We start from the raw sequence: 144,179 nt of genomic DNA on the forward strand, positions 1-144,179 counted from the left end.
GTGAGGCTTTAGTGGGGGATATTTCAGAGTGCCTTGTGAATATCTTCTAGTTGGTCTGTTAGAGGAGTGGAGTTTGAGTGGGATTTCCAGGTCAAGTTGAAGTTGGTGATGGATGATTTTGTGAATTATGGTGATTGATTTGTATAGAATTCTGAAGTTCACTGGTAACCAATGTAGGTTCCTGAGGATGGGTGAGATGTGTTCACCGCGGCTGGTACTGGTCAGCAATCTCGCTGCCGCATTTTGTATCATCTGCAGTGGTTTGGTAGTGGATTTGGGGAGGCCTAGGAAGAGGGCACTGCAGTAGTCTATTTTGGCGAACAGAAGCGCTTGGAGGACTGTCCTGAAGTCATGGAAGAAAAGAGTGGTTTAAGACGTTTTAGGATCTGTAGTCTGTAGAAGCAGTCTTTAGAGGTAGTATTGACCGTTTTCTTTAGATTTAGACGATTGTCTAGAATTACCCCAAGGTCTCTAACCTGCTTACAGGTAATGAGAGAATTGTGTGGTGATGGAGGGGAGATATTGTTTTCATTTGAGGAGATGTGGAGAAGCTCTGTCTTAGAGGCATTGAGTACCAGGTTTAAGCTGTTTGAGTAGATTAGTGATGGATAGAAGGCATTTATTCCAATGGGTGAGCGCTTTGAGATGGATTCTGTTATGGGGATTAGGATCTGTACGTCGTCTGCGTACAGATAATGAATAAGGTTGAGGTCTGTTAACAGTTGGCAGAGGGGGAGGAGGTATATGTTAAAGAGGGTTGGAGATAAGGAGGATCCTTGTGGTACACCAAGAGTTGATTTTGTTAGGGGTGACTCTTTATTGTTGATTTTGACTTTAAAAGTCCCTATTGCTGAGGAAGGACTTGAACCAGTTGTGGGCAGATCCGGAGATGCGGATATCTGTTAGGCGATCCAGCAATATGGAATGGTTTAAATATGGAATGGTTTATTGTTTAAAGTCCGAAGATCCAGTATTGGGCGAACACCACTGACTTTTTTAGTATCTGGAAATACCGGGAATAGAACCCCTGCCCCTGTGGGAGAGGGGTACTGGCTCTATTGCTCGGGACTGGAGGAGGAGGGAGACCACCTGCTCCAGGAGTGATGAGTGGTCGGATGTTCCCCACAGTCAGCTTTGCCCCATTTGCCTCACCTTATTCACAGCTCCTCCCGCTTACCTGGGCAAGATGGATACTGCCGCGTCTACAAGTGACCTCTCTGGCGTCCACGGAACGGCTACGGTTGCAGACTCCCGCCATTGCCCCTCCCAGGTAACCTACTAGGGTGCGCAGCGCAACCCACGTCTTTATACCATCCTTGGCGTGAACCTCGAGGGTGTTCCCTCATGCTGATGTCACGCCACCCAGGTATATTACCTTTACTCATTTGCTAGCTCCCCGAGTTGGCAAGGACTCGAATCTGTTTCTTGTCTACTCTACTGCTGCCGCTTCCGTGCTTGCCGCAGGAGAAGCTCTCCTCTCTCTCTGCCCTGCGGGGTATATGCTTAACCTGGGTACCTGCTCCTCGGGGGCCCTCTGCTTTATTTCAGATGCCTTACAGGGAACAGGTACTCGCTCTTCGAGGACCTGCTCTCCCTGCCTCGGTGCCCGTACCTTCTACAACCACCTGGTGGAATTGCATATCAACAGCAAACACCTATTGAGTACTCTAACTCTCAGTCTATCATCCACAGTATCTCCTCGCTGAGAGACCTGCTGCAGAAACATCCTGATGTCATCTAGGAGAGAAGGGCTCTCTCTGCCGAAGTCCCTGAGACTGCAACTATGAGACTACCTCACTACTGCCACCTCTGGTGGTTCTACCCAAGCTGTTTAATAAAAGAAACTCTTGGTGTAGTACAAGAACTCTTGGTGTAGTACAAGTCTAGCCCAGTGCTGGGGCTCCTCCCCATGGGCGTGGTCACCTCCACAGCATCCAAGGATCCACAAACACCTATAACAACAACACAGAGAGAAAGTTGAGGTGGTAACCTTGGGTTATTAAAGCGAGTACCCACTGATCTGTGGTGACTGTATGCCATGGTTTGGAGAAGTGGCACAACCGGCCTCCGGGAATGGTCTGAAGTGGAGGCTGAGTACTGCTCTCTAGGAAGGAGTCATAAACCAGACGCTGGACCTGGCTGTGACTTCTGTACTCGAGGTTGCTTGGATTGGCCTTTTTGGTAAGGCTTAGAAGCTCGAGCCCTGGACGCCGGGGGATAGAATCTTCTTTGCTGGTAGAATTGTCTCTTGGAGTCTCTCCTAAAAGATCTGTTGGAAGAGGACGAGAGATCAGAAGGCAGTAAGGAGAGCTGGCGCAAAGTCTCCTGGGGGTCCGTGAGCTGTGCCACTGCTTCTTGAATCTTTTCTCTGAAAAGATTATCCCCAGTACAGGGCAAGTCAGCCAACCTGTCCTGTACTTCTGGTCTGAGGTCTGAAGACTTTAGCCAGGCCCATCTTCTCGCACTAATTCCTGCCACCGAAACTCTGGAGGCGGTGTCAAAGATGTCATATGCCGACCGAACTTCATGTTTGCCAGCATCTAGATCCTTTTGTGCTAGGGCATGAAGTTGGTCCTGGAATTGCAGAGGTAAGGTTTCAGCAAATTCCTGAATCTTCGTAAACAGGGCCCTATTGTACTGGGTCATGTATAATCGATAGGAAGCAATGCGAGAGATGAGCATTGACCCATGAAATACTCGTCTTCCAAATGCATCCAGAAATTTGTTCCTTTCCTGGGGGAATGGAAGAGTGGATTTTGGAGCGTCGTGCCCTCTTCTGGGCTGACTCCACAACTCCTGAATGATGATTAGGGGCTGGCTGAACTAGATAGGTGGCATCTGCCTTACGGTTGACAGGTGCCACAGAGCCAGGGTGCTCCCAATTTCTCTTTAAAAGGTCCAAGAGGATGTCATGAATAGGAATAGACATGATTTCCTTAGGAGCATTGCGAAATTGGAGAAGTTCTATATCTGATGCTTAGAGTTCTCTTCGGTCTGAAGCTGGAATGGAACTGTTTCAAACATTTCTTTAACAAAGTTGATAAAGGACAAGTCCTCTGGAGGAGAACGCTTCCTTTCATCAGGAAGAGAGGGCTGTGAAGGCAGATCATCTGAATCCTGGGATGAATCATCGGTCCAGGAATTGTATGGCTCATCACCAGCTCCCATATGTTCATCAGAAGGGAGTAATGGTGTTATTCCGGAAGATACGGGCCTAGGCATCGATGGCCTTGGAGGTGGAACCAAAGGCATCGATGGGGGCATCGATGGATGTGTCTGTGGTAGCACTCCGGAGGGCAGAATGGAGATCGGTGATTGCTCTTCTTCTGATAAGGGTATCGATGAGGAAGGAATTGGAGCCATCGGTTCCCTCGGATGCACCAGTGGAAGGGCACCGATTAACTTATCCATTCTTGCCAATAGCAGTGCAAGCGCCATGGGTATTGGATCGGTGGCTGGAGCAGGAACCAGCGTCGATGGAGTTTTGAACCCCTGGAGTGCTTTACTGATGGCCTCTTGGATCATCTGATCCAATTCCTCACAGAAATCTGGGGCATGGATACCCGGTTCTGGAGTAGGAGGCGGCAAATGCATAGCCAGAGGGTCAACCGGTGAAGGTGGAATCGCGGATCCCGGCATCTGTACAGGTGGGGAATGCCTCAGTAACCCAGAGACAGAAGAGGATGGGGCCTTTTCTGTTCAGGACTTCTTTGTCGGTGGCTCAGACGACGTCGATTCCGAGGGCTTGCCTGTATCGGTGGTCTGAGCTTTTTGATGGTGGTGTTGATGTTTTTCTCGATGTTCTCCTCAGTCTTTCTCCTGAGGAGAAACAGAGGGGAGTCGACACCCACGGAGTTGTCGAAGCTGGTCGGACAGCAGCAGTTTCCCGGTGCTGGCGTGAAGTAGATGGTACTGGTTCAGACGACGTCGAAGCTATCGATGGAGTCAGGGTTTTTGGCTGAAAGAGAAGTCCCATCTTCTCCAGCCTAGCCTTGCGACCCTTTGGTGTCATTTGGGCACATTTGGTGCAAGTAAGGACATCATGGTCATACATCACACAGACCGTGTGAGGGTCAGTGATGGACATCGTTCGAGTGCAGTCAGGACACCGACGGAAACCAGACACCATGGCCTAGACAAAATTTAGCCGTGGTGCAGTCGATGGCCGGTAGGCCGAGAGGGGAAAATCTCGACGGGAATAGACCGCAAGCAGGTAAAAAAGTTACCATTCGACCGCGGAGCAAAGATATTGATAAGGGGACCCCTGTGGGGTTAAAATATTTTGAAAATTTTGATGAAGTTCCGTAAGGAAAAATTCCTGTCAGGAATCTCTGAAGAGCTCCTTAACCTGCATGGCTACTGCTGCGCAGAAAAAAGAAGACTGAAGGGGGACCCCTGCTGCCTGCAGGGTTGGTAATATGCTGGGCATGCCCAGTAGGTGCCAATCAAAGTTCTAGAAACTTTGACAAAATGTTCCATGATTGGGCTCCATCCTCATGATGTCACCCATATGTGAAAAGAAGTTGGCTGTAGAGGCAAAAACTCACAGTAAAAACCTTTTAAAATATATCCGAAGCAGAAAGCCTGTGAGGGAGTCAGTTGGACCGTTAGATGATCGAGGGGTTAGAGGGGCACTTAGAGAAGATAAGGCCATCGCGGAAAGATTAAATGATTTCTTTGCTTCGGTGTTTACTGAAGAGGATGTTGGGGAGGGTACCCGTAATGGAGAAGGTTTTCATGGGTAATGATTCAGATGGACTGAATCAAATCACGGTGAACCTAGAAGATGTGGTAGGCTGATTGACAAACTGAAGAGTAGTAAATCACCTGGACCGGATGGTATACACCCCAGAGTTCTGAAGGAACTAAAAATGAAATTTCAGACCTATTAGTAAAAATTTGTAACCTATCATTAAAATCACCATTGTACCTGAAGACTGGAGGATAGCAAATGTAACCCCAATATTTAAAAAGGGCTCCAGGGGCGATCCGGGAAACTACAGACCGGTTAGCCTGACTTCAGTGCCAGGAAAAATAGTGGAAAGTGTTCTAAACATCAAAATCACAGAACATATAGAAAGACATGGTTTAATGGAACAAAGTCAGCATGGCTTTACCCAAGGTAAGTCTTGCCTCACAAATCTGCTTCACTTTTTTGAAGGAGTTAATAAACATGTGGATAAAGGGGAACCGGTAGATGTAGTATACTTCGATTTTCAGAAGGCGTTTGACAAAGTTCCTCATGAGAGGCTTCTAGGAAAAGTAAAAAGTCATGGAATAGGTGGCGATGTCCTTTCATGGATTGCAAACTGGCTAAGACAGGAAACAGAGAGTAGGATTAAATGGACAATTTTCTCAGTGGAAGGGAGTGGACAGTGGAGTGCCTCAGGGATCTGTATTGGGACCCTTACTTTTCAATATATTATAAATGATCTGGAAAGAAATATGACGAGTGAGATAATCAAATTTTGCAGATGACACAAAATTGTTCAGAGTAGGTTAAATCACAAGTAGATTGTGATAAATTGCAGGAAGACCTTGTGAGACTGGAAAATTGGGCATCCAAATGGTAGATGAAATTTAATGTGGATAAGTGCAAGGTGATGCATATAGGGAAAAATAACCCATGCTATAATTACACAATGTTGGGTTCCACATTAGGTGCTACAACCCCAGAAAGATCTAGGTGTCATAGTGGATAACACATTGAAATCGTCGGTACAGTGTGCTGCGGCAGTCAAAAAAGCAAACAGAATGCTGGGAATTATTAGAAAAGGAATGGTGAATATAAACAGAAAATGTCATAATGCCTCCTGTATCGCTCCATGGTGAGGACCGCACCTTGAATACTGTGTACAATTCTGGTCGCCGCATCTCAAAAAAGATGTAATTTCGATGGAGAAGGTACAGAGAAGGGCTACCAAAATGATATGGGGAATGGAACAACTCCCCTATGAGGAAAGACTAAAGAGGTTAGGACTTTTCAGCTTGGAGAAGAGACGACTGAGGGGGGGATATGATAGAGGTGTTTAAAATCATGAGAGGTCTAGAACGGGTAGATGTGAATCGGTTATTTACTCTTTCGGATAGTAGAAAGACTAGGGGGCACTCCATGAAGTTAGCATGGGGCACATTTAAAACTAATCTGAGAAAGTTCTTTTTTACTCAACGCACAATTAAACTCTGGAATTTGTTGCCAGAGGATGTGGTTAGTGCAGTTAGTATAGCTGTGTTTAAAAAAGGATTGGATAAGTTCTTGGAGGAGAAGTCCATTACCTGCTATTAAGTTCACTTAGAGAATAGCCACTGCCATTAGCAATGGTTACATGGAATAGACTTAGTTTTTGGGTACTTGCCAGGTTCTTATGGCCTGGATTGGCCACTGTTGGAAACAGGATGCTGGGTTTGATGGACCCTTGGTCTGACCCAGTATGGCATTTTCTTATGTTCTTATCATCCCAGTTCGCATGGGGAAAGTCTGGGGCCGCCAAGTCCAGCAGATCTAAGGTTCCGTTTCGCACCACATGGATACGATTGGCCTCCTGAGTCTGATAACCTGGGGAACTTCAAAAGGAGGGTCCACCAAGAGCAGGCCCCCTTTGAATCCCTCTGCTGTGGACATCAGCAGCAGAGGCTGTTGCGGGAGAGATGCATGGCCAGCTCCCCGCAGGAACAGCAGGATGCTTGTGGCATGGCTCGGCGAGTGAGAGAACTACAAAAATACCTCCAGAGCCTGGGAGACCTGAAAAACAATCTGTATATTTTTGTGTGTGAAAAAAGATCAGAGGAATGCAACTTATGGGTGAAGGAGAGACCAGACCACCAGCATGTACCTGAATACTAAACAGTCACCGGACCCGGAAAACAGGAGCAATCAGGGTCACTAACCCCTAGCCCTGCCTGCAACTGGGAGGGGATAGTCCCACTAGGACCTACCAAGCCCCTGGGAGGAACTGTACTCCTACCTGTGTTCCTTGGTCTGTTTTTAAGAATAGCCCTAAGGATGAGGATCGCAGGTTCGGCTACCATCATTTGCTGGAGACCAGAGAAATACTGAAGGATCGCAGGTGGCACACTGTACCAAGATGGGGTGCCCGTCAAGTTTTTCCTCTGTCTCTATCTGCTGGAAGGGAGGCATAACCCAGCAGTCTGGACTGATTCCAGGTATGTACAGGGAAAGCACCTCTCAAACCAAATGCTTGTTGCACTAAGTAAATCGCATCCGCCTTCTGATTGACTGGAGAAACTGTCATGGGGTGTTCCCAGATCCTGAGTAGCTGCTCCTTAAAAGGTCAGCTGACTGGGAATGCCACAATTTCCTTTGGGGCATCCATGAACTGGAGGACCTCCAGCAATTTGGGCTGGGTGTCCTCAGCGACAAGCTGAAACGGAACTGCCTCTGCTATCACCCAAAGCCCGTAAGGTCTTCTGGTGGGGGACTTATGCCTCTCATCCAGTGGAGACTTCTGAGAGAAGGTTGCCAAGGCAGAGCACTCCTCTGAGGTATTATCTCAACCCAGATCATAAGGGGGCCTTCCTTGCTAAGGTCCCCTGGGGCCATGGAATCGTGGCTGTGGAACTAGAAGCCTCATGTGCTGGCTGCATCAACTCTTCCTCTTTGGAGGACCCAATGGGAATTGCTCTTGGAGGGCACTGTTGACTGCTGGGGCATGCATGGTACCCCAGGTACCAGTTGCATTAGTATTATGCCCAAAAGGATGTGTAGTTGCTCGAGCAGGGGGCGCCAAGAGGCTGTGCAGGCTCTGGCACTGATGATGGTGGCTTGATACCCCACAAGGCTCGTAGCACTACTAGTTGAACCTTGTGATCCTACTCCTCCAGAAAAATCTGAAGAAAGAATAGATTGAGGAAGTGGCGGCATCAGAACCTCCTCGGGGCCCACCACAGACACCAGTGGGGAATGCCTGGGACTCCTGTGTCTGATGGAGGCTTGAGGCATACTCTCTACAGGGTTGCTTTGGTGCTGGCATGGTGTGCCGGTGCCGCACCTGGTGATGCTGGCGGGTCTTCCCTCGATGCTTGACCCAGTCCTTTCCCACTGCTGCGAAAAATCCTGTTTTGGAATGCAAGGACACCTGAGATGGCCCAACTCCGGCCCCTCTCTCGAGAAGGTCCCAATGGAGGAGTGGAATGGGATGGCATATCTAATGGATCTATGGCCTCCCAGTATAGATGCCCCCAACGCCAGAGTAAATGAATCAGACTTTTGGGACTCAGAAAGCTTCTCCATCTTAACCAGCTGGGCACGACTGCCATTGGGATCATCTGATCGCAACACGCACATCCAGATGTGACACGACACTCAAGAGGATACAAACCTCAGGTAGATCAATGACAAACAAGGTCCACGGGCATTGGAGGCATAGTCAAATCGGATGCCATAAAAAAAACACCCCCCAAAACAGTAGATTGTCAGCCAGCAGAGAGTGACACCATGAGAATAGACCGCAAAGGGGAGAGTTTCACACCGACCATGCCATGGGAAGGAGACCGACCAATGAAGAGGGACTCGGTGCAGAAACGGCTGAAAAATAGACCCAAAAATACTTTTGGGGGGGGGGGGGGGGGGGGGGAGAGAATGAAGAGGAGCTCCACTGCCACAAGAAAAACCCCCAAAAACCAAAACACACACACACCTGAAAAGGGACCCTGCATGGATGCAGATAATGGCATGCTGTGCATGCTCAGGTTGCCAAAGTTTCCAAAAACTGACAAATTCTGTGCCGGGCTTCATCTGATGTCACCTACATGCGAGGACTACCATCCTGCTTGTCCTAGGAAAAAATCAGTCCCACCACGATCACTCAGAGCTCCCTCAGATTACTTTAAGCCTTCCTGGGAGGAGCTTATAGCCACAGTACCAGTCCACATCTGCTTAATACAGAGAAATAAAGGTAGCAACAGACCCTCTACAGGAGAGACAAATCAGCTTTGAGCTTTTTCTCCATCTGCTGGCAAGAAGTATATCTACTTGGCATGGGACAGTAAGGAAGTGCAAAAATTTGCTTAGCCATCTAGTCATGTAAACACTTTTATTGATTTCTGTATGTTTAGGGCTCACACATGCAAATATTACAAGTTACAGGTTTATTCATAAGATTTTAACATCAACTAAAAAGTGAAAAAAGTGCAACTATCAAACCTTTTGATGTGACTGTAGTAAAGTTAGTTTTAAGAGGCCTTTCCCTCCTTCCAACCTGGTAGCATGCACATGAATATTAGCTTATGCTAGATGGAGATTTCAGCAGCTAAAGCTACCAGCAATGTTACCATTCACGCTTCTAATCTCCAAAGCTTCTTGGACAAGTGAAATAGTGCAAACTAACCAATACTGTTGTAATATAACAGCTATTCTCAAAGAATTCCCCACCATTAACATTTAAAAAAGGGAAAAGATACATTGTAACAAAAATAAACGTTTTATCAACTTTTTAAGGTAAACCATATCATGATATACAAATTCTAGCCTAGTCAGATTAGGCAGAACACATTTATAAGTTCTACAGTATTAGTTACACTAATCTACTTCTTCCATTCGTGATGTGTCATCATCCCCTTCAAGAGGTGGCATGTCTTCTGTTGCAGCTGGACTGGATTCTTCTGTAGCACTATCATCTTCATCAATGCCTATTGAAAGATTATAGGTTAGTGAGAGATACTTAAGACATTGCTTTAAAAGGTTCAAGTTAAAGCTTGCTATATAATCAATGCATTTTGTACTCAACTCATGCCAATTAGTGAAAGATTTAATGACTTCATTGAACTAGGTGGCACATAGTGAGGTTTCATACAGAAAATGTTTGACGAGTTAGTGCCTTTTCCCCCCCAATTTTTTTTTTGTTTTAAACGTACCAAGACCAAGTTTGATCATCCTATAGATACGGTTGGCATGTGTCTGTGGATCCTCCAAACTGAAGCCAGATGACAGGAGTGCTGTTTCATACAGAAGGATGACTAGATCTTTCACAGACTTGTCATTCTTGTCTGCCTCTGCTTTCTGTCTTAATGTTTCAATAATGGAATGATCAGGGTTTATCTCTAGATGTTTCTTTGCTGCCATGTAGCCCATTGTAGAATTATCTCTCAGTGCTTGGGCTTTCATTATTCTCTCCATATTAGCTGTCCAGCCATAAGTGCTTGTTACAATACAGCATGGAGAAGTCACTAATCTGTTGGAGACAACCACCTGCAATCAGAAATAAAATTTGTTACAGCAGTCAGACTTCTCCCATGGAGATGTTAGAGTTATCTATAGTAAAAAGCACAATATTTATATTAAATATTGAATAAAGCATTTGACTTACTTGCTCAAGAACAAAATGACTTTGGCATGGTCAACTTGAATTCCCTGTATGTACCTGATCAGTCCAGAGTCCTGGGTTTTGCCTTCCCTCCAGCAGATGGAGGGAGACGTTTTGACTGGCTCTGCCCTATACCCTCAGGGGCCACCTACAGTCACAGTCAGTATTTCTGTCTTCAGCATATGGTGAAAGTGCAAAAACCCTATAGTCAGACTAGAAAAAAAAAAAAAGAAAGAGCATGCAACCTTAGAGTGAGGAAAATCCTTCGAGCTGTTGCTGGAGCCTCCCAGGGAGTTGGCAGGTCCTGAGGGGGGGGGACCATCCTCCCTGGTATTAGAGGCTGACAGTAGCAGGGGGTCGAGGGGCCATTATTTCATTTACTTCGTGGTGCCCAAGAAAGAAGGCACATTCTGGACTTAAAGGGTCATCCGCTGTCTCACATGGAGACCCCTAAGGGCAATTGTGGCATTGTTGCACAGGGGCAAGTTTCTAGTGTCCCTGGATCTGACCAAAGCATATATGCACTTTGGGATCAGAGCCACATTTCAGAAATTGATGTTTTCCATTCTGTTGAATCATTTCTAGTTCTGCGCTCTGCCATTCGGGCTTGCCATGGCACCCAGGACTTTTACCAAGATAATGGTGGTGGTGCTGCAACTCCTGAAGGAAGGATTCTTTGTTCATCCATATCCGGACAATTGGCTGATTCGACCAAAATCAGTCTGTCGCTCTGCAGTGCATCGGGTTCTTCATTTATTGCAGGTGCTAGGCTAGGTGGTCAACCTAGCCAAGAGTCACCTACTTCCCTCCCAGCCCCTGGAGTTCCTGGGGGCTCTGTTAGACACGAGACTGGGGAGAGTTCTTCCTGACAGGAGTGAATCATCAAGCTGCAAGGACAAGTTATGGAGTTGTTGTGCAAGCATCCTTCCAGAGTCTGGGATTATTTGAGAGTCCTCGGTTCGATGGCTTCCACACTTGGAGTTAGTCCTGTGGGCCCTTTGCTCATATGAGACCTCTTCAGTCAGCATTACTTTCCCATCGGAAGCCGGTATCTGAACAATTTCATCTTCCCCTTACAGGGACTCTGTGCGTTCCATTCTTGATTGGTGGCTCCCTCGCAGACAATTTGCGCCGGGGGGGGGGGGGAGGCCCTGGAAGTTCCCACCTGGATGGTGGTCACTACAGACGCCAGTCTCTCTGGTTGGGGAGATGTCAGGACAGATTGGTGCAGGGACAATGGTCAGTGGAAGAAGCCTGGTGGTTGATCAATTGTTTGGAGACCAGCGCAGTGAGATTAGCATTGCAGGCTCTTCAGCTGCTTCTGTAGGGGAAGTTGGTCAGCGTTCTGTCCGACAATGCCACCGTGGTTGCTTACATCAAACGCCAAGGAGGGACCAAAAGCCAACCAGTTGCAATCGAGGCTCAGCTGTTGATAGCCTGGGTGGAACAGCACCTAGTGAGCATTGTGGCCTCTCACATGAATGGATATAGTTTGTTAACCTTTAACTTCACTAACAGTAACATGGTAACTAGTAATATAACGTTTAACTTTGTAGACATTTTCCGGTCACTATTTTAAAGTGCAGAAAGTTTATCTTCAAGTGTGTGGATGAAAGAATTAAGGGGTTCTGGGGGCTGTGTGTAGAATGTACTGTACAGTTTGGGGAATCAGAGGTGTCTTCGCTTGGGAGGGAGGGTGGACTTCATGATTCAGAAGTCATGATTGCCTGCAAGGGGTTTACTAATCAATGCCATCTTTGTAGGTTTGTTGAAATAGCCATGTTTTGAATTGTTTTTCATTTTGTAACCTTAAGTATTCAGGTAATGAGTTCCATACTCATTACCTATCTATCGAAGATGCTCTGTTGTGAGGTTGGCAGTCGTGCTTTGTTGATCTTGTGTTGCGCTGTGGGGATATATTTTTGGAATATGGTGTTTAGACATTTGTTATCGTTATTTATGTTTTTGTGAATGATGCATAGCAATTTGTGTTCTATGCATTTCTCTATGGGTAACCAATGGAGATCCATTAGTATTGGGGTGATGTGTTCAGATCTATTGTGATTTGTGAGAATTCTTGCTGTGGCGTTCTGAAGTAGTTGAAGTGGGCGTATGGCTGATTTGGGTAGTCCTAGTAGTAGTGAATTACAGTAGTCAAAGCTTGTGAATATTAGGGATTGAAGTATGGTTCTGAATTCCAGTTGGTTTAGTAGTGGTTTTAATCTCTTAAGTATTAAAAGCTTGTAGAATCCTTCTTTTGTTTTCATGGCAATATGTTTTTTGAAAGTCAATTCTGGGTCGAGCCAAGATACCAAGATCTTTAACATTTTCACTTAGTTTGATCATGGTGTTGTCTATTTGAATTGCATTTGTTTGGTGTTTTGGTTGGCTTTTTCTTTCTAGTAGTATACATTCGGTCGTGTCCATGTTGCGGCAAAGTTTCATTTGATTTAGAGTATTTATGGTATTGAGATATGTGGCTACTTGTTTGAGGGCATTCTCTACAGTATTCAATACAGGGATGATAAGTTGTATGTCGTCTGCATACATAAAGTAAGTGGTGCTGAGGCTTGTTAGCAGTTGGCATAGTGATAGGATGTAGATGTTTAACAGAGTGGCAGATAGTGTGGAGCCCTGTGGGACTCCAGTTTCTAGAGGAATTAGTTCTGAAAGGGAGTTGATGTTAACCTGAAATGATCTGTTTAGAAGGAAAGATGTGAACCAGTTTATAGTTTCCCCGTTAGGCAGATTTCTGATAGTCTGTGGAGTAGTGTTTGATGGTCGACCGTGTTGAAGGCTGCAGATAGGTCTCATGAAAATGTATCGTTGGCCTTTGTTGAAACTTTAGTATTGTGTTGTTGAGGAGTAAAGTTTCTGTGCTGTGATATTTCCGGAATCCATGTTGTGTGGGGTAAAAAATGTTTAGTTCTAGATCATTTAATTGTTTTAGGACCACCTTTTCTGTTAATTTAGCGAGGAATGATAAGTTTGAGATGGGGTGGTAGTTATTGAGTTCTGTGGGGTCAAAGTTCTTTTTTTTTTTTTTTTTTTTTTTTTTTTTTTTTAATAATGAGTTTAATTATTACCATTTTCAGGGTGTCCTTGGTAGCTCGCCTTCAAGTGATTTGTTAATGATTTGAGGAGATGTTGTGGGATAACTTAGTGTTAGAGTGGGTATTTTATCGAGTTCGTGGCATGCTGGGTTAAGGGTTGCGATTAGATTCTCAGTTTTCAATGGACGATATGGATTCAAATGATGTCCATGGAGTTATGTCCTTGTTGTTTAGCTGAAAGTTGTGTGGGGATTGAGATTATATTTTCAGTAATTTTGCTAATTTTGTTTTTGAAAAAAAAGTTGCTAGCTCTTGGCTTAGATTTTTGTTTGGAGTGTGTGTTATTGTTGTCCGAGGTTAGATTTTTTACTATGTTAAACAGTTTTTGGGTTGTTTGAGTAGTTTTGAATTTTTTTGCTGTAGTAACCTTTCAGTGTTTATTGCTTTTTTGTAGAATGCTAAGTATGTTTGGTATCTGGCTAGCGTTAGGGGGCATTAGTTTTTGTGCCATTCTCTTTTTCTTAGAGTTGCTTTGGTGTCTTAGATGTTTATTAAACCATGGGTTGTCATTTTTTCTTTTGTTATCTATCTTTTTTGTTCTTTCTGGGTTTATATTATTGGCGATTTCCGTGGTTATTTGTTGTCATGATTGTGTGGCGTTGTTTATGTTGGATATGTCTATGTTCTTTAATGGAGAAATTACTTACCTGATAATTTCTTTTCCTTAGTGTAGACAGATGGACTCAGGACCAATGGGTATAGTGTACTCCTGCTAGCAGTTGGAGACGGATCAGATTTCAAATCTGACATCAGCTCCTAGTACATATACACCTGCAGGAAGTGCAGCTCTTCAGTATTCTCCTCGAAAAGCATTGTGGATATATGTGTGACTAATTGGATTAACTTGAATAACTTTATAACTTGGTTAAACTTTATAACTTGATCTGGTTGAATTGGTTATAGCTGGAGACCGCCAGTATACTCAACTGGAAAGCATAGACACCCGGTAGGGTGGGTGTCCTAGGTGAATGAAAATATGGCTTACCCTTGAATCATTCGAAATTCCACGTGTAACGGCAGCCAAGGGTGGGATGCTGAGTCCATCTGTCTACACTAAGGAAAACTAAATCATCAGGTAAGTAATTTCTCCATTTCCTAGCGTGTAGCAGATGGACTCAGGACCAATGGGATGTATAAAAGCTACTCCTGAACTGGGTGGGAGGCTGCCCGTGACCTACTTAGTACTGCCCTTGCAAATGCAGTGTCCTCCCGAGCCTGGACATCCAGGCGGTAGAATCTGGAGGTGTGGATAGAGGACCATGCCGCCGCCCTGCAAATCTTGGCTGGTGACAGCATTCTGGTTTCTGCCCAGGACACTGCCTGGGCTCTAGTAGAACGGGCCTTGACCTGTAAAGGCGGAGGCTTGCCTGCTTCTATGTAGGCTGCCTTGATGACTTCCTTGATCCAGCGGGCTATGGTTGCTCGCAAGGCTGCTTCCCCTTGTCTCTTCCCGCTGTGAAGGATGAATAGGTGGTCCGTTTTTCGTACGGTTTCAGACATTTCCAGGTATCTGGATAGGAGTAGCCGATGTTGAGGTGGGTGTAGACTACGAGCCTCTTCGGAATTCAACTCATCTGGCGATGGTAGCGAGATGGCTTGGTTAAGATGGAAGTGACACACCACTTTGGGAAGAAACGAAGGGACCGTGCGTAGTTGGATGGTTCCTGGGGTGAGTCTGAGGAACGGCTCTCGGCAGGACAGTGCTTGTAGTTCCGAAATGCGGTGTGCTGAACAAACCGCCAGCAGGGATTGTGTCTTTAAAGTTAACAGCAGAGGGACAGACCTCGGAGGGGCCTGAAGGATGCTCCTGCTAGGAAATCCAAGACCAGGTTGAGATTCCAAAGAGGTACCGGCCACTTTAGTAGTGGGCGGATGTGTTTGACTTTTCAGGAAGCGTGAAACATCCAGGTGAGACGCTATGCTGTTGCTCTTGGAGCTGTAGCCTAACAATGCGGCTACCTGTACCTTGGAGTTGAGGGACAGACCCTTCTGTAGCCCGTTCTGCATGAATTCCAGGATCACAGGAACTTTAATTGAGCGTGTTATGATGCCGTGGTCTTCGCACCAGACTTCGAATACTTGCCAAATCCTTATGTACATTAAAGATGTGGAGAACTTGTGTGCTTGGAGTAGTGTGTCGATTACAGCCCCCGAGTATCCGTTCTCTCTCACAAGCAAATAGACTTAGTTTTTGGGTACTTGCCAGGTTCTTATGACCTGGATTGGCCACTGTTGGAAACAGGATGCTGGGCTTGATGGACCCTTGGTCTGACCCAGTATGGCATTTTCTTATGTTCTTAGGTGAGCCCTCTCAATGGCCAGGCTGTAAGAGAATAGAGTTGGATCCTCATGGAGGATCGGACCTTGTTGCAGCAGGTCTCTGTGTGGAGGTAGTGTCAGGGGGGGTCCCTGCTAGTCGTCTTCTCATGTCTGCGTACCACGGTCTTCTTGGCCAGTCTGGGGTCACTAGAAGTACTAGTCCCCTACGTAGCTGTATCTTATGGATGATTGCACCCAATAGGGACCACAGCAGGAAGGCGTATAATAGGGTCCCCCCGCTGATTGAAAGGCAATCTGTTCGGCGTACATGCTTCATGGCCGGCCACTTCCGGTCGGTCTTAGAGCACATTCCACCTGTTTGCAGGCCATCTTGTGGGTAGTGTCAGCAAATTTCACCGCAAGAGATCTGTAGGGCGGCTACATGGAAATCTTTGCACACCTTTGCTAGGCATTAATCGGTTGGATATCCAGGCCCCAGGCTCTGGCGGGTTTGGTGAAGTTGTGATCCGAGCGGGACTCTCAGGGTCCCACTCTGTATAGGAAAGCTCTGGTACATCCCAGGAGTCTGGACTGATCCGGGTACATACAGGGAAAGGAAAATTGGTTCTTACTACAGGAATGAAAATTAGCAGGTATCATGCATCAGTCCAGAGTCCCACCCATTTCAGCGTGAAGAGAACAGAGTGTCTGCTCGTTCAGCACTTCTTGATCTTTTTGCAGACTACTTTCACAGGTTCTGCGCCTTCTTGGGTTAGTGACCAGGTAGTGTGTATAAATTAAAGTAATTTATTAGTTATGGTGGTTTTAAAATTTTCTGCTTGGATACAGTGTAATACTGACAGACTGTAGGTGGCACCTGAGGGTATAGGGCAGAGTCAGTCAGAACGTCTCTCTCCATCCTGCTAGGAGGCAAAACCCAGGACTCTGGACTGATCTGTGGTACTACAGTAACGAAAATTAGCAGGCAAGAATCAATTTTTTTTTACACAAGCAAACTGATAAGCGAAATCACAATGTCAAACATTGCAGAGGTAAGGAACAAATCTTGAAGTCCATCAGGTTTTCTGTTTAGGGTGACAGATCATAGCTTCATAATAAATCCACTACGCAGAGAAAGGTTAAGTTTCTTCACTGCACAGTGGATCTATTATGAAGTTATAATAAATCTTGTCACCCTAGACAACAAGCCTGGACTACAAGATGTGTTCCTTACCTCTGGATTTGAATTGTAGCACTATTTACATGGTAGTCAACTGGGTATTTGGTTGGAATGGGGTAAGGAGGGCTGCTTATCTGTAACAGGTGTAAAATGACAGCAGGATGTTCATTCTCACATGGGTGACGGAGCCCCGATGGGGAATACTTGTCAGTTTCTAGAACTTAAGAGTAGGCATATTCAGCATGCCATGGGTAGTCTCTCCACTCTTGTGACAGAATTAAATAAAAATAGGAGAAATCAACTCTGCAAAGTAGCAGATAGTACTCACAAAACTTAAAATCCTTCTGTCTTCAGAGAATGCCTGTTACAGATAACCAACTCGAGGAAAGCAGGATGGTAGTCCTCATACATGGGTGAATGATGCTGGTCCCGGTTTCCCCCCCCCCCCAAAAAAAAACCCAAAACAGGAATCAGACACCTAAGCAAGTGTTAATAGGCACACCACCACCACCAGTGCTGTTGATAACGGGGGAGGAGCCTGAAACCAAACAGGCCCTAGGCAGGAATGAGAAGGGCTGAACTTGTCACGTTGGCCATCCCTATCCAAACAGTAATGAAATGTGAATGTGTGGAAAGAACTCCATGTTGCAGCCTTGCAGATCTCCATGGGAAATGCCCGCAAATGGGCCACTGACACTGTCATGGCCCTGACAGAATGAACTTTGACATGACCTCCAAAATGCAGTCCCGCCTGGGCATAATAGGAGATACAGTCTAATCAGTTAATGTGTCTGGCAACAGCAATACCCAACCTATTCTCGTCAAAAGTAATAAAGTTGGACTGTCTATGGGCTTCTGTCCACTCCAGATAGAAGGCTAAGGCTCACTTGCTGTCCAAAAACTGTGCACTGCTTTCTTGCCTTGGTGCAAATGGGGCCTAGGAAAATACTGGCAGGATGATTGACTGTGATGAAATTCACCACCTTAGGCAGGAATTTAAAGGTGTGTATACAAGAATAGCCTGTCACGATATAGTTAAAAAAAAAAAAAAAAAAAAAGAGCTTAGTATAAAGGCGGATAAGTCACTAAGGCCAGAAGCTTGCTGACCCTGCACGCTGAGGTGGCCACCAAAATTATGACCTTCCAGGTCATGCACTTCAGCTTTCAGGTGCTCAATGGCTCAAAAGCTTTCATCAGCTGAGCTAACACCACATTGAGGTCCCAAGACAGTGGGAGGCCTTAGAGACTTCAACTTAAGCAGGTCCATATGAATAGTACAATACGCTGTACAAGTTTAAGCATACCATCTGTAACTTGGTGTGCACGCCAATTGCACTGAGAGGTGGTAAACTAATGGAGTTGATCTTTAAACTATTTTCTATGCTTATCGGAAGCTGATCAAGTAGCTGTGTGGGGCAGAACTGATCTAGGGCTTTCTGCTCACATCATATGGAAAACCACCTCCATTTTAGTCCAGAGGACTTTCTAGAAGCCACCAGGACAAGACATCCTCTGAAAGATCAAACAGCTGCAGGATTAACCTCTCAACATCCAGGCTGTTAGCAACAGGACTTTGGTATTGGGATGCTGCAGCCTGTCTTGGTCTTGTATAATGAGATCTGGGGAAGTCCCCAGACTAAAACCTGGTGTCTGGATAGACAACTCCCAAGGAAGTGGAAACCAGACCAGTATCAGCCAATGAGGGGCTATGAAATTCATAGTCACTGTCCTTGCGAACCTTCAAGAGTGATACTAAGGGAAATCTGAGAATATGCCAATGATGGGCAAGAGCATCAGAGGCTGGTTTGCTGTCTGACCTGTAGAGGGAACAGAACAAAGGCACCTTGCTGTTGCAGTGGAACATGAACAAAAGACATCCGGGTTCCTCCCTCCCAAGGAGGAATATGATTCACTAACCTCTGCTTCACGGACCACTCGTAGGATCTACAGGCTTGACTCAGCCTGGCCAACTACACGGCCCTAAGCACCATCCTGTGAGACAGGGCCTATGACCAGATCTGGTCCACTTCCTATCACAGGAAGTATGATCTGTACCTCCCTGCTTGTTGACATACCAGATAGCTACTTGACTGTCGATGTGGATCAGGACAACTTTGGAAAGTCTGAAAGCCCATAGTGTGTACCCGATTGCCCAAAACTCCAGGAAGTTAATTTGACAAGAGTATTCCTGGGCAGACCAGAGACCCTGGCTGCCAAGCCCATCTACATGAGCTCACCCCAGGGTGGATGCATCTGTGGTTGGGACAATTTGGGACTTTGAAACAAGATCCCCCGTTCCAGATTGGAGTACCTGCCTGCCACCAGGACAATGAGTTCTGGAGAGATGGGATAACTGATTCAATCCTGGAGACTTGAGTGACCTGGTGCCACTGTGACCTCTGGGTCATAGGGCTCTGTGCATGTGTAAATGTGCTATGGGAGTTACATGTTGAGCTTGTTGGGCCATATGGCCACAATCCTCCATGTGCCAGGCAGATATCTGCCAGGCCGCACAGCGGGACGGCGGAGGCATTTTGGGCGCCAGGGGAGGAAAGAAGCGCCGCGGGGGGGGGGGGGGGGGGGCCCCCCCGAGGAAAGCTGCCTGAGTGCGAAAGTGCCGCGGGGGGGCCAGGACCGGCCTACACAACCCGCAGAGCCGTCCGGAACAGCAGCAGGGGAATCTCCCTTCCCTACTGCAGCGGCCCCGGGGAAAAAATAAGTCGTCTCGGGACCGCGGGACGACCGAAGCCGCCGTGAAGAGGCCAGCACCACCGGCTTCCACGTGACAGAGAAACTGCTTTTCAGAAGAGTGCCGCGATCTCCAAAGAACCTGAAAGGGAAGGCAAGGCACATACAAATAAAAGAACACTTACCCCCGCAGTTCCAGGAAAGGGGAGTAGGAGACAGAAAGAGACCGCACAGAAGGAGGCAGAACAGACTACAAGCCACGCCTCCCCAAAAATTAACTTTGTTTTTTTGGGGTTTTTTTTTTTATAAACTTGATCCAAAACTGTGAAACAAAGGCAAAGAAAAAGGAGAAGAAAACCCAATTCCTGTAAGCCCTGGGGAAGCAGCAGGTTCCCCAACTCATCTGCTGGAGTCAGAAAGATACTGAGCTCCTGCAGAGGGTGCACTGATCTATATAGCAGCACCCTTCGAAGTCTGTTCTGACTCCATCTGCTGGACGGGGGACATAACCCACCATCTGGACTGATCCTGGTACGTACAGGGAACTGCTGGCTGTTGCAATGGTCATCAAGGTGACTGCCTTCTGGCAAGGCAGAAGGCCTTGGCCTAAGCCATGTATAGCATGGCTCCTACGAAGTAAAAACTGAAGTGAAGGACTGATATGGGACCAAGTCTCTAGGGGTTCACTCAACTACCCAAACTCCTGGATAGTCAAGCACATGGCCCTGGTGGCCCCTGCCTGAGATATGCTCTTGACTAGCTAATCATCTAGAAATGGGAAGACATGCACCCCCAGCCTATGGCAGTGTGCTGCCACCATGACTATTTATTTATTTATTTAAAAGTCTTTTATACCGATGTTAGTCGAAACATCACCTCTGTTTACATGGAACAAAAGCAACGGAAATTACAAGTAACAGGGGAGGGTAAGGGGTACAAAAAACCATAAGGAGAGCAGAGAAGCATAAGAACATTTTGTGAAGACCTGTGGGGCTGATGTGAGCCCAGACAACACCTGGTATTGGAAGTGCAGTTTCCCACCACAAATCTTAGGTCGAGGGAGCATAGCCATTCTTCTTTTTGCAAGAGGGGAATCAAGGTGCCCAGGGAAACCATCTGGAGCTTTCAGAAACTTGTTAGAGGCTCTTAACTCTAAGATGGGATGGCATCTTATTTTATTTATTTTATTTAAATTCTTTTACTATACCGATACTCAAGACGCGGTCTTATCGTACCGGTTTACAATAGAACAGGGGAAACCAATTAACAACTATGTAGAAGGTAAAAGTTACCTTCTACATAGTTGTTAAAAATCTTCCTGTTCTTTGTAATCAGAAGTACCTGGAGTAGAATCTCCACCCTCTGCTCTGGTGGTATGGACTCGACCACTGGCTGTTAAGAGGGAGGAATGCTCTGCTAGTAGTGCCTCCTGATGTGTTACCAGCTCCTGAAAGTGGGTACAGAGGGTAATTTGGAGGGACATCCAATAGATTCAATTAGTATCCTTGACAGACTATGGACAAAACCCACTGGTTCACAAAACTGCAGCCTACCCTTGAGTGGATGGTCTATCGTCCTGGGTACAGGGCAATCAAACTCTTGTCACTGGAGTTCACAGGGTCATCAGCTGGGGCTCTGCTGCCTAGGCCTGCCATGGGAGCTCCGATTGTGTTGGCTGGCATGAGGTGGTAAGATAATACTCTTTTCTGGGGGGGGGGGGGGGAAAGAGGGGAGAATGGAACCAAAACACACACACACACCCCCCCCCTTGGCCCAGGGCTTGCTAGCCTCCTGCTTGAGGACAGGTCTCGAGAACTGGTGCAGAGTTGAGTCACAGCATACTTCACCCTATCTCCAAAATGGATTCTCTCTAATGCATGGCCTCTCAGCAAGTTGTTCCTGTAAATCTGGTTGGAGATCGAAAGCCTGCAGCCATGCCATTCTGTGGGTGCAGATTCTCACTGCAGAGACTCTATATGCAGTCTCAAAAATATAGTCATAAAGATGCATGGACATAGTGTTCTTCTACACTCCAGGCGCTCTTACACCAGCAAGACTTGTGTCTTGCTGCTGTTGAGGTAGCTGCTCACCCACACATCCTGTACCTGCTTCCAGATATCCTGCAAGTACTGGTAAGCAGCAATGCTGGTAGTAAGCCTGGCACCTTGAAATACCTTTCCTCCCAAGAATGGCCAGAGTCTGGTTTATGGTCCTTCCCCAGGGTGCTGATGAGCAAGTCAGAGTGCATGCCCCTCGAAGGTGGATTCAACCAGACTGGTGGGGCAGCTAATGTTTATTGAATCCGGCAGCCTTATGCACGAGGTAAACCCTTCTTAATAATGGGAGGCACTGTGAGGGGCTGTGCCCATATCCTCAGCAGCAACTCCTTAAGGATCTCATGTACCAGGACTGCCACTATCTCCTTAAGAGGCTCCATAAACTGAGGATCAAGCATTTTATACCTGGTATCATCCATAGACAAGTTATTACACCCATGCAAAACCTGCAAAGGTTAAGTCTTCAAGTGGTTACTTCACACCTTGAGGTGGTTCTAAAGAGACTCTCAGAGCCTTTGTTCTAAGAACTCTGAAGTATCACCCCCCCCCCCCCCAGGGGTTATAGAATTCCTCATCCTCACTGTTGGTGGCAGGTGATGGGTCCCTAAGTGCTTGGACTAGGTCCAGAGGTACAGGCAGAACTGGATGGGGGTGGCAGGCCTCAGTCTCCGCTGCCTCTATACAGCTATCTCCTCCTGAGAAACCAGCAACAATGGAGAAAGCAGAATTGTTTAACTAACAGGAGTTCTCCCAGGACAGCAGGATGTAGTCCTCACGTGTGGGTGACGTCAGCCGGAGTCCTATCATGAAAAACCACTGGCAAAGTTTCTAGAACTATTGACTGGCACACTGAGCATGCCATAATCCACAGGGGTCTCCCTTCAGTCTCATTTGTAGCAAAAAGTGCAAGTGAAAAAATAGCAAATGTTGCTTACCTGATGTAACAGGTGTTCTCACGGGACAGCAGGATGTTAGTCCTCACAAATGGGTGACATCGAGGATGGAGCCCTGTACGGAAAACTTTTCTGTCAAAGTTTCAACAAGCTTTGACTGACACTGGCACACTGGGTGCACTGAGCATGCCCAGCTTGCAATTATCCCTGTGAGCCACAGGTGTCTCCCTCAGTCTCGTCTTATAGCTAAAAAGCGCAAGCGAAACTAAAATAAAAGTATACAGACCCAACTTCGCGGGGTGGCGGGCGGGTTTCGTGAGGACTAACATCCTGCTGTCCCGTGAGAACACCTGTTACATCAGGTAAGCAACATTTGCTTTCTCACAGGACAAGCAGGATGGTAGTCCTCACAAATGGGTGAGTACCGAGCTGAGGATGCCCGGGAATGCACCAGATACACCGCAGATGCGCAAAGGCGTAACGACTGAGGTGGAAATGGGAACGGAGGGCATCCGCAACACCATAATGGGTTCGTGGAAGGATGTTGGGTAGTGAATTGAAAAAAGTAAGAGTAGGCGGACTGGCCAAACATGGAGCATGCCGGCTAGTCAAATGTAAGCAATAATAGGCTGCAAAGGTATGGAGAGGACTCCAGGCTGCAACCTGATAAAAAAGTACAAGCAGCAGTAACCAAAGGGAAGCTGTTAAGGCTAAGACGGACACAACAGTATGTGGATACCCACAGTGTTGTAGTGAAATGTCTGCTTGTTGGTAGGAAAGGAAATATAGACCACTTAATCAGAAGGATTAGGTCTGTGTGGCCACTGGAAGTAGCAGCTTGACCCTTGCATGAAGGAAAGAGTCAAGTGGAATTCACATGGAATGCAGTGCAATGTAGATAGAATGTAAGCGCAGCATTACTGTCCAGGAATGTGGAAAACCCACTCTCTCCCTAGGGCGAGAGAGAGAGGTTAGGAAAAATTAATAGAGTATTTCCTGAGGAAAGGAGATACAACATCTACCTGAAAAGGATAGAAAGTTGAATGCGTAGAACTACTCAGTGGCAGAGGAACGGAGTCAGGTGAGTATGGAAAGAGTGCATAACTCACGGACCCTGCTGGCAGGAATGACATTAAGAGGGAAAGAAGTTCCCTTGCCAAACTGTGGAAGAGAGGAATGGAAAGGCTCAAACGTAGAATGTATGAGACTTATAAGGAGAATATATATGTTCATTCCGTGATTAGAGAAATAGAGGCGGCTTGATCAGTGGATAATCCATGGTAAGCCGACTCAGAGAGGATTACCGAAAACGGGAACTCAACTCCCAAAACGATACACCTCCTAAGAGAAAGGTGTATCTATGTGGAGGATGTCTGGAGAACAGAATCCGAGGGAGTAAGAAAAAATGGTGGAAAAGTAAAGCAAAATTGCTTACCTTGTAATAGGTGTTATCCCAGGACAGCAGGATGTAGTCCTCACATATGGGTGACGTCATCCACGGAGCCCTTAAGCGGGAAAAACTTCTGGCAAGTTTCTAGAAGCTTTTAACTGGCTGCCTGAGGCTACTGAGCATGCCCGGCATGCCATGATATTCCCTGCCACAGGGGTCTCACTCCAGTCTTGTATGTAGCAATAAGCATAAGCAAAATTAAAATAATAAAGTCTGAGGCCCAACTCCGCGGGGTGGCGGGTGGGTTCCGTGAGGACTACATCCTGCTGTCCTGGGATAACACCTATTACAAGGTAAGCAATTTTGCTTTATCCCAGGACAAGCAGGATGCTAGTCCTCACATATGGGTGATTAGCAAGCTAGAGGCTGAGTCATTGTCCGTGCAGGTAGCAGTGATGCTTTGTTGAGGAAATGATGCAGCCGAAGTTCACAGCAGGTTGGTTGTAGAAGGAGTTGGGATTAAACTGGAAACAAGTTCTTTAAGACAGATTGTCCATAGGCTGAATCCTGTCGTCCTTCCTTGTCTAAACAGTAGTGAGCTGCAAAGGTGTGGAGAGAAGTCCATGTTGCTGCTTTACAAATGTCAATGATTGGTACTGAACGAAAATGCGCTACTGAAGTTGACATTGCTCTTACTGAATGTGCCTTTACTCGCCCTTGGAGAGGAAGGCCTGCTTTTGTATAGCAAAATTGTATGCAGTCTGCTAACCAATTGGATAGAGTATGCTTTCCCACTGCTTTACCTGGCTTATTTGGGTCATAAGAGACGAAAAGCTGATTGGATTTTCTGAGGGACGTAGTGCGATTCAAGTAATAGGACAATGCACGTTTACAGTCCAAAGTGTGTAAAGCTCTTTCGCCTTGATGAGAGTGAGGCTTTGGAAAGAATGTGGGTAGAACTATAGTTTGATTTAAGTGGAATTCCGTAACTACCTTGGGAAGGAATTTTGGATGTGTTCGGAGAACCACTCTGTCATGGAGAAACTTTGTATAAGGTTCATATGTGACAAGTGCTTGTAATTCACTAACCCTCCTAGCTGATGTAATGGCTATGAGGAAAATAGTTTTCCATGTGAGAAATTTAAGTTCACAGGTATCTATGGGTTCGAAGGGAGAACGCATTAATCCTGTTAAGACCAGATTCAGGTCCCATTGCGCAGCTGGGGGCCGAATTGGTGGTTTAAGTTGAGTTAGACCTCTCATGAATCTACTGACGAGAGGTTGTGTTGAAATTGGTGCATCTCCTATCTTGTTATGATAAGCTGAGATTGCACTTAAATGTACTCTGATTGACGATGTCTGAAGACCAGAGTCTGAAAGATAGTACAGATAATCTAGTAGAGTAGCTGTGGGGCAAGTGAAAGGATCTGTATTGTTTTGCTTGCACCAGGAAGTAAATCGTTTCCACTTGAAAGAATAATTCCTTCTTGTGGAAGGTTTGCGGGAAGCTATAAGCACCTGAGAAACATTAGTTGAGAGGTTAAGTGATTGTAAGATCAAGCTTTCAACATCCATGCTGTCAAGGATAGGGATTGAAGGTTGGGATGGCGCAACCGGCCCTGATCCTGAGTGATGAGAGTGGGAGCTACTCCCAGGCGTATTGGATCCTTGATTGACAGGTCTAGCAGTGTGGGAAACCATACTTGTCGAGGCCAATATGGGGCTATGAGAATCATGGACCCCTTGTCCTGTTGTAGCTTCACCAGCGTCTTGGTGATAAGCGGTATTGGAGGATATGCATACAGTAGGCCTGAGTTCCAAGGGCGAGCAAAGGCGTCCTTGGCTGGTTGGTGCTTCTGGTTGTGTCGAGAACAGAAGCTGTCCACCTTGTGGTTCAGATGCGATGCAAAGAGGTCTATTGTTGGTTGTCCCCAACGTTGGAATATGTTGGTCGCAACAGAGGGATTTAGAGACCATTCGTGTGGTTGGAACTGGCGACTGAGTCGGTCTGCTAGTACATTGTGAATCCCTGCTAGATAAGTGGCCTGTAGGAACATTGAGTGGTTCAAGGCCCAGTCCCAAATTTGTGCCGCTTCCTGACAAAGGAGATACGAGCCCGTACCTCCCTGTTTGTTGATGTACCACATGGCTACAGTATTGTCTGTTTGGATTAGCACAGTCTTGTGTGAAAGGCAGTCCTTGAACGCATGCAGCGCATAACGTATAGCTCGAAGTTCCAGAAAATTGATTTGGTAAGTGGCCTCGAGTTTTGTCCAAGTCCCTTGCGTTTGGAAGGAGTTCACATGAGCTCCCCATCCCAAGGTGGATGCATCTGTAGTTAATGTTATCTGAGGGATCGGTTTTTGGAAGGGCAGGCCCTTGCGCAAATTGTCCTTGAGTGTCCACCATCGTAGCGATGAGCGCAGCTGGTGGGTTACTTGGATGCGAGAGTGAAGTGGTTGAATGGCTTGGATCCATTGTGATCGAAGAGTCCATTGGGTTAGTCGCATGGCAAGTCTTGCCATAGGAGTGATGTGAACCGTTGACGCCATGTGGCCTAGTAAGATTAGAAACTGATGAGCTGTTGCTTGCGGTTGTATGGACATGGAGTACGCCAACCGGGACAGTGTTTGAGCACGATCTTCTGGAAGAAAAGCTTGTGCAAGGTTTGTGTCTAGTTCTGCTCCTATGTACTGTAGCAGATGAGACGGCTGAAGGTGGGATTTTTGATAGTTTATTAGAAAACCCAACCTGTGAAGCAACTGTATTGTGTAACGGAGAGACGTTAGTGCTCCTTGATGCGACTGGCTTTTTATTAGCCAATCGTCTAGGTAAGGGAAGACATGAACACCTTGTTTGTGTAAATGTCCTGCTATTACTGCTAGACATTTTGTGAATACTCTGGGAGCTGAGGCAAGGCCGAATGGTAGGACTCTGTATTGAAAATGCTGGTGTCCCACCTTGAATCTTAGGTACTTGCGATGAGGTGGGAATATAGGTATATGAGTATAAGCATCTTGAAGATCCAGAGAACAAAGCCAATCCCCCCTTTGTATGAGAGGAAGCATGGTGCCTAATGATACCATCCTGAATTTTTCTTTCCTTAGAAATTTGTTGAGATTTCTGAGATCTAGAATGGGACGAAGTCCTCCTGTTTTCTTTGGAATGAGGAAATATCGGGAATAGAATCCTCTTCCCTTCTGGGAGTGTGGCACGTGTTCCACAGCCTTTGCTTTCAGAAGAGTAGATAATTCCATTTGTAATTGAGGAATGTGTTCGAGATAGGAGTTTTGTGGAGGAAACTCCTGCGGGGAAGTTGTGAAGTCCAGATGGTAACCTTGTTGGACTATGGATAAGACCCATTGATCTGTGGTGATGTTTTCCCATTCGTTGTAAAATTGGGAAATCCTTCCCCCTACTGGTAACTGTGGAAAGGGGTTTGGTTGGCTCCGTTCTCTGGTACTGCTTTCAAAAGCCAGAGGTGGAAGCAGTTTGGGGCGGAGGCTGAGGTCCTGCCGCTCTCTGCTGTCTTTGTTGAGGCCGTTGTTGAGGCCTTGTAGAGCGTGGTCTAGAAGCCTGAGGGTAATATCTCCTCGGCCTGTAGAAAGGTCGTCTTGTATCCCTACGCGGAGGCTTGCGGGCAGGATGAGTTGCAGGATCATGGGACAAAGTGGAGAGCTGCTTTAAAGTTTCAGAGTGCTCTCTAAGCTGTGCCACGGCATCTCGTACCTTTGTTCCAAACAAGTTGTCACCTTGGCAAGGCAAGTCTACCAGCTTATCCTGGATTTCTGGACGCAAGTCCGAAGCCTCCAACCAGGCCCATCTACGGGCACTGATACCAGATGCTGCCGTTCTGGAGGAAGTCTCAAAGGCATCATACGCCGCTCGCACCTCATGTTTGCCCGCATCCAGTCCCTTCTGCACAATCTGTTGTGCTGCCTCTTGGTGTTGTTGGGGGAGAGATGGGAGAAATTCCTCTATCTGCTTCCACAGATTTCTTTGATGCTGCGTCATATATAGTTGGTACGCAGCAATTTTGCCATTTAGCATCGCTCCCTGGTAAATTTTCCGCCCCATCAGGTCCAGGAATCTGTTATCTTTCCCTGGAGGGATAGAGGCGTGCGTCCTAGATCTGCGTGACTTTTTCTGCGCAGATTCTACAACTAATGAGTTGTGTGGCAGTTGTGGTTTCTCGAACCCTGGGGCTGCTTGGACTAAATATGTAGAGTCCACTCTACGATTTACTCCAGGTGTTGTACACGGGTGCTCCCAAATCCTTTGCTGAAGTTGCAGCAGCACTTCATGCACTGGGATAGCCAAGTTATGCTTTGGGGGATCTACAAACTGTAGTATCTCCAGTGTCTGCTGCCTTTCATCCTTCTCTGCTTGAAGTTGAAAGGGGATGGATTCTGACATTTCCTGCACGAAGGAAGCAAAGGATAAATCCTCAGGAGGGGATTGCTTCTTGGCCTGAGGCGGAGTACCTTCAGATAAAAAATCCTCCGAAGAGTGCTCTGACTGTGTATCAGACCATGAATCTGTTGGGACCTGGTGTGAACGATGGTCTAGCTTTGCAGATGGTGCCATCCCAGATGGTCCTTGTAGAGGATCTTGAGTGTCCGGCTCACCCTCACTGGTATCACTCTGTCCCTCAGGCTGTGCAGGCAAGGAAGCTAATAGATCCTGGTATCTTTTTGTTAGCAGTGCATGCAGTCTTCTGTCAGAAGAAACTTCTGTAGCCTGCAGGGATGTATGTTTAGATTTCCCTGATGCCTTTTTCCCTTGTCCTGGAGTTCTGGACGGGGCTAGGGTGTACCGAGGTGCTACCTGTGCAGCAGTAGGCAGTGCTGTAGTCAGGAAGGAGAACATAGAAATGGGAATCAAGGAGGAGATAGGCCTAGGGGCCATTGCGGACACCGATTCCATCGATGGATCTGACAGCTGTATCGATGATGAAGCTGCAGAGATCATCGGAGTAGCAGGTATCGCTGAAGAGCAGCTGGCCGCATCCATCGGCACAGAAAGTGCTGTTAGCGGAGATGCTGCAGTCGTCCTCGGCATCGAGATCGACGATGGCACCGGCAGTGGCATCGATATCGAGGAGGGCATCGACTCGATAGTCGGCATCGATTGAGTCATCGGCATCGGCCCGATGGCCGGCATCGACTGAGAAGTCGGCATCGACCCGGAGGTCGGCATCGGCGATGTCGCCGGCATGTTTTCCTTGAGGGCATCGGTGACAATTTTCTTAATTAACGCCGTTAAATCTGTCACAGAAGTCGATGGAATCGATTCCTCCGTCGGTGCTGCGGAGGTCGATGACAATTTCCGCTGCTTAGATACCGGTTCCTCCGGCGGTGGTAACGGAGGGATGGAATGATGTCTGCGGTGTTTGTGCTTTGTACGAACCTCAGACACGGATTTTGACGATGCCACTGACGGTGTTGGCGATGAAGCGTCTCCTGAACCCTCTGGAATTCTCGTCTTGAGAAGTATCTTCTTCGATAAACCTACCGGTGAAGATTTTGTCGATGACGAGGGCGACGGCGATGGCCGGATTTGAAAAATCTGGGCCATTTTTTCCTGGCGAAGTTTCCTACCCTTCACCGTCATTTCTTGACACTGGGCACAGGAGGCGATGTCATGGTCTCCTCCCAGGCAGCGGACGCAGTCGACGTGCGGGTCCGTGATTGACATAGTCCGGTTGCAGGCCGGACATTTTTTGAATCCGGAAGTTTTTTCCGTCGACATCCGTCGATGATTCCGTATTCCTTTTTCACAAAAAATTATGTGATGTTTGTCACCAGCCGGTGACAAACCGAGTAAGACCCGAAAGGGGTAAAAATTTGTAATTTAAAGTTTGTCGTTGTGAGGTAACTCACAGGGCTCCTGGAAGCCGCGATGCGGATAGCAGCGCGGAAAAAAGAAGACTGGAGTGAGACCCCTGTGGCAGGGAATATCATGGCATGCCGGGCATGCTCAGTAGCCTCAGGCAGCCAGTTAAAAGCTTCTAGAAACTTGCCAGAAGTTTTTCCCGCTTAAGGGCTCCGTGGATGACGTCACCCATATGTGAGGACTAGCATCCTGCTTGTCCTGGGATAAAAGGGGTAATACCTCTTTTTTTTTTTTTTTTTTTTTTTTTTTTTAGCGTCAGGAGGTAAAGCCTGCCATATTAAACGGCAAGATTTATGTTTAGAAGGTTTTGTGATGCTACCAGAACCTAAGAACATCAGTAAGTCTATGATTTGGGACTGACTGGTGAGAGAATAAAAGGTTACTGATATGATGGATTGAGAAGTATGGGAAAGCATACTGATCTCAGTCAGGGAGTGGGGAAAAGAATACTGAACCCCATCCCAGTTCAACATTAGAAGAATGCTGGCTACGAGAGGCAGCAGAAGAGATATATTGAAGAGGCCTTTGATGGAAGAAAAGGCATCTAAGGGAACGCATAGGAAACATGTGCAGGGAGCAGAACCTGTGCATCGTATGGAATGATGCAGACGCCGAGGAAAGTTTAGTTAAACTCAGCGTTAAAAGATTTGCCCTGTACACATGTAATTGAGACCATTCGAGAGGATAGAACCTACGTGGAGAAGGTCTGATAGAGCGTTCATTAAATCTCTTAGATATGTGGCCCAAGGTCGCATGAAGTGAACAAGGGCCAAGGGTAGAGCTGCGCAGCTGTCTAGCAGAGCAGCTAAGAGGTAATGCGTGCTTATGAGTTGGAAAGCACATTGTCCCTATGCTGTCTGTCTGTATGCACAAAGAATTGTTGCAAAAGCAGTATTGGAAGGCATAAGGGCATAACTCATGGGTGCAACGTCCAGGAAGTTTATGAGAAACTATGCTGGAGTGCAATAGATGCATAATGGGTTGACAGCTTTCAGGAGAAACTTTATAACCCTAAGGAATTGCGAGCATGAGTCGAAGGAGACTAGGTCCTAGTTCGAACTGGGATAAGAATCAGGGACGAAAGCAATGAAACCACTTAGGTCCATTGAGTATAGAATGTCACTGAATATAACCCATAGCAGTTTTGAATTATGAGAAAAATGCATAGTGGGAAGAAACCCCATAGCCCAACCATGAAAAGTTGAAAGGCTGAGGTTATGGAAAATATGCGCAGGGACATATAACAATGTATCAGAATGTCTGTGCGCATGCTGGACAAGAGGGTCTTAAGACTGTGGTGTCCAGAAGTGTTACAGAAGGGATTTATGGCAGTGACAGTAATCCCAGTTAGTAAATGTATAGTGAGTCCTGAAAAAAGTGAGAGCTCCTTGCATGTACTGAAAGTGGTTAGCAGTAGTCTATGCAAGGAAAGTGAATGATGTTACACTCCGCAGAGAAAACAGCATTCACCAACAGTGATGCAAGAGACAGTTCACTTACCGAAGCTGGTGCCAGCGGCAGAGCTTGGGGTTGTAATGTTGACTCACCATAAAGCACATAGAAACATTAAAATAATGTACTTACTGCAGTATGGAGTGATGGTAACCAAAGATACCATTGTACCTGTGACGTCTAAAGAAAGTTGGATTTTCTTAGGTCCAGGATGTGCGGAGAGTAACTATTTTCTGTTAAAAGAAAGAATAGTGCAATTAAAACTCCCCAACCCCCCTCCCTTCTCCCCTCTGCACTTCGTAGCGCCTGGGGGAGTGTACCGGGACTTTGGTACAAGGTGGGGTGGCCGCTCTGATATCTGACCAGATGGGAGACCAGGAGGTGTCCCAATGGAGGATATCATGTAGGCTCCTGCAGGTGTGTGAGCGGTAAGTGGTACCCGCATTTCTGTATGCTGTACAAGGAGACACTGAGACCTGTGGCCAGGCCTCAAGGTGGACTTTTACATGGGGCAATGGTTGCTGAATCTCATGTTTAGCAGATCAGCCAATGCAGCTGGACCTTGGTTGGGAGGGAACCAAGAGTCAGAGCATTGGTCGGCACAGGGACTTGTTACTGACAAGAGAAGAAGCCCTGCTGCAATCCCAAGAAGATAGAGGGGTTCTCCTGATATTGTGGCTAACATAGCGATATGTGACACTAATACAGTTCTAAAAGGCACATGACCCAGAACTTTTCGAACCACGGTCCGAATGGGAGAACACAACTCTATGGGAATGCCGCCGAAGCGGGTACTTACCATCCGACGTGGATCGCCGCAAGACGAGCCGGTGAAGATTGTTGACTCCGACGGTCTCCGGAGTCCTCGAGGGTAAGGCCGGGGACGTAAACGTCCATCTCGCTCTGAAACCCGGTATGGTGGCACAGGTACAGAGGAGACAGGCCAGGCGTGAGTGGCGTTTAGACTGCTAAGTGTAACAGATGGCCATAGTCCCACACCACTTGACGGTGGGGCACGCCAGGAACAGAGGAGCCCTAACGGAACTCATGTTCCCTTCCCTCGTCACAGCGGCTCAATGTGTCGTGACCCCAATGCAGAAGCCGTCGGGCCTGGATCCGGAAGTTCTGGATCACCAAGGACTGCCAAAACTGTAGGAACAGTGCTGATGGCAGTGGTGATGTCGCTCTGCCCGAGCGTTGTCCAGCCTGGAGAAGGATGGCACCGATGTGCTGGATGGCGTCAGCGGCGGACGATCACGATGTCGGCGATGATGGGTGCCACGATGCTCGGCCCGGTCTTTCCCCAGCGCCGAGATGGAAGCCCTCGTCGTCCTGGAAGGCGATCGATGACGAACTGTCAGCACGCCTGCTCTGCTCCTGACACAATGGAGTGTCTTAAGCTAATACGGGGCTTAAAAAAGAACCCAAAGCGTGGAGCAATGTGAGGAGGCGAGGGTATTATGTGGCGGTGCTATGTCGGTATTGACGATATTGAAGGCAACCTAAGGGGCTTCGAGGATATCATCAAAATGGGTATGAAAAATCGTCGATGACTGGCCAGGAGAATGATGACAGTGACGGGCACTGACAGCACTGGCATAGGTATCTTTGAAACGATGTGGAATCGAATAATCGAAAAACATTGCCGTTATTGAAAAAGATACCGGCATCGACTGAGTCGAAGTCGAATCAATAGGGCGTCAAGGACACCGAAGGAAAACTGAGGTGTCGAGGGCATCGATGCATGGAGGCGGGCATTTATGCCGTTTGTGGCATGGCCACGGGCATCAACTATAGGGCCACAGACGTTGACGGTATCGATTTGGACAGACTCAGATTTCCAAGTGTACATGGCATCGGTGCCCCAGACACGTGTGTCGGTGGCATCGATATGGACACGTATGGAATCGATGGCATGGATCTCCCAGTCGATGAATTCCATCCCGGCATAAACGCCAGTCCTGGAATCGGCATGGGCATCGATGCCAGCCATAAGGCTGGCATTGGCATCAACGCCCATCCACGGAATCGAGCCGGCATGGATACCCACCGATGGGAGCAGCCTGGCATCGACTGCCCTCGATGGATGCATTCTAACATAGATGCCCATGGATGAAACACCTGGGCATCGGTGTCCATCGATGCAAAAGGACCTGGCACCGATGCCACCGACGGACAAGCCATCCGGCACCGATGTCCATCGATGGACGAGCCATCCGGCACTGATGTCCACCGATGGGGACCATCCGGCATCGATGCCCACCGACGAAATCGATGTGGCACCGATGCCCACCGACGGAAAAGGGCCGGACATCGGTGGGGAGGATGGGGCATCGATGGCATCCCCAAAAAGGGGGTGGCATCGATGAAGTGACCCTGGGATCGTTAAAAAGTGTCTCGGGCAACGGTGGCGGCGACCCGAGTATGCATGGCAGTGACTAACAGCGTGTGCGTCAATGGCATGCATCCGGGTAGGGACGGCACCGAGGAAGCCCAAGGGAAAAAAACAGTGCGTAGGAGGAAAAAAGCCTGGTAGCACTGAAAAGCAAAAAACATGGATAAAGGCATCAGGGCACCGTGGGGGGAGGGGCGCTGATGACATATAAAAGCCCAGGGCGGTTTAGGAGGGTACCTGTGTAGTGATAGGTATCGACTGCGTGAGGGTACCAGGGAACGAAGGACTTGAAGCTACAGAGGTCCTAAAGTTAAGGAAAAAATCCCTACCCCACTAGCATAAGCAAGCAGAGTGTCACAGAGACACTCGCAAGCTGTTTAAAGTTAACTGAAAAATGGGGGAAGGGAAGGCTTCAGTCAGTTAACAGCCTTAAGATAGTGACAGGAACCGACCGAAAAATAAGAATTAGTACTCACCGAGCGTCGTAAAAACGTACGCGGAGGGAGACCTGTGCAGGGAAAAGTGTTTTTTGAAGTGAAAAGTTAAGTGTTTCCATGAGGTAATTAGTTAAAAAATCCTCACAGAGCTCCAACCGCTATGCTTACTGCAGAGCGGAAAAAAGAAAACTGAGGGAGACACCTGTGGCTCACAGGGATAATTGCAGGCTGGGCATGCTCAGTGCACCCAGTGTGCCAGTGTCAGTCAAAGCTTGTTGAAACTTTGACAGAAAAGTTTTCCGTACAGGGCTCCATCCTCGATGTCACCCATTTGTGAGGACTACCATCCTGCTTGTCCTGTGAGAAAAAATGTTTCAGACCCAACTCCACAGGGTGGCAGGTGGGTTTCGTGAGGACTACATCCTGCTGTCCTAGGAGAACACCTGTTACAGGTAAAACTCTTTCTCCCAAAACAAGCAGGATAGTAGTCCTCACATGGGTGATTAGCAAGTTACAGGCGGACTCATTTAAATTGGACCAACAGCATACAACTTGTGCAACAGGCACAACTGGCGACTGTTGGGGAAAAATGAGGCAGCCTGAAAATCACAGCAGACGGATGTGGAAGAGTTGGGATTATACTGGCAATAAGTTCAAGATGGATTGGCCAAAGGCAGAGTCTTGATGTCCATTGTCCAGGCAGTAATGTGCTGCAAATGTGTGAAGAGAACTCCATGTTGCAGCTTTACAAATAACAGCAATTGGTACTGAACAATAATGTACTACTGAGTGTGCCTTCACTCGTCTCTGGAGGGGAAGGCCTGCTTTTTCATAGCAGAATTCGAAACAGTCTGCTAGCCAGTTGAAGAGAGAGTTTGTTTGCCCACTGCAACTCCAGGTTTGTTTTTAATCGAAAGAAACAAAAAAAAAACAAACCAAAAAAAACACAGTTGGGTGGATTTCCTATGGACTGCAGTGCGGTCTAGGTAAATTGGAAGTGCAAGTTTACAGTCCAAGGTGTGTAAAACTCTTGCCCTGGTGAGATAGTGGAGGCTAAGCCCACCTCTTTCATTCACCAATCAGATTCAATTTTCGGCTGAACGTTTTGGTTTGGCCTTCGTTATCGGCCCGCCGCAGGAAGTTTTGTTTTCCCGCAGTTTGGGGCGACTATTTTGTCTGCCCCCCCCCCCCCAAACCTGGGGGGCTGGAAGGGTTAAAAACCCCAAACCCCACCCTCCAAAAAGAAAGCTATTCCTTACCTGCTAATTTTCGTTCCTGTAGTACCACGGATCAGTCCAAACAGTGGGTTATGTCCCCTGTCCAGCAGATTGAGTCAGAGCAAAAACTGAAAGGGCACCCTCTATATCCCTTCAGTATGAAGTATAGCAAAGCAGAGAGAAACCCCCCATTTGGATGGATCAGAGTCAGGATCAACAATTGTCAACTTGTATGGAAACACAAAAGTAATGAACATGTGAGAACATTAACAATAACTTGCAGAAAGAACCATTAGTCTTTTACAATATACACTGAACAAGCGGAAACTGAGCATTCGAGCAGGAAGACCTTCAACCCCCAGAATAAGTATGGAGGGCATATGGACTGATCCGTGGTACTACAGGAACGAAAATTAGCAGGTAAGGAATAATTTTTTTTTCCCTGTACGTGTGCAGATCAGTCCAGACCGTGGGATGTTGCAAAGCTTCCCTACATAGGGTGGGCCCCTGAGACCTGCTCGAATGACCTGTGCCTGGAGATTCAGCCAGTAGTGACGTGTGAAAGTATGCAGAGACTTCCAAATCGCTGTGCGACATATCTTGTAGAGAGACCACTCTACTCTCTGCCCAGGAGGCTGCCTGGGCCTGAAGTGAATGAGCTCTGATACTGTCCAACGGAGGATGACCCGCTCCAATGTACACCAACGAGATGGAATCTTTTAGCCAACGTGCAATGGTGGTCTTAGACGCTTTACGGCCCTCGATGGGTCCGCCCCATAACAAACAGTTGATCTGAATGGTGAAAATCATTCATGACCTCCAACCGACGCAGTTCTCTGGGCTCGTCGTCCGCAAAGGAGGGCAGCTCCACTGACTGATTCAGGTGGAAGTCAGACACCACCTTCAGTAAAAAAGGCAGTGGTCAAGGAAACCAGAGTCTGTGAAACAAAGATATGGCTTGGATCTCCGGGATCCTCTGCGCCGAGCAAATAGAGACCAGAAAAACAAACAAACAAACAGACTTGAGTGAGATCCTTGATAGAAGCCTTTCAGGAGGTTCAAAGGGGGATCCCTGAGACTCCGAAGGACCAGATTTAAATTCCAGGAAGGAGACACTGCATGGACTGGAGGCTTGACATGCTTCACACCCTTCAGGAAACACATTATGTTGTGATGGGAGGAAAAAGATGCCCCATCCAGGTGAGGTACCAGGGCCCCGAGCGCAGACACCTGGACCCGCAGAGAACTGTAGGCTAGACTTTTCTCCAGGCCCTGCTGCAAGAAAGTAAGTACCTGTTGAACTGTTGTGGGAGAATATGAAGCGAGGAACACCAGGCCTCTAATACCTTTCCAGACCCGGACATATGAGAGACGTGGAGGTTTTCCGAGCCTAAAGCAAGGTGGAAATAACATCCTCAGGATAAGCCTCTCTTCCTCAGCCTGTGCCTTTCAAAAGTCAGGCCACAAGACAGAAGCGATTTGTCTGGTCGAAAAATACGGGACCTTGATGCAGGAGGTTCGGAAGATGTCAGAGACGAAGAGGTCCATCCATCGCCAGATTGACCAGGTCTGCAAACCATGGATGTCTAGGCCACTCTGGGGCTATCAAGATCACCAGCCCTGGATGATACTCTATCCTCCGAAGCACTCTGCCCACTAGGGGCCACGGAGGGAACACAGAATTTCCCTTGGCCACGGAAGGGCCAGAACGTCCACTCCTTCCGGCCCGTGCTCTCTCCTGCGACTGAAGAATCGCGGGGCCTTCGCATTCTTCCGAGTGGCCATTAGGTTCAGGTGTGAGAGACTCCACTTGGTAATGAGATTCACGGCATCTGTGGAGAGTTCCCACTCAGATTGATGAGTTGACGGCTCAAGAAATCTGCTTGGACACTGTCCACCCCAGCTATGTGGGAAGCTGCCAGACGAGAGAGGTGGAGCTCCGCCCATTCCAACCTGTCCACCTCCAGCGAGACTTGACAGCTTACGTACTTCACCGTGGTTGCGTTGTCGGAAAGCACTTGCATGGCTCTGCCCTGGATCAAGGGGAGGAAGTGCTTCAGAGCAAAGCGGACCGCTCTGGTCTCCAGGCGATTGATCGGCCATGTCGCCTGCAACACAGTCCATTTCCCCTGTGTCAAGTGCCTGCCGCACACAGCTCCCCAACCGGAGCGACTGGCATCCGAGGTGACAACGGTCCACTGGAGGATCTCCAGATCCATCCTGCGGAACAGGTGGTCCGGATGGAGCCACCAGGAGAGGCTGTTCAAGGCAGCCTCCGTGAGCTGCAGAGGTGCCTGAAAATCCTGGGACACCGGCTTCCAACGGGAGAGTAACGCCCCCTGCAACGACCGCATATGAGCAAATGCCCACGGTACCAGATAGATAGTTTAAGCCATAGAGCCAAGCTGTCAGGAGCGGGAGGTCCCAAAAACGTATCTGTAGAAGAAGGGACCGTACTCATTCCTAGTGAAGAAACACCTTGCCGACTTTGGTGTCAAAACGCGCCCCCAGGAAGTAGAGTGCCTGAGAGGGGATCAGATTGCTCTTGGCAAAATTGACTACCCAGCCAAGGGAGTGAAGAAGCTGCAGGACCCTGCCCACCACCTAGCAGCACTGGGCTTTGCACGTATGAGCCAATCATCCAAGAAGGGGTGCACAAGGATCCCCTCTCTCCGCAGTGCCGCTGCCACCATGACCATTTTGGTGAAGGTTTGGGGGGGGGGGGGGGGGGGGGGGGGGGGACGCCAATCCGAATGGCAGGACTTCAAACTGGTAATGCTGACAGAGGATCTTGAAGCGGAGAAACTGTTGATGCTCCTTCCGAATGGGGAATATGAAGATAGGCCTCTGTCAAATCCAGTGAGGTGAGGAATTCCCCTAGGTGTACTGCCGCAATCACCGAGCGCAAGGTTTCCATCTGGAAGCATGGGATCTTGAGATCCAAGATAGGGCGGAAGGAGCCTTCCTTCTTGGGTACTATGAAGTAGACTAAATAATGGCTGTACCCTTGCTCAGACACCGGAACTGGAATAGCAGCTCCCAGGTCAATGAGGTGGTCGAGTGTCTGGCGCCCGATCTCCTGTTTCTTTTGAAGACTGCAGGGTGAGAAATCTGTCCCTTTGGGGGGGGGGGGGGTGTCCAACAAAATCTAATGTGTAACCGTTTTAGAATATCCAGGACCCATTGGTCCGACGTAGTCTTGACCCACTCTGAGGAATAGCAACAGCTGTCGTCCTATTCTGGAAATCGACGAGTGGACTTCATTGGGAAGGTTTAGAGGCAGACCCCTGGGAAAGGGCATCCCTAAACAGCCTTCTGCCTTGAAAGGAATGAGACCAAGACTGCGATCTGGAAGGAGGTGGTCTTTGGTTCCCTGGCCTGGACTGCTGGAATCTGCGCTGTCCCTGGCACAGAGACCTGGTGGAGGTGAACGGTCTGATATTAGAGGATGATCCTCTGGTAACTTATGCAGTTATTCAAATCCTTGGGAGAGAATAATCTGCTCCAGTTCATCTCCAAAGAATAGTTTACCTTTGAAAGGCAAGGACCCAAGCTGGGACTTGGAAGAATCTGCCGCCCAATTGCGTAGCCAGAGAAGACGTCTGGCCAACACTGCGGAAACCATGGATCTGGCCAGAACTTGGAGAAGATCACTCAGCGCATCCGCACCATAAGCGATCACCGCCTCCAGGCGTTCCGCTTGTTGTGCCTCCTCTGGAGGGAGTTCTTGAGTCCCGAGGAGCTGTTTAATCCATCTTAGGGCCACCCGCTGCATGAAGGAGCTGCAAGCCACAGCTCTGACGCCCAAAGCAGAAACCTCAAAAATCCTCTTCAAAAGAACCTCTAATTTCCTATCCTGTACATCGCGTAGGGTAGCGTCCCCGGTGACCGGGATGGTAGCCCTCTTTGTAACCGCAGACACGGACGCATCCACCCTTGGGAACTTGACGTCTAGTAGATCCTCTGGGAGTGGGTAAAGTTTGTTCATCGCTTTGCCAACCTTAAGAGAAGTGTCAGGAGTGTTCCACGCCTGGGAGAGTAATTCCAGTATCATGGGATGAGATGGGAAGGTTTTGGCCGGGGGGCAGAGACCCGCCATGACGGGATCTCCCTTCTTGTTTGCTGGCTGGGACCCGGGAGTGGGGTCAATCTTCAACTGACAGGACAAACTGGATCAGAGGGTCCAATTCCTCCCTCTGAAAGAGTTGCAGGACCAGAGGGTCATCTCCTTCAAGTTGTGAATAAAGACGTCGAATCATCCAGATCTGGGTCAAGGTCTGGGTCCAGGAGGACGGGAGTGGAGACCATCCTTACCCATAAGGACCCCTGAGAGGCTCCAGTCTCCCCGGGCCCTTGGGGATAGAAGCACCCAGGGAGGCTCCTGGGGCTGGGTCACTTGAAGGGTCCCCTAGCCTAGGGGCCTTTGGCAGAGGAGGGGCAAATGCTGGGTCCTGCCTGGCCAGGTAGGTATTGTCCAAAAGGATAAATTCTACAGAGAAAGGTGCAAGCTGGGACCCTGGGGGAAGGCATGGCTGGAGGAGGCACTGAAGGAGGGTCCCCCGAGGACAGCCCCGTATCGGGGAGGTGCGCTGGAGTTAGGACCGGGTGATCGGATTAGGTCTGCAGTGTCTTCTGCCTGAGCTGAAGCAGTTGACCCCGAAGACAAAATGGCCACCGTTCCCATGTTGCTTGGGAACAGGGCTGGCCTCCCTGAAGCCAGGCGTGCCTGGCTGCGAGCAGAAAAACGTGCGCCCGAAGACTAGGGCCCTTCCCTGCCGGGGAGGCACCTCGTGCAGAGCCCGGAGCAGGAGAGCCGCAATCAGGGCTCTCCATATACTCCACATCACGTGGTCGTGGCATGAGGGGAAGGCAGGTCAGTCAACCCAAAGCGCGCCAATCACCTCCGAATTTAATCGCCGTAAGCGAAAACTGCAGGCTCTGTCTAGGCACCCAGCACTGGCCCTATTTTAAATTTATTTATTTTTTTTTAAATTTTATATGACTGAAGAATGCCACGTCTCAGTCAGTGCTGCCCCGAGGGAAACGGCGTCTCAGGGCAGCGGGCCGTGTGAGCGGGGGAGAGGTTGGACCACCAACTTATACTCCTTGCAGAAAGAAGTAGAGAAGCCTGTGAATAAAGAAAAAAAAAAAAAATCACATCCAAAATTACCCCGATACCAGGAAAAGGGAATAGGAAGAACAGGCTACCAGCACTAACAGATCAAACTGCAAGCTGCTGGGGAAACTTAAGAGACTAATAACGGTCTCAAATTTTTTTTTTTTTATTTTTTTTTTTTTAAAAAGGTGATCCATCCAAAGAAAAAGAAAAAAAAAATGAAAATAAGAAAGCCAAATTTCTCAAACAGAAGGGAGAACTGTAGGTGAGACCCTCAATCTGCTGGAGTCAGAGAAAATACTGAAGGGATACAGAAGGCGCATCAGCTTAAGAGAGGGTACTCTTTCAGTTTTTGCTCTGATGCCATCTGCTGGACAGGGGACATAACCCACAGTCTGGACTGATCTGGGTACGTACAGGGAATGTAATTTATTGCAACCCCCTATCCTCCCGACCCCACCCCCCCAAAAAAAAAAAAAAACAAACAAAAAACCCAAACACTTGCCGAAACTCCCTGGTGGTCCAGCAGGGGTCCCAGGAGCACTCTCCCGCCCTCAGGCCATCGGCTGCCAGCAAGCAAAATGGAGCCGATGGCCCTTTGCATGGGACAGGCAATCAGCGCTCCTGGGACCCCCCCCCGGACCACCAGGGAGTTTTGGCAAGTTTTTTTTGGGGGGGGGGGGGGGTTTGCAATATATTACATTTGGAGGGTTGGGGGTTTTGTGTGGGTTTTGTTTTTTTTTTTACAACCCTCTGTCTGCTTATATTTCAAGCCCTACTCCAAAAATCCTGAAAATCAAGCTAGGGCTTATTTTAGGGTAGAGTTTATTATTGGAGAAACACGGTAGGAAGAGAACTTTCCATATAAGAAATTTAACATCACAGATGGCTATTTTATATGAAATGAACTGCTTCAGCTATTCCGAGAAAAGGGCAGAAATTGATGATAAATAAGTGGTGTTTACAAAAAGCAATTAGATTGCATGGCAGCATGCTGAATAAGAAAAAAATGTACAATACCTTCTCAACTTTCTTTTCCAATATGTCCTTCATTATCTTGCAGAGATTTTCAAACTTGGCTTTTTTCTCCTCTTGTTTTTTCTTCTCCTCTTCATCCTCAGGAAGCTCTAACCCTTCTTTAGTTACAGACACTAATGTTTTGCCTTCAAATTCTTTCAGCTGCTGCACACAATATTCATCAATGGGTTCAATCATATAGATTACCTCCAACCCATGTTTCCGAAGCTGTTCCACAAATGCAGAATGTGCTACCTGCTCTTTAGTTTCACCTAGGACACAGAAATTAGACACTAATCTTTTGCTGCTCAGGATTTTAAAAAGTTACACTAAGACACATGCCTTATGCATTTCAAAGTTAGACATTTAGGTTAAGAACAGTTCAAGCTTAAAGAGGAGCTATTGGAAGTTCTAAGAACCTGTTAATCTTAAAGAGCCTTATGCTTTTATGGGAGAATTGCAGCCTGCCCCTTTTTCCTGCAACCCTGCAAGTTACTCACCAATCCTGACAAAAGATGCGTGCCCCCCCCCCCCCCAAGGATCTTCCTCCATAAGTAGAGCTAGATAAGAAAATTGGTTCTTACCTGATTATTTTTGTTCCTGTAGTACCACGGATCATACCTCCCCTTCCAGCAGGTGGAGACAGAGAAAAGCTTGAAAGGCACCCATAGTTAAGCTGGTGAACCTCCTGCATCCCTTCAGTATATAGAGTATCAAAGCAGAATAAAACAATGAATCAAGCAAGAACTTTAACATATAAACATGTAACCGTGGCTTTTTTAGTATGCTGAAATATCAACCTGAATATGCGTGTGCAGACTTTAAAGATCTGTTGCCCACTCCTAATCTCTGGGCGGGCGTCTGGACTGATCCGTGGTACTACAGAACGAAAATCATCATGCAAGAACCAGTTCTCTTTTCCCTGTATGTACCTGGATCAGTCCAGACTATGGGATGTACCAAAGCTTCCCTAAACTAGGTGGGACCTTGCGAGTCCCGCGTGCAGTATGCCACTGCCAAAATCTCCAGGCGCCTGAACGTCCAAGCGATAGTGGCGAGCAAAGGTGTGGAGTGTCTTCCAAGTAGCAGCTCTCCAAATCTCCTGAGGCGATACCAACTGGCATTCAGCTCATGAAGCTGCTTGAGAGCTAATAGAATGGGCCTTCAGTCCCCCAGGAACAGGTCTTCCTTTACAAAATGTATGCAGACGAAATGGCTTCTCACAACCATCGTGCAATCGTCGTCTTAGACGCCTTGTGATCCTTCCTGGGACCATTCCATAGGACAAACAAATGATCTGAGAGTCTGAAAGAATTTGTGACTTCCAGGTAACACAACAAGGAATGCCAAACATCAAGCAGATGCAGATCTCGTGCGTGCTGTACATCAATTGACAAATTATAAAAAGGCCGGAAGCTCACCTGACTGACTTAAATGAAAAGAGGTGACCACTTTAGGCAAAAAGGATGGAAGCGTTCAAAGAGAAACCAGACAGAGATCCTCAAAAAAGGTTCCCTACAGGAAAGGGCCTGCAACTCACATATACGGCGAGCTGAGTGTATAGCCACCAAAGACAGTTTTCAAGGTGAGATCCTTCAATATTACCGCTTTAAGCGGTTCAAACAGTGGATCACACAAAACAGTCGAAGAACCAAAATTAAGACTACATGACTGACATACTGGAAGGACAGGGGGCTTCAAATGCATCACTCCTCTGAGAAAATGCACCACATCTGGATGACAGGCCACTGAGCTACCAGAGTGCCTAGGGCCACCACCTGTACCTGGGGGTTAAAGGACAAGCCCTTGGCTAATCCATTTTGCAAAAAGCTTAACATCTGAGCAATCGTACGTGTCTGGGAAGAATCGACACCACATCTCAAACTCTCCATACCCTAATGTATGAGAGAGAAGTAGACGTTTTCCTGGCTTGTAGCAATGTAGTGATGACCTCCTTAGAACAGCCTTTCTTCCTCAATCTCCTCCTTTCAAAAGCCAAGCCACTAGACAAGCGAGCTGCCTGGTCGAAATATATAGGCCCTTGATGGAGAAGTTGTGGAAGATGCCAGAGTTGTAGCAGGCCATCCACGGTCAGATTGACAAGATCCACAAACCATGGACGTCAGGATCCACTAGGATTACCCTCCCTGGGTGGACCTCTATCCTGCGAAGCACTTTGCCCACCAGAGGCCAAGGAGAAAACATGTACAGGAGAACTGAAGTTGGCCAGGGAAGAACTAGCTACTGTGACTGAAGAAGCAAAGGGCTTTGGCTTTGTTCTGCGTTGCTATCAAGTGCATGTGGGGAGTTCCCCCCCCCCCCATCTGCAAGAAACAAGTTCTATTGCTCTGTCCGAGAGTTCCCCACTCTCCGTGATCTATGCACCTTCGACTGAGGAAGTCCGCTTGTATCTTGTCCTTCCCGGCAACGTGAGATGCCGCTAGCATGGCTAGATTCCTCTCCACCCAAGCCATGAGCAGCTCCGCTTCATCAGCTACTGCTCGACTTCTGGTTCCTCCTTGATGGTTGAGATAGGCCACAGTCGCATTGTCTGAAAGGACGCGAGCCGCCTGATGGCGTAAGTGGGGGAAGAAAGTTCTACAAGGCCAAGCGAACTGCTGTGCTCTCCAGGCGATTGATAGACCATCTGGACTCCTCCAGGGACCAACTGCCCTGTACTGAAAGATGCTGGCAGACAGCTCCTCAGCTGGAGAGGCTGGCATCTGTGGTCACCACCGTCCAGTGCGGGACTTCCAGATCCACTCCTTGACACAGGTTGAGCGGGAAAAGCCACCACATTGGAAATTCTCCGACTGGGATCCCACCGGGAAAGTAATGCTCGTAACAGTCTCATATGAGCAAATGCCCAAGGAACCACCTCCATCGTGGATGCCATTGAACTGAGAACTTTAAGGTAGTCCCAGGCCTTGGGCAGTGGAAGAACCAACAAGCGACAAACTTGTCCCTTCGATCCGTTGGAAGGAAAAACAAAAAAAAAAACTTTGAAGAAGTGTCGAACTTGGCTCCTAGAAATTACAACGTCCGAGAGGGAACCGGGTTGCTCTTGACCTGATTGATTACCCATCCGAGGGACTGCAACAGAGTGCAGAATTGGTAATGATTTCCCAGGACCATAAAGCGAAGGAACTTCTGATGAGCCTCACGAATGGGAATGGGCAAGTATGCCTCCATCAGATCCAGAGAGGCCAGGAATTCTCCCTTGCACACTGCCACAATCTCTGAACGCAGAGACTCCATGTGAAAACGTGGCACCTTGAGAGCCATGTGTATCTTTTTGAGGTCCAAAATTGGCCAGAAGGACCCCTTTTTCTTTGGAACTACAAAGTAAATGGAGTACCTTCCCGTCCTCCAGTGTTCTGGAGGGACCGGCTTTACCACTCCTAGAGCCAAAAGATGTCTGACGAATAATCTGCAATTTGACCTGTGGACTGCATGGAGATATTAAGATTGAGAAACAAAGCAAATTCCAAAAGCATAACCTTGTTCTATTATGCTTAGCACCCACTGATCGGAAGGAATTCTGGCCCATGCCTTAAAAAAAAAAAAAAAAAAATTCGGGACAGGCAACCCCCTACCTGAGGGATAGGCCCGCCCCATCTCATTGTGTAGTCTTTGAGGTGAAAGGATGAAGAACCACCCTCTCAGGCATTTCTGCGTCCCCGAAAGGACGAGAACCAGGTTTGGTTCCTGGCCACTGGTTGGTGCTGTATAGCTGCTTGTTGCCTGTTCTGCTGAAACCTCCGCTGTCCCCAAAAAAGAGAGCAGGATGATGGGAACCCTCTGGAGGGTCTCTAGTCTGTCCTCTGGTAACTCAGGGACTTTAACTGCTCCAAATCCTCTCTTAACAAAAAGCCACCTTTAAATGGACTAGCACCAAGCTGAGCCTTGGATGAAACATCCGCTGACCAGTTGTGAAAGCCACAAAAGCAGTCTTGCGGACACCAACTAACATAAGAACATAAGAAAATGCCATACTGGGTCAGACCAAGGGTCCATCAAGCCCAGCATCCTGTTTCCAGCAGTGGCCAATCCAGGCCATAAGAACCTGGCAAGTACCTAAAAACTAAGTCTATTCCATGTTACCATTGCTAATGGCAGTGGCTATTCTCTAAGTGAACTTAATAGCAGATAATGGACTTCTCCTCCAAGAACTTATCCAATCCTTTTTTAAACACAGCTATACTAACTGCACTAACCACATCCTCTGGCAACAAATTCCAGAGTTTAATTGTGCGTGGAGTAAAAAAGAACTTTCTCCGATTAGTTTTAAATGTACCCCATGCTAACTTCATGGAGTGCCCCCTAGTCTTTCTACTATCCGAAAGAGTAAATAACAGATTCACATGTACCCATTTTAGACCTCTCATGATTTTAAACACCTCTATCATATCCCCCCTCAGCTGTCTCTTCTCCAAGCTGAAAAGTCCTAACCTCTTTAGTCTTTCCTCATAGGGGAGCTGTTCCATTCCCCTTATTTTAGTAGCCCTTCTCTGTACCTTCTCCATCGCAATTATATCTTTGAGATGCGGCGACCAGAATTTTACACAGTATTCAAGGTGGGGGTCTCACCATGGAGCGATACAGAGGCATTATGACATTTTCAGTTTTATTCACCATTCCCTTTCTAATAATTCCCAACATTGTTTGCTTTTTTGACTGCCGCAGCACACTGAACCGACGATTTCAATGTGTTATCCACTATGACACCTAGATCTTTCTTGGGTTGTAGCACCTAATGTGGAACCCAACATTGTGTAATTATAGCATGGGTTATTTTTCCCTATATGCATCACCTTGCACTTATCCACATTAAATTTCATCTGCCATTTGGATGCCCAATTTTCCAGTCTCACATGGTCTTCCTGCAATTTATCACAATCTGCTTGTGATTTAACTACTGTGAACAATTGTGTCATCTGCAAATTTGATTCTCTCACTCGTATCTCTTTCCAGATCATTTATAAATATATTGAAAAGTAAGGATCCCAATACAGATCCCTGAGGCACTCCACTGTCCACTCCCTTCCACTGAGAAAATTGTCCATTTAATCCTACTCTGTTTCCTGTCTTTTAGCCAGTTTGCAATCCATGAAATGACATCGCCACCTATCCCATGACTTTTTACTTTTCCTAGAAGCCTTTCATAAGGAACTTTGTCAAATGCTTTCTGAAAATCCAAGTACACTACATCTACCGGTTCACCTTTATCCACGTGTTTATTAACTCCTTCAAAAAAGTGAAGATTTGTGAGGCAAGACTTGCCCTGGGTAAAGCCATGCTGACTTTGTTCCATTAAACCATATCTTTCTATATGTTCTGTGATTTTGATGTTTAGAACACTTTCCACTATTTTTCCTGGCAGTGAAGTCAGGCTAACCGGTCTGTAGTTTCCCGGATCGCCCCTGGAGCCCTTTTTAAATATTGGGGTTACATTTGCTATCCTCCAGTCTTCAGGTACAATGGATGATTTTAATGATAGGTTACAAATTTTTACTAACAGGTCTGAAATTTCATTTTTTAGTTCCTTCAGAACTCTGGGGTGTATACCATCGGGTCCAGGTGATTTACTACTCTTCAGTTTGTCAATCAGGCCTACCACATCTTCTAGGTTCACCGGATTTGATTCAGTCCATCTGATTCATTACCCATGAAAACCTTCTCCATTACGGGTACCTCCCCAACATCCTCTTCAGTAAACACCGAAGCAAAGAAATCATTTAACCTTTCCGCGATGGCCTTATCTTCTCTAAGTGCCCCTTTAACCCCTCGATCATCTAACGGTCCAACTGACTCCCTCACAGCCTTTCTGCTTTGGATATATTTAAAGAGGTTTTTACTTGAGTGTTTGCCTCTACAGCCAACTTCTTTTCAAATTCTCTTAGCCTGTCTCAATGTCTTACATTAACTTGCCAACGTTTATGCTTTATCCTATTTTCTTCTGTTGGATCCTTCTTCCAGTTTTTGAATGAAGATCTTTTGGCTAAAATAGCTTCTTTCACCTCCCTTTTTAACCATGCCGGTAAGAGTTTTGCCTTCTTTCCACCTTTCTTAATGTGTGGAATACATCTAGACTGTGCTTCTAGGATAGTGTTTAACAATGACCACGCCTCTTGGACATTTTTTTTTATTTACTTTTGTAGCTGCTCCTTTCAGTTGTTTTCTAACAATTTTTCTCATTTTATCAAAGTTTCCCTTTTGAAAGTTTAGCACGAGAGCCTTGGATTTGCACACTGTTCCTCTTCCAGTCATTAAATCAAATTTGATCATATGATCACTATTGCCAAGCGGCCCCACCACCATTACCTCTCTCACCAAGTCCTGTGCTCCACTGAGAATTAGATCTAAAATTGCTCCCTCTCTCATCTGTTCCTGAACCAATTGCTCCATAAAGCTATCATTTATTCCATCCAGGAACGTTATCTCTCTAGCGTGTCCCGATGATACATTTACCCAGTCAATATTGGGGTAATTGAAGTCTACAAACAGACTGGGAGTCAGTAGATAACCACAAAAGTAATCTAATGCAAAAAGTGTGGAAATCAAATCATTATAAACATTAGCCTAAGAAGGTGTCAGCAAGCCTGACGTTATATGTCTTTATGACAGACACTAACCGGTCTACTCAATCATTCACCTTCATCATTTTTTAATGCTTTAATATTCCAAAACTTATTTTTATGAAGTTTTTTCTTTTAATTAAAAATGTCCTCCATGGAATTCAAGTGCAGACTCTTATCAAACAACTGATTCAGATTGCCCTACACGGGCCGGTGTTTCGCTTATTCAGCTTCGTCAGGAGCACATCAAAAAGATGTTTAAGCAAGAGTCAGTTACCTAAAATAACCATATAATAATTATTTATATATATATATCAGAAAAGAGGAATAGTACTTATCTTAGTAGAAGCAGGGCTACCATTCAAAATGGACCTCACGTCTCAACCATCTTGTAGAAAGGAATTTGGAGGAGCTGAAACAGAGGTTCAAAGCTCTTTAAATTCACCTGAATTCTGACGTCACAGACCTAAATCAAGTGTGGTTGAGAAATCATGAATTGAGCAAGGAGAAAAGTCATTTAAAAAGGATAATCACCCCAAGAAAGCATGCAGTTCCAATTCATTATTTAAACCAAGTGGATGCACAGTATTAAGTCTATATATCCAGCGCTGTTCAGCTGTTCTATATATTCAGCGCTGTTCAGCTTGCAGCAAAAGACGATGTCTGTCTCCCCCACGCCAGTGAGGTGATATGTGATCAATCGCACAGAAACGTAAATCGGCAAAAATGTGTTTTTGGACTTGACAATGCAAAACTAGTGGTTCATCTTCCCGATTGTTCTTGATATTAGAACGATGTTCTATCATTCTAGTCTTTAAAAGACGCTTGGTTTTCCCAATGTAGAGTAGTAAACACGGACATTGAATCAAGTAAACAACCATCGAGGAATCACAAGTAGTATTGTGTTTTAGAAATATTTTATATCCTGAGGGTAATGTTAATTCATCCTGAATAGACATTGATGATTGACAAACAGAACAGGTATGGCATGGATGATGTGATCCAGAGGTATGACTAGATGAAGCTGACGTCATGGAACTGTCAGATTTAATTAGCAGATTTCTCAGATTTGCAGCTCGAGAAAAAGTGATACGTGGTGGGAGCTGAAAAATATCGTGCACTTGTAAAACGTGCCAATATTTCAAAATCGACTCTCGAATTTTTGAAGCAGCTGAGGAATAAGGTAAAATGCAAGTCTGACGTTCAGACTCTTCTACTGTACGTGGAAGGAACAGATAATCACGGTTAGAGTATTTTGCACGAAGGTAAGCCTTCCCGATACAAGACCGAGGATAACCTCTTGCAGCAAAACGTTGATGTAATATTTTAGACTGCATTTCAAATTCTGCAGCCGATGTACATAGACGTCGTAAACGAATATATTGACTTACCGGCAAGTTCCTCTTTAAATTCCTAGGGTGAGCGCTTGTATAGTGAAGGTAAGTATTTGAACAAACAGGTTTGCGGTATAATGAAGTGACAAATTTTCCATCCACCAAAGTAATATGAATGTCCAAAAATGTAATGGTTTGTGGATCAATTGAAGCAGTGAACTTTAAATGAGAATTACATGAATTTAACCAAACCAGGAATAAATGAAATGTCTCCTCATCACCTCTCCAAAGAACAAAAACGTCAATGTAGCGCTTCCAGGTAACTAGTTGTTGCATAAATGGGTGGGTGGTGAGCCAAGTAATCTCAAAATGATGCATGTATAGATTTGCCAAATCTGGGGCCATAGATGCCCCCATGGCCGTGCCACAAACCTGTAAATAAAATTCTTGATTGAAAGCAAAAAAATTTTTCTTTAAAGCAATCTGTAACAGCTGTGACAAAAAATCGCTTGGAATGCGGTGGGGTCTCTGACGTAAATCAAAAAAATCATTTGCAATTTCTATTGCCTCGTTTTGAGGTATGGAAGTATAGAGAGCTTCCACATCTAATGTCACTAGTTTCAAATCTGTAGTATCGATGTCTAGATGTTCCAAGAACATGATCATATCTGAAGAATCCCTAATGTAAGATGGCATTAGGGGAACAAACGGTGCCAAAAATTGATCAACAAAACGCGACAGGGGTTCAATAAGTGAATCACAACCTGAAACAATTGGTCGTCCGGGGGGGGTGGTCAATATTTTTATGAATCTTTGGCAGCGTATAAAACACTGGTACACGGGGATGTTTAATCAAAAAATTAGATTCTTTGGAAGTCAAGAAACCGGACCTCAAGCCAGCTTTGACGACAGATGTAATAAGACTCTTAATCTCATTGGTGGGATCTGCATCCAAATGTATATAAAACCGGACATCATCTAATTGGCGTCGAATTTCATTTTCATAATCCAATCGATTCTGAAGCACAATTTTACCGCCTTTATCGGCGGACTTAATGATTAAATCGGATGCAGACTGAAGATCATGAAGGGCATCACGCTCACACCGAGATATGTTTTGAAAAGTGGCATCTGCAGTAAAATCCAAAGATGAAATATCTTGTGAAATAAGTTGATAAAAGACATTAATGGCAGGATCATCCGGTCCAGGAGGACTCCAAGAAGAAGGATTTGAAAGCACAGATAAATCCACAGAAGAAGGATGTGTAGTGAAAAAAGTTTTAATTTTCAAAGTACGGACAAACCGAAATAAAGCTACTTGTAAGGAAAATTTATCACCCAATTTTGTTGGTGCAAATGAAAGTCCTCGTTCAAGCAACTTTAATTCTGTTGCAGAGAGTTGCCGAGATGACAAATTGAGTATTAGGGATTTTTCATTTGTTGCGACCTCGTGATGCGGGGTTCGTATGCATCTTGGCGACCCGCTGGTGGATACCGGGCGTCCTGAGTGTTCTTCCGTCCGGCAGAGTGAAACCGGTTGTAACGACCCCGAAATGGACGGCGGCTTCTACTAAGATAAGTACTATTCCTCTTTTCTGATATATATATATAAATAATTATTATATGGTTATTTTAGGTAACTGACTCTTGCTTAAACATCTTTTTGATGTGCTCCTGACGAAGCTGAATAAGCGAAACACCGGCCCGTGTAGGGCAATCTGAATCAGTTGTTTGATAAGAGTCTGCACTTGAATTCCATGGAGGACATTTTTAATTAAAAGAAAAAACTTCATAAAAATAAGTTTTGGAATATTAAAGCAAAAAATGATGAAGGTGAATGATTGAGTAGACCGGTTAGTGTCTGTCATAAAGACATATAACGTCAGGCTTGCTGACACCTTCTTAGGCTAATGTTTATAATGATTTGATTTCCACATTTTTTGCATTAGGTAATTGAAGTCTCCCATTACTGCACTACCAATTTGGTTAGCTTCCCTAATTTCTCTTAGCATTTCACTGTCCGTCTCACCATCTTGACCAGGTGGATGGTAGTATACCCCTATCACTATAGTCTTCCCCGACACACAAGGGATTTCTACCCATAAAGATTCAATTTTGTACTTAGTCTCATGCAGGATGTTTATCCTGTTGGACTCTATGCCATCCCGGACATAAAGTGCCACACCTCCTCCCGGGTGCTCCTCTGTCACTGCGATATAATTTGTACCACGGTATAGCACTGTCCCATTGGTTATCCTCTTTCCACCATGTCTCTGAGATGCCAATTAAGTCTATGTCATCATTTACTGCTATACATTCTAATTCTCCCATCTTACTTCTTAGACTTCTGGCATTAGCATACAAACATTTCAAAGTTTGTTTTTTGTTTGTATTTTTATTCTGCTTTTTAATTGATAGGGATACGTTAGAATTTAGCTCAGGTGAGTTTTTAGTTACAGGCACTTGGACTATTTTTCTAATTATTGGAACCTCCCTGTCAGGATGCCCTTATTTTTTTTTTTTTTTCAATTTATTCTTTATTAACTTTTAATAGTTACATCAAGCAATAATTCTACAAATATGTATGGCAATGTTTAAAGCAATCTTTTACATATCCAAATATAAGTAATCATTATCGTCATACATACAACATAATTGGGGGAGAATATCACCAAATATTTAAGGCAAAATTATTCATCTAGTATAGTCCCTATTATCCTACTTGGGACTTCCATTAGACAAAAAATTTACAATAAATGGAGATGGAGTATCTAATTTTCTTGAAGGCCCTTTACCTCTAACCTTTCAATTTCAGATACTGACTTATCCAAAAGGAATGTCTCTAAATGAACCGGATCTGTAAACCCAAATCTTTTCCCCTTATAATTTATATAACAAAAACAGGGAAATTTTAAAAAGAAAGTTGCCCCCAGAGCCACCACACTGTGTTTCAGTGCTAGGAAAGTTTTTCTCCTTGCTTGGGTGGCTCTGGCAACATCCGGAAAAATCTGGATCTTATATCCGCAAAAAGAGACATCCTTATTTGTAAAAAACTTTTTGAATAGTTTATCTTTGTCCTGTTCTGATATGAAGGAAATAAAAAGAGTTGCCCTATTCTCAATTATATCCAGGGACTCCTCCAAGAAGGTTGATATCCCCAAACTTGGAGGAGACTCCTGAGCACCACTGGGAATATTCCTCTCCTTTTTATTTCTAAAATAATATATTTTAGACAGAATAGGAAATTCTTCATCTTTATACATCAATACGTCCCTCAAAAATTTTTTAAACATTTCTAAAGGGGACAAAAGACGAGTTATTGGAAAATTTACTAACCTTAGATTTTTTAATCTCAAAAAATTTTCCATGCGCTCAAGTTCCTTGTGAATACTTACTGTCACACATAAAAGTATTTTCTGAAGACTGGACAAGTTGCATTTTCTCCTTTAAATCAAATATATCTTTTTCACACTTTAAAACTTTTGTCCCTTGTTCATTAATTTTCTCTGTATTTACACTTATCACAGCTGACAATGATCTATTCATGGTGGTAATATTATCCAAATTTGAAATTGCTTTCCACAAATCAGATAAAGTAACATTGTCTGGAGGCAAGTCCATGACAATGCTATGGGTAAAAACTGGTTTAGGATCAACAGTTAACACACTTAAAGATTTTTCAATCCCTTGATTTTCTGCTTGGGATACCAAGCTTACTTCTAAAGGAAGAATTCCTACCAGTTCAGTTGCCAATTCAGTGGATGGACTCTTACTTGGCTGCGGTGGTAAAACAGGGCCTTCTCCAGGACTTAGGGAAGCCAACGATGAGCTCCCCGACACATCCTCATTAGGATCAACCCTTTGTCTTACGACATGCTGATCCATTGGGCCGGTGCGTTGTTGGGGCACTGGTGTTGACGTCAGTGTCCTTGCTTTTCTCTTCTTCCCCATCCACGAATAAGAGTTTAAGTCACAGACTTCCTGGCCAAACTCCCAAACTCACCCGGACCAAGCCGGACCAAGCCGCGCGCCCCTTTGACGCGCGCGGCTTAGGCGTCGCGCCACAGACCGATTTAAAAGCCGTGGCCACGCCCCCTGTGACATATGCGGCAGCGTCCCTCTCTGCCGCAGATGTAAAATTTCAAGGGCTTCTTTAGGCAACAGGAACCTGCAAGTTCCGCCACAGATGGCAACAAAAGAAAGTCCTTTTTCTCCGCCGGGTCGCTCGGGGAGAGGTGGCCGACAGCCCTTCCTTCTCCTGCTCTCTCCCCCTGGATGCCCTTATTCTAATGCATCATTAGTATCCTTTGAAGATACCTCTCTCCGAACCATGCGCTGCTGAGCGACTGTCTGCTTTCCCCTTTGTTCTAGTTTAAAAGCTGCTCTCTCCTTTTTAAAGGTTAGCACCAGCAGTCTGGTTCCACCCTGGTTAAGGTGGAGCCCATCCCTTCGGAAGAGACTCCCCCTTCCCCAAAAGGAAGGACATGGTGCGAGAGGAAGTACGGAGCAGGTCAAACAGTGCATCCACCCCATATGCCACTGCAGCTTCCAAATGCTGCGCCTGCTCCAATCTATCTGGAAGAAGATCTTCTCTGGACGTCAGCAATTGCTGTACACAGTGCAGGCTTGCACACAGCCACCCAGGGCAGACACCTCAAAAAAATCAAATACTGAAGGGCTGCAGGGTAGGCTCTGTCCTGATATAGGATACCCTTTCAGTTTTTGGTCTGTCTCCATCTGCTGGACAGGGAAAATGCATTTAAGCAGTACTTCTAGCTTGCGGTCCTGAAGATCCTTGAGAGCCGCCGAGCCTGCGACTGGAATAGTCGTCCACGGCCCAAAAAATGAGGCGAAATTATTCAAAAATGCAGCAATTCTGATGGGGAGGGGTCCTGGATTGTAGCAGACCAAGAAAGAAGATCTTTCAAAAGTTTGGAATTTTTTTTTTTAACTTAACACAATGCTCAGGAACAGCATGAGGTAAGAGAGAGTCTGGGCCACCAATAATCTTTCGCTACTCCTTACCTGCCTGGAGCCCCGCGGGGTTACCAACCCCAGCTCCAATAACATGCCACCAGAGAGGATAGGGAACTCTGCAGAATTTATTTTTTTTTTAAACTTGCTTGATTCACAACTTATAGCTGGTTCACTCTTAGTTACTTTTAAGGGGATAGCCTAAACCCCAAGAACAGGGCAAGACTGCAGGGTTTGCACCTCCATCTGCTGGAGACAAGGAAATGCTGAAGGGATGCAAGAGGTGCACCAGCTTAACTAGGGATGTCTCATGTTTCTCAGTCTCCACCTGCTGGAAGGGAGGCATAAAAGAAAAAAAATTCACCTGCTAATTTTCGTTCCTGTAGTACCATGGATCAGTCCAGACCCTGGGAGTCAGAGCAAAAACTGAAAGGCCATCCATATATAAGCAGGCTCCCTCTGTGTCCCCTCAGTATGAAGTATATCCAAGCAAGAAGGAAAGAAAATATTGGAGGGAACAAGGTATCAAACAAGAACTGGTAACCTGGGATGTGAACAAGACATCCTGAAAGAGCAACTTGCAAAAAGAGCAATCAGCAACTCCTAAACAGTACTGAATTATAGGATCTGCGTAATCAAGCTGGTAGCCCCCCTTACACCCCGAACCCCAGTATATGCTGAACTTTAGAGTGGGCGTCTGGACTGATCCGTGGTACTACAAAAACGAAAATTAGCAGGTAAGGAATAATTCTTTTCCCTGTACATACCCGTATCAGTCCAGACCTTGGGATGTACCAAAGCTTCCCTACGTAGCGTGGGCCCCGGCTAGCCCAGCTCGAAGTACCTGAGCACCAAGAGACCGGCGCTTGGAGATTCAGCAGGTAGTGACAAGCAAAAGTGTGCAAAGACTTCCAAGTAGCTGCCCTACAAATTTCTTGTGGAGACAGAACGACTTTCTGCCCAAGGCACCGCTCGAGCACAGAGCGAATGAGCTCTAATACCCACCAGAGAAGAGCCTGCTCCGATATAAGCAAAAGGAAATAGCTTCTTTTAACTAACACACAATGGACGTTTTGGTCGCCTGGTGTCCCTTCTTGGGACAAACAGATGGTCTGAAAGGCGGAAATCATTCATTGCCTCCAGATATCTAATGAGGACACGTATGACATCGAGCTGCCGAAGCTCCCTGGAATCCTCGTCAGAAGGAGGGCAGCTCCACCAATTCGAGATGACCTTAGGTAGAAAGGACGGTACTGTCGCCAGCGATACACCTAAGTCCATGAAACGAAGATAAGGCTCTCGGCAAGACAAGGCTTGAATCTCTGAAGGATCTCACGGTGTTTTTGGTGTCCATTTCCTCGGCTCGGAGGATTTCAGACTCCCTCTTCAAAGGCTCAAAAGGTGGTCTGGCGAGGATCCGGAGAACCAAATTCAAATCCCACAAAGGTGCAAGCGCCTGCGTCTGTGGCTTAATGTGTTTCACTCCCCTTAGAAAACTGATTATGTCCAGATGGGCCGAGAGCAAAGTACCTAGGAGATGAGGAAGGAGAGCTCCCAGGGCAGCCACTTGGACCCTCAAGAGAATTGTAAGCCAGACCCATAAAGACCTTGTTGCAAAAAGGAGAGAATCTGTGGAACAGACGCCTGACGGGGAAGAATCAGTACTGCCTCACACCATGCCTCAAAAACCTTCCAGACCCGGACATAGGAAATGGAAGTGGAAGTCTTTCTAGCCTTGAGAAAAGAAAGTGTTGCAATCACATTTTCTTGGTATCCTCGTCTCAGCCAGTGCCGTTCAAAAGCCAAACCGCAAGACAAAAGCGATCTGCCTGATTGAAAAATATGGGACCCTGGTGAAGCAGGTGTCCGAGCCGAAGAAAACCTTCCATTGGCTAGGTTGATCAGGTCCGCGAACCACGGTCTCAGAGGCCACTCTGGCGCTACTAGAATCACTGACCCTTCCCCCCCCCCCCCCCCCCATGGTACTCTATTCTGTAAGGTACTTTCCCAATCAAGGGCCATGGCAGGAACATGTAGAGTAACAGCTTTGGAGGCCATGGAAGAACCAGGGCATCCATGCCCTCCATGCCAAGCTCCCTTCTGTGGCTGAAAAAGCAGGGGGCCTTTGCATTCCTTTGAGTGGCCATGAGGCCAAAGGATGTGGTTAGTGCAGTTAGTGTAGCTGGGTTCAAAAAAGGTTTGGATAAATTCTTGGAAGAGAAGTCCATTAACTGCTATTAATCAAGTTTACTTAGGGAATAGCCACTGCTATTAATTGCATCAGTAGCATGGGATCTTCTAGGTGTTTGGGTAATTGCCAGGTTCTTGTGGCCTGGTTTGGCCTCTGTTGGAAACAGGATGCTGGGCTTGATGGACCCTTGTTCTGACCCAGCATGGCAATTTCTTATGTTCTTATGTCTAAATGGGGAACTTCCCACCTGCCAAAAAGTAGGTCCACCGCCTCCTGGGAGAGTTCCCACTCTCCTGGGTCTATGCGTTGCCGGCTCAGGAAGTCTGCTTGGACATTGTCCACCCTGGCTATGTGGGAAGCCGCTAGATGAGACATTGGCGCTCCGCCCACTCCATCAGGCTGTCTGTCTCCTGAGAGACATGCCGACTTCTTGTTCCTCCCTGGCGATTTATGTAAGCCACTGTGGTCGCGTTGTCTGAGAGCACCCTGATTGCTCTGCCCTGAATCAGAGGAAGGAACTGCTGCAGGGCTAGGCGAACCACCCTGGTCTCCAGTCAAATGGACCATGCAGACTGCACTGCCATCCATTGTCCCTGAATCAAGTTCCTCCTGCACACTGCCCCCCCCAACCGGAGAGGCTGGCATCTGAGATAACCATGATCCATTGTGGACTTCCAGCTCCACCCCCTGCAGCAAATGATCCAGGTGGAACCACCCACCAGGAGAGGCTGTGTTTAGCTACCACTGGCAGCAGCAGGAGTGCCTGAAAATCCTGGGATACCGGCTTCCAGCGGGAAAGCAATGCCCTCTGCAAAAGATGCATATGCGCAAAAGCCCACGGGACCACATCTATAGCTGAAGCCATAGTACCCAGGACCTGCAGATAGTCCCATGCTGTCGGGGGTGAGAGGCAACAAAAGCACTGTAGCTGGGCAAGAAGACTCTGCGCCTGCTCCTGTCGGAGGAAGACTTTGCCCACCTTGGTGTTGAAATGGGCCCCCAGGTTGTTCCTGTGATGGTATCAGATGGCTCTTGGCAAAGTTGACGACCCAGCTGAGTGTGAATGTGGTGCAGAACCTTGCTGACCTAATGCTTGACACTGGGCTTCAGATTCCGCTCGGATGAGCGGATCGTCCAAGTATGGGTGGACCAGAATCCTGTCTCTCCTGAGCGCCGCTGCCACTACCACCATTACCTTGGTAAAGGTGCAGGGAGAGGTTGCTAGGCTGAACGGCAAGGCTTGAAACTAATAATGCTGGCCGAGGATTTTGAAATGAAGAAATCTGATGCTCCCGGAGAATTGGAATGTGGAGATAGGAACTCCCTGCAATGCACGGCAGCTCCTAGCATCCTTGGATCTGACTGAAGCCTATGACAGAGCGTAACATTTCCATTCAGAAATGTGGGCTCTTGAGCGCCCTGTTTACCTGATTGAGATCCAGAATATGAAGAGTGGACCGGCAAGACTTCATTGGGCAGGCTTGGAAGCTGCCCTTTGGGCAAAAAGCGTCTCAGGATGGACGTTGACCCTGAAAGGCATAAGACCAGGCTTGGGACTGAGAGGGTGGCCTCTGATGAACTGGTCTGGACTGTTGGAAACGTCGCTGACCCCGGAAACAGTTGTGGGTGAAGCCAAACGTTCTGGTCTGTCTAAGCCAATCCTCGGGCAACTTATGAACTTTGTTCTCCCCGAGAGACCTAATCAACTGGTCCAGCTCATCGCCAAACAATAACTTGCCCTTGAAGGGCAGGGACCCTAGCTGTGCCTTAGAAGAAGCATCCGGCGACCAGTTATGGAGCCAGAGGAGATGTCTGGCCGAGCCCATTGACCTGGCCAGTACCTGTAGAAGATCATACAGAGCATCCGCCCCATACGCTATGACAGCCTCCAGGCGCTCAGCCTGTTGGGTGTCCTCTGGAGGTAGATCCTAAGCCCCCAGGAGCTGCTGTATCCATCTGAGACCTGCTCTCTGCATGAACGAGCTACAGACTGTCGCTCGGACACTCAAAGCGGACACTTCAAAGATACTCTTTAGATAGACTTTCTATCCTGAATGTCACATAAGACAGCACCCCCAGTGACCGGAATGGTAGTCATCTTCATGACCGTCACGGAGGTATCAACCTTCGGGAGCTTGAGGAGGTCCAGGAAGTCCTCCAGGAGCGGGTAAAGTTTATTCATAGTCCTGCCTACCCAGAGGGAAGCCTTCGAAGTGTCCCACTCTCGGGAGAGTAATTCCAATATCGTGGGATGAGATAGAAAGGACTTGGCTGGAGGCCGAAGACCTGCTAGGATGGGGTCTCACTTATTCACAGTTTGTGGATCCATGGTCTCTGGAACAGGGTCCATGTCCAATTCCTGCACCACATGCAGGATGGGCTCCAGCTCGTTCCACTGAAAAAGGCACAACATGCGTGGATCATTGCCCTCCAATTGTGCCTGGAACCCCGGATCCGGATTCACGATTGGGACAACTGAGGACAATACCACCCGAACACGGGAGGGTCCTTGAGGGCCAGCTGGTCCCTGGGAGCCTCCTGGCCCCTGATTGACTGGCACAGTGGTACACTGCAGCACTGCCAAGGGTGGCACAGGCAGTGGATCCCCCAGCCTGGGCACCTTAGGTGGTGTAGGAAAAGATGCTAGGTCTTGTGGTTGGCTCTGCCTAGCCAAGTAAGTGTTGTGCATCAGCAGGATGAGTTCAGCTGAGAATGGCTCCAGTGCAACCAAAACCCCAAGGGGGGCCACCCTAAAGTACCTCCCCATCTGGGAGGTGGGCTGGAAGCAGAACCGGAGGGGAGGGCGAACGGCTGAAATCCCCAATCTCCTTGCACTGAGGAGAGACTGAATCCCCTGCAGACAAAATGGCTGCTGTTCCCATGCTGCTTGGGGACGGCCTCCCAGATAAAGATCGTGCATGGCTGCCCGAGGAAGAGCGTGTTCTAGGGCCCTTCCCCACCTGGGAGACACATCGAGCAAAGTCCTGCCTGTTGAGGAGGAAGGCAAGGATTCCCTCACACTAAATTTTTTTTTTTTTTTTAAACTTGATCCATCCAAAGCAGAGAGAAAAACCAAGAAAGGAAAACCTAGTCTCAAGATAGGAGTGGGAACCACAGGTGTAACCCTCATCTGCTGAGTCCGAGGAAATACTGAGGGGATGCAAAGAGGGAGCTTGCTTATATATGGGTGTCCTTTCAGTTTTCGCTCTGACTCCATCTGCTGGAAGGGGGAACGAACCCAGGGTCTGGACTGATCCGGGCACGTACAGGGAATCAGCCATTTGAAAAAATAAAAACCCTATACACAAACATGTTTTCTGTGGGAAGAGACGTTAGCAAAATTGCTTACCTTGTAATAGGTGTTATCCCAGGACAGCAGGATGTAGTCCTCAAATGGGCGACATGGAAACTGTCAAACTTTCTAGAAACTTTTGACTGGTAGACTGAGCAAGCCATTATATTCTCAGCCACAGGTGTCTCCCTTCAGTCTCGTTTGTAGCAATGAGTGCGAGTGAAAAAAATAAAATGTTTCTGACCCAACTCCGCGGGGTGGTGGGTGGGTTTCGTGAGGACTACATCCTGCTGTCCTGGGATAACACCTGTTACAGGTAAGCAACATTTGCTTTCTCACAGGACAAGCAGGATGGTAGTCCTCACATATGGGTGAGTACCGAGCTGAGGATGTCCGAACATGCACCAAATGTACCCAATGGCGTGCAACAGGCACAACAACTGGGGTGAAATTTGGTAGAGGACATCCTGAACCCCACCGGGCAGGCGGAAGGGTGTTGGTACGTCACGTTGGAAATGGGTTTCGCAGGACAGATTGGCCGAAGATGTAATCTTGTCTTCCGACTTTGTCTAGGCAATAGTGGACTGCGAAAGTGTGGAGAGAACTGGGTGGCAGCCCTACAAATGTCAGGAAGCGGCACCGATCGTAAGTGTGCTACTGAAGTCGCCATGGCCTTCACAGAGTGTGCTTTAACATGGTCTTAGAAAGGAATGCCTGCTTGCTGATAGCAAAAAGATATGCAGTCTGCCAACCAGGAGGAGAGGGTCTGCTTACGTACAGGTTGCCCTAGTTTGTTGGGATGGAAAGAGATGAATAACAGAGTGCTCTTCCTGTGGGCAACTGTACGGTCTAGGTAGAACGCTAGAGCCCGTTTACAGTCAAGGGTATGCAGAGCCTGTTCCCCTGGGTTGGAGTGGGGCCTGGGAAAGAAGATAGGTAGTATGATGGATTGATTAATGTGAAACTCCAAAACTACCTTAGGCAAAAGCTTAGGGTGAGTGTGGAGTACCGCCCGGTCCTGCAGGAGTTTAGTGTAAGGCGGATAGGTAACTAGGGCCTGTAACTCACTAACCCTGCGAGCTGAAGTGATAGCCAAAAGGAAAATCACTTTCCATGTGAGGTATTTTAGATCACAGGAGTTAAGAGGTTCGAAGGGTGGTTTCATGAGCCGCCCGAGAACCAGATTAAGGTCCCAAGAAGGGGCCGGAGAACGTAAAGGTGGCTTGATACGAGTAAGCCTTTAAGAAAACGTGTTACGAGGGGTTGTACCGATATAGGGACATCCGACACCTTTATGGAAGGCGGCTACCGCACTGACATGCATTCTGATGGAAGAGGTCTTTAGACCTGATTCCGATAAATGCCAGAGATAGTCCAAAAACCTTGGGATTGGACAGGAAAAAGGATCAAGGGATTGCGAAGACCACCATGATGTATACCTTTTCAATTTATAGGAATAAGACTTTGTGGAAGGCTTCTGTGAAGCAATCAGGACACGAGAAACCGAATCTGAAAGGTTAAGTGGTTGAAGGATTAACCTTTCAACATCCATGCAGTCAGGGGCAAGGCCTGAAGATTGGGATGACGTAGACATCAGTCTGAGTGATCAGAAGCGGGTGCGTTCCCAAGGGAATGTGCCTGCGGATGGAGAAATCCTGGAGTATGGGAAACCACACTTGGCGTGGCCAGTGAGGTGCTATCAGGATCATGGTTCCCTTGTCCTGACGGAGCTTCACGAGAGTCTTTGAGAGAAGAGGAAGTGGAGGGAATGCATAAAGCAGACCGGCTGCCCACGAGAGGGAGAATGCATCTCTGGGCTGAGAGCACTCGCTCCGAATGAGGGAGCAGTAATTGTCCACTTTGTGGTTCTGAGGGGACGCAAAGAGGTCTATTTGGGGATAACCCCATTGTTGGAAAAGAGAGGTCGCTACTGAGGGGTTGAGCGACCACTCGTGTGGTTGGAAGACACGACTCAGTTTGTATGCCAAGACATTGTGTACTCACGGCAAGTAGGTGGCCCTGAGGTACATCGAGCGGGAGAGCACTTCCGCCCAAATTTGCGCAGCTTCCTGACACAGAAGGAGCCTTGCCTCCCTGCTTGTTGATATACCACATGGCCACCTGGTTGTCCATCTGAATCAGGATAACATGATTTGATAGAGAATCCTGAAAAGCTCCGAGAGCATATCGCATTGCTCGAAGCTCCAGGAAATTTATCTGGTGTTTGGCTTCCTCTGGAGACCAAGATCCTTGTGACTGCAGATCGTTCACATGAGCTCCCCAGCTGAGGTTGGCAGCATCGGTGGTGAGAATGAGTTGAGGATCTGGCAGTTGAAAAGGCAGTCCCTGGAGGAGATGGTTCTGATCTTTCCACCAGGTGAGAGACAGACGGGGAGTGCGTCTGTGATGTGAAGAATGGTTGACAGAGGCTGAGTCGCTTGAATCCATTGAGACCTCAGAGTCCAATGCGTGACTCTCATGGCCAGGCGGGCCATTGGTATAAGATGGACTGAGGACGACATGTGTCAGAGAAGGACAAGGAATTGTCGAGCTGTTGCTGTGTGCTGAGACCAACTGGTGAGCGAGAGAAACGAGGGTTTGTACTCTGAGGTAGAAAGGCTTTTGCGGATAAGGTGTCCAAGTCTGCCCCAATGAACGACAAGGTTTGAGATGGGACTAAATAGGATTTCTCGTCAATTACGAGAAATCCTAGAGAGTTTAGAGTGCGTAGGGTCAAATCCAGGGACGATCAAGCAGCTTGCTGGGATGGGGCCCTGATTAACCAGTCGTCTAGATAGGGGTAGACGTGAACACCTTTCCTGAGAAAAGCTGCGACAACCACGAGACATTTGGTAAAGACTTGTGGTGCCGATGCTAGGCCAAATGGAAGCACTCTGTATTGATAGTGCTTTGGGCCTACTAAAAACCTGAGATACTTGCAATGAGCTGAAGCTATCGCAATGTGTGTATGCGTCCTGAAGGTCCAGAGAGCAGAGCCAGTCTCCTCTTTGTAGAAGAGGTAGAAGCGAGCCCAAGGTTACCATCTTGAACTTTTCCCGCTGGAGGTACTTGAGGGCACGTAGGTCCAGAATTGGACGAAGCCCCCCCCCCCCCCCCCCGATTTTTTGGGGATTAAAAAATACCGGGAATAGAACCCTAGGCCTTGTTGTGAAAGAGGGACGGGTTCTATTGCTCTTAACTGGAGAAGGGAAACCTCCTGCTCCAGAGGGAGAGAGTGGTCGTTTACTCTCCACGCTTGTAGAGGTGGTGAATCTGGTGGAAGAGCAAGAAAGTTCAGGTGGTAACCCTGAGCAATGATTACTAGCACCCATTGGTCGGTTGTGATAGATTGCCACATGCTGTGAAAATGGCACAATCGACCTCCCACTGGTATGGCTGGCAGAGGGATCAGGCTGCTGCTCTCCAAAGGAACGTCAAAAACTTGAAGCAGGCCCCGGATGGGGAGCTGCTTGTGGCTTTTGCTTCCGGGGCTGAGATTTCTGATAAGGCCTCATAACTCGGGACCTTGTTGGTGGAGGATAGTACTTCCTTGTACAGAAGAATGACTTCTAAGAGTCCTTTTTGAAGGGCTGTCTAGAAGGGAAGTCAGAAGGTATTGATGAGAGCTGTTTGAGGGTCTCATGATGGTCCTTTAATTCAGCCACTATTTGCTGAATCTGCTCACCCAACAGATTATCTCCTATATAGGGCAGGTCAGAGAGCCTGTCTTGTACTTTTGGACGAAGGTCAGAAGACTTTAGCCAGGCCCAGCGTCTTGCCGAAATGGCAGCTGCAGACACTAGTGGAGGTGTTGAAGATATCGTAAGCTGTTCTTATCTCATGCTTTCCTGCTTCAAACCCTTGTGAACAAGGGTTTGAAGATGTTCTTGTAATTGGTCAGGCAGGGTTTCAGAGAAGTCCTGTAAAATTTGCTTGAAAATTACCCTATTGTATTGGGTCATATACAGCTGGTAAGCAGCACTCCTGGAGATAAGCATGGCCCCTTGGAACACTCGACGACCAACATTGTAGAGGAACTTGTGTTCTTTGACAGGAGGGGTAGAAGAGTGTGGTTTTGTCCTTTTTGGTTTCTTTTGAGCTGATTCCACCACAACTGAGTGGTGGTCAAGCTGAGATTTTTGAAAGCCAGGGGCTGACTGTACCAGATAAGTAGTGTCAGCTTGTGTACTGGGGCAATGGATCCAGGATTTTTCCCAGTTCTTTTTGAGGAGGTCAAGAAGAACTTGAAAGGGAATAGAAGTGATCACTTTAGGGGCATCCAGGAATTGGAGAAGCTCCATCTGAAGCTGGAAAGGGACTATTCTGACATTTCCTTCACAAAATTAATGAAAGAAAGAGAGGTCCTCTGGAGGAGAACGCTTTCTACTTTCAGTAGGAGAGGGAGGTGAAGGTAAGTCATCGGTGTCTGAGGAAGTATCATCACCCCAGGTGTCATAAGGATCAGTAGGCTGACCCGTAGGACGAGAAGGGGGTTGGATACCCGAAGGCCCCGGCTGAGGCTCCGAGAAAACCAAAGGAATCGCCCGGGGCACCGTGGACGGCCTGGAAGGCATTGGTGCCGCCAATGTGCGTATCGCTCCCGATGAATGAATCAGTGGCGAGGGACGACATGGCATAGATGCCTGAGGCAGAACTCCCGAAGGAGGGATGCGAAACGGTGTTTCTCCTCCCGCTGAGGCTGTCATCGGGGAGTGCACTGGAGCCATTGGAGACCCGGGAATCATCGGTGGAAGGGCAGTCATGAGCGCCTCCATCCGGGATAGCAGCGGTGCCAGCACTACTGGAATCAGGTCGGTGACTGGTTCCACTCTCGGTACCGATGTCTGTGCCGGAGGGACCTGGAGCCCTTGCATCGCCTTGTCGATGGCCTCCTGGACCAGCCGGTCCAGTTCTTCCCAGAGACCTGGGGCAATCAGCTCCGGCTCTGTGACGGAAGAGGGAGGCCGAGGCACAGACGGAGGGACCATCTTTACAGGCGGAATTGTGACTCCCAAACCCCGATCGGGTGAGGGTTGCCTCGATGTCCCGGTCGCAGGAGTGGTCAGTGCTGCTCCTGGATGGGGCTTCTTCGATGGTGGCTTTGGCTGCTTAACAGACAAAGCCACTGTCTGTCACTAAGAGAAGATTGTTTCTGCAAGATGTAGTGATATCTTTGAAGAAGACTTACATTTGGTGTTTCCCCTGAAGCAGAACCATTGGTTCGAAACGCGATCGCGTTGGGATCTTACCTTGAGTTAAGTACTGTGACCCTTTAGATATTTTATTAGGGTTGTTTTGATGTCTGGATTATTTGACCAAAATGGCTTATTAATCTGTTTTGCACTGAGTCTCCTGTAGCAGTATGGAACGTTTTAAGAGATAATATACAAAAAATTCTAAAAATAGTTTAAAATAATGCGACCATTCCATGGTGGGTCTGATTGACATACAGACTGTGTATTGGTCCTACAAAACTACAAAATGTATTACATTTAATTAATATTGCTGTGGCCAATTGTATTGATATAAGGAGAGTTACCAGCAAACCAGTTTTGATATTTTGTACTGATCCCAGGCAGAACACAAACATTGTGCAGGTCTGTAATCAACAGTGCGGTTACAATCTGGACTTTTTTTAAATCCGGAAGTCATGTTAGAAAGTTAGGCTGAGTAACGGTCAATGACCAGCGGATACTGTTCGTGAGGGTGACTAGAATCGACCGAAAATGACTCAATGACAATTTTTTGTGACTGAAAATATTCTTTCCCTTGAGGAAAAAATTCAGAGCTCCTAATGCTATGCTTACAGCAAGGCAGGAAAAAAAAAAAAAAAAAAAAGGCTGAAGGGAAACCCCTGTGGCTGAGAATATCATGGCATGCTCAGTGTGCCAGCCAAAAGTTTCCAGAAACTTTTGACAGATGTTTTCCATATCAGGGCTCCATCTGCTGATGTCACCAATAGGTGAGGACTATCATCCTGCTTGCCCTTGTCTTACATGCTCATTTTCTTTCCTCAAGTCCAGGGGAGGAGAAAAACAGAAAATGAATTAGAGAGGCATGGGATAAACACTGCGGATCCATAAAAAGGATAGAGCATGGAAACGAAGGAAAGGGTTCACCTGCATGGATCGAGAGTTACTACCCTTAACCAATTAGCTTTCATGATTGACAATTGTAACATCGCTCTCAACCACCACCAGGCCCTTACAGTCTAGGGTACTTTGCCATGGAAGTGGTCCCATCCTTTTCCCTAATGTCTAAGTCCAAAAGCAAGTCATATTCAAGCAGTATTGTCTAAATCAAGGCTGCTCACCCCAAAGAAGTGTTGCTAGTATTTGCTAACAGAAACATGGGGATAACCTGCATGGGCAGCAGTTACCACCATTAAGAAACTTGCTGGCCAGATTGTAATAGAAAAAACAAATGGTTCATACAATGTTAATGCATGTGGTACAATGCCTTAAAGTACCAAGAGTAAGTTAGAGCTTTGATTTCCATCTGTTGGGAGAAAAGCCCATCCATCTGGAGTGGTCTAGGGGGATAATAAGGGAAAAAAGTTTATTCTCCAGATTACTATTTCTAAACATTCCGAAAGATAACCAATAAACCTACCAGTGATGTAATAAATGTGTTTCTGGTTTTCCTTCATTCGAGTGCAGTAATCTTTCAGTGATACCATCTCTTCACCAGATGCAGAAGTATAGTATCTTAACAATTCAGAAAGTTTCTTTCTGTTCTGAGAGTCTTCATGTATACCAAGCTAAAATGAAAGAAACAATCTAATCAAGTCAAAACAAAAAAGCTTCTAGATATGTAGGATATTACCTTAAGAAGGTCTACAAGTCCAAAGATCTGTCCTAGCTAACTCTGGGCCCTAATGCAGAGGAAAATTAGTTTACCTGATAATTTTTGTTCCTGTAGTACCATGGATCAGTTCAGACTCCTGGGTTTTGCCCCCCCCCCCCAGCAGATGGAGACAGATGTTTTCAAAACAAACACAAAAAACCCCCCAAAAACCAACAAAAGAAACCCACTGCCTTATATAGGATGTACAGTCCGGCAAATATTACTCAATGTCTAAGCAGAATGGCTTAAAAAAAAAAAAGTGTAACCAGTTCACTTAACTCTCCTAGGAATTGAACCTGTAGAACCACTTTAAGACTGATAATCCAATTTCTGCAGATCTGAGAACCAAAAAAAAACCCAAACCAACCATTACTTCCATGCGTTCCCCGGGCGGGACTCTGGGCTGATCCATGGTACTACAAGGAATGAATATCAGATAAGAAACTAATTTTCCTTTCCCTGTATGTACCCAGATCAGTCCAGATTCCTGGGATGTACCTGAGCTTTTACCTGGGATCGGGAGAGGCCCACTCTAAGCACTGCTTCTCCAAAGCCTCCTTCACCCGGAGCCTGAACATCCAGTCTGTAGTGTCTGGCAAAAGGTATGCAAAGACTTCCAAGTCACTGCCCTGCAGATCTCCTGCAGTGAGACCATTTGACACTCCGCCCAAGAAGCCACCTGCTAACGAGTGGAATAAGCCCGAAGACCAAACGGTACAGGCTTATCACACAGCAAGTATGTCGCGCTATAGCCTCTTTCAACCAGCATGAAATCGTAGCTTTAGATGCCATATTTCCTCATTTCAGACCAGCCCACAGCACAAAAAAAAAAAAAAAATAGATATTCCGTCACATGAAACGTGTTACTAACTTCCAGATAACCCAACAATGCCTGAACATCCAGCTTCTGTAAGTCTTTAGACATAGGGTCTGACCAGTCCAAAATGGGAAAACGACAGAAGCCACACTGACTGATTAACGTGAAAAGCAGACACCACCTTCGGAAGAAAAAGGAAGGAACCATCCGCAAGGACACACCAGAATCCGAAATTCTCAGATACCCTGTGAGTAGATGTGATAGTGATAAGGAAAATCACCTTTAACTTGAGATCCTTTATTGTAGCCGTTTTCAGAGGCTCAAAGGGCACCGTACACAGAGCTGAGAGAACCAAGTTCAGATTCCAAGAAGGACAAGGGTGCCTGATCAGGGGACGTAAATGCTTTGCCCCATTTAGGAAACAAGTGACATTAGGGTGAGCAGCAAACACCACTGTGCAAACCACCAAGAGCTGCCACTTGAACCCTCACGATAAGCCCTTGGCGAGTCCGGATTGTAAGAAACCTACAATATCCGACACTAAAGACAGAGTAAGAACAATCGCCCGGTCCACACTCCAAGATTCAAAGATTCTCCACACGTGCGAGGTTGGTGGATGTCTTGTGCAACCGGAGAAGTGTTGCCACCACAGCATTCGAATACCCTTTGTTCCTCAGGCGGCGCCTCTCAAAAGCCATGCTACTAGACAAAAGCGATTGACCTCTTCCAAACACATGGGCCCCTGGATGGAGAAGGTCCGGGAGCAGTGGCAACCGCAGGGGACCCGCCATTGCCAGATTGACCAGGTCCTCAAACCAAGGCCATCTTGGCCACTCTGGAGCTACGAGGATGACTTCTGTTGAGTATCTCCACTCTCCTGAGCACTTTGCCTATCAGCAGCCAAGGAGGGAAGACGTACAAGGTATCTACCCCTTATGCTCCTGTTTCTCTGTGGCGACTGAAGAAGTGCAGAGCCTTGGCATTCTGAAACGTTGCCATGAGATCCAGGCTGGGTACGCCCCACGTGTTGCATATGAGCTGGAAAACTTAGTCTGCAAGCTCCCATTCCCCGGGATAGAGGCGGTGCTGACTGAGAAAGTCCGCTTGAATGTGGTCGACTCCTGCTGTGTGAGACGCTGCAATACTTACTAAATGATTCTCTGCCCAGCAGATCAGCTGCCGGGCTTCCATGGCCACTGGCTGGCTCTTGGTTTCCCCTTGGCGATTGATATAAGCCACCATGGTCACATTGTCGGAAAGAGTTCTGACTGACTTCCCTTGGAGGAGAGGGTGTAATGCTTGCAACGCTAACCACACTGCCCTGGTTTCCAGACGATTGATCAACAACCGAGATTCTTCCTGGGACCATTATCCCTGCACAGACTTCCTCAGGGAAACCGCCCCCCCAACCGGACAGGCTGGTGTCCATGTTCACCACTGTCTATTTGGGCACCTCCGGGGGAACTCCTCGGGATAAGTTGTCAGAGATAAGCCACCAATGGAGACTGGAGCGCGCTGTATCCATAAGAGGGAAAGGTAAATGAAACTGTATTCCAACACGAAAGCAACTTTGATTGTAAAGGACACATGAGCAGAGGCCCAGGGCACCAGCTCCAGGGTGGAAGTCATGGAGCCAAGAACCTGCAAATAATCCCACACTCTGGGGAGATGGTTGGCCACTAAGTCCTGCACTTGTCCTTGTAGCTTGACAATTTGGTCAGAGGGAAAGAACATTCTCCCCTGTTGAGTGTCGAATAGAGCTCTAAAAAAAAAAAAAACTCCAAAGACTGGGTGGGCACCAGTCAGCTCTTGGCTAAGTTGATCACCCAACCCAGTAATTGCAGGAGTTGAAGCACTTTGCGAATTGCCAACTGGCTAAGCGACTCAGACTTTGCCCAAATTAGCCAGTCGCCCAGGTATGGATGTACCAGGAACCCCTCTCTGCGCAGATGAGCCGCCACCACAACCATTATCTTGGTAAACGTTCTGGGCATGGTGGCTAGACCGAAGGGCAAAGCTTGAAACTGAAAATGGCAACCCATCTCAGAACTTCAGAAACTTCTGGTGGTCAGCCCAAATGCCTATGTGAAGATACGCTTCGGTTAGGTCCAGTGACGCCAGAAACTCTCCTTTTCATACAGAGGTAATGACTGACCGTAACGTCTCCATGCGAAAATGTGGCACCCTGAGGCAGCAGTTTAAGCGCTTCAAATCCAGAATGGGTTGGAAGGACCCCTCTTTTTGGGGATGACTAAGTAAATGGAACAACGCCTTTTTTTGCTGCTCCACCTGAGGAACTGGGGTGATGGCGCAGAGTTGCAGAAGGTATCTTGTACTGCCTGTCGTTTCTCTTCGTAACCGCATGGGGAGACCAGAAACCGCTCCAGAAGGCGGTGTGCAAAATCTAAAGCGTAGCCTTGATTTATCACAGTAAGGACTCACTAGTCAGATGTCACCTTGACCCATTCCTTGTTAAAAAAAAAACAGGGACAATCTGCCCCCGACAGCTGGAACAGAGGAATGGGTCGGCGTCCCTTCATTGGGAAGACTTGGCCCCAGATGTGGACTGGGTAGCACCGGTTTTGCCAAAAAGAGTCTGCCACGAAAGGGCCAAGACCAGGAGTATTTGCGACCGGACGCTTGCCAAAAGGAAGCAGCTGGAGCTCTGGACAGACAAAATCTCAGATTCCCTCTGAATCAAGACCGTGAAGAAAAACAGCCCCTCAACTTAGGCATATCCTCTGGTAGTCTGTGAACCTCGTTCTCCCCCCAGGGATTGAATCATATTCTCACAGTCCTTGTCAAAAAGCAATTTACCCTTGAAAGGCAACAACCCCAGCTGAGCCTTTGAGGAAATATCCGCCGACCAGTTTAAAACACAGGAGCCAACTAGCTGAGACTGCTGACACCATGGATCTGGCCGAAGTCTGACAGATCATAAAGTGCATCTGCATTTTAAGCGATCTAAGCTTCCACACACCCTGCTTGCTGTGTTTCAGCATCAGAAAGACCAGCATTAGCCTGTAACTGCTGAACCGAGCACAGGCCTGCTTGTAAGGCAAAATTACTGCACATAGCTGCCTGCACTTCCAGTGCAGAGACTTCAAAAATTTTCTTGAGCTGCAACTCCCAACTTTCTATCCTGCAGGTCCTTCAGGGCTGTAGCACCCGTACCCAGGATTGTGGTCTTTTTGTTAACCGGACACTGCCATGTCTACCTTGGGCATCCACAGTATGTCAATTGTTCCTCCAGAAGAGGATATAGCTTATCCATAGCCTTGCTAACTTTCAATCCCAGATCCAGGGTATCCCATTCTCTATATAGAGAGTCCGTGTCAGAAAAATGAAGAGGAAAAGGAAGTAGCCGGGCCCTTCAGACCCAACACTGGGTCCATGGCCCCTAGCCTGTCCTGGTCCCGTATCCTGACCCGTGGAATCAGTATCTGTCTGATGAGCCCCTGTATGCAAAGAGTGCTTAGCTTTGGAGGACCCAGAGACAAGAAAGAAAGACAGACCAGAGAGAGAGAGACACACAGATGCCTCCTCGGGGCTATCCTCCGTTGCAGGAGAGAGAGAGAGAGAGAGACTGTAAAGGTTCACTCCCTCCAGGAAACCCTGGCTGAGGAGAGAGAGGCGGCGGGAGAATCCCCTCCCCATAGCTTCATGAGTCGCTGATCTAAGAGACTCCAAAATGGCCTCCGTTCCCACGCTCAGTGGGAATGGATCTGCCTTAGCTGATCTTGGTGCAGCTAAGACTGAAGGAGCTCGGGCAGCCATTTTCATGATCGCGGAGGATCCCTCCCCCAGGGAAGACATGCCGAGGACAGCCCCTTCCGAGAAAGACGCACACGGGCCGAGCCACATGCGCAGCATGCAGACTAGTGCGGTATGGGCAGCGGGCCTGAGAAAGCTAAAATTCAATTCTGTAAAAAATAGAAAAATAATCGCGGTCTGCCCAAGTGCAGAGTCAGGGAGGGACGAGAGCTGCAGGGCCGGTGACACTAACAGAAAATCAAAACAAAAAAAAATAAACAAACTTGCCTGGCAGTGGTCCACAGTCCTAATCCGGTGGAGTGGTGTAACCAGGCTCCCCCGGTGTCGCACCCAGAGCTGCTAGCTTGGAACAAGAGGGCCCTCAACCCTGTAATGCAGCTGCCTCAACCAGTGGGGGGATGGTCCCCTCAGGACCTTACAAACCCCCTCCTGGGAGGCTCAGGACAGAAACTGTTTTAAAAAAAAAACAAAAAAAAAAACAAATCAAAGTAAAAATGTTTTACCGAACGAAAACGCTAAAACTCACTACTCTAACGCCAATAAGGAATGGGTCGGCATCCCATCAAAACCTTCAGAAAAAAAGTTTAAAAAACATGGCTATTTAAGCAAGCATACCACAAAGAGAATGGAGAGTAGAACCCAGGGAAATGTAGGTTGTGGTCAGTCGAACTCCCCCCCCCCACACACACACACAAACCTTTTTACTTAATGCGTGTGTTTCTCATTTATATTCTTATTCTTTATTTTAACAAAGAACTAGAGTTAAGTAATACTTTATATTATAGCTGAGACAGAGAAAAAACTGGACATGAATTATAAACACCAAGTAATAATTATGAAACTATGTTACAGTATTTTGATGGCACCTGTTTAGTAGTTAGAATTTAAGACATTTTATGCAACATGTAGTTATATGCCCTATTGTGAACCGTTGTGATGGTGCCCGCTTGACGGTATAGAAAAAGATTTTAAATAAAATAAATAAGCAATCCGCACAGACTGTAGGCCTTGCACCTCCACCATCTGCTGGAGACTGAAATACTGCTGGACTGTAGGTGGCACCATCCTATATAAGGCAGAGTTTTGTTTTGAAAACGTCTGTCTCCATCTGCAGGGGGGGGGGGGGGGGGCAAAACCCAGGAATCTGGACTGATCTGGGTACATACAGGGAACACATTTTACTGTTTCAGTGCACATTATTTTATCTCCTTGCTTAAGTAGTCTTAGCAAGTTTGCTTGCCTAAAAAGTGCTTAATTCCCAGGATGCAGTTAAAGTTTAGCTGTTATGTACAGATACTCAGTACTGACTATTTAACTGGTTGGATAAAAATTTGGTTTCCTAAAATTCAGAAGCTTCAGCTATATACAATAGCACTTTTACCCAATTAAGTACTGCTTAATATCTAGGTCAAAATTATGCTATCACCTTACAAGCTCAACATGTCTTAATATGAACCTCTACGGAGTATCAACTAAATCAGTTCACTGTGAGTTGATCATTTGGACTTAATGTTCACACAAATGTTAATGTTTTCTAGACTCTGGTTTGGGTAAGGACTTCTGTCTATAGCTCTTTCAGACAAATTCATATTGAAATGTGTCTCATTCAACTAACCTTAATGTTTTTTGAAAATTGTTCATAGAATTTCTTGTAGTTCTCTTTGTCTTCAGCCAATTCTGTGAAGAGTTCTAAACATTTCTTGACTAAGTTCTTTCTTATCACTTTCAGAATCTTGCTCTGCTGCAGCATTTCACGGGAAATATTAAGAGGCAAATCCTCAGAATCCACAACACCTCTAATGAAATCTGTAAGAAAAAAAAAATATTTAGACCCCGAACTTCCCACATGTGGGTCTGATATAGGTCAATGCTACAGTTTTAAGTAGCATGACAGAAGCACACCCTCATTTTTACTTACTCAAATACTCTGGTATAAGCTCCTCACAATTATCCATAATAAACACTCTGCGCACATACAACTTAATGTTATTCTTTTTCTTTCTGTTTTCAAACAAGTCAAATGGTGCACGCCGTGGGGCAAAGAGCAGAGCTCTGAATTCCAACTGGCCTTCTACAGAGAAGTGCTGGAGGAAAAAAAAAAAGCAAAAGCACAGTTAAATTTAAGTAGCACATGCACAAAGCTGTGCTCAAGTGATTAGTGCCCAATCAATCCAAAATACATTTAGAAGTTTTATAGCTTTGTTCCCCATTGGGGCCATACCCCTGTTAAGTAGTCTTCAGTACTACTGGCCAGGCTACTCTTTCAACATTCAAGGGACTACTTTCCCCCTCCCACCAAAAAAAAAAAAAAAAAGTTAACATTCAATTGGCTCTAATTTAAATTTTAAGCTGTTAGTAAGTATTCAGACTTGAGGAAATTTCTTCTCAAATGTTTGTGCTCAGATTCATGGCACCTGTATCTTCTAGTTTGATTTCATGAGTAATGCAGCTGCAACCTTCTGTACTTTGTTTAAAACAGGTCACATGAACTCCTGGCTTAAATGCTAGGATTTACTTCCATGCCAGTCCTAGCATTATGTACACATACTACATAAACATACAGAAGCTGATTTTGTGATCTGAAGTTTCCCACAACACATTAAAATGCATGCAGTAGACCACTGGAGTTAAGGTTTTCAGATTTAGACACTACAATGTTTTTGCATTCTCTTTATAGCATTACAGGAATCTCAGACACACAATTCAGCCAAATGAAACTTGTTTGCTGTTGACACTTACTTTCACTGCTAAATGGTCTTCCCAGTCATTGGTTAGACTTTTGTAGAATTCCCCATACTCCTCATTAGTAATATCATCTGGGTTTCTGGTCCAAATAGGTTTTGTTTTGTTGAGCTCTTCCTGATCAATATACTTCTCTTTTATCTTCTTTTTCTTCTTTTTATCACCATCCTTCTTTTCATCCTCTTCTTCATCAGAGCCAACATCTTCAATCTCCGGTTTTTCTTCGGTCTTTTCTTTTTTCTTCCTCTTTTTTCCTCCTTTTCTTCTTCTGCTTCATCATCACTCACCTCCTTATCACGTTCCTTTTCCACCTACCAAAAGGCAATGTTTGATACATTTACATTGTTAAATTTGTTCTAGTAGAAGCAGCTGGCATTAAGTGAAAGGATGGCAAATTAAACTTGTCACCATTAACAAATTAGTATGCTTCTCTTGCAATCTTCCCTCACTAGGCCAATTTTACACCACAGGATACTACAAAGTTATTATATGGACTACCCACTTACAAAAAGTGTTATTGGGTAGCCAATAAACTGGGAATGTTTCTTCACAATTTCCTTGATTCGCCTTTCCTCCAGGTATTCTGTTTGGTCTTCCTTCAGGTGCAAGATAACTTTTGTGCCCCGACCTAATGGTTCACCTAAGGGGAAAAAAAACAACTTCAGTTCCAATCAAACTATGCAAGCAGTAAAAGCTTGATACAAGCACTTCAGCTGAAAGATGTCTACCCCAAGGTGAAATGGAAAGCCAACAAGAAGTTTAAAGGAATTACAAACTGGCTTTATCTTCTGGGGAGGATTTCTTAGCACTGATCCTAAAGTCACATGTGGGGTGGCTTTTTCTGCAACACTTACTATATTAATATAGTAACATGCAAATATTGCTGGCTTCAGTCCATAAACTGCTGGGTTAACTTGGGGGAATAGACACTGTTCTTGCTGGCATTAGTAGTATGGGATCTTGCACGTTTGGGTACTTGCAACCTGTATTCGTCATGGTTAGAAACAGGATATTTGACTCTATGGCTCCTCAATCTGACCCAGTATGGCAACGTATGCTTTTAAGGTCTTTCCCTTTAAACTATGAAGCTATACTGCAGTATAATGTCTCACGTAATATAAAGCAGAGTTGCCCATCTTTACAGGTAAGCAGATGTCCTGATCAGAACTTATGTCAGAGTTCCTAGTAACTGCCTCACTGAGAATGCCAACATACCCATGAAGGGATGCCTTCAGTCTTGTACCTTAGCAGGAACCCAACTCCAAGGGGAGGCAGGTGATTTTCACAAGGACAGCCTGCTATCTTCACAAGAGGGAAATCCCGTGCCTACAGGGGAAACTAACAGTGGAGAGGGTTCACAGACTGGGGACCAAGCGAGACTGAGACCAGGCCCCGCCTAGAAAAAAAAAAAAAATTCGCAAAAATGTTAACTATGCACAGAAAAATGAAATCTGGAGGGCATACTGTGTGTAAACAGGACATCAACTACCAAAACCATAAAAATCTGGATTTTGAGACTAATCTGTGCGGGTATTGGAGCAGCATAGAGGTTTCTCACAAGTCTGCACTCATACTAAAAAACAGATCAAGTTTTCATTGCAGTACCCTGCCAAACTAAATATTTGGCATAAGGATACCTAGCACATGTTTACCACCCCAGAGTCAGCCTAAGCCTATCTGGATAGTCTACAGCAGAGCTTTCCAAAGTGTGTGTCGCGACACTTTGGTGTGTCGCCTGAGGTGTGCCGGTGAGTCGCGCAAGCCCGGTGCACGTGACACACCGGCAAGTGGGAGCCAATGCAGCCGCCGGTGGAGCTCATCCCACTGGCGGCTGAGCAGTAAAATATCGCTGATCGGCAAGGCCGTGGTGGAGCTCACCTCACCACAGCCCGAAGAAAAAGGCCACGTCGAGACGTGCAGGTGCTCCTCCTCCTTCCTGCCCATGCGGCCCCGGAAGAAAAATGTTGCCGGAGCCGCACGGGCAGAAAGGGGGAGGAGCGTCAGCCGCGTCCAGAAGAGGAGCAGCAGTGTTGTGGCAGCAGGGAGAGAAGAGGAGGAGGAGGAGGCCCGGTAGCAGGGTCGCCGCCGCGATCGGCCCGAGAAGATCAGGGCCGCTGCAGAGCCCATCCTGCAGCGACCCGTGAAGAGGAGGCCCAGAGGAAGAGAGCGGCTGAGGGCCCGTAGAGTGCGTCTGTGAGCTGAGTGATTGTGTGTGGGAGTGAGGACCTGAATGTTTGCAGAGACAGCCTGTGTGTGTGTGAGAGACAGCATGTGACAGTGAGAGCCTGTGTGTATGAATGATTGTATGAGAGAGAGCCTGTGAGTGTGTGAGAGTCTGTGCTTGAGCAAGACAGCATGTGGGAGTGAGAGAGAACCTGGGTGTGTGAGAGTCAGACAGCATGTGCAAGAGAGAGACTGTATGAATGATTGTATGAGAGAGAGCCTGTGAGTGTGTGAGAGAGAGAAAGCATGTGAGAATGAGAACCTGACTGAATGTTTGAGGGAAGAAGATAGATGGAGAGAAAAAATAGAAAAAACGACAATATGAAAGGAATTGGCAAAAAAATAAGAAAGGGGAGGTGGAACAAAAAAAGCCTGTGACCAACCGATTAGAAAACTAAGATCAGACAGCAAAGGTAAAAAAAAAAAAGAAATAAATTACTTTTTACTGATTGGCACATGTAATCTTTGGTAATGTGCAAGAGTAGCACTTTCTCTATGCTGATTTCACAATGTACGAGATCAACATGGAGGAAGTGGAAACCCACGGGTCCTGCACAGAGGAGGCAGCAGAATGGGCTTCAGTGCCAATAGCAGCGATCAGCGCCTCCCCAATAGCCATGCGGCAGCAGAGGAATGAGAGAGGCTCCGAGGTTGCTGGTAAAAGAAAGAGAGGGGGTTTGCCTTTAGTGTGTGCCTGCCTGAGGGTGTGTCTGTGTATGAGAATGTATGGGTGTCTTCCTGGGGTTTGTATGTGTGAGAATAGGTGCCGGCCTGTGTGTGGTGTATGTGTGTGAGAATGAATTGGTGCCTGCCTGGGGGTCTGTGTGTGTGAGAATGAATGTGTGCATGCCTGAGGGAGTGGTGTGAAACTGAATGGAAGCCTGCCTGGGGGTCAGTTTCAGTGTGTGAGAATGACTGGGAGCTTGCCTGGGTGTGTGTGTATGTGAGGGAGCCAGACAGAGTATGTATGAGAAAATCCAGGGGAGTAAGAGTTTGTGTGGAGGGGGTGTGTGTGGAGGGAGAGAGAGTGTGTCAGTGTCTGTGAGAGCGAGAGGTTATGGTGGGTATAAGAGCATGAATGTGTATGTATGTGACAGTATATGTGTGAGAGAGAATGGAAATGTGAGTATGTGTGAGAGAGAGGATAACCTCCTAATCCTTGATAATATCAGGGTGACTGGAAATCAAGAGCTCCCACGTATGGACAGCAGGGGCTTTTTAAAATCCTTTATTAGTTTTAATTGTTGGGTGTTATTTGATATATGTGCTGTTTTGAAATATTTTATTGGTGTTTAGGAAATTGTAAAAAATGTATATGATTTTAATGAATAGAAATTCTATTTATCAGTAGTTTTAAAATATTCTTTTATTAGTATGGTTTTACTATTATAACTGATGCTTTATGTTTCTTGATTTTATTTGTTTTATGAGGAATGATGGTTCTGTTTTTCCATTATTAATACACTGAGTCTGGCTTCTTGGGGTTTCCATTTCAGTTTTTGTCTAATTTGTGCTCCTTTAATTTTGTATTCTGTATTTGGTGAGGGTCTGTCTCTGCTCTGTGTGTGTGACCATGATGAGAAATTCGCTAGTATAGGGATCTATAGCAATCGGGTTTGTTTTGTTTCCTCAGTAGGTGGTGTATTGGTATTCTAGGACCCAGTATAATATTTACCCTTGCTTTTTCACAGGTAGGGTTATTGTTGTTAGAGTCCTTGGTGTTATTACTGTTATGTTATGATGGGATTGTAGTATAGATTTTGAGTGTCTTTTTTTTTTGCGAGGTTTTATTTTCGTTCACAATGTGCCTGGCAGTGGAAGGTGTTTGTGCTGCTGTTACTGTGAGGTGACACCAGAATTTGAAAACATCTTTTAGTATGATGAGCTGTAAGGGAAACATTCAAGCTCCATTGTTTGGGGGAATTTCAGTGGATGCACAGAGTTACAGAACTGGAGGTGCAGGATTTATACTGACATTCTGTCCCTTCCTATAAATTCCAGTCTTCACTCTCATAGCCATATAGAATTAGTTGAATGAGGCTATCAAATAATTTTATAGTGTGAAACTGGCCAGCTTTTTAAAATTACACAGAAGACCCTTTGGACTCTTATTAACACCAAATATTCAAATCTGTGTTCATCCCATCAAGCTCATATATCTCATTAAAGAGGTAAATTGAACAACACAATAACTTTGTTTTATTATTGTTACTCATAAATTATAACATTAATCTTGGAATATTATATATTTTTAATATAAATGAAAGATTCACAAGATAGGTTGTCGTGAAACATTTTATTATGTATATATTTAAGGAAACATAAATAAATTGTCGAAATACATTTTGTTCGTTTAACCTTTAACCTCTGGTTTGCTAGTAGACTGAATTACTGTGTCCCGAAATTATGTTTGTCTAAAAAGTGCGTCACCAACATGAAAAGTTTGGAAAGCTCTGGTCTACGGGGTTGACTGATGGACTCCACTGATGGGATGTGAAGTGCAGTGAAAGGAAGTGGACATGTAGTTGCAGAATTATGGATTAGCATGCCCTCAGCTATGGCATCTCTAAAGAGGACAGAGGAATCTACACCTGATGCCCACCTTCTCTAGAACTGGAAACCCAGGTACACAAAAGGCTCCCAAATGGGAAGAAGGAATATAATCTCAAAAACTATGACTGCTGATTTTCATGTAGACTCCACACCTTGGAGACTCCGAACCCAAAGATAGGAACACGCCTGCACATGTGAACTGGACTCAGCAATTATGGGAGGCAGATGTCAGGAATGCTGAGTATGGACTCATTTCTTATGGCCAAAACCTCTCTTATAAACAATCCTGGATATGGCACATCCTATGGACATGCGACCCCATTACCCCCAAGCAGAGGTTATATTTTGAAGGGGGGGGGGGGGCGCAGGGAGGGAGAATGACAAACACAAACCAAATGACCTCTTTGTGCCAGGAAATAAGATGTCTATACTCTTATGGCAGTGGTTCTCAACCTTTTTTTGGCTGGGACACAACTGGTTCTCACATGCATTTATTTATTTAAAGGCTTTTCTATGCCGACATTCATAAGGCACATCATGCCGGCTTACAATGAACTGATAAGAGGAAATACAGAGAACAAAAAACCAAATTGTAGATAAAAACAAAGAAGTAATTCAAAAAAGGGAAATAAATACAAAGGGGCATTATGCAACAGATATTTGAAGGGCTAGGAGAGCAAAAGGGGCAGAGATGTGGGGGGAAAAACTTTGTACAGTCGATACACTGATATCTTAATTAGGAAGTCGTGGGTTGTGGAGTACCAAGCTGGATTCAGGGAGGGAAAGTAGCGTATCACAGGGCTAAATGTAAACATGCACTCTGCATCCACAAGAATCCCCTCAACCCCCAGCAATGAGTGCAGAGCTAGGGCATTACCCTGTACAACTCGCAAAAAAAAAAAAAAAAAAAAAAAAAAAAAGAAGATTCTTGTTCTGATGACAACTCTGGCACAATAGCCTTCCTTACGAACAGACTAATTTACCACTAATGCATATCCTATTGAGAGAACAAATTAGATTGATACAAATGCCTACATGCTAGTAGAATACCTCACCTCAGTCACACACCCAGAACTGACCTTCAAAATACAGAAAAACCACAATTTATAAATATGGAGACAAACTGGAATGGAAAACCAAAAAAAAGCCACTCTGCATGCAGTGTGAACCTGGAGAAATGGAGAGAGAGAAGTATAGCACATAACAGACTTTCAGGATTTGCAATAATGCACACAAACTAACCCGTACAAAGTTACACCATATTATGGAACACTCAAACAGTAACAACCCTAACTAAGAAATACAACTATTAAATCAGGCCCTAAACACTAATACATTTCCTATTGGGAAACCAGAATGAGCCAAGCTGCAATACAGCCCCACACAGAAATAATTGTAAAGCTATACTAAAAATGTTACAAAAACAGCTGCTGAACAGAATATCCAACAAGTCTCATAAAAATTGAGAACATGTCCAAATATCAATAAAATATTTCAACACAGCAGACATTGCATAATACCCACAATTAAAATGGCAATCAAAAATAGATTTAAAGCGCCACCTTTACTTACCCTCTCCAGCATCTCTCCTACACCTGTTCCTTCCAGGCCAATAGCACTCACCAGAAGCAGCAAAGGCTGCTGAAGCTCTGTCCTCAAAGGCCTCTTCCTTAGCACCTTCAACCAGTCACTCACTCACCCCCCCATGACCAGTCTCATCTTTCTGACCAGTCTCTCTCACACAAACACATTACTTCCCTGACCAGTCTCTCTCTCAATCACACTCTTATATACAAGCTATCAATCACACACAAATGCTCTTGCACCCATGCCCACCAGCTCTCACCCAGGCACCCATTCACACACAGACAAGCTCTCAAAAACTTCTTCCTTCACTGCAGGGATGTGCTCCAGTTCCACCACTTTACTCTAGTGTGCCTTCTGTTTTCACTGCCATGGGGGATGGGCTCCCGTGGCAGCCTTGCTTTGTCTGGGTTCGATACTGCCATTCCTCCCACCCCAAACCCTGGGCTATGCAATGCCTGCCTCACTGGCCAGAGGTTTCCTCCCTTCTTCCTACTCCCACTGGCAGGTAGAAGGCTTCCCAATGGGTAGTGGGGATAGGAAGAAAGAAGCTTCCAATTGGCCCACGGGGGCTGGAAAAAGGGAAAAGGAAAGTACAACAGGGTAGCGGGACACGCAACACTGGTTGAGTAGCGCTGCTCTATGGTGTCGCTTTTCGTTCTGTGTGCAACTCATTCCTAATTCATGGATCCTTGCAGGGATACTGGGCCCAGGCCCAAAGGGGGGAGAATATTAAAAAAAAAAAAAAAAAAAAGAGAGACTATGCTAAAAACAAACATGTAGATACCTCACCTCTTCTGGGACTCCAGGAAGGCGGTGCTCAGAGGGGAAATTATAGCATACGTCTACTTTTGTAACAACTAAATAAAGGGCATTCTATACTTGGAGGCAATACTCCATCAAGCGAAGGGGGCAGATACAGCAAAATTCCACCAGTAATAGAAAAGTTTTATAGTGTGCTGGGTCGATTGAACACCCTTTTGGATACACTGGGCAACAAATTTTTCACAAAAGTCATGTTACGGAAATGAAATGTCAATTCTTATAAATTTCCATGTGCTAAACACAAATCTGACTGTGAAAATGCAAAATTAGCTCTAGTTTTTTTGTAATATGCAATAATATAATTACATCTTGAACTGTATGCCAATAGGAGACCTACGGTTAATACCATTTGAAAAATGAAGTCATAGACTACGTCTTAGATTTCTTTGCTTGTCTCTTGTACACCTGTTTGGGAGCATCTCTGCGGAGTGTCCAGCAGTAGTCCGCATGAATATTTCAAATGCTCACCCTTTCTGACTGGGCTTCATATAGTACACTGCTGACGTCAGCTTAACTCAGCAGCAGCATGGCAGTAGAACTGCATCGCATCAGAAAATGATGTAATAAACTCTGGATGATGTATGCATGATGGTATTATGCAATATTATATCATTCTAGGCTTATTTACAGTCCTACTGGATAAATTTACATGACTAAACATAGAAAGAGAACTATATTAAATATCTTCAAAACGAGAGCCAATAAAAACTTTTCATGGTCATATTTGTGTTCAGCACATCAAGATACTACAGAGTAGGACCTTTTTAGGTCAGTAACACTTTCATTGTTGCCCAGTGATATCAGAGCCCAATATCATATGCAGAAAGAGCAACAAAACATTTAAATTTGGAAATAAAGTTTGCCAGCAATCGGCTTGGTTTAACAAAAGTATAGAGGCCGAAGTCTTTCATTGCCAATCTGAAGACTCAATCAGGGTAGATTACAGCTAAGGAAACTGAAATATGTGAAATTTGACAATTTTACCAATACACTTTATACATTCTGACTCAACGGGGGGGGGGGGGGGGGGGGGGGGGGGGGGGGGACACATGTAGAGGAGAAAATTTCTTCGGGATCTGGCTCTTCCCACGCTAACAGCCTCCCAACTCGCCTATTCAGACACATGAGGTATCCAGTCATCACAGCCGCTCAAGCTGGTAAATCCCCTGGCTCTGATGGGCTCTTACGATTTTTATAAAATACTCCTCCAGCACACCATTGATAAATTACTACATGGATGAGCTAATGCAAAAATGTTTCCCTGCCTCTTTCAATGGAGGCCCACATCACTGTTCTCCCCAAACCTGGCAAAGACCTGTTGAATCCCTCATCGTACAGGCCTATCTTGTTGCTTAATTGCGACAAAGATTCTAGCAAAGGTTCTCACTGAACATCCTCCTGCCAGGCCTGATTTCTCCCCAAACGGACTTCGTCAGAGGACGGAAGCCAAATGCAAATATTAAGCTTCTCACTGCCATGAACATTTGCCAACACCAAGACATCCCGGCCTTAATTATTGGATTCGACTCAGAAGGCCTTAGACCGCGTGGCATGGCCCTCTTTTCGGTCGTGCAAAGGTTTGGTATCAGAGGCAAATTCCTCCAATACATTTCACTATTATGACAACCCAACCTCACGCATTCTAGCTAACAGTTGTCTAATCGGGAAAGGTCCAGATCCAGAGGGAGGTCAGTCAAGGTTGTCCACCGTCCTTTACTATACATAGACCCCCTGCTGCAGAAAATTGATACTCGCAGAGATGTGAAAGGCTTTGGTTGTCCAACACATTTTTAGAATAGATGCTTTTGCAAACGATTTATTGTATGTTACTAAGCCCCTACAATCGCTCCCGGTGGTACTAGACATTCAGAGCCAATTTGGTCAATTCGGTCTCAAGGTCAATAAGTCTGAGGCCATAGATATAACAGGGCACCTACACACAACCTGGCAAGGTGTCTTCCCACTCTGGTAGGTGTCAGACACTAATATATCTAGGCATACAAGTACCGGCACAGGTGGGCAATCTGTATGAGGGAAATGTACAGCCCCTTTTGACCCACACATTGGCTTCCTTGCAAGAGGAGCCGCCGCTACCTTCATCTTTCGTAGGACGTATACAGCTTTAAGATGATACTGCTGCCCAAGTGGTTATACACCCTCCAAACGGTACTTCTCTGGATCACCAAAAAAGATCTCAACCAGATACGTCAGGCCTTATGTTTATTCCTGGGGTGTGGAAAAAGGGCCTGTTTAACTATGGTAATACTTACTAACCCAACAGAGAGGGGTGGGTTAGGTTGCCCGAACTTAGCTGTGTACAACTTAGCATGTAGCATACGACATGTAAAAGATTGGCTCTTTTCCACATTGACGATTACCCTGTATAAATATCTTTTAGAATGGTATCTCTTAATCCTCTATTGCAACTTGACAATCAGCCACTCCCCCACCACATCAAGACACAGGAGCTCCTTTGTACACGTAGGAAAGCCTGGCTAATGTTCTGCAAGATAGGGCACGTGTCGAGTTGTTTAACTTAATCACCATTACAGGACATGATTTATTCCCCCCAGGAAAGGGAAAAGGGGTTTTCCCATTGCTGGGACAAACTGGGGCTTACTTTTATACACACACACACACACACACACACACAGTATTTGTACGTGTGAATAAAATGGGCGACCTGGAGGTACACATATTGGTCTGAGTCTGGTCGCGCGAACCTTCCAAACACTCAAAGGTTCGGGCTACCAGACTCCGACCAATATGTGTACCTCCAGGTCGCCCATTTTATAGCGACCTTGAGATCTCAGCTAGCGGAGACCCCAGAAGTTCAAAAATTAAGGGATCAAGTACAGATGGGGAAAAATAAAAAAACCTACCATTTCTCACCACTACAAAGAGGTAATGGAACTAGGGGATTCGCAGATACTATACGCTATGGGGCAGATTTTAAAAGCCCTACGTGCGTGGGGGGGGGGGGGGGGGGGGGGGGGGGGTTACATGTGCAGAGCCTATTTTGCATAGTCCCGGCGACACGCGTATGTCCTGGGGCTTGAAAAAAGGGGCGGGGTGTGGGCGGTCCAGAGGCCTCTGCAGAACCTCTAGGCTGGGGGATCGCATGCCAGCACGCGCAACTTGCATAACAAAGATATGGGGAGGAGGGGGGCTCCCCTAGGGTTCGGTGCATGCAAGGTGCACCCCCTTGCGTGTGCCGACCCTGGATGTTATAAAATTGGGCGTAGATACTAAAATCTGGCCCAATATATGCTAGATGGACGACATGGACACTTCTCATTAATGCTTGCTGACTAAAATGTTTTAGGGAATTACCTGCCGTATCAGAGAATGTTATATTGCGTGAAACCCATTACAGATTTCTTTGGCAAATTGAGAAATTACTTACCTGATACTTTCGTTTTCCATAGTGTAGACAGATGGACTCAGGACCAATGGGTATAGTGTACTCCTGTTAGCAGTTGGAGACAGATCAGATTTCAATCTGACGTCAGCCCCTAGTACATATACCCCTGCAGGAAGTGCAGCTCCTCAGTATTCTTCCTTGCAAAGCATTGTGGATATATGTGTGACTGACTGATTAACTTAGATAACTTTTGTTAGAACGTTAAACTTGATCAACTTGAATTGGTTGGTTGACTATAGCTGGAGACCGCCAGTGTGCCCAAATGGAAAGCATCGCCACCCGGCAGGGTGGATGCCCTAGGTAGATGAAAACATGGCTTACCCTTGATTTGTCCAAAAAAAAAAAGATGTATAACAGCAGCCAAGGGTGGGATACTGAGTCCATCTGTCTACACTAAGGAAAATGAAATCAGGTAAGTAATTTCTCCATTTCCTAGCGTGTAGCAGATGGACTCAGGACCAATGGGATGTATAAAAGCTACTCCCGGACTGGGTGGGAGGCTGCCCGTGGTCCATTAAGGATTGCTCTTGCAAATGCTGTGTCCTCCAGAGCCTGAACATCCAAACAGTAGAATCTGGAGAAGGTATGGATGGAGGACCACGTTGCTGCCCTGCAGATCTCGGCAGGTGACAGCATTCTGGTTTCTGCCCAGGAAACCGCCTGGGCTCTGGTGGAATGGACCTTTACCTGTAGAGGTGGTGGTTTTCCCGCTTCTACATAGGCCGCCTTGATGACTTCCTTGATCCAGCGGGCAATGGTTGCCCACGAGGCTGCTTCCCCTTGCCTCTTCCCGCTGTGAAGGACGAAAAGGTGGTCCGTCTTTCGTACTGGTTCCGACATTTCCAGATATCTGGATAGGAGTCTGCCGATGTCGAGATGGCGCAGACTACGGGCTTCTTCCGACTTCAAGCCATCCATCGCAGGTAGTGAGATGGTTTGGTTAAGGTGGCAGTGTGAGACCACTTTGGGGAGGAAGGAGGGAACTGTGCATAGCTGGATGGTCCCCGGGGTGAGTCTGAGGAATGGCTCACGGCAGGACAGGGCCTGTAGCTCTGAGATGCAGCGGGTCGAGCACACGGCCAGCAAGAACACAGTCTTCAAGGTTAACGGGCGGAGTGACAGGCCTCTGAGGGGTCTGAAGGCGGATCCTGCTAGGTATTCCAAGACAAGGTTGAGGTTCCACAGGGGCACTGGCCACTTTAGTGGTGGGCGAATGTGTTTGACTCCTTTTCAGGAAGTGTGATACATCTGGGTGCGAGGCTAAGCTGTCGTCCTCACTCCTGGAGCCGTAGCATGACAATGCGGCCACCTGTACCTTGATGGAGTTGAGGGACAGACCTTTCTGTAGTCCGTTCTGTAAGAATTCCAGGATCACGAGAACTTTAGAGGAACGTGGTTTGACATTGTGGTCTTCGCACCAGGCCTCAAAGACTCTCCAGATCCTTATGTATGTTAGAGATGTGGAGAATTTGCGTGCTCGGAGGAGTGTATCTATTACTGCCCCCCCCCCCGAGTATCCCCTCTCAGGCGGGCCCTCAATGGCCAGACCGTAAGAGAGAATGGAACTGGGTCCTCATGGAGGATGGGACCTTGTTGTAACAGGTCTCTGTATGGAGGCAGGGGTAGCAGATTCCCTGCCAGTAGTCTTCTCATGTATGCGTACCAGGGTCTTCTTGGCCAGTCTGGGGCCACCAGAAGAACTAGCCCCCTGTGCTGCTGAGTGTGTGAATGATTGCGCCCAGCAAGGGCCACGGTGAAAGGCGTATAGCAGGGTCCCCGGTGGCCAGGCCCTGTAGCAAGGGAGGTCGATCCCCTGGGACTGCAGATCCCGCCTGCGGCTGAAGTATCTGGGCACTTGAGCGTTGGATCTGTTTGCTAGAAGATCCATGTCTGGAGTCCCCCACCGATTCACTATCATCTTGAAGGCTGTGGGTGACAGCTTCCATTCTCCTGGGTTTAGACTTTCCCTGCTGAGGAAGTCTGCCGTGGTGTTGTCCTTCCCGGCGATGTGGATGGCGGAGATGTGCTTCCACCCAAGCACAAGGGTCTATCTCCAAGGACACCTGTTGGCTTCTGGTTCGGCCCTGCCGGTTGATGTAGGCCACCGTTGTGGCGTTGTCAGACATCACTGACCGCTTTGTCTCGAAGTCTGTGGGCGAACCGCAGGCAGGCTAATCTGACCGCCCGTGCTTCTAGGCGGTTGATGTTCCACCCTGCCTCTTCTTCGTTCCACCACCCTTGGGTGGTGGACTCTTCACAGTGTGCTCCCCACCCGTGTAGGCTGGCATCTGTGGTGAGCAGGGTCCAGGTTGGGGAGGATTAGTCTTGATCCCCGGCTCATGTGGCTGGTCTGTAGCCACCACCTTAGCTGGGTCCGGACTCTGCCTGGTAGTGGTAGATGTACGGAGTAAGTAGTTCTGGGGTCGTGGGCTCCACCGTGATAGGAGTGAGTGTTGCAGGGGCTTCATGTGGGCCCGCGCCCATGGCACCACTTCCAGTGTGGATGCCATTAGTCCGAGGACTTGCAGGTAATCCCATGCTGTGGGATTGGGGGGGGGCACTCAGCAAGGTCTGGAGCCAGTCCCACAGCTTTGATCTCCTTGTGGGTCAGGCTGACCTGGTCTTCCTTGGTGTCAAATCGGACTCCTAGGTATTCCAGCGACTGTGAGGGCTGTAGGGAGCTCTTGTTTGTGTTGACCACCCATCCCAGGCTTTCCAGTAGAGCTACGACTCTGCTGGTTGCTTGGTGGCTTTCCTCCAGTGATTTTGCTCTGATCAGCCAATCGTCTAGGTAAGGGTGAACGAGGAGTCCTTCCTTCCTGAGTGTTGCTGCCGCCACTACTATTACCTTTGTGAACATCGGGGGTGCAGTGGCTAACCCGAAGGGTAGTGCCCGGAACTAGTAGTGACGATTCAGGACCTTGAAGCGTAGGTAGCGCTGGTGTTCCTGATGAATTGGGATGTGTAAATAGCCCTCTGACAGGTCCAGGGATGTGAGGAACTCTCCTGGCTGTATGACCGATCGTAGGGTTTCCATGCGGAAGCGTGGGATCCTTAGGTGTCTGTTGACCGACTTGAGGTCCAGGATGGGCCTGAATGTACCCTCTTTCTTGGGTACGATAAAGTAAATGGAGTAATGTCCAGTATTTGTTTGCCGTGTAGGTACCGGGGTTATGGCCTCGAGAGCCAGAAGTCTGGTCAGTGTAGCTTCCACTGCCACCCTCTTGCGGGGGTCATGGCAGGGAGATTCCACGAACTTGTCCAGAGGGGTTCGAAGGAAGTTCAGGTAGTACCCTTCTCGGATGATGGCTAGGACCCACTTCTCCGAAGTTCAACCCATCTGCGGTAGATAGAATAGGGTTAGTCTGCCCCCTATGGCTTCTTCCCTTGGATGGGTGGGCCAAATCTCATTGTGGGATGCGGCTGGGGCCTGGACCCGAGCTGGTTCCCCTCTTATTGTGCTTGTTCCAAAAAGGACTGGTTCCTGCCCGTAGGGCGGGGTGCTTGATAGTTGTTCTTGTAAGGGTTGAAGTGCTGTGAGGTTCTGCCTCTGGTGGACCTGGGAAAAGGACGCTGGTTTCTCTTTGTCTTGTCTTCTGGCAGGCGAGGTAATGGGGAGTCGCCCCATTTGTTAGCCAGTTTTCTCTAGTTTGCTGCCGAACAGGAGGGATCCTTTGAAGGGCATTCTCGTGAGGTGTGTTTTGGAGGAGGCATCAGCCGACCAATTTTCGAAGCCAGAGTTGTCTCCTGGCTGCCACTGTGGATGACACTCTTCTGGCTGCTGTGTCACTAGATCGGAAGCCGCATCAGTGAGGAATGATAGTGCCGATTCCATGTCTTCCTCCAGGGGTTTTGTTCCTGACTTGGGATAAAACAGGAACGTGTCACCACGGTGCAGCAGGCCGCAATTTGCAGGGACATGGCTGCCACCTCAAATGCTTTGTTTTATATGGCTTCTAGGCACCGGTCGTGTGCAATCCTTGAGCGCCGCTCCCTCCCTCCACTGGGATGGTAGTGCACTTAGTGACCACGCAAACTATGGCGTCACTCTAGGGCACGCCAGAAGCTCTTGGTTGCTGGGTCCAGGGGGTACATGGCCGATAATAAGGCACGACCCCCTTGAATGAGGACTGTCGCATTCCACTCCAGGTCAATTAGCTGTTGTGCCGCCTGAAGGGGGAAAATGGCGAGACATCTGTCGAAGGCCCTCCAGCAGGGGGTTCATTCTAGGTTCCCCCGGGGTGCCTTGGCCTGGGATAGCGAGTTCCGATAGGCATTGGGATACAAGGTCCGGAAGCTCATCCTTTGAGAAGAAGCGTCTCATGGTTCGGTGTGGCTCTGTTCCCCGAGGGAAGTTCTCCCTCATCAAGGGGCTCGACTTCTGAGAAATCAGTGTCCCCGTAGTTGGGGCATGAGTGGTCTTCCGCTGTCGCATATGGCTGGTCCGTTCCGGGGTTCAGTTTGCATCTTGACAAAGGCGTGAATCCCCTTAAATAACTAGTGCCCAGGAGATGGATGCTGGGTCTAAGTTGAGGGGCGCCAGTTCCCTGGGGGTCCCCGTCTGTGGGATGGACTCACTGGGGCCTGCTAGGTCCGGGGTACCCCCTGAGGAGCTAGCACTGGGCGGGACTGGCCCTGACACTGGATCTCCCAGGGCCTCCTCACAGTGTGCGCATAGGGCGTCTGCTTCCTCGCTCTGTGCGGCTCTGGTGTGGCATGCTGGGCAGAGGCCTTGAGCTTTTATTCCTGTTTCTGGAGGTGCCATTTCGTGGACGCATAAGCTCTTATGCGCTCCATTGCGTCATGTGCGCGCCTAAGAATATGCGCACAAATAATTTTATGCGCTTAGCTAATTTGTGCGCTTGGATCGGATGGCGCAGCGAATAAGGCCAAGATGGCGACGGCGAGCATGCGGGCAATATGGCGACCTGCTTGGAGGGTCTCCACATGGGCAAGATCCTGCTAGGGCGGATCAACCCGGTGGCACAGATTCTGATCAATCTGTGCTCCTCCTCGATCTTCGGAGACTGGATTAAGTAGAAGATTTCCACCTTCCCTTGTCTTCGGCCGCTTCCCGGTTTTTGCTCCGGGCGGTCCTCCGGCTGGGGGGGGGGGGGGGGGGGGGGGAGGGTAAATTCCTTCACCGCCGCGCCCTAAGGGGTGCACCCGCTGCCTCTCAGCCGGGCCCGAGATCAGGGGCTAAGTCCCTCGCCGCGATTCGGCCGCCGGACGAGGCTGCCTCTACGCCGCGCCCGAGGATTCGGGGGCTAGGTCCCTGCCGCGAATTCGGCCACCGGACCGAGGCTCACCTCAGAGGGACCACGGAAATCACCTCGGGAAACTTAAACTGGGGGAGGCACCCAAGAGTATCGTCTTCAGGTAGGTTTCTTCTTTAACATTTCGGTTTGTTCTTTTAAATTTTGGTCCAACGCTCTGAGAGCGTGCAGATAGTCCCTAACTGCTATGGAGACGGAAAATACTGAGGAGCTGCACTTCCTGCAGGGGTATATGTACTAGGGGCTGACGTCAGATTGAAATCTGATTCGTCTCCAACTGCTAACAGGAGTACACTATACCCATTGGTCCTGAGTCCATCTGCTACATGCTAGGAAAGCTATAACAACCCCATCCGGGCCAAACAAATGAAACTTATGTAGTCCACAAGCAAAGACAGCAACTATTTCCCCAATTCTCGAGGCAGATATGTACTGTCTGCTCCACCTTCTTGAATAAGGTTGCGCCATTAAACCCTAATCTCTGGCTATTTGGCTTGGATGGTCAGACCAAACTGCATTTGACTATGCCAGTGGGTTTGTTCATCAAAAAGGCTGGTTTAGTAGGGAAACAAATACTAGCAAATTTGTTAAATTCCCAGAGCCCCAGCTATGAACATTGGATAAGTCTTTGCTCCATGGAGCATGCCATTCCTATGAAAGCTACACCAAAGAAGTTTATTAATAACTCTAATTTGGGCTGCCTTTACAACCTATCTTGCTCCCCACGCTGGACCCCAGTGAGATGCAATGCACCAATGATCACCCCGCTACATAGAAGGAACCACATCTGATGCAACACATAGGCTTTAACCAACACCAGCTGTTGGACACTTATCAAAGCCACAAATTAAGGGGGGGGGGGGAGAACGGACGGACAAAAAAGTGAAGGCTAGTGTTGTATGTTATTTAAATGAAAGCATTAATAAATACAGTTGGGGGGGTTAGAAAAAAGTACTTACTATTATCAATTCGGACAGTGAATGATCCTCCAGCTGAAGATTCCCAGGCATACTGCTCATCATCATTATGCTTAGTGATAACTGTTACCTTCTCAGCAACAAGGTAGGCAGAGTAGAAGCCAACACCAAACTGACCTATCATGGAAATATCAGCACCAGCCTGCAGTGCCTCCATGAAGGCCTTTGTTCCAGACTTTGCAATAGTACCAAGGTTGTTAATTAGATCAGCCTTAGTCATACCAATTCCAGTATCTATTATAGTCAGACTGCGATCCTGCTTATTGGGAATGAGATCAATCTTCAACTCTTTTCCAGAATCTAGTTTACTTGGATCAGTCAAACTCTCATATCTGATTTATCAAGAGCCTGTAAATAAACAAAAAAAAATGCTATGTAACTGCATTAGGAAAAAAAAAAAGTTTCAGTAGCTGCAATTTTTTTTTAGACTAGGGAAAAAGCCACTTACATCAGATGAGTTGGAAATCAGCTCCCTCAAGAAGATCTCTTTGTTAGAGTAGAATGTATTGATGATTAAAGACATCAGCTGAGCAATTTCAGCTTGAAAAGCAAAAGTTTCCACATCCTCCTCCATTGGTAAGTCTTGAGGTGATGTCTCCACTTCTTCTGGCATCTATTCAATATGTTGACAATAGGATTAAAAAAAAAAAAAAAATTAAGACTAAAGATATTTAGAAGTTAGTAAAATAATCCAAGCTCCAACCTATGGCAACAAGGTAGTACAAATTATGAACTTTTGTATTATCTTGAATTGCTATATTTAAAACAGGGTTTAAAAAAAAAAAAAACAAACCCCAAACAAAAAAATAAAAAAACCTAGGAACATGCATAGTGAAGTGGCAAATTATCCTCAAGCAGGTCTATTTTTCAGGATATTCACAGTGAACATGGATATAGAGGAAGCAATGCATGCAAAATGTACTTCATGCATTCGTTTCAAGGAGTACAAGATTAACCTAAGCAATTCATTTCATCTGCTTAGTAGGGCACTTTACCAGGCCAATGGTAAAATTAGGTTAGAATACTGTACAAGTTCTCAGCTGAAGAAAGGAGAGAGATTTTAGTAGCAACTTGGGAATAGTCACATCCAACTCAAGAGCAAATCTTCCAGTTTTAATTTATATGCTATGAGGTGCTTCAGGTAGTCCTATAGGTTTGAAAAAAAACCAAAACGCAGCACTAATGTCTAGATAAGTCTACAGCTGTATATAAAAAAAAAAAAAAAAAAAAAAAAAAGTGGTAGTAAGGTCTATTGGAGAAGTTACTTACCTAATAATTTAGTTTTCCTTAGTGTAGACAGATTGACTCAGGACCAATGGTTAGTGTACTGATAGCAGTTGGAGACTGATCAGATTTCAAGCTGACGTCAGCCCTAGTACATATACCCCTGCAGGAAGTGCAGCGCTTCAGTATTCTCCTCGAAAAGCCTTGTGGATATATGTGACCGACTGATTAACTTGAATAACTTCATAACTTAGTTAAATGTTAAAACTTGGAACTGGTTGATTGACTATAGCTGGAGACTGCCAGTGTACTCAACCGGGAATTGTCGACACCCGGCAGGGTGGATGCTCCAGGTAAATGAAACGTGGCTTACCCTTGAATCATTTGAAAGGCCATGCGTAATGGCAGCCAAGGGTGGGATACTGAGTCCATCTGTCTACACTAAGGAAAATGAAATTATCAGGTAAGTAATTTCTCCATTTCCTAGCGTGTAGCAGATGGACTCAGGACCAATGGGATATATAAAAGCTACTCCCGAACCGTGTTGCCTGTGACCCACTTGTCCTTGCAAATGCTGTGTCCTCCTGAGCATCCAGACAGTAGAATCTGGAGAAGGTATGGATGGAGGACCATGTCGCCGCCCTGCAGATCTCAGCAGGCGACAGCATTCTAGTTTCATCCCAGGATACTGCCTGGGCTCTGGTAGAATGGGCCTTGATGACTTCCTTGATCCAGCGGGCAATTGTTGCCTGCAAGGCTGCTTCCCCTTGTCTCTTTCCACTGTAAAGGATGAAAAGGTGGTCCTTTTTCATACAGGTTCCAACATTTCCAGGTATCTGGATAGGAGTCTGCCTATGTTGAGGTAGCATAGACTACAGGCTTCTTCCGAATTAAAGCCATCTGTCGTTGGTAGCGAGGTGGAAGTGTGAGACCACTTTGGGGAGGAAGGAGGGAACTGTGCGTAGTTGGATGGCTCCCAGGGTGAACCTGAGGAATGGCTCACGGCAGGACAGTGCTTGTAGTTCAAGTTGCGGTGGGCTGAACAAACTGCCAGCAAGAACACAGACTAAGGTTAACAGGCGGAGGGGTCTGAAGGCAGTTCCCGCTAGGAAATCCAAAATGAGATTGAGATTCCACAGACGTACCAGCCACTTTAGGGGTGGACAAATGTGTTTGACTCCTTTTAGGAAGCGTGACACGTCTGGGTGAGAGGCTATGCTGTCGCCCTTGCTCTTGGAGCCATAGCATGCTAATGCGGCTACCTGTACCTTGATGGAGTTGAGGGACAGTCCCTTCTGTAAGAATTCCAGGATCATGGGAACTGTAAATGAGCGTGGCTTGATGTTGTGGTCTTCGAACCAGGCTTCAAATCCTTATGTACGTTAATGATGTGGAGAACTTGCGTGCTCTGAGGAGCGTGTCGATTACAGCCCCTGAGTATCCGCTCTCTCAGGCGGGACCTCTCAATGGCCAGACCTTAAGAGAATCGAGCTGGATCCTCATGGAGGATTGGCCCTTGTAGCAGGTCCCTGTGTGGAGGCAGGGGTAGGGGGTGGTTCCCTGCCAGCAGCCTTCTCATGTCTGCGTACCAGGATCTGCTTGGCCAATCTGAAGCCACCAGAAAGATTAGTCCCCTGTGTAGCTGTATCTTGTGAATGATTGCGCCCAATAGGGGCCACGGCAGGAAGGCATATAGCAGGGTCCCCGGTGGCCAAATCTGGACCAGGGCATTGATCCCCTGGGCCTGCGGTTCCCACCTGCAGCTGAAGTATCTGGACACTTGGGCGTTGGATCTGTTTGCCAGAAGGTCCATGTCTGGTGTCCCCCACCGATTCACTATCGTTTGGAAGGCTGCGGTTGACAGCCTCCATTCTCCTGGGTCTAGACTTTCCCTGCCGAGGAAGTCTGCCGTGATGTTGTCTTTCCCGGTGATGTGGATGGTGGAGATCTCCTGGAGATTTGCCTCCACCCACGCCATCAGGGGGTCTATTTCTAGGGACACTTGTTGGCTTCTGGTTCCCCCCCCCCCAAAATCGGTCGATGTAGGCAACTGTTGTGGCATTGTCTCGAAGTCTGTGAGCAAACTGCAGACAGGCTAGTTTGACTGCCCCGCGCTTCTAGGCGGATGATGTTCCATCCCGCCTCTTCTGTGCTCCACTGCCCTTGGGCGGTTAACTCCTTCGCAGTGTGCTCCCCATCCTCGTAGACTGGCATCTGTGGTGAGTAGGGTCCAGGTTGGAGAGGATAGTCTTGATCCTCGGCTCATGTGGTTGGCCTGCAGTCACCACCATAGCTGGTCCCGGACTCTGCCCAGGAGTGATAGACATACTGTGTAGTTCTGGGACAGTGGGCGCTGTAGGGGCCTTATGTGGGCTTGCACCCATGGCACAGCTTCCAGTGTGGATGCCATTAGCCCGAGGACTTGCAGGTAATCCCATTCTGTGGGACGAGGATCATTCAGCAAGGTATGTAGCTGGTTCCAGTTTTAATCTCTTTGTGGGGGTCAGGCTGACCTTGTCTTTGGTGCCAAATCGGACTCCTAGGTATTCCAGTGACTGTGAGGGTTGTAGAAAACTTGTTTTGTGTGTTGACCACCCATCCTAGGCTCTCCAGTAGAGTTAGGACTCTGCTGGTTGGCTGATCAGGGCAAAGTCCCCGGAGGAAAGCCACCAAGCAGTCATCTAGGTAAGGGTGGATGAGGATTTCTTCCTTCCTCAGTGTTGCCACCACCACTACTATTACCTTGGTGAACATTCGGGGTGCTGTGGCTAACCCAAAAGGTAGTGCTGGTTCAGGACTTTGAAGCATAGGTAACGCTGGTGTTCCTGATGAATTGGGATGTGTAGGTAGGCCTCTGAAAGATCCAGGGATGTGAGAAACTCTCCTGGTTGTATCGCCCTTATTATGGATCGCAGTGTTTCCATGCGGAAGCGGGGAATCCTCAGGTGGTGGTTGACAGACTTGAGGTCCAGGATGGGCCTGAATGTTCCCTCTTTCTTGGAGACGATAGCTGGAATAATGTCCAGTATTTCTTGTGGAGGCACTGGGGTTATGGCCTCGAGGGCCAGTAGTTTGGACAGTGTAGCTTCCACTGCCACCCTCTTGAAGAGGTCGTGGCAGGGGGACTCCATGAACTTGTCTGGAGGGGTACGTAGAAATCCAGGTAGTACTCCTCCAGAATGATGGCTAGGACCCATTTGTCCGAAAGTTCGACCCATCTGCTGTAGAATAGGGTTAGTCTGCCCCCTATGGCTTCTTCCCTTGGACAGGTAGGCTGAATCTCATTGTGGGATGCGGCTGGGGCCTGTACCCGAGCTGGTACCCCTCTTGTTGTGCTTGTTCCGAAAGGACTGGTTCCTGCTTGTAGGGCGGGGCGCTTGATAGTTGCTCCTTTAAGGATTGAAGCACTGTGAACTTCTGCCCCTGGAGGAAGAGTCACTGGTTTCTCTTCGTTTTATCCTCCGGCAGGCACAGCACTGGGGACTCACCCTTTTTGTCGGCTAATTTCTCTAGTTTGCTGCAAAACAAGGGGGATCCTTTGAAGGGCATCCTTGTGAGGCGTTTTTTTGGAAGATGTGTCAGCCGACCTGCTTTGGAGCCAGAGTTGCTTTCTGGCCACCACTGCAGATGACACTCCTCTGGCCGCTGTACGCACTAGGTCGGAGGCAGCGTCCACGAGGAATGATACTGCTGGTTCCATGTCTTCTCCTGGGGTGTTCTTGGTTTGAGATAAGCAGGCACGTGTCACCACTGTGCAGCAGGCCGCAATTTGTAGAGACTTAGCGGCTATGTCAAATGACTGTTTGAGGATGGATTCCAGATGCAGTCATGTGTATCCTTGAGCGCTGCTCTTCCCTCTACTGGGATAGTGGTACGCTTAGAGACCATGGCATCAACTCTTGGGCATGCAAGAAGATCTTTGGTCGCCGGGTCCAGGGGGTACATGGCTGCCAAAGCTCGTCCCCCTTTGAATGTGGACTCCGGGGCATTCCATTCCAGGTCAATCAGCTGTTGTGCTGCTTGTAACAGAGGGAAATGGCAAGAGGTCTGACGAAGACCCTCCAGCAGGGGGTTCAGTTTAGGTTCCCCCGAAGTACCTGGGCCTGGGATAGCGAGCTCCAGACATTGGGTGACCAGGTCTGGGAGCTCGTCTTTTGTGAAGAAGTGTCTCATGGTTCGGTGATGCTGTCCCCGGGGGGGGGGGGGGGGGAGCTCCCCCTTCAGAGATGTCTGTGTCCCCATCGGTGGGGCTTCTGGGTAGTGGAAGCCTGTGCCTGGGACTTAGGACCTGGGGCCTGAGGGTCCTCCGGCGGAGCATGTGGCTGACCAGCTGGAGGTTCAGTTTGCATCCCCTTGAACTCCATCCATGAGATGGACGCTGGATCCAAGCTGAGGGGTGCTGGTTCCCTGGGGGTCCCCATCTGTGGTGAAGTCCCACTGGGATCTGCAAGGTCCGGGGTACTCCCTGAGGAGCTAGTACTCTGCCCTGGGTGGGACTGGATCTCCCTAGGGCCTCCTCACACTGCGGCCTCCTCGCTTTGTGCGGCTCTGATGTGGCATGCTGGCCAGAGGCCTTCAGCCTTTATCCCTGTTTCTGGGGGTGCCATGGCTGTCTGCGTGTAAACGTAGGCGCTCCGGTGCGCTTAAGATGAGCGTGTGAGTTGTATGCGCAGCTGTGCGTCCAGCCGTAGATATGCGCGTGAGTCTATGTGCACAAGTGCTTTGTGCGCCTAGCTCTGTTTTGTGCGCTCGGGCCAAACGGTGAGGTGAATAGGGCCCAAGATGGCGACAGCGAGCATGCAGGCAATATGGTGACCCCCTCGGAGGGTCTCCACATGGATAGACCTTTGGAAATAGCCGGGGCCTGGCCCTGCTAGAGCAGATCAACTCTGTGGCACTGGTCCCAGCCAGTGACCTGTGCTCTTCCTCGATCCTCGGAGACCGGATTCAAGCAGATGATTTCTACCTTACCTTGTCTTCGGCGCTTCCCCGTTTCATCCCGGGCAGTCTCCGGCTGCAGGGGGAGAGGGCAAATACCTTCACCGCCGCGCTCTAGGCTGCACCTGCTGCCTCTCAGCCACACCTGAGGATCGGGGGCTAGGTCCTTGCCACGATTCGGCCGCCAGACAGACTGAGGCTTACCTCCGAGGGACCACGGAAATCTCAACTGGGGGAGGGACCCGAGGGTATCACTGCAGGAGATCAGGGCTAGTCTTCAGGTAGGTTTCTTCTTTAAAATTTGGTTCTAATGCTGTGAGAGTGTGCAGATAGTCCCTAACTGCTGTGGGAGACTGAAAATACTGAAGAGCTGCACTTCCTGCAGGGGTATATGTACTAGGGCTGACTGAGACAGATCAGATTTCAATCTGACCAGTCTCCAACTGCTAGCAGGAGTACACTATACCCATTGGTCCTGAGTCCATCTGCTACATGCTAGGAAATACGCTTTTGTCAACTAAATATGAATGAGAATACACAGTTCTATTTTAAAAATCCAGACCGGCATCACTTTGAAATTTGTATCCATCACATCTTCATGAAGAGCTCTAAAATCAGGTCTGAAGAAGTAGCAGCACACATGCAGATTACACAAACTGCATACATAACTTGTTAGGTATATTCAGAAAACTGGACCAGTATGCAGTCTGAGAACTGAGTTGGATGCTATGCTACATTAGTAATTTTGTTTTCAATTAACATAATGCCCATGTTAAATTCACATGCCATATTTTCATCAGACCACGACAAATCATGATGCCCTATCATGTCGTAGGTGTTAGAATATGATGGCCTAACCAATGTCAGACAAAAAGCAGCATTCAAGAAGTTAGCCCCATCTCATGAGGCAGATGGAGTCTCATGTAAGAGTAGCTATTTGCCACAAGGATCTAGCACAACCAGACTGTTATAGCTCCTGCCTTGCATTGACTGGACAGAAGAGGATGGGCTGGGGAAACAGGGTACAATGAATACTGAAGCAAGAAGGGTTGGAGAATACTGTCAACACCAACTGTTCATCTTTATTTGGTGAAGCACATTTTACATGTCACTGAAGTGCTGTATTTTGCTATTGTAAGAACATAAGTAGCCATACTGGGTCAGAGCAAGGGTCCAAACAACTCAGCATCTTGTTTTTCAACATTGGCCAATTCAGGTTACAAGCACCCAAACATGAAAGATCCCTTGCTACTAATGCCAGTAACAGTAGTGGCTATTCCCTAAGTCAGCTTAACAGCTGTTTATGGACTTCTCCTCCAGAAGCTTTAAACCCAGCTACACTAACTGCCTTAACCCCATCCTCCAGCAATGTATTCCAGAGTTTAAATTGTGCATTGAGTGGGGGGGGGGGGGGGGGAGAAATTCTTGAATTGTTTTAGCCTTTCCTCATAAGGGAGCCATGATAGGAAAATTAGTTCTTACCTGTTAATTTTTGTTCCTGTAGTACCACGGATCAGTCCAGACAGTGGGTTGAGCCTCCTTTCCAGCAGGTGGAGAGACTAAAACTTGGAAGGATGCCCTATATCAGGACAGAGCCTATCCTCTACCCCTTCAGTATAATGTATGTTAAAGCATAAAACAAACCCAAGAATAAGATCAAGCAAGTAACTAAAGCTCAACGGCGCAAATATAGAATAATGTAGAAAAACATGGTATACCTATACGCTCTTGCATCAACTTGGTATAAGAAAACGACCAAGGCTTCCGGTGTAATTGCTCAGTAATCTTGCACAAAGAAATATGAAAATCTGCAGACCTGCAAGAAAACAAGCGTCGAGAGGACAGAAGACAGACAGGGAAGGGCGTCTGGACTGATCCGTGGTACTACAGGAACAAAAACTAACAGGTAAGAACTAATTTTCCTTTCCTGTACGTACCCGAATCAGTCCAGAGAGTGGGATGTACCAAAGCTTCCCTAAACTGGGTGGGACCAAGACAGTCCCGCTCGAAGTACTTACTGCCCAAAGGAACCGAACACTGGAGTGTGTACATCCAGACGGTAGTGCCAAGCAAAAACGTGTGCAGAGACGTCCAAGTGGCGGCCCTGCAAATCTCCTGCGGGGAGACAGATGGACTCTCTGCCCAAGAAGTAGCCTGAGAACGGGCCTTCAGGAAGCGGAGAACCTTGACAAAGATACGCCGAGGAAATGGCTTCCTTCAACCACCGTGCAATCGTGGTCTTAGAAGCCTAAGCCTGTTTACCGCGGTTGGGACCACTCCAAAGGACAAAGATGGTCCGATACCCGGAAGTCATTAGTGATCTGGAGATAATGAAGCAAGACTCGTTTTACATCTAGCTGACTAAGGTCGCCACCCGCCGTACCCGCAATCTCTTCCGGAGAGAACGCTGGTAGTTCTATCGACTGGTTGACATGAAAAGCGGAGACAGCCTTCGGCAAGAAGGAAGGAACTGTCCTGAGAGAAACCCCGGAATCCGAGAAACTCAAGAAGGCCTCCCAACAGGACAGTGCCTGAAGCTCGGAAATATGGCGAGCAGAGGAAATAGGAGACCAGAAAGTCTTTAGAGTAAGATCCTTGAGCGTAGTGTGGCGAAGAGGCTCGAAGGGAGCCGTACAGAGAGCACGAAAGACCAGGTTGAGACTCCACGATGAACACGTGGCCCGAGAGGGGGGCGGAGGTGTCTAACGCCCCTCAGGAAATGAATCACATCAGGGTGAGCTGCTAAGGCATGACCGTCCACCCGACCCAGGAGAGAGCACAGCGCAGAGACTTTGAACATGTAGAGAACTGAAGGAGAGGCCCTTAGAGACCCTTCTGAAGAAAAGAATCAAAGGAATAGAGGCGGAGCACGCAGGGACACCCGCCTCCATACACGCGGACTCAAACTTTCCAGATGCGCACATAGGCCAGAGAAGTCGACTGCTTCCGAGCTCGCAACAGGGTGGAGATGACCTCCTCCCTATAACCTTTGCGCCTCAGGCGACGCCATTCAAAAGCCAGGCCGCAAGACAGAAGTGATCAGCCTGGTCGAAATATACAGGCCCCTGCCGGAGGAGACAAGGAAGATGACCGAGTCGCAGGGGCCAGTCCATCGCTAGATTGATGAGATCCGTGAACCATGGCCTTCGCGGCCACTCGGGAGCGACGAGAATCACCGGTCCCCAGTGGAGCTCAATTCTCCTGAGAACTTTCCCCACCAGTGGCCATAGGGGAAACACATCCGCTGGCCAAGGTAGAGCCAGAGCATCCACGCCCTCTGCACAGTGCTCCCTCCAGCGGCTGAAGAACCGATTGGCCTTGGCATTGCGCAGTTGCCATGAGGAGGACCCCACCTGTCCACTATCAGAGCCATGGCCGCTTCCAAGAGCTCCCACTCTCCCGGATCGAGCGACTGCCAGCTGAGGAAGTCGGCTTGAATATTGTCTCTTCCAGCGATGTGAGAGGCCGCAAGGCACTGTAGGTGACGCTCCGCCCAAGTGAGGAGACTGCTGGCTTCTAAGGCTACCAGGGGACTGAGTGCCCCCTTGGCGATTGATGTAGGTGACTGTGGTGGAGTTGTCTGACAGGACTCGTACCGCCTTGCCGCGGATCAGGGGAAGGAACTCCTGAAGAGCCAGGCGGACCGCCAAAGTTTCCAGTCGATTGACGTGCCAGCACGACTGAGTCTGTGACCATGTCCCCTGGGTGGACGGAGAAAGGCAGACCGCACCCCAGCCCAACAGGCTGGCGCCTGTGGTCACTATCGTCCACTGTGGAGCTTGAAGAGGCATCCCTTGCAAAAGATGAGGAAGAGACAGCCACCACTAATTCGTCGGCAGTAGAATCCAAGAACGGAAGGACTATGTGGACCTGCTCCGACACTGGCTGCCAACGGGACAGCAAAGCTTTCTGTAACGGACGCATATGAGCAAAAGCCCAGGGGACAAGGTCGATGGTAGAAGCCATGGATCCCAGGATTTGGAGATAATCCCAGGCTTTCGGGGAAGGTAGGGCAATCAAAGTCTGGACCTGATCGATCAGCTTGGAGGGTTCGCGCCCGAGGTAAGAAAACCTTGCCTACTCAGGTGTTGAAGTGGGCTCCCTGAAATTCCAACTCCTGGGAGGGCTGAAGCTTGCTCTTGGAAAAGTTCACTATCCACCCGAGAGAGGCAAGGAGCTCCAAGACGCGATCCACCGCCCGCCGGCAAGAGGTCTCCGACTTGGCCCTGATGAGCCAATCGTCCAGATAGGGATGGACGAGAATCCCCTCCCGGCACAAGGCCACCGCTACTACTACCATGACCTTCGTGAAGGTGCGAGGAGCGGTCGTAAGGCCGAAGGGGAGAGCTCGAAACAGGAAGTCCTGGTTGAGAATGTGGAATTGGAGATACTTCTGATAGTCGCAGTGAATGGGAATATGAAAATAAGCTTCTGCGAGCTCGAGGGAAGCAAGGAACTCTCCGGGGCGGGTCTGCCGCAATGACCGCCCGCAGGGTTTCCATGCGGAAGTGGGGGGATCTGAGAGCCCGATATTGGCGGGAAGGACCCGTCCTTTTTGGGCACGGTGAAGTAAATAGAATACTGGCGGCGCCAATTTCCCTTTCCGGGACTGGGGACCACCGCTCCCAGATCCAGAAGCTTGGAGAGAGTCTGGACCACTGGCATCCCTCTTGGCCCGGCCCGCAAGCGAGAAAAGAAAGATCTGGAAGTTCCTTGACTAGGTCGAAAGCGTACCCGTCTCTGATAATGTCGAGGACCCACTGATCTGACGTGATCTTGACCCATTCCTCGAAGAACAGGGGAGAGGCATCTGCCGAGGTAAGGAACCGAGGAATGGGTTGGCTGAACTTCATTGCGTGGCAGGTTTAGCGGTGGCACGCACAGGCTGGCCTTCGCGAAAGGGCCGTCTTGCCACGAAAGGACTGCGCACGAGAAGACCCCTCGCAGAACCGCCCCCCGAGGAGCGAAGCGACGCTGGTCCCTGAAGCGAGAGGCTGCAAAGGATCGGGAAGACTTAGGGCGGTCCTCTGGGAGCTTTGGACCTTGTTGTCAGCCAAGGAGTCCATAAGCTTCGAGATCCTCGCCAAAGAGCATCTTACCTTTGAAGGGCAGTGTGCCCAGCTGGGTCTTAGAGGACTGATCAGCCGACCAGTGGCGTAGCCAAAGGAGCCTCCGGGCCGCCACTGCCGAAACCATCGCCTGGACATGGACCAGATCGTAGAGGGCGTCCGATACGTAAGCGGTTACTGCCTCCAGACGTTCGGCTTGTTTCTGCCTCACCTGGCGGAAGCTCCCGGGCGCAGAGAGTAACTGTTGGACCCACTGGAGGCCCGCTCGCATCATGAGACTGCTACAGCAAAGCGCCCGGACCCAGAGGGCCAGAAAGTCGAAGATGCGCTTCAGGTGAGCCTCCAGCTTACGATCTTGCGAATCCTTCAAGGCTGTAGAACCTTCCACCAGAATGGTGGTGTGCTTGGCCACTGCAGAAACATAAGAATCCACCGATGGATATCGCAACAGCTCCAAGCCCTCCTCCGGGAGGGGATAGAGCTTATCCATTGCACGCCCCACCCGAAGCGCACCCTCAGGAGCCTCCCATTCCTGCAGGATAAGGAGCTTAAGCATGGGGTGGAAGGGAAAGGCTGAGGCCGGAGCCTGGAGCCCTCCCAGAACCGGGTTCATATCCTTAGGGAACGAGGCCATGAGATTATCCACAGGAGGGACTCTCCAGACCCAGCTCCTACAAAACAAAAAGGGAAGAGGGGCTCTAATTCCTCCTTAAGAAAAAGACGGAGGGCTCTAGGGGTCATCCCCCTCTAGGGGGGGGCATCCGCTGAATCCGAGGAAGCAGCGGGGGTCCGAGGACACAGGAGACACCCCGGGACCACCCGCACCAGTCTCTGGGGCTTCGTGGCTGGTCCAGGAGGTCAATGGCGCTGAACAAGGGATTTTTGGTGGGTGGGGGGGGGGGGGGGGGGGGCTTTCGTCCAGCTCATACAGGCTAGCTAGATAAGGTTTTGTGCACTGAGGAGGATGAAATCCTCTGAAAAAGGGACCCTGGATTTTTTGGCGGGGGGTAAGGGAAGGTCAGGACCCCCCTCCTGGGCACCCGCGGGGGCCAAATCAAAAAAAATCTGGCCCCCCCCCCCCAGGGAGCACTGAAATCGGCCCCAATGAAAAATCCAAGATGGCAAGCTGTTCCCAGGCTCTGGCCCCCGCACCCGGGAAAGGCCTAGCCATGCCGGGAGGAGTGGAACCCTGGGCTAAATTTGCTTGTCCTGCCGAGGAGGGACCCTTCCCCCACCCGGCAGGCAAGCAGTGCAGAGGCCCTGCCGCAAAAAACGCGAAAGAGGGCAGCCCCCAAGAAAGGCAGGCTGCCAGCCGGGACATAGCTAACGGCCGCGGCTGAAGAAAAAAAAGCTGAAAAAAAAAAAAGCTTGATTGACAGCCTGCACAGCAGGCGGGAAAGCTGCTGCCTTCTGCTTCTCTGGCTGCCGGTTCTAGCCCTACTCTGACCAGAAAAAAATAAAAAAGCTGGTCAACTGCTGCAAATAAGTTAGAGGTAGGTGAGTACCTGCAACTTATTGAAAGTTTGAAACTTTTAAACTTTTTTTTTTTTTTTTTTACTGAGCGCAGCAGCAGGTTAAAAAACCCTCTCGGCAGCCAGAGGGGGAATGAGGCCCAGAGAGAGTCAGTCCCCACACCTGGAAGCGTCCACGGACTCAGAACTATGCAGGGAACCCCCTCCTGCAAAAGGGGCAAAGCCCCTTTGAGCTGGGCAAGAGCTGGGAGATTGATGTCTCCCACACAAAAACAGTAAAAACACTAAAAGGCGGCAAAATTTCCTTCATTTCTAAAACTAGTGGGAATCAAAAGAACTACTTGCTTGAGCCGAAAAAGAAAGAAGAGGCTGACTAGCCTACAGAAGAGAACCGAAGGGGAGATGCTGCACCTGCTGGAGACAGATGAATGCTGAAGGGGTAGAGGATAGGCTCTGTCCTGATATAGGGCATCCTTCAAGTTTTAGTCTGTCTCCACCTGCTGGAAAGGAGGCTCAACCCACTGTCTGGACTGATCCGGGTACGTACAGGAAATCACTTTTATCAGTTTAGTCACCATTCTCTGTACCTTCTCCAGTGCAATTATCTTTAAGATGCTGCCATCAGAAATACACAGTATTAGACATGCAGTCTCCCCTTGGAGTGATAAGAGGCATAAAATGTTGAGATTATCAGGTAAGTAATCTCCTTTTCCTTAGTGTAGACAGATGGACTCAGAACGAATGGGTATAGTGAAACAGGATTCCCCTGACCGATTGATAGTAGCTGGAGACCGCCAGCATTCCCAACCGGGAGGCGTTCACACCTGGTAGAGTGTATGCTCTTATGGAAACAGAGGACATGGCTTACCTTGAATCGGTGAAACCCATGTACACAGGCAGCTGGGCGGGATGCTGAGTCCATCTGTCTACACTAAGGAAAAGGAGATTATCAGGTAAGTAATCTCAACATTTCCTGGTGTGTAGCCAGATGGTCCTCAGGCAGCCTCCCGCCCAGGCTGGGAGTAAAGCTTTTGTACATCCCATTCGTTCTGAGTCCATGTAGTACTGCCCTCGCGAATGCTGAGTCCTCCCTGGCCTGGACATCCAGACGGTAGAATCTGGAGATGGTATGGAGGGAGGACCATGTCACCGCTTCACATATTTCTGCAGGCGACAGCATCCTGGATTTCGCCCAGGATGCCGCTTCTGCTCTGGTAGAATGAGCCTTGACTTGTAGAGGCGGAGACTTCCCAGCCTCCACATAAGCTGCTCTGATAACTTCTTTAATCCAGCGGGCGATGGTGGGCCGCGAGGCCCGCTTCACCTTGCTTCTTCCCGCTGTGCAGGACGAACAGATGGTCCATCTTCGTAGTTCTTGTGTCACTTCCAGATATCTGGGCAGTAATCTGCCAATGTCGAGATGGCGCAATAAACGCCCTTCTTCAGATTTCTTCAAACCCGCCATAGTAGGCAAGGATATGATTTGGTTAAGATGAAACTGTGAAACCACTTTAGGTAGAAAGGAGGGAACCGTGCGAAGATGGATAACCTCAGGAGTGATTCGGAGAAACGGATCCCGACAGGACAGTGCCTGTAGCTCTGATATGCGGCGAGCTGAACATACAGCCAGCAAGAACACCATCTTCAAGGTTAGAGAACGGAGAGACTGTCCCCGAAGGGGTCTGAAGGTGGATCCCGCGAGGAAATCCAAAACAAGGTTGAGGTTCCATAAGGGTACAGGCCACTTCAGTGGCGGACGAATATGCTTGACTCCTTGCAGGAAGAGAGAAACATCTGGGTGCTTGGCGATGTTCTTACCATCCCTCCTGGGGCCATAGCAAGACAGCACAGCCACCTGAACCTTGATGGAGCTGAGGGAGAGACCCTTCTGAAGTCCATCTTGCAGGAAATCCAACACAATAGGGATTGTGGTCGCATGTGGATTGGTGCCATGAGTGTCGCACCATGCTTCAAATATTCTCCAGATCCTTACATAGGTGAGGGATGTGGAAAACTTGCGAGCTCGGAGTGTATCTACCACGGGCTCCGAGTAACCTCTTTTCTTCAGTCTAGCCCTCTCAATGGACAGACCGTAAGAGAATTGAGCCGGATCCTCATGGAGGATGGGATCTTGACGTAGGTGGTCCCGGAGAGGAGGCAGGGGAAGGGGCTCCCCTGCCAATAGTCTTCTCGGCCAGTCTGGTGCCACTAGAAGAACTAGGCCCCGGTGTTTCTGAATCTTGTGGATGATGGCGCCCAGCAGAGGCCACGGAGGAAAGGCGTATAGTAGAGTCCCTGGAGGCCACGGCTGAACCAGGGCATCGATTCCGTGGGAGAACGGATCGCGCTTGCGGCTGAAGTATCTGGGTACTTGAGCATTGGACTTGTCCGCCAGTAAATCCATGTCCGGAATCCCCCAGTGATCCACAATCATCTGGAAGGTTGTGGGTGACAGCTGCCACTCTCCCGGATTTAGACATTCTCTGCTGAGGAAGTCTGCCGTGGTGTTGTCCTTCCCGGCAATGTGGATGGCGGAGATGTCCTGAAGATTCGCCTCTGCCCAAACCATCAGTGGGGCGATCTCCAGAGATACTTGTCGGCTTCTGGTTCCGCCCTGACGGTTGATGTATTCCACTGTGGTAGCGCTGTCGGACATCACTGACTGCTCTGTTCTTCAGTTTGTGAGCAAATCGAAGGCATGCCAATCGGACTGCCTGAGCCTCTAGACAGTTGATGTTCCACCGCCCTTGTGCAGTGAGCTCCCCAGCCGCTCAGGCTGGCATCTGTGGTGAGCAGAGTCCATGTGGGGAGGACATCCTCGACCCCTTGCTCATGTGGTCGGACTGCAGCCACCACCGTAACTGTGTCCAGACTCTGGCAGGCAGAGGTAGGTGCGTGGAATAGTTCCGTAGACGAGGGCTCCAGCGAGAGAGCAGAGAGTGTTGTAGAGGTCTCATATGGGCCCTTGCCCAAGGTACCACTTCCAGGGTGGATGCCATGAGACCAAGAACCTGCAGATAATCCCAAGCTATGGGCCGATTGGCTCCCATCAAGTACTGGATACGCATCTGAAGTTTCAACCTTCTCTTGGTAGTGAGACTGACTGTCTGCCTGCGTGTCGAACTGTACTCCCAGGTATTCCAGTGACTGGGAAGGCTGTAGGCAACTCTTGCTGAGGTTGATTACCCAGCTCAAGCCTTCCAGAAGGGCGATCACTGTCGGTTGTCCGATGGCTCTCTTCTCGTGATTTCGCCCTGATCAGCCAATTGTCTAGGTAGGGATGGACCAGAACTCCTTCCCGCCTGAGGGCCGCTGCTACCACGACAACCACCTTGGTGAAGGTCCACGGTGACGTGGCCAATCCGAAGGGCAGAGCCTGGAATTGGAAGGGGCGACCCAGAACCTTGAAGCGTAGCTAGCGCTGATGATCCGGATATGCAGGTATGCCTCTGACAGGTCTAATGCCGTGAGGAATTCTCCTGGCTGTACTGCGGCCTTGATGGAGCGCAGAGTCTCCATGCGAAACCTCGGGACCCGTAAGTATCGATTGACTGATTTGAGGTCCAGCACAGGCCGAAAGGTGCCCCCCTTTCTTGGGTACCATGAAATAAATGGAATAGTGTCCAGAATTCACTTCCCAGGCAGGTACTGGGATGATGGCTTTCAAGGACAGGAGCCTCGCCAGGGTAGCTTCTAATGCTGCCTTCTTGTGTATGGGACATGAAGATGCCACAAACTTGTCTGGAGGGAGATGATTAAAGTCCAGATAATACCCCTCCCGGATAATGGCGAGGACCCACTGGTCTGACGTGATCGACCCATCTGGGGTAGAAGAGGGTTAACCTGCCCCCTATGGCTCTGTCCCCCAGATGAATCTGCGGATTCTCATTGGGAGGCGCGGCCGGGACCTGAGCCCGGGCCTGCTCCCCTCTTGCGCTGCTTGGTCCGAAAGGACTGATTCCTGGCCTGAGGCCATGGTGCCTGGTAACGACTCCTGTAAGGAATGAAGCGCTGTGAACTCCTGCCCCTGGAGGGCCTTGGAAGGGTGCGCTGGCCCCTTCTGAACCGATCTTCCGGCAGTCTAGGCACTGGAGAGGCACCCCATGTACTGGCCAGTTTATCAAGGTCGCTGCCAAAGAGGAAAGAGCCTTAAAGGGCAATCTGGTGAGGCGTGTCTTTGAAGGCGCATCAGCTGACCATCTCCGGATCCAGAGCTGCCTCCTGGCGGCTACGGAGGATGAGATCCCCTTAGCTGTTGTCCGGACTAGGTCTGATGCAGCATCCGTGAGGAACGAGAGAGCTGACTCACGTCAGCAGCTGGAGCGTTCTTCCTAACCTGTGACAAACAGGAACGTGTCACCAATATGCAGCAGGTTGCGATCCGCAAAAACAGAGCTGCCACCTCTAAGGTCTGTTTCAGAATGGCGTCCAGTCACACGGTCGTGAGGCTCCTTGAGGGGCCGTCCCCCCTTCGACTGGAATGGTAGTGCGCTTGACCACAACGCTAATCAAGGCGTCCAGCTGAGGGCACGCCAGCAGGTCCTGGATAGCCGGTGCCAATGGGTACATGCCCATCAGGGCCCGGCCCCCTTTGAAGGAAGCCGCTGGTGCCGCCCATTCTAAATCTATCAGTTGTTGTGCTGCTTGCAAGAATGGAAAATGGCGGGCCGTAGGCCGAAGACCTTCCAGCAGGGGGTTCTGTGCAGAGGGTACCGTAGCGCTGGGACCTGTAATATCCAACTCCGCCAGACACTGAGATGCCAGGTCGGAGAGATCCTCCTTAGGGAAGAACCGCCTCATGGTTCTATATGGCTCAATCCCTGGGGAAAGTTCCCCCTCGTCCGGGAGTTCGGACTCGTCCAGTGAGACCTCCTGGTCTGACTGATCTGGACTGTCCAGCGGCGGTAGGACCTGCTCACGATAAGGGCGTGAGGGTCCAGAACAGGATCCGCAAGAGCCGCTGCAGTCGCAGGCACCGCAACAGCAGGAATCGCAGGGCCTGGACAGGAAGCCATTTGCATCTGTACAAAGGCATGAATCCCCTTAGAGAGATCCACCCAGGAAATTGAAGCAGCCTCTAATCGCCGGGGTACCAGATCCCCCGGGATTCCCGATTGGTCGAGACTGCCCGCTAAATCCGGGGTAGCCCCTGGGGAACTGTCAGCAATTGTGGCTGAGACTGGTCCTGGCCTGAGGGTCCCACGGCCTCCTCACATTGGGCACATAGGGAGTCTGGCTCTTCACTGTGCGTGGCTCTAAGCTGGCATGCAAAGCAGAGGCCAAGGGCTTTAATGCCTGAGGCAGGCAGCGCCACCGCTGAAGCGTTCTGTTCCATGGAAAAGTATGCGCTGAATGAGAAGCGGCAATAATATATGCTTAATAAAACAGGCGCACAATAATAATAATAATAGGCGGCAGCAATATGCGCTTAATACAACAGGCGCTTTAACCAGAATAATATGCAATATGTTCTCGGCAATAGGCGGCCATGAAAGCAGCCCAATTGTATGCAATATGCTCTCAGCAATATGCAGTTAGCAATACACGCTCAATGGTATGCAATAGGCTCTCAGCAATAAGCAGTTAGCAATACACGCTCAGTGGCATTCAATATGCTCTCAGCAATAAGGCAATATACTCACAAGGAGGAATAGAGCCGCGCCTAGTACGGGCGCTCAATACCTGAACAAGGCCCACAAAATGGCGCCGATCCTCTGAGACCAGCAATAAGATGTACACCTTACCTGATCCTCGGCACTTCCCGGCTGGAACCCGGACGTCTCCACGCCGGGACCGAGGCACCTCGTATGCCTCAGCCCCCGGGCGAGGTTCGGGTATGTCCCTGCCGTGATTCAGCCACCAGAACGAGGACTTACACCTCCGGGGGATCATGGAAATCACCCCGGGAAACTCTACTGGGGGAGGGACCTTAGGGTATCACCGCAGGAGTGCGGGGCTCGATGTTGTAGAAGTCGAAAGAAAGTAGAAAGTAGAGAGTAGATTTGGAAAACACGCTCAGCGAGCGTGCAGGCTCTCCACACTGCTTTGGAGACGGAAATTACTAAGTTGCTACGCTTCCTGTGGGGGTATATATACCCTGGTGCTGACGTCAGATCTGTCTCCAACTGCTAGCACGCGGATACTATACCCATTTGTTCTGAGTCCATCTGGCTACACACCAGGAAATTCTGTTTTATTCACCATTTGCTTCCTAATAATTCCCCAACACTGATATATTTAAGGTTTTTATATACCGGCATTCATGATAAAATCACATGCTGGTTTACATTAAAACAGTGGTGCATAGAAAGAAAAAACAAACTGGAACTGTAGTGCGGAAGAAAGCAGTTACAAAAAACAGGGATGCTTAAACTGGGAGAGGATGCTTAAACTGGGAGAGGAAGGAAAAAGAAAAGCTGGCTGTGTTATAGAAAATGAAGTTGACGGACATTAGCTGGAGTCCGGGAAAGCTTGTTTGAAGAGCCAAGTCTTAAGTCTCTTCCTGAAGGTTGGGAGGCAGGGTTCCTGTCTTAGGTCTGGGGGGATAGAATTCCATAAAGGGGGACCAGCGGTAGAGAGGGCCCGATCTCTCAAGGTAATATGTCTAGTGGCTTTGGTTGGAGGAACCTGGAGTGAACCTCTATATGCGTCTCTGGTAGGTCTTGAAGAATTGTGTAAGAGGAGAGGAATTTGCAGGTCGATAGAAGTATGTTGATGAATGATTTTGTAGATAACCGAGATAGATTTGTAGAGAATTCTGAAGTGCACTGGCAGCCAATGAAGGCTTTTTAGGATAGGGGAGATGTGATCACTTCTGGTGTTTATTCGTGCTGCCGCATTTTGTACCATCTGAAGCGGTTTGGTATAGGAGGAAGGAAGACCTAGTAGGATAGAATTGCAATAGTCTAACTTTGAGAAAACTAATGCCTGAAGGATTGTTCTAAAGTCCTGCAAGTGAAAGAGAGGTCTTATCCTTTTCAAGACTTGGAGTTTGTGAAATCAGTCTTTGGTAGTTTTGTTGATAGAAGCTTTCAAATTCATCAGATTGTCAATTAAAACTCCAAGGTCTTTCAGTTGCGTGGATTGTGGGATGCCAGGGTGAGTGGAAGTGATGTTACTATTCTCGGGAGAGATGAGCAGGAGTTCGGTTTTGGAGGAATTTAATACTAAGTTTAGACTAGTGAGGAGGAGTTTGATTTGTTGGTGGCAGTTTTCCCAGTGATCTAGTGTTTTCAAGTATGTGTCTTTAACAGGGATTATTATCTGAATATCGTCCGCATATAGAAAATGTTTTAGATTGAGGCTGGAGAGGAGCTGGCATAGCGGTAAGAGATAGATGTTAAAGAGTGTAGGGGACAGAAAGGAACCCTGTGGGACTCCTACAGTTGAATTGTAACGTGATGATTCTTTGTTTTGGATTTTGACCTTGTAGCCTCTGTTGTTGAGAAAAGTTTTGAACCAATTAAATGCGGCACCAGTAATTCCTATTGCCGCCAACTGATTTATGAGGATGGAGTGATTGACAGTGTCAAACGCTGCCGAGAGGTCCAGTAGAATCAGTAGAAATGACTGTCGTTTGTCGAGGCCCATGATGAGGTAGTCTGTCAGGGAAATGAGGAGTGATTCTGTGCTAAAGGCTTTGGGGAACCCATGTTGGGAGGGGAACAGGAGATTATTATCTTCTAAGTAGTCTGAAAGTTGAGTGTATATAGTACAGTGTGATCTGGCGGAGCGCACTATTAACTTGCATTTGACTCACTAGCTTTACCCCTTATTCGAGTAAGGGGTAATAGTGCATCGAAAACGAGCGTCCAACCCCCCTTGAAACTAATAGCGGCAGCAACATGCAAATGCATGTTGATGGCCCTATTAGTTATTACCGCGCGATTCAGTAAGTAAAATGTGCAGCCAAGCCGCACATTTTACTTTCAGAAATTAGCGCCTACCCAAAGGTAGGCGTTAATTTCTCTCAACACTGGGAAAGTGCACAGAAAAGCTGTAAAAACTGCTTTTCTGTGCACCCTCCGACTTAATATCATGGCGATTTTAAGTCTGAGGTCCCAAAAGTTAATTAAAAGTTGCCCGCAGCTCACTGGTTGAAAACCGGATGCTCAATTTTGCCGGCATCTGGTTTCCGAACCCGTGGCTGACAGCGGGTTTGAGAACCAACACCGGCAAAATTGAGCATCAGCCGTCAAACCTGCTGACAGCTACCGCTCCTGTCAAAAAAAAAAAAAAAAAAGGCGCTAGTGTCCCTAGCGCCTCTTTTTCCACGGGCCATAATTTGAATATTTTTATTTACTGAATTGCGCGCACAGGACGAGAGTGGCCTGTGTGCGCACTGTGAGAGCGGGCACTCGCCCACTCTCCCGCGATTTTTAAATATGTACTATGACACCTAGTTGCCTGCAGTTGCCACTTGTTTGGTTTTCCAGTCTATACTTGCCAATAGGTGTACTGGTATTCTATGGCACACTACAATATTGTCAGTGCTGTCTTTGCAAGCAAGGTGTGTTGCTGTGCATGATTTCATATTTCGGTGTTACTCATAGAAGTAGGTTATTGAGAGGACACTAGAATTAGGTTTTTAAGGAAGAACGCATTAATGTGATTAGCCAATTGACATGACTCTCCATGGGGGGGGGGGAAGAGATTAGATGAACACATTGAAAATCCTTACCGAAGTATTCTTACTTTTAAGTGGATTTCAGCTAGAGAGACTCCCCCCTTCCTTGGAGGATCACATTCCCCTAATATATTTCCCAAAGTAATACATTAAAAAAAAAATTTAGTCTAGTCAAAAAATATAATTCAGCCACTTCAGATCTGAGCATGAAGCAAAACATGTCATCACTTTAGATAAAGTTAAGTGGCATATGAATGAGTGCCAGAGATGCATGAACGAAGCCAAGATTAAAGGCTTGAGGTTTGGCACTGCAGTTTAAGTAGCACGCTTGTACCTTCAATCTTTTGCTATCTGAAACTAGTTCATACTACTAGTCAACACCAACAGCCTGTGGAGAATGTGCCTAGGTTTCTCTTGCTTGCCTCAACCAGTAGATAACATTTACCAATAATGTTTCCCCTGCAGGCTGCTTCCTGCAACTGCAAGATTCTAGAAATTACCTGACTTTTTTTTTTTTTTTTTTTATTTAAGAATGTTTTATATACCGGGGCAGGTTAAAAACATCACCCCGGTTCACATTGTAACCTAACCTAGCAACAGGCTTTACAATAATTTTGAATAGATAAGCATAGATAAACATTATTTAGCTTTACTATAGATTAGAATAGATAAACATTATGACAACTGTTCAACTTGGGATAGGTGGTTTATCAGGTGTTACGTGATAAACTCATAAGGAGAGTAGAAGAGAAAAGGTGATTGGAATATGGGCGGGTAGGGAGAGGTAATTCTTAGGAGTGTAAAAGAAAAATAGGTTCTTTAACTATTCACAAAGTGACAGGTAAAAGGGTGGATATGGAGGGGTAGGAGGATGGTTCGGGTGGGTGCCGGACTTCCCGGCACCCACCCGAAAATTGCAAGTACACTAGAGTGCTTTGATCACCACCCTGCATGCACTCGCATTTTAACCCTCGGGCATCACAATACAAGTCCGGATTCAGAACACTAGAGAACCCCCCCCCCCCCCCCGCCGCCGCAAAAAAAAAAAACCCCCGCACCATCACAGCTCGTTACCCCCAAGGAGGATTTCATCCCCGTATCCATAGACTCCCAACATCTGCTCCAAGGTCTAACGAATACCAGAATCATCCCGGACCCTTGCGCTTGAGGTTTTTGTTTCTGCAAGTGCCATACCCTGGGCTCTTAGTTAACAGGATTAGTAGTACGACAAGTGTTCGGACAGCTCCGACCTCCCACGTGTCACCACCCACAGCAATCCCAGCCACCAGCCGCACGGCGTACAGCAGTCTCCGGTACTGTGCGGGAAGAGCTCCCGCTAGCCCTTCTGTTTCAGGAGCAGTGTTAACAAGCAGCTGCCAAGAAACACGTGCAAGTGCAACAAGAGAGAGAGAGAGAGAGAACATCGCCACCCGTTCTTTATCTTACGGAAAAGACAGAAAACTGAGAGATACACCCCCCCCCCTTTTCGAAAAAGACAACGCAAAGCAGTTGAGAGTTTTCGCCTCCACTCAGACGCTTTTTTCAGCACTAGCATAGAGCTATGCATGCATAAACACAAAAACAAAAGAAAAAAAAAAAGACAGGAGCCACATAGCTCAAGACAGATTTTACTGTAGAATATATCCGAGGGGTAGATAACTCCTGGTCATCTTGCAGCACAAGACGCTCCATTAATACCAGAGCAGAAGCTATTCGGTAAGAATAAAACCCGACACAGTAGGCAGCTATCCACGCAACGAGACCACAGAGAAGTCAGATTACTCTTCACCCAAGGTACTTTGTTTACAAACTAGAACCACACATTTGAGAGCAAAATCATAAAACGCTCGAGAGAAAAAACACATAGACATTTAATGAATAAACATATCAGTTAAAAGACCTTTATTTCCTCTAAACCAAACAACAATACCACGTGTATTTAACCTACCTTGAACAACCCGGTTCAAGAACTACACACCAAATGCTAAGCCTACGACAATTATATAGTCCGCCGCCAAACGAAACGCCTCAGACCTTCCAGAAGCGTCTGGAATGTTCAGGGGGGACACTGAAGAGGCCGCGCCGGCGGGGGTGAGGCTCCGCTGAGCTTCGTTCCAATCGCTGCTGCCTCCTGCTCCGCGCAGGCGCATTTCAGAATCCGTCATTTCCATAATTCCCAACAATGTGGAAAACACTAGAAACGTAGGGCGGACGCCACTTTTTTGTTGTGTACAGTAGAATGATGTAATTCTTTGCAGGAGAGAAAAAAAAATGGTTTCGTGAGCAAGTTACGGGAAGAAGGGAAAGCATTTGCGTAAAAAGTGTTGGGAGTTCCAGTTTCAGCGCGCGTATAAGGATTCGGCGTTAAAAATGATGGCACTGTTTAAAATATTTCTAATAATAATTTTAAAAGTGTTAAGCTGCCGAGAAATTACTGCTTACCGTCCCACTATTTAACTGCTGTTGTTCGTAATGTTGATGAGAATCCTCATTTACGTAGTTCAGGTCAACATATTTTGAGAATTGTAAAATACCAAAAGCAATACTCAAATCGATCTCTTCTTAGGTACACCCTGCTTCTGAATCTTGTATCTTATTCTACTGCATTTCACCTCAGATGGATGTAACGCCGCCAGCTGGCGAAAGATCCCTTTCTCCTTTAGGGGAAAGGTCTCTTCCTCCACCGCATCAGTCTTGGTGCTGACCAGCTGGGGGAAAGTTTGTCTTACAGAGTGCGTGTTTTTTGTTTTACTTTAAACTGGCTAACTCCCTTGCCACCACCCTTAACTGCTTTTCAGCTTCCAGCTGGTCATACGAGGTTGGGGGGCCGTCTTGTTTTTTCTTTCAAGCTGTGGGTTTTCCGTTTCTCATGGTCTAGCTCTTCTAGAGGGTTTTGTGGAAGTACATGAGGGATCTCAGTACCTAGACCTAAGTGGCAGGAGAGTAACCTCAGAAGTAGCTTTCTAGAGATCTTCTCAAGGGATGACGTCGCTCTGCCCTTAGCCCAACTTCCAGAATATTCTTTTGATCAGTGAGGGTTGATCTCCACCCTTCTGACCGTCATTTTCCTCAGTCGGGGCTCAGAGTCGAAAACAGTGTTTGTGGTTTCCTCATTCCCATTTCTAAAGAACCAGCTACTCTTTGACTGCCATGACTTACTGAACTGCACTCCCTCATTGCTGATGGCTACTGTGGAGAGAAAAACGAGTAATTGAGACCTTGCAGACCCATGGCTGAGTCATAAACAAGAAAATAGGTCGGTCTGAGTTTGTGCCCAGAGCCCACCAGTAACCAGGAGCCGCAATCCAACGCAGCCTGGAGCTCTGGAGGGAATCCCTGTCATAAGAAGATAAGAAATTGCCATGCTGGGTCAGACCAAGGGTCCATCGAGCCCAGCATCCTGTTTCCAACAGAGGCCACAAGAACCTGGCAAGTACCCAAACACCAAGAAGATCTCATGCTACTGATGCCACTAATAGCAGAGACCATTCCCTAAGTCAACTTGATTAATAGCAGTTAATGGACTTCTCCAAGAACTTATGCAAACCTTTTTTGAACCCAACTGCACTAACCACATCCTCTGGCAACAAATTCCAGAGCTTAATTGTGCATTGACTGAAAGAATTTTCTCCGATTAGTCTTAAATGTGCTAACTTCATGGAAAGCCCCCTAGTCCTTCTATTATCAGAAAGTGTAAATAACCGATTCACATCTACTCATTCAAGACCTAATTATCTTAAAGACTTCTATCATATCCCCCTTCAGCCGTCTCTTCTCCAAGCTGAACAGCCCTAACCTCTTCAGCTTTTCCTCTTAGGGGAGCTGTTCCATCCCCTTTATCATTTTGGTTGCCCTTCTCTGTACCTTCTCCATCACAATTATATATTTTTTGAGATACGGCGACCAGAATTGTACACAGTATTCAAGGTGCGGTCTCACCATGGAGCGATACAGAGGCATTACGATATTTTCCGTTTTATTAACCATTCCCTTCCTAATAATTCCTAACATTCTGTTTGCTTTTTTGACTGCTGCAGCACACTGAGCTGACGATTTCAAAGTATTTTCCACTATGATGCCTAGATCTTATTCCTGGGTGGTAGCACCTAATATGGAACCTAACATTGTGTAATTACAGCAAGGGTTATTTTTCCCTATATGCAACATCTTGCACTTGTCCACATTAAATTTCATCTGCCATTTGGATGCCCAATGTGCCAGTCTCCTAAGGTCCTCCTGTAATGTATCACAATCTGCTTGTGATTTAACTACTCTGAATAATTTTGTATCATCTGCAAATTTGATAACCTCACTCGTCGTATTCCTTTCCAGATCATTTATAAATATATTGAAAAGCACTGGTCCAAGTACAGATCCCTGAAGCACTCCACTGTTTACCCTTTTCCACTGAGAAAATTGACCATTTAATCTTGCTTTCTGTTTCCTGTCTTTTAACCAGTTTGTAATCCATGAAAGGACATCGTCTCCTATCCCATGACTTTTTAGTTTTCTTAGAAACCTCTCATGAGGGACTTTGTCTAATGCCTTCTGAAAATCCAAATACACTACATCTACCAGTTCACCTTTATCCACATGTTTATTAACCCCTTCAAAAAAATGAAGATTTGTTAGGCAAAACTTCCCTTAGGTAAATCCATGTTGACTGTGTTCCATTAAACCATGTCTTTTTATATGCTCTATGATTTTCATCTTTAGAATAGTTTCAACTATTTTTCCCGGCACTGAGTCAGGCTCACTGGTCTACAGTTTCCCGGATCGCCCCTGGAGCCCTTTTTAAATATTGGGGTTACATTGGCCACCTTCCAATCTTCAGGTACAATGGATGATTTTAATGATTGTCCCCAAACTCCTGTACCCAGTAATCCTGGGTTGAGATTATCCCCATTTTGCATCCGTATGATGACAATTCATGGGTAGTGGGGACAGTACAACCTGATGGGGGAGTGCATTGGAAGCAGAGTTGGGAACAGCCCAGGCACTTCTGGCGCTCGACTTGACACGGCTGAGCAGAAAGGGAGGGTATGCGACGGAGTTTACAGGTGTCTAACCCAGTCCATCTTAAGGCAGAATGCTGCAAGTTATTCTGGGTGAAGGGCCTAAAGAGGTAGAAGAGGCCTCATGGGGAGCTGGTAGGCCCTCATGGGATATCCCTATGCTGTATGTCTAGCTAATATATGTGTGCCTGATGCAAGGTGAGCTTTATTTTGATTTATGCACTTGTGATGCACTGTAAATAAATAATTGCACCCGAACCAAGTTAGTCAAGTGTTGCGGTATTCCTGAAACTGACCCTGCGGCCACAGTCGGCCCGAATATGCTACATTTATTTATTTAGTAAGTATCCCAAAGTGCCCCGCTGCTCATATTACACCTGCTTTTGGCGACTCTCTCCTTGTATGACCATCATAATAGGCATCATTGTGCAGCAACTTGTGCTATATTTTTTATCACTCTGCCTTGTTTTTAATCATCGGTCAGTCCCGTTTTTTCTTTCTTTTAACTTGCTTAATAAATAAAGTGCTCTGTGCGAATTCAACTATTTCTGTGAAGAAATCTTCAACATTCGATAATATGGTAACACTTAACTTAATGAATTCCTGTGTCTGATGCTGTTAATGCCCGAATTATCCATCCGATAATATGTAGCAACGTGATGTATCTTCACATTGCCGTGTCTGTGCCCGACACTGTACGGTGTTTCGGACGGGATCGTCCTTCATCAAGGGCAATATTCTGCGCCATAAAAGAACTTGCGTTAAACTCTGAATAACAACGTTATCAAACAATCCAAACGTGCATGGCTACTTACTCAGTTTTTCCACCATTGTTACTCTCAGCGTTTTTTGATCTTCTCTTCCGGTTTACCACTTCCCGCCACCATGTTTTTAAACCCACTTACGTCAGTGACGTCAACACGCGGCACTCAATTCCTACAGAGAATACCACTCAATCATATTGTTTAACCCCATCGGGCTTACTGTCCGCATCCAGAATATCCACTGTTGTTCCTTCAAATTCAACAAAACATTCAAATCACCTCCACGTTGTGATGATCTCACTACTTCCAAAACACGCCAAGTCATCTGTTGAAAGGCATGTTGTTTCTCTACACAATGGGCCACCATTGGAGCCATCATTTTACCTGTGGCTAAGCAGCTCCGATGTTCAATCAAACGCACTCTTATTTGACGTTTTGTCCGTCCTATGTAATACAGGTTGTGTGAGAATTTTTTCATTGTTTTGAATAAATGGTACAAACAGATAAGTGGCACGGCAATGGGGGCCACAATGGCCCCAAGCCTGGCCAACCTGTATGTCCGCCAATTTGAAGAAGATAAATTGTATCCCCACACTCTGTTCAGTTCAGTCTCCAATTGGACACGGTACATTGACGATGTATTTTTTATTTGGCATTCTGGTGTACAAGAATTACAACAGTTTCTGCAGTGGTTAAACACGCTTGATGAGCACCTACAATTCACTAGCACGTTCCACAAAACAGAGATTAATTTTTTAGACATTGCCATAAATTTGGTTGATGGACGGTGTACCACCACGTTGTATAGGAAAGCATGTGAGAAGAATACTCTCTTACATTACACCAGCTTTCATCCTCTACAATTACGGAATAATCTGCCAATAGGGCAGTTTCTCCGACTACGAAGAATTTGCAGCTCTAAAGCCGACTTTGTTCGTCAAGCAGACACTCTTAAATCTCGTTTGGTTGAACGGGGCTATCCGGTGAGATATATTAAGAAAGCTTACAAACGTGCATACAATGCAGAACGCCAATGGTTGCTTCTTGACAAAACATTAGAAAGTGAAGAATCTAGGATTGTGTGTACCGTTCCCTATTCCAACTTGTCAGGTAATATAGCCAGGTTGATTCGTCATCATTGGCCAGTTTTGAAAATGCATGACATTTTTAAAGATCTTCCAATTATAGCGTATAGCAGAGGAAAAAATGTGGGAGATTTGGTCACGCAATCTTTTTTGACCACTGCAAATGATAGCAATATTAATGATAACATCGGACATTGGCAATGTAAACATTGTTCCCTATGTAGTCAGGCCATTGAGGGTGTAGCATGGACTGATAAATATGGGAAAATACACAAATCTCGTCAATATTCTTGCTGTGAGACAACTCAAGTGATTTATATCATCATTTGCCCTTGTAACCTGTATTACATAGGACGGACAAAACGTCAAATAAGAGTGCGTTTGATTGAACATCGGAGCTGCTTAGCCACAGGTAAAATGATGGCTCCAATGGTGGCCCATTGTGTAGAGAAACAACATGCCTTTCAACAGATGACTTGGCGTGTTTTGGAAGTAGTGAGATCATCACAACGTGGAGGTGATTTGAATGTTTTGTTGAATTTGAAGGAACAACAGTGGATATTCTGGATGCGGACAGTAAGCCCGATGGGGTTAAACAATATGATTGAGTGGTATTCTCTGTAGGAATTGAGTGCCGCGTGTTGACGTCACTGACGTAAGTGGGTTTAAAAACATGGTGGCGGGAAGTGGTAAACCGGAAGAGAAGATCAAAAAACGCTGAGAGTAACAATGGTGGAAAAACTGAGTAAGTAGCCATGCACGTTTGGATTGTTTGATAACGTTGTTATTCAGAGTTTAACGCAAGTTCTTTTATGGCGCAGAATATTGCCCTTGATGAAGGACGATCCCGTCCGAAACACCGTACAGTGTCGGGCACAGACACGGCAATGTGAAGATACATCACGTTGCTACATATTATCGGATGGATAATTCGGGCATTAACAGCATCAGACACAGGAATTCATTAAGTTAAGTGTTACCATATTATCGAATGTTGAAGATTTCTTCACAGAAATAGTTGAATTCGCACAGAGCACTTTATTTATTAAGCAAGTTAAAAGAAAGAAAAAACGGGACTGACCGATGATTAAAAACAAGGCAGAGTGATAAAAAATATAGCACAAGTTGCTGCACAATGATGCCTATTATGATGGTCATACAAGGAGAGAGTCGCCAAAAGCAGGTGTAATATGAGCAGCGGGGCACTTTGGGATACTTACTTAGTAATGATCGTTCCCTAGCTCGAATCAGAATTGCGTGTCAGTTGAAGGTTATATAGTTGTTGGCACATTTATTTATTTAACAGCTTTTTTATACCGGTATTCGTGGGTACATCATATCGGTTTACATGAAACTAAAAGAAAATACATAAAACGGGAGGGAGCAGAGGGAGAAAAGGTTATGCTAGAGAGGAGAAAGCATGAAAATAAAAGAGATAGAAAATTAACAATTGAAGCGAACAGTAAACTGCATTATACATTATAACCACGCAGCACCCATTTCTGCACGAAAACTCTTCAGTCCGTTCTTGTGGCAATACAGCAAGGAGAGTATCTTTGCTTCTGTATTTGTCAGAAGCATATTTACATATTCTGATCCATCTGGAGGATCAGTGGTTGCTCCGTTTTCACATGCTGCAAGATTGCTTTCAATTCTGGGTGCTACCATTTGGCCTTGCGATGTCCAGATGAGTCTTTACCAAGGTTATGGTGGTTGTGGTGGCTTTCTTGCAGCAAGAAGGCATTATGGTCCACCTATTGTTATGGTTGAGCGGTGTTTGGGTGGATCCTTGGGTACTGTGACAGATGACCACGCCTATGGGGAGGAGCCCCATGAGAAGCCACAGTACTAGGCTAGACTTAGAACGCACAAACACAGTTAGATCTTTATTACACAGCTTGAAGAGTGCCACCAGAGGTGGCAGTAGTGAGGCAGTCTGGTAGTTGCAGTCTCAGGGACCTCGGCAGAGGGAGCCCTTCTCACCCCATTGGTATTGGAAGGTTCCGAAGCAGGTCCCCCAGCAAGGAAGTATTGTGGATGAGATAGACTGAGAGTTAGAGTACTCACTAGGTGTTTGCTGTAAGTATGTGATTCCACCAGGTTGTAGAAGAAGGTACAGGCACCGAGGCAGGGAGAGCAGGCCTTTGAGGAGCAAGTACCTGTTCCCTGTAAGGCACCTGAAATACCTACAGTACCTGAATGTAAACCGATGTAATATCTCAGATCGAATGTCGATATATAAAAATAAATAAATCAGGGAGGAGGAATAGCCTAGTGGTTAGAGCAGTGGGCTACGAACCAGGAGACCAGGGTTTGAGTCCCTTGTGACCTTGGGCAAGTCACTTTACCCTCCATTGCCTCAGGTACAAACTTAGATTGTAAGCCCTCTGGGGATAGGGAAATACCTACAGTACCTGAATGTAAACCGGTGTGATATCTCAATTGAGATCGAATGTCGGTATATAAAAATAAATAAATAAAATACAAATAAATAAAGCAGAGGGCCCCCGAGGAGCGGGTTCCCAGGTTAGCAGTTACCCCGTAGGGCAGAGAGAGAGCTTCCAGCGGCAGCACGGAAGCAGCAGAGTAGCATAGACCAGTGGCATAGCCAGAATTGATTTTTTGGGTGGGCACAAGGTTAACATGGGTGGGCTATAGGCATGCAGGTGTGAGACCTACTAATTGTATTCTTATTGATAAATAATGCCATATACTGCAGCCTGTAATGGCTTTCTAAGTAGTTTGCAACAGCCATTATGCATCATGCAAGAAACTTTAAAATATTTTACCTCAATTATTTCCAGCACTTACCAGCATTAAAAATTCCTTATTAATCTGTATTAATTCATTTTATATTTTTTGCAGTTTATAAATGCACAAGTATATCATGTAAAAAGCAAAGAAAACAAACAGATCCAATCAATCATGTAATAAAACAAAAATTAATGTATTGTTTCATGAATCCTCTTTGCAGATAGCCAGAAATCATAACTACAATAAAAGAGCATTTAACATCAGAACAGGTGCAGAGCAGAGCTAGGACAATTCACATGGAACAGCTCCCCTGTGAGGAAAGACTAAAGAGGTTAGGACTGTTCAGCTTGGAGAAGAGATGGCTGAGGGGGAATATGATAGAGGTGTTTAAAATCATGAGAGGTCTAAAACAGGTAAAAGTGAATCGGTTATTTACTCTTTCGGATAATAGAAAGACTAGGGGGCACTCCATAAAGTTAGCATGTGGCACATTTAAAACTAATCGGAGAAAGTTCTTTTTCACTCAACGCACAATTAAACTCTGGAATTTGTTGCCAGGGGATGTGCTTAGTGCAGTTAGTGTAGCTGGGCATAAAAAAGAATTGGATAAGTTCTTGGAGAAGAAGTTCATTACCTGCTATTAATTAAGCTGACTTAGAAAATAGCCACTGCTATTACTAGCAGCAGTAACATGGGATAGACTTAGTTTTTGGGAACTTTTCAGGTTCTTATGGCCTGGATTGGCCACTGTTGGAGACAGGATGCTGGGCTTGATGGACCCTTGGTCTGACCCAGTCAGTATGGCATGTTCTTATGTTAACATGTAAAAAAGAATATTCAAATTCTGGTGTCACCTCAGCAAAATAATCCCTCCACTGCTATTTTGTGAAGTAATACAAACTCCTGCAAAGAGACATCTAGAACCAAAGTCCTACTTCTGCCACCGTGGGAATGGAATCCTACAGTGACCTGTCTGGCCCCTTCCTGTCCACGTTGACTCTTTAATGCAGTGGTTCTCAACCTTTTTCCCCATCGTGACATACCTGACAGACCATGCTCACATGTGTGACACATTGCTCATTACAATTCAAGGCGGAAATAAAAAATAAAAGGTCCAGTATTATTTTTATTGTTAAGAATGACACAAGGAAAGATACATATTCTGTCTGAACAGAAATTGCATAAATAGTAAACATCCCACACCAAAACAGCACCAATTTCCAGCATTTAACAGTAACCACCTTACCTAAGAAAAGGCAACACTGAAAATATTACACCAGGCCTTAAGACACCAATACATCTCCTATTAGGAAAACGGACAGAGTCCCTAAGTAGGTTTGATGATGTCACACTATGGAAAAAAAAAACAGTGCTGTCTCATCCATCTGCTGGTAAGGGAAAACAACCCACAAGTGCTGCCTGGACTGGTGTAGCAAGAATAATGAAAAGAAAATTAATAGGTAAGGGAAATTTCTCCTTGGTGTGGGTGTCCACAGGGGTAAGGTAAATTGAATGTATAAGCGAAGTGAACTAGGAGATCTACCTTCAATTAAGATATGGGAAAAAGAATTAGGAGCTAGCTAGGAAACAGAAATTTGGGACCAAGTTATTTCAGAGATTTGGAAATGTTCTGTTTGCGCAGGTGGTGGATCAGCAATATTGTATTTTTATGAGAGCATATCTTACCCCTGTGCATCTTCATGCCATAGATAAGGCTAATCTGGATTTGTGCTGGAGGGATTGTGGGATGAGAAGGCATTTATTTCATATAATACATAGTTGTCCTATTTTGACTACTTTTTGGGGGAGTTTCGGGGTACCATTGAGGCCATGATTAACATGTAAATCCCTGAGGATCCAAGAATGTGTGTGTTTTTCTTTGTCCAGGACATGATTATGGGAGAAAGGGAGTGGAGATTTTTACAAAAACTATGCTTAGTGGTACGCAGAGTGGTATTGAGAAACTGGAAGTCCAAACGGGCTCTTACATTAAGGGAATGGTATGTGGAGTTTGGCCTAATGATGGAAATGGAAATTCTTAGTCCGAAGCTGAAGGGCAAATCAACCAAGGTGCAAAAACTGTGGGAACCGGATGTAAGTTATGTGAATATCCTCTAGATCAGCAGTTCTCAATAGGTGTGTTGCCACGCAGCGGTAGGTGTGTCCCATGCTACCCGCATCCAGCGGGGCTGAAGACCAGAGCTGCTGGCTGCCACTGGAAACGAGGCCGGCGGGGCTGAAGACCTAAAGACTGGTGTTTCTGGCCGCCGCTGGAGACCCGAACATCGGCGCTGCTGGAGACTAGGCTGGCAGGGCCGAAGACCCGAAGATCGGTGCTGCTCGCCACTGCTGGAGAACAGGTCAGTGAGGCCAAAGATTGGAGCCGCTGGCCGCGGCGGGGCTGAACATGGGAGCCACTGGCCACTGCTGCCCGAGACGAGGCCAGCAGGGACGCATACAAGCTGTTTAGCTGGGGGCTGATGTGTGTGTGTGTGTGTGTATATTTGAGATTGGAAGGTTGCTTTTGTGTGCATGTGGTGTGTATGTGAGACAGGGAGGGTGCTTCTGGTTGTGTGGTGTGTATGTGAAGGTCCCAGAAAGCAAGCCGGAAGATGGTCTCTTGAAACCAGAAGCACAATGGAAACAGAACAGACCTGTCGCCCTAGAACTTATTTGCACAAAATAGCAATAGTTATAAAAGCCCAACTCTGGCCGAGTTTCACACAATGGCTGCATCAGGGGCTTATTAGAGATCAAATGCAGGGAAAATTAGTAAATCCTCATAAAATGAGCTGAAATCATTATGTTCCACACTGGCGCATGCACAATCACTGTAAGAATTTTTTTTTAGAGTTGTATATAACAAGTTAAAACTTATCTGTTCAAAAGGTAAATTCCATCAATCAGCGTGGTGTGAAAAACTCAAAATGCTCAATACTGGCCTCATTTTTAACTGTCGTTTTCAGCAGGGGATGCTGATTTTACACCAAGGCAGGAATTTGAAATTTCAGCTCAGTTTATGAGCATTTATTAATTGTGCCTGTGCTGAATGAATCCACACTTTTACAATTATTTTTATAATGAGACTTGTGGGTGAGGTTCAATTTGGGGAGTAATCATACCTTACATTGTTAGTTTTGTTTGCTGTCCATGTGGTTTATTTTATCCAATTTGTCAATGGTTACACCCAAAGAGATAACAAAGAAACACTTTGTGCAGCACTAGTAAACCAAAGACAAGAGAAAAAGAAACACAGAAACATATCATGTTAAATGGTAATACTGGTGATATTGGTGAAAAGCTCCCCTTTGAGATCATAACATAGCTTTTCAAGGCTGGCTATATCATGGACATGGGCATGCCAATATTCTAGAAAAGGATTACATTTCTAAGTTGTGATAGTAAACTAGGCTGCCAACAGCAGTTGCTCTGCAGAAGAGCGAAATTTCATAGGGATCGTAGCACCATCCCACCATCCTAAAAGAGCCACCTATGGCATAATACGTACTGGGATACCCAGGATGCTGGTCATTATCTGTGCCACCTGCAACCAAAACTGTCGGACCTCCTGGCAATGCCACCACATATGCAGATATGAACCAGTCTCATCACACTCTCTCCAGCAGGCAGTAGCTACATCTGAGAGAAGCTTAGCATAAAAGACAGGGGTGAAATAATTCTATATAATAGCTTAACCATAAGCTCCACCCACTTAACACATAATTGATATACGAAAAGCAGAAACCCATATAGCCTTCCAGTTTTTGGAATCCAGTCTTAAGGCTTCATTCCAAGTATTAATCAGCACCTATGGGGTCACAGAAACAAATTTAGCAGTTAGCAGTCCAAAGCAAAACATTCAGGCCAATACAGTAAAGCGCAGCCGCGGTTACCCTGTTTTTAACCCGCTTTGTATGCACATTTTGGACGCGTATGTCTAACCTGCGATTCAGTATCTGGTTTTACGCGTCCTTACCGCTTACTGAAATCGACGCGTATCCCTTTCCGCCCGCCGCATGTATATGATATGTTAATGATCAGATTAGCTATTCCCTCCGATACAGTAACGTGCGCCCAGATTATCGCCTTTTTAACCAGCTATTTTGCCGTGTCTTTAACCTGCAAATTTACCGCCTACCCTGACCCTGGCGTTAGTGTGGTGAACTTAGCCGCCCAGTCCCAAACCAACCCAATCCACAGATAAAAATGCTTCTCACACAAGGGAGAAAAAAGTAACCCAACCTGGCACCACCGCGCTTAACCTCAGAGTACTTCCGTTCCGTAGGGAAGAACGGACACCATTTCCGGGGGCTCCCCTGGCCTTCTCGTGGGTCTGGGCTCCTTGTCGCCGCTGACTTGCAGTGGGCACGAGCTCCTGTATCAGGCCCTATCCCTACACACCCTACGCCGTGACCTCGGACATCCAGCCGGGCGCTCAGGTTGCGGCGTGCGTTCATGCACCTTCCCGCTGCCTTGAGCGCCCAACTTGGATGTCCAGGCAGGCGCTTAAGGCAGCGGGAAGGTGCATGAACGCACGCCGCAACCTGAGCGCCCGGATGGACGTCCGCGGTCACAATTATTACAAGGTGCAGGGCGAAAATCATTTCTGTATTACGCTCGGGCATCGGGGATTGCCAGCTTGACTCTTTCACAGAAGGCAAGCGTCAGGCAAGCCCCAGCAGCTGGTGATCGGCGGCAGGGAGCGCAACAAAGCACCTGTGCGCGCAGCTCCAATTTTCCGCCTCCTTCGGACGGGCAAGAGAGAGACGAAATTTCCCGGGCAAACTTTCCCCCAGCCCCCACTCACCTGCCCTGGCCGCAGCCACGCAAGCCCCCAGCAGCAGAAGGGCATCCATGGGTGCCGGTCTCCCGTGCGGGCGCGCTGAGAGCTCCAGAGCAGCCCCTGTCCTTTCTCCCCTCCTCCCAAGGCATGCACCGTGGCTCCCCTGCTTCCCGGGGGCAGCCGGCGGCGAGAGCGGCTTCAGCAGCCCGGGGCGGATCGGGAGCTCCCCATGCGAGGCGACTTCCAGCAGCCCCCGCTGGCGAAGGTGCATGAACGCACGCCGTGACCTCAGACGTCCAGCCGGGCGCTCAAGGCAGCGAAGGTGCATGAACGCACGCCGCGACCTGAGCGCCCGGCTGGACGTCTGAGGTCACGGCGTGCGTTCATGCACCTTCGCTGCCTTGAGTGCCCAAATTGGACGTACAGGCGGGCGCTCAAGGCAGCGGGAAGGTGCATGAACGCACGCGGCGACCTGAGCTCCTGAAGCCGCTCTCGCCGCCGGCTGCCCCCGGGAGGCAGGGGAGCCGCGGTGCGCGCCTCGGGAGGAGGGGAGAGAGGACTGGGGCTGCTCCGGAGCTGTCAGTGCGCCCGCACGGGAGACCGGCACCCATGGACACCCTTCTGCTGCTGCTGCTGGGGGCTTGCGTGGCCGCGGCCAGGGCAGGTGAGCGGGGGATAGGGGAAAGTTTGCCCGTGAAATTTCGTCTCTCTCTCTCGCCCGTCCGAAGGAGGCAGAAAATCAGAGCTGCACGCACAGGTGCTTTGTTGCGCTCCCTGCCGCCGATCGCCGGCTGCTGGGGCGTGCTGGCGCCAGGCGATCAAGGCAGCGGGGTCTGTAGGAGATCCATCCACTTTCCTGGTGGAATGACATTTCAAATGACATTTGAAATGACAGGTACCAGTGCACCCAGGATACTGTATAGGCGCTGTATTCCGCTCTATACAGTAAAATGGATTGCGCACGCCTACCGCTTCATGGACACGCTTTGGACGCCGCTTGCATTTGCATCTCATTTGAATACTGTTTCAAGCGGTATGTGAACCAAATTGTGCGCGCGGCAAACGAGGATGCGCCCGGCACTGCCGCACTCTTTCTTACGCGTCCTTACTGTATCGGCCTGATTGTGATTGTGATGGAGTGACCTTATTTCCCCTTCTAACCTGTGCAGGACCAGGCATTTGGCCTGGTCCACCTTAAATCCCTAATAGTCCGCATTTGGCCGTGCGTTTCGGATGCGCTATTTTTACTCTTTATACAGTAAGGGGTAACAGCGCGTCAAAAACGCGTGGCCAACCCCCCCGAAACTAATAGCGCTCGCAACATGCAAATGCATGTTAATGGGCCTATTAGTTATTCCCGCGCAATTTAGAAAGTAGAATGTGCAGCCAAGCCACACATTTTAATTTCAGCCGGCACCGGGGAAGTGTACAGAGAAGCAGAAAAATCTGCTTTTCTGTACACCCTCCGACTTAATATCATAGCGATATTATGTCGGAGGCCCCAAAAATAAAAAAAATTAAAAATTTTAAAAAAAAATTTTAAAATCTTCCCACGGCCTGTGGGTTGGAAGATGGATGCTCAATTATGTTGGCGTCCGTTTTCCAAACCCGTGGCTGTCAGCGGGTTCAAGGACCGACGCCGGTAAAATTGAGCGTTGGCTGTCAAACCCGCTGACAGCCACCACTCCTGTCAAAAAGGAGTGGTGGCTCTTTTTACCGCGGACCCTCATTTGCATGCGGGCCGATACTAAATCGCGCGCACAGGAGAGTGGCCTGTGCGCGCGTCGAGAGAGCGGGCGCTCACCCGCTCTTTTTTCTGTATCGGCCCGATAGAGGGGAAGTGCTTTATGGGCAGGATACTGCTGGGTGGGACCCTGCTGGGCAGGTTAAGAGGCAGAGCCCAGCTGGGATCAGGAGAGCCCCCACCTCTCCAGGAGTAGGAGGAGTTCCTGACCCTCTCTGAGAAGTTGTGTTGTAAGAGTACTGCAAAGGTAGGCAGTTATGGTTGATATAATTTGTTGTTTATGTTAATAAAGATTAAAATTGCATGAGAAAAGGCTGGAGACAGCGTACTTACTGCTCAACCATCCTCACAGTGATACTTTAGCAGAGGCTTCAGCATCAATCCAAAAGTCTTCTATATCATTCAAATGCCTAAGCTGTTTGGTTAAGTCCAAATGACCATCCGAAGCTTGCTGCAATTACAAATAGTACACTTCAAAATCAGGGCTAAGATCAAAATCCTGCTTTAAGCCTTGAGACATCCTAAATCCATTGTCTTTCCAGAGCTGGGCAATAAAAATAAAACCCTTATCTGGCCATTCTTTAAAAACTGGAGGAAAGGTACATTCAGAAGCAGTAGGGTTTTCACACAGAGGGGTGATAGGAAGCATATTTTCACTCTTGGGACCTAGAAAATGCAGCAGTTATCTCCATACCTGCAAGGTGTGGGTGAGAATAGGACTGTCTCAACAAATTCACAGTGTAGAGAGCTAGGGGGCAAAAAGGGGAGCACAGCCAAATTAACCATATTGGCCTGCTCTTTCTCTAATGCAAGCCAAAGAACATTAGAATTGACAAGTCAATTCTTCAAGCTGGTCAAACGCACAGTCCATTATTACTCAACTGTAGATTTGGAAGGGCTAAACTTCCGTCTCCTAGGCAACTAAAGCTGACTGAGCAGGATCCTAGCCCGCCTATGTTGCCAAATAAACTCAGAAATAGAGCTGTGCAAATCAACAAAAACATGGGCCGCACTAGTGCAGAGAACATGCTGAAACATATAATAACTTGCAGAGTATATTCATCTGTAGTAAATTAACCCTGCCCACCCAAGAAACAGAGAATTTTTCCCAGACTTGCATGTCTTGTTTAAACTTCCGAAGTAGAGCATTGTAATTTTTGGAATAAAGATCTTTGAATTCCTGCATGATTAACACAGTAGGATATTGAAAGTACTCCTTAATTACCCAAAATGCTGGGATCTGCACCTTATCACCAATCAGAAATATTTCAGACTTCTCACAATTGATTTTATACTCCAAAAGAGTATCAAAATTAAGCAAAAGTTCCAGGAATGCCGGGCCAGGCTGCTGTGGGGTAGACATATATGACGAGGGGTTAATAAACATGTGGATATAGATGAACCGGTAGATTTAGTGTATTTGGATTTTCAGAAGGCGTTTGACAAAGTCCCTCATGAGAGGCTTCTACGAAAACTAAAAAGTCATGGGATAGGAGGTGATGTCCTTTTGTGGATTACAAACTGGTTAAAAGACAGGAAACAGAGAGTAGGGTTAAATGGTCAATATTCTCAGTGGAAAAGGGTAAACAGTGGAGTGCCTCAGGGATCTGTACTTGGACCGGTGCTTTTCAATATATATATAAATGATCTGGAAAGGAATACGACGAGTGAGGTTATCAAATTTGCGGATGATACAAAATTATTTAGAGTAGCTAAATCACAAGCAGACTGTGATACATTACAGGAGGACCTTGCAAGACTGGAAGATTGGGCATCCAAATGGCAGATGAAATTTAATGTGGACAAGTGCAAGGTGATGCATATAGGGAAAAATAACCCTTGCTGTAGTTACATGATGTTAGGTTCTATATTAGGAGCTACCACCCAGGAAAAAGATCTAGGCATCATAGTGGATAATACTTTAAAATCGTCGGCTCAGTGTGCTGCAGCAGTCAAAAAAGCAAACAATGTTAGAAATTATTAGGAAGGGAATGGTTAATAAAACGGAAAATGTCATAATGCCTCTATATCGCTCCATGGTGAGATCGCACCTTGAATACTGTGTACAATTCTGGTCGCCGCATCTCAAAAAAGGTATAGTTGCGATGGAGAAGGTACAGAGAAGGGCAACCAAAATGATAAAGGGGATGGAACAGCTCCCCTATGAGAAAAGGCTGAAGAGGTTAGGGCTGTTCAGCTTGGAGAAGAGACGGCTGAGGGGGGATATAATAGAGGTCTTTAAGATCATGAGAGGTCTTGAACGAGTAGATGTGACTCGGTTATTTACACTTTCGAATAATAGAAGGACTAGGGGGCATTCCATGAAGTTAGCAAGTAGCACATTTAAGACTAATCAGAGAAAATTCTTTTTCACTCAACGCACAATAAAGCTCTGGAATTTGTTGCCAGAGGATGTGGTTAGTGCAGTTAGTGTAGCTGGGTTCAAAAAAGGTTTGGATAAGTTCTTGGAGGAGAAGTCCATTAACAGCTATTAATCAAGTTTACTTAGGGAATAGCCACTGCTATTAATTGCATCAGTAGCATGGGATCTTCTTAGTGTTTGGGTAATTGCCAGGTTCTTGTGGCCTGGTTTGGCCTCTGTTGGAAACAGGATGCTGGGCTTGATGGACCCTTGGTCTGACTCAGCATGGCTGGAACCATTTTGTAATAGGTATTATTGTAATTGATCTGTTGAATCAGATTATTTTATTGTGTGAATGTGGAGCAAATAGTTGTTAGGTTTTAATTATATTTTTTGACTCTCTTTCATTGTGAATGCTATCACTTGCCAGTCAGTATCATGCACTGTAGAGTGAAGGCTAATTCCTGTTGTGTTCTGCAGCCGTGGATGGCCATGGCCGCGGCCCCCTACCTCACCCGCAGCGGCGACCCGCCGCGGCAACAGCAGGGGAAGCTGCTGAGTCCGTGCCCGTCACACCGGTGCGGGCCTCCAGGATGGCCGCCGGGCTGGGTGCCGTCCCTGCTCCTCCCTCGCGGTGTCATGCAGCATTTCCTCCGCAGCCGAAATCCAAGATGGCCACCGCCATCTTAGGTGCGAGGTCGCGCCTCCTTACTAGATTTAAAGGGACCTCGTCCCTTTAACTACTCACAGCTGTTCCCAATGAGCCAGAGCAGAGGAAGTATATAAGGAGACTTCCTCTGCTCATTCCTTGACTTGGTAACATCCTACGTTGGTCAGGTCTGCTTGCTTTGGTGAGTTTTCTTGTGCTTTGGATCCTTGCTTCTTGGTTCCTATCTCGTCTTAGTGATTCCTGGTTCCTGACTTCGGATTGGCAAGCGGTGATTCCTAGTGTGTGACTTCGGACTGGCAAACGGTGATTCCTGGTGTGTGACTTCGGACTGGCAAGCGGCGATCCCTTGGTGTGTGACCTCGGACCGGTAAGCGACTTCCCTCTGGCACTTGACCTCGGACTTCTTCTGGACCATCGTCTCCAAGGGCCCACCTAAGTCCCATTGGCCCGGGTCCCTACGGGCTCCTCCCGGGGGGACCGCAGGCTTCCAGGGGTAAAGCTCCAGTTAGCCCTTGCACCGACCTCACGACTCCTTGACCTCTCAAAGGTCCACCTAAGTCCCAGCGGCCCGGGTCCCTACGGGCTCCTCCCGGGGGGACCGCGGGCTTCCAGAGGCAAAGACTCAGTTGCCTCCTCGACTTCACGACTCCTCATCTGCCTCCACAGCCACCTCGGTCTCCTGTGCCAAGGGTCAGCCGGTCGCATCTTCTGTTCTGCCTCGCCACCCAACGGGAAAACCTATGGATCCACCTCCTAAGGTATACCATCCTCCCGTCGGTCCAAGGGTTCACATGCCTGAGCATAACAATTCCAGGAAGAAGCTCCTTCCACTTTCCAGATAAATGAGTCAGGGAGCTTTACCCAGGATTTCCTTCAACTCATCCATGGCTGCTTACTGCTCAGATCCCCTCTGCCAGGGGTCATCCTTCTTCAGGAGTTTTACCAGAGGCTGTGTGATCTCACCATACTGATCTATGAACTGGCATGAGTAATTGCATATTCCCAGGAAAAAACACAACTCTTTCAGAGTGGTGGGTGTTTTTATTTTTTTGTAAGGCTTCTATTCTTTTCCCTCCGTAGAAACTTCATATCCTAAGTAATTAAGTGACTTCCTACACCACTGTCCTTTAGAGAGGGACAGTTTGGCTCCCACTGCCTGCAGCTGGGCCAAAACATGATCATTGTCTTGCAGGTGCTCCTGGAAATTAGTTTTTTAATTAGGTTATCATCCATGTACACTAAGGTGCCCCTAGCATCCTCATCAGGTAATGCCTTGTGTAGAAAATGTTGAAATCTGTTGAATTCAGATATCAAAAGGGTGTTCTGCTCTAGGTGTATTGTTTCTTCCCAAAGGAAAAAAAGCCAATTTATACTGATCCTTAGGTTCTACAGGGACCATCCAGAACACTGAGGCTAAATCAAGGCCGGTGAAATATTTGGCTCCCAGAATTAAGGTTAAATTCTGATCCAGGTGGGCCACGGGACAACTGAACAGGGGCACAATTTTGATCAGTTTCCTGTAGTCTATAGCCAGTCTCCATGTGCCATTCTTTATCAAGATAGGCCATATGGGGCTGTTAAATGTGCTGTTACACTGTCTGTTAATTCCTCTTTCTTCTAGGGTGTTTAAGATTTCTTGCACTGACTCATAAGAAGCTAGTGGTATTTTGTATTTGTGTACAAAAACCGGCTGGCTTTTCAGCTCTCTCGGCACTAGAGTGACATGTTATTCAGTCAGGCTGCATTCATAGGCATCGATGGCAAAGATATCTTTATATTTATATAACAGTTCTTTTAAATGATCTTTCTCTGCTGGGCTCCTGCAAGCATTCACTTCCATGAGCTGATTGTTTACTGTCTCCTCGAACCCGGGGAAGGGTTCGTTCAAAGCTATCTCCACTCACTCTTCTATCTCCTCGGAGATGGAGTGACTCTGAACTGAGCTAACTATTCAGACTCCTTCAGTCTGGATTTCGCCTGTCTTGCTTCTGTCAAGCTCCCTTGACAATAGGAGCCAGTCATTTTCCAGTTGAACCTTAGAAGCTTGATCATCATATGGCCAAATAAACTAAGTTTAGGTAGCATTTTGCACCATTCAGGGGGATCTTCTCCAGATTATATCTCTGTGTTCCCAGGTAATTTACCTATGACTGGCAGGTTTAGCTCTAAATCAGGGAAGGATTCACCAATTAGGGAACGTAGGGTTGTCTCTCTGAGCAGTTCAGCTTGGGCTGGTATTCGTCACTAACAGGTACAGTACTGTGCCCGACACCTCCATACAAGGTATGGCTCCCATAGACAATCCAGATCCTAAAAATCTGGTGTTTGGTGAGAAGAAAGCCAACTTGTTTAACATTTGTTGACCTTTGACTATTCTGATTTTGAGGGGATAATTTTGTACACTGCTAGGGATGTGGACTTTCTCAGTGCTCACCGCTTCGCATACCTGTGGGACTGTTTGGCCAGACCTGAGAGATTTGGGAATGTCAGGACTGCTTACTGGATCACCTTCCAGTCTGCTCCAGACATCATTCACTAGGTCGGCATAGGCTCCCAGACTGATGAGACAGTTTGAGCCCAAATACATCAGTGACTCTAAACCTCTGATTATGTTTGAAGGTTTTACTGCCTAAGGTCAGCTCTAAGTTACATGCTCCCACTTGCAATTTAGTTTCATGTCTGGGTATCTCTACCAATTATTGTTTTATTGCATCCGGTTCTATCTTACCTTTTACCTTGCAGAAGAGGGATTTGCTCATGAAAAAGTCCTCGCTACTGAGCATTAGGACTACCTGTATTTTTTGTGTGTCTGCTAGCTGGACATACAATGAAATAGCATCTCCCCTACGGTGTATGTCAGTCAGCTTCCTGGGGTGTACTAGGTGTGTATTTTTGGTTACAGGTGGACTTACCTCCTGAGTCCTCTCAACTCTGGTTAGTTGATGGGGTTTGGTTGAGGCAAATCTCCATTCTGTAAGGATCGAGGACAATGCCGAGTATGGCCTCCTTTTTCAAGTGAAAACTTTTTCATTATTATCTCTCCCCTCTTCGGGCTGTCTGTACCAAAGTACTAGTAGGAAGGGGGTCTGCTGATCTCTGGAAATGTATTCTGAGAATAGTCTCTTTTTGCTCTATGGAGCAGGAACTACGGGCCTCCTTCCCCCCTTGAGCCATTCTTTCATATGGCAGAGGATACCTGACCTGAGTCCACATGACCTCATTTACATAATCAAGGATGGGGGACAGTCTCATGAGGAATTAATTCCCAATTAGGAATTCTTCAACCGGAGTCTTGGTGATCAGAATTGGGTGCTTCACTTTCACCTTCCCTATCTGAAGTGCGAGTCATGCCTTACCTCTGACCTCCACAGGCATTCTTCCATAGGCTCCTAGGTCCACTTCGCTCAGGACTACTCTTGGAGTGGACCTATTCTCTAAGGAAGCAGAGAGCTTGTCAAACAAGCTCTGCATGATTAGGGTGACCTCGGAACCCATTTCTAGGAGCCCCTCACAATTGAACACATCTTGTATTCTGATGGGGATCAATTAGTGGAGTCTCTGAGGTGTCAGTTTCCCTAAGAAATACTAATGCTTCCCAAGGGGCGCAGGACTCTCCTGTGGCTGGATGTCACCTGGTACTGTAGAGGTATGGGCGTCTCTGGGTTCGAACAGGGAAGGCTCTTGGGCTCTTATGGTAGAGACCTGGGGAGGAAAAACAGGATCGGTTAGTCAGTGCAGGTTAGGGGAGGACTTGAAGGTACTGGGGCCCTCTTTCGGTGTGCTAGGCCCGGTGCCACTCTTAGATTCCTCAGACTTTTTCATTTTTTTCTGGGGAACTTTCTTGGGCATAGCAGGCACACTATGGTTTTGGTTGATGAGCTTCTGGATGACGGCTGTCAGCTCGGCCAGCTGGTGCTGCATAGAAGGTCTCTGGTTGTACTTTTGCTGCTGCCCCGTTACAATTTCTTTTGGGTGGCTGTGAATCTCCTGCATCCTTTTGTTGCGACCGTTGCTGCTCGATGCCCTCACTCCGCCCTCTTTACCTCTGTGGCGACTCCCTCCAGGCCTGATGGACGGTTGGCTGCTGCGGCATCTCCTTGCCGTCTTCATCTGGCTGCGGATCCGCAATGTTGTCTGATGACGTAGGGCGCGCGTGCGCGCACTCCGATGTATATGCCAGCAAGGGCGCGAACCTCAGGGGCGTTCCCCTGGAATGACATCATCCGCTTCCAATATAAAAGGTCTCAGTATTCGCTAACTAATTGAGTTAGCAAGGGGTTTCACTACCTAAGCTACTCTGCCTCCTCGGACTTACCAGGGGTACCTGCTCCTCGGGGGCCTCGCTCTCTTTTCTTTATTTCAGATTGCTGACAGGAACTGATACTCGCTCCTCGAGGGCCCATGTTCCTGACCACTCTGAAGATTCTCTACTGCCTGGAAGCTATCGCAAATGAAGATTCTCTACTGCCTGGAAGCTATCGCAGATATAGACATTTGTGTTACTATTTCAGATTGCAGATAGGAACCGGTACTCGCTCCTCGAAGGCCTAACCCTTTCCAACTACTGAGCTTCATTAAGACCTTATGTGAGTTTTGTCATCCAGTTCTGGCTATGTACACCGCATATCCTGTCTACTCACTGTCTATAGTTTCTCTACAGCTCAGCAACCTTGGGATCGTGGTTCCAGTACCTGAAGGACTTCAGCCCTGCCGGGCATATCACCTCACTACTGCCACCTCTGGTGGTTCTACTAACCTGTCTAATAAAAGTATTATCTGTGTCTGTCTCCATACCCAAGCCTAGCCGGTGGTCCCTCTCAGGATATCCTCCTGGGGGCACTGTCATCTGCCATTGGCCCAAGGATCCACCTATCTACATTCCTCTACAGCCGAGTGCCCTCTTCAAGCACTCCGCTGGTAACAGACTGCTACTCCTTCTCCATCAGGAGTCTTCAGCAACAAGATTCATTACAGATTGCTAGCTCCGCAGTCTAACCTTTACAGATTGTTATCTACTCCCTCTACAGGAGCTGAGCATATCAGATTGCTAACTCCTCCTTCCTCAGGAGCAGTTCCATACAGATTGCTAACTCCGCCCATGTAGCATAACAGTTTGCTAACTCCTCCTTCACAGGAGACGTATTCATCACAGATTGCTAACTCGTCCTCTAACAGGAGTATCCAGCAACAGATCTACAACAGAACTAAACACCTTTTCTGGATTAGCTGCTGGGCCATCGGATTCCTCCTGGAGAGGAAGCATCCAGGGTCTGTCAGACTTAGGATAAGAAGATAGGGGATTAGTTTCAAAGTGTATCTCTGGACTCTGATTTATGGTGGACACTTGCTTCCTCTCCTTCTTCTTATCTGTCTTTTGCTCCTTCGCGGCAGACTTGCCTTTGTGACAAATGACATATAGCTTTTCTGCTTCCTCTACAAGGAAACTTAAGGGCACCTCCCTGTGGAGATATAAGGGAGTTTGCAGAGAAGGGGAAAGAGACTCAAAAAAGAGGTTTTGGAGAGTGATCCTGTCTGCTTCAGTGGCACAGGATTCCCCATAAAAGAAAGTCTGCTTTAAGCGGTAGCTAAAAGCTGAGGGACTTTCTTCAGGGCCACATCTTAAATTGTAGGCAGCCTGCCATGTCAAAATGTTGTTAGCATAAGTTCCAAAGTGCTCTTTGAGGGGAAAACTCAAATGTGTCTAAGGACTCTTTTACCTCAGCAGGGATGCTATGTATTGTCTAGCTTTTTTCACTGAAACTCCATGAAGTAGGGCCACCTGGTCTTATTCAGAATGGGCAAATACTACCTCAAAAATTGTATGCAACCTGGTTAAGTGCTGCAGAATATCTGAGCCAGAATTTTCTCTAAACGGAGTAATTAATGTACGAAGGAGCTTAATTTGTTTCGTAAGATTTGAAGCTCCTTCTAGTGTCGGCTGGTGGTAAGCCTGTTGGGGTGTTGGGCTCTGATCCCAGCCCAGCTTCTGGGAGGAGGAGAGGGGCAGCTCCCTCTCCCCATCCAAGTGTTATGTTCTGTGTGTTTAGAACTAGTTAGTGGGCTCTTGGGCCTTGGCAAGAGCTGACTCCACCCACAGGGAGGAGCTCTATGGGGACTCACCATGACAGGCGGGATCTCAGCAGTGATGGACACCAGAGGCAGTAGTTTTATTATACAGCAAGATAACCCGAGGAGCGGGTTAATAGACTCAGTCCAGATTAGATGACCTGTAAGCTGGTCTCTCCGGTAGTGGCCCGCAGCGTGGGGTAATCCGGGGAATATTTTCTCTAGATGAAGCTTGTGTAGGTGGTCCCGGTAGTAGTCCACAGTGTGGGGTAACCCGGGGAATACCTTCTCTTATAGAGACTTGTGCAGGCTGTCTCCGGAAGTGGTCCGCAGAGCGGGGTAGGCTGGAGGCTGGTGGTAGACGTTTGCCCAAGACAGTGTGGATCAAGTAGTAGAGGAGATCCAGTACTCACTCTGAGCAGAGTAACCAGCTGTAGAGTTAGGCACCGTGGAGACCCGAGGTACAGGAGCACTGAAGGGTCGTCTGTGGAAATAGGAAGAGACTCACTGGGTTAGAGAAGTGAGGCAAGTAGAGATGGCCCTCCAAGGAGCGGATAGCCCTGAGTGCGGCAAGGCCCCTGAGGAGCGGGTACCTAGATCACTTAGACAAGTGGGCAGGAACAGCAAAGTAAAGTCCCAGAATGGCGGAATTGACCAGGACAGCAATCCTTGCTAACTTGAAGATAGGTTGGCCCGATGAGATTATATATACGTAGGTAGTGATGTCATGCGGTGGGGACGCCCCAGAGGTTCCTGCCATAACGTAGTTAAGATGGGGTAGGCATGCATGGGCACGCATGCCCTAGGTCACCCCAGAAGATGGCTGCCGTGAGCACCAGCGTCATCCCGGGACCGCCATGGCGGGCGGTGTGCAGACACCGAGGCGGCCATCCTCCCTAGACTTGGAGCTGCAGGGCAAAAAGAGGTGAGCAGCAAAGGTTGCAGCCATCTGCGACAGACGGGTGCAACACCAAGGCTATATAGAGGGGGGCAGGTGTGCATCTCTCTTGCCTTTTTACTGGCGAGAGACTACTGCTGTATTTAGAAGCTAACACTTCTGCTTTGTCCCATGGTTCTGCTAACTTCTCCCAGTCTTGGGACCAAGGCTGTCTGTAGGTCTGCAGTATGCTTCCTCTTTCCACTCCCACTGATCCTTAGGGAAGTGTGAAGTCAGGGACATTTCTTGAGCTGTGCTGGGATACTCTGCTGCCTGCATGCTCTGCTTCAAAAAGACAGAGCTGTGCAAAACAGTAGCTTTTTTTTTCAGTAATTGAACCATACTTTGGGACAGCTGTAATTGATACCTAGATTCTTTGAAATCAAATAACAATTCTTGGTTTTCTTTTTCTATCTATAAATTTGCTTCATGGAGCTGATAAAGCTGAGCTGGATGCTGCTGCTTATCTTGCTTTACTGCTGAAAGCTGTTGGGTTAATGTTCTACTGCTAGCCTTTAACAACTCAGTCTCAGTTAAGTGTGTTTCCTGAAGAAACATGCTTTGTATTTTAAGCTGCTAGATTCTTTGATCTTTTTCACTATTTTGGCAATCAGTCACAACTAATTTCAGTTGTAGGTCTGTTAACTGTTTGTTTTAAAGACTTAATTTTTTTTCTGACTCTTCTTGCTGAGTTTTAATAGCTAATTCTAATTCCTGAACTTGATCTGTATCGTCCTCAGAATCCCCCTCCTGTTCTTTCAGCAGTTCCTGAATTTGTTCACGGTATTGAATCCGCTTATCTGAATGAGGGCCTGTGGGCTGAGCTTCAGAGAACTCTTTTCTAAAGCTCGTTGTTACCTCTTCCGCGCGGGTTTCGGCGCGCCAGCATGCGGGAGGGACTGTCCGGGCTCCGGGGAGCAGCGGGGCCGATTCGGCGGCATTGGCGGCGCGATCGGGCAGGGATCGGGGCGTTTCCCTCAGACGCCCCAGCCAGCACCTCCGCGCGTTGAGGGAAACGACTTCTCGCGCGATTAGGGCCCTGGCCACGCCCCCCTGACGTCAGACGCCGGCCCAGGCGATCCAGCGCGGGAAAACTGACTATTTAAGGGAGATTGGCTCCCTGAGTAACTGCTTCGGCCACGTTTGTTCTTGGGAGCTTCGCTGTCTTTGGATTACTCTGCCTGCTGTCTACCTATTCGGATTACCTGCACTTGGTTCCTGTTTGATCGCTGCCTGCCCTGACCCTGGACTGCCTCTGGATTACTCTGCCTGCTGCCTACCTATTCGGATTACCTGCACTTGGTTCCTGTTTGATCGCTGCCTGCCCTGACCCTGGACTGCCTCTGGATTACTCTGCCTGCTGCCTACCTATTCGGATTACCTGCACTTGGTTCTTGTTTGATCGCTGCCTGCCCTGACCCTGGACTGCCTCTGGATTACTCTGCCTGCTGCCTACCTATTCGGATTACCTGCACTTGGTTCCTGATCGATCGCTGCCTGCCCCGACCTTGGACTACCTTCCGGTACCCTCGCTCTTCCTCTGAGTCCCGACTTCTTCATCCCAAGGTAAGCGGTCTAAACTGTGGTTCCACTACTATCTGGCTACCAGGCATAACAGTTGGCCGAAGCCATGGAGCCAGTGGATTTGACCGCTCTACAGGCCATTCCCGGGATGGCCAATAAGATTCAACAACAGCAAGGTGTCCTGGATCAGGTTACGGGGGTCTTAGATCGATTGGTGGCGCGGATGGATGCCTTAGCCCACTTGCCCACAGGACCCGCTCCTAGCCCGGCGGTTACCCCGGTCCCCATCCGGGTGCCCCCCCCTCCTCGATTCAATGGAAATGCCGCCCTCTGTCGGGGTTTCATCAATCAGTGCCGGATGCATTTCTCTTTACAACCTGCTTCGTTTCCCAATGATAAGACTAAAACCACCTTCCTTCTGTCCTTCCTGGAGGGTCCTGCACTAGCGTGGGCATCTCCCCTATGGGAACGAGATGATCCTATCCTCCATTCACTTGACCGGTTCCTCAAAGAATTCCGGCTGATCTTCGACGAACCTGGACGGTCTTCTTCCGCAGCTAATGAATTGCTTCAGATCCGACAGGGCTCCAGAACTGTGGGTGAATATGCCATTCAATTTCGTACCTTGGCTGCTGAATTGGCATGGGGGGAGGAGAGTCTCACAGCTATTTTTCGGCAAGGCCTCGCCGAACATATCAAGGATCAATTGGCTGGTCGGGATCCTCCGGAGACTCTAGAGGGATTGATCCGGTTGGCTATCCGTTTGGATTTACGGGTTCAAGAACGAAACCGGGAGCGAGCTGCCACTCGCAGAAATTTCCGTTTGGCCCCCACGTTCCAGCAACCTATGGTCGTACCTCCGACGGCTCCGGCTGCAGGGGACTCAGATGAACCCATGCAGATTGATAGATTTCGCCTGACTCCTGAAGAACGGAATCGCAGACGGGCAAGAAATCTCTGTTTATATTGCGCCGGGGCAGGTCATTTCCTCAACAAATGTCCCAACAAGTCGGGAAACGCTCGGACCTAGGTCGGGTAGGAGAGGCCTCCCTGGGTTCCACCATTCCCTCTCCTCAATTATTACTACCCACGACTATTCGCCTCAACGGCGAATCATGGCATTTTCAAGCCTTCATAGACTCAGGAGCAGCGGGAAACTTCATTCAGGAACAATTAGTGCAGAAATTCCAGATTCCGGTGGAACCATTACCCACTCCGCTGTCGGTAACCTCTGTTTCCGGGCAACCGGTGGGACTGCATATAACCTACATCACCAAGCCCGTGTTGCTCCAAACCGGTGTTCTTCATCAAGAAAATATTCAACTATTTGTACTCCCAGCGTCCGTGAATCAGATAATACTGGGTCTACCTTGGTTACGGATTCATCAGCCGCATATTGAGTGGGCTTCACTAGAGCTCACAGCATGGAGTTCCTTCTGCTTTCAACATTGCCTGGGGAGACTTCCAGTTCTCCCTGTATTGACCATGCACCTCTCCAGTACCATTCCGATTCCCTATAAAGACTTTCATGATGTTTTCAGTAAACAATACGCAGAGACCTTGCCACCCCATCGAAAGTATGACTGTGCCATTGACATTCTGCCGGGGCAAACACCACCTAAGGGCAGAATCTACACTCTATCGGAACCGGAGTCCTCCGCTTTGCGTCAATACATCTCGGAGAATTTAGAGCGTGGATTTATCCGACCCTCTACTTCCCCGGCAGGAGCCGGATTTTTTTTTGTTAAGAAGAAGGATGGGTCCCTACGACCTTGTATTGACTATCGGGGTCTTAATTCTATCACCAGGAAGAACAAGTATCCTATTCCACTCATTTCTGAATTATTTGACCGGATAAAAGGGGCTCAAATCTTCACCAAGTTGGACTTGCGGGGGGCGTACAATTTGATCAGAATCCGGGAGGGGGATGAGTGGAAAACCGCGTTTAATACTCACGACGGTCATTATGAGTATCAGGTAATGCCCTTCGGGCTGTGCAATGCCCCAGCGGTGTTTCAGGACATGATAAATGACATCTTCCGTGATATCCTTTATTCTCACGTCATTGTCTATTTGGACGATATTTTGATCTTTTCTCCCTCCTTATCCCAGCATGTGCTTCATGTTCGACAAGTTTTGCAACGCCTCCGGGAGCACAAGTTATTTGCCAAGCTGGAAAAGTGTGTTTTTCACCAACAACGCCTACCTTTTCTTGGTTATATTGTTTCCAATACCGGTTTATCCATGGACCCTGACAAACTCAATGCCATACTCACCTGGCCTCAGCCGGTGGGGTTAAGGGCCTTACAACGGTTTTTGGGGTTCTCTAACTATTATAGACAGTTTATTCCTCATTTTTCCTCCTTAGTGGCTCCGCTCACCGCTCTCACGAAAAAGGGTGCTTCCGTACAGCACTGGCCGGAGGAGGCGGTATCAGCCTTTCACCAATTAAAGTCTGAATTCACCAATGATTTGTGTCTCCGCCATCCTGATCCTACCAGGCCATTTACACTCGAAGTTGACGCCTCAGCGGTGGGCGTCGGGGCGGTGCTTCTCCAACGATCTGTAGAGGATCAGTGGGTAACCTGTGCCTTTTTTTCCAAAAAATTTACGCCGGCGGAGCGGAATTATACCATTGGTGACCGAGAACTTTTGGCCATAAAACTGGCCTTTGAGGAGTGGCGTCACCTTTTGGAGGGGGCCCGCCATGTCATCACGGTATATACCGATCATAAAAACCTGGAATATTTGGCTACCGCCCAGCGTCTGAACCCACGGCAAGCCCGGTGGGCGCTCTTCTTCAGCAGATTTCATTTTCTTGTCCGTTTCCGTCCGGCCACCAAGAATGTCCGAGCCGACGCACTCTCACGTAGCTTCGACATCGTTGATGCGCCGGATCCTCCCCGCTTCCTCATTGATCCTGCTCAACTTCAGTTGGCTGCCACCTTCACCGTCCCGGTGGGGAAAACCGTTGTTCCCAAACGGCTGCGTCTCAAGGTTCTTCGGTGGTCCCACACTGATCAACTAGCTGGTCATCCGGGGGTCGCTCGCACCAAGGAATTGCTCTCGCGCCATTATTGGTGGCCCAACTGGCAGACGGACGTCAAGCATTTTGTGGACTCCTGCCCTGTCTGTGCGGCTCAGAAGACGCCGCGCCGGAGGCCTTTTGGTTTGCTACACCCTCTGCCTCTTCCCACATCCCCATGGACGCATATTGCCACCGACTTTATGACTGATCTTCCTCCCTCCGGTGGCAACACTGTAATCTGGGTGGTGGTGGATCGTTTTTCCCGGATGGCGCATTTCATTCCTCTTCCGGGTTTGCCCTCGGCCCCAGAATTGGCGCGACTTTTTTTGCATCACATATTTCGCCTCCATGGCCTTCCTCTTAGTATTGTGTCCGATAGGGGTGTGCAGTTTACCGCTCAGTTTTGGACCAATCTCTGTAAACTTCTGCGGGTGCGGCTTGATTTCTCGTCTGCCTATCACCCCCAGTCCAACGGTCTCACTGAACGTACCAATCAATCGGTGAAGACGTTTCTTCGAGCATATGTTAACCAACGCCAGGATGATTGGGCGTCCCTGTTGGTCTGGGCTGAGATATCCCATAATAATCACGTTCGCCAGGCTACCGGGAGCTCTCCATTTTTTTTGGTATATGGCAGGCATCCGCACTTTCCTCTGCCCGTTCGTACGGTTTCCAATTGCCCGGCGGTCAACGCCACGGCCGCTTCTATGTCTCGACTGTGGTCCTCCGCTCGGGTTCTGTTAGCCAAACACACTGCGGTCATGCAGCGGCGGGCGGATAAGACACGGATTCCCGCTCCTGATCTCCGCTGTGGGGACCTCGTTTGGTTGAGTACTCGTCACCTTCGCTTACGTCTCCCCTCGGCTAAGTTTGCGCCCCGTTTCATTGGGCCGTTTCCGATTCAGCGACGGATCAACCCGGTTACCTATGGGCTTTGCCTGCCGCCCTCACTACGTGTTCATAACGCATTTCATGTCTCTTTGCTGAAGCCTGCTATCCTGTCTTGGCCTCAGCGGCGGCGGCGGACCACCGTGCCCATTCTTCCTGATGATGGTCGGTATGAGGTTCAAGAGATTCTCGATTCCAGACGCGTGAGGGGGCGACTTCAATATCTTATTGCATGGAAGCACTTTGGCCCCGAGGACAATACCTGGGAGCCTTCTTCTCATATCCAGGCTCCCCGTTTGCTGCAGGCGTTTCATCTTCGTTTTCCCTCCAAGCCGGGACCTCGTGGACGGGGGAGGAGACCTTGCGGAGGGGGTACTGTTACCTCTTCC

General features: G+C 47.5%; 1 protein-coding gene across 1 annotated transcript; it reads right to left on the bottom strand.

Annotated features, from left to right (window-relative positions):
- Positions 1-9,038: 9,038 nt before the first annotated feature.
- HSP90AA1 (heat shock protein 90 alpha family class A member 1) lies at positions 9,039-114,268 on the bottom strand. The gene is given in 13 exon segments (XM_029597964.1): positions 9,039-9,648; positions 9,874-10,207; positions 41,435-41,703; positions 66,413-66,560; positions 72,853-73,043; positions 73,156-73,321; positions 73,977-74,230; positions 74,233-74,290; positions 74,486-74,619; positions 90,824-91,177; positions 91,180-91,189; positions 91,290-91,454; positions 114,119-114,268. Coding segments are annotated over 12 exon segments (2,193 nt in total). The 5' UTR covers positions 114,119-114,268; the 3' UTR covers positions 9,039-9,538.
- Between the last annotated feature and the right edge of the window lie 29,911 nt (positions 114,269-144,179).

The sequence above is a fragment of the Rhinatrema bivittatum genome, chromosome 4 (genome assembly GCF_901001135.1).
Source record: "Rhinatrema bivittatum chromosome 4, aRhiBiv1.1, whole genome shotgun sequence".
NCBI lineage: Eukaryota > Metazoa > Chordata > Amphibia > Gymnophiona > Rhinatrematidae > Rhinatrema > Rhinatrema bivittatum.